Below are 107,290 nucleotides of genomic sequence, written 5' to 3' on the forward strand. Positions count from 1 at the left end.
AAGCCATGCAGATAATGTTCTACACGTTAACTCTGTAGGCAATGGTGCTAATGACACAAGAACACCTCATACAGTTTTGCCATGGAGTTATTATCATCATACAAAGACACTCACACACATATACAACAGATGCATTTATTAACTGTACATTGTAAAAAAAAACCCCAGATGATTATTTACTATTCATCAAGTGGAAATGGATCATCGTAAAAGTCTTCATCCTTGTTTTCTTCACATTGGGTAGGCTGAAGAAGAGAAAGGGAGGGTGGTCTTGCTCCCTCAACTCCATTGGTGGCAGGGGTGAGAGAGGAGGAAGAGATAGAAGGTGGGGCGGGCAGAAGAGGCAGCCACACTCAGTGTAACTGTATGGAAATACATCTTCATTTTGTCTGATTTTTTTGTTTTCTTTTTCTAAAAATGTTTCTATAGAGTACCAGTCCTTCTTCCACCACTTGCCTTAGTTTCAGTGCCAGTGCCATATAAGGGTCCATGTTGTAAAAGAAGTCAAAGTTGTCTTGAATAATCAGAATCCTTCTGCCTGATTGTCTGATGTCAATTTGTTTTCTGGCTTCTTCCTCATCTTCTGGCATTGGTTCAGAAGCACTCATCTCCATCAAGTCATCTTCTGCTAATTCCTCTGGTACATTGCCTAATAGCTCTTGAATTTCTCTAGGATCCATATATTGAAACCCTTCACCACAATCACCACCTTTTTTTTTTTTGCCATATCCACAATCACTTTCATAATTTCCTTGATTGGCTCTGTCATATTTTATGGTAGTAAGTAAAAAATAGACTAGTATTTACATATATTTTATGCATTCATGACATACGAAACTTTTACTTAATTTTGTTGATCTTCTAGGCTACATGGTTCATTTGTGAGTTTTTTTAAATTATTGGAATATCCAAAAATATGCAATGTATTCATTGAAAAAATTCCATATATAAGTGGACCACACAGTTCAAACCCGATATTCCAGGGTCAAATGTATGCATAAGCTATCATATAAAATAAATGTGTGTGTGTAAATGGATTTTCAGATGCATAGACTGAACATAAAGAGACCAATGGCATGTAGATTAAACCCATTTTATTACTTTGTAGTTTTCAAACAACTTATATACAATTAAAATTAAGCCAAATCATCAGCTATATTTATTTTTCAAACATCAGAGGATTTATACCAAAGTTCACATTTACAATTTTTAATTAGTAGTTTAAGATTACTGGAAGATACTATTTTAATGGCCATAAATCTAAGTCATGTAATCACATTTAGGTCAACTAGAAAGAATCAATTTTAACTTTAGGATAGTGTTATCATTTATTTTAGCCTTAATAGAGACTTTACAAACTATGACATTGTGGAAAAAAATGTTCAGAATGTAATACTTGTTTAAGTCTCACAGAGTAAAAATTATTTTTGTCACTTACAAAGTCCTTGCATTTCCTCAATCAATCTGAAACTAGCTGATACATAAGCATTATTATTCAACTATATAAAGAAACCAAAACTCAAATATAATATACTTTTTTCAGTAGTATTCATAAGAGAACATGGCAGGTTTGATTACAACTCTGACTCTAAAGTGCTTGCTCTTTCTACGTCATCATATATGTATTTGTGAAAAAAAAACATGAGAATCATAAAATATGACTTGAAAAATACCCATGAAAATATTTTAAGTGTTTTGGAAAGACTGTTTTCAGACTTTGTTAAATTTTTCAGAAAAGGTTTTGCTCAATTGTTCAAATGCTAAGACCACATTGTCATCTTCATTTTCACATAGCTCACGCAAGGAAACACTGCAAATGAAAATAAATATATATGAAACACACATTTCAGAGGAGTCAGTATTGTAAGAAGGCAAGCAGAATCAAGTAAATCTCACTAGATGATGAGATGTTAGCAAAATATGAACAAGAAACATATTTTGCAAAAAACCCATGCACAAAAAAACAACAAAGATCACAAGACAACTGGCAGTCTATTACTACAGCCCATGTCTATTACTAAGAGGATTTTAAAACCACCTAATTCCAAGTACCCTGATCCTTCCTTCCTCCCTTCAATAGCCGCCACACAAACTCCCCTTCTCTTCTACAGGTCGCCTATGGAACCTACAGGCAACTACCTCTATGAAAAGCAAAATATTCCTTCCATTACCTGGATGTATGAGAAAATAAAGAACACATGGTGTGGTAAACAGAATAATGGCCCCCAAAGATATTCAAATCCTAATCCCTGGAAATTTATGAATATGTTTACTTCCATGGCAAAGGAGAATTAAGGTTGCAGATAAAATTGAAGTTGCTAACCAGCTGTGCTTGAGATGAGGACATTGCCCTGGACTATCTAAAAAGGCACAGTGTAGTCTCAAAGATCCTTATTAGTAGAAGAGGGAGGCAGGAGAGAATAAATGTCAAAGGGATGCAATATGATACTCTACCCACCAATGCTGGCTTTGAACATAGAAGGGGGCCACGTTCAAGGTAAGGCCAGCTGCCTCTAGAAGCTGGAATAAATAATAAAACAGCTTGTCCTAAAGTCTCTATAAAGGAATGCAAGCCTGTCTACGCCTTGATTTAGCTCAGTGAGATCCATTTTGAACTTCTGGCCTATAGAATTGTAAGAATAAATTTGTATTGGCTTACGTAGTTGGTTGTGGTCATTTGTTACAGCAGCAATGAGAAACCAATAGACAGGTGACAAGAAAGGAGAGATGAGATTCAAAAATGAACACTGCAGTTGGGCTGATCAAGGACTGAAAACAACCAAGATCTGATTTTTATCAGCCTTTTATAAACGTATCTACCTTAGTTCCACTAGAATTCCAGTTTTGTTTTTCCTAGTGTCTTCACTGACAAAATGAATGACCAGATCTATATTTACAACTTTGAATTTCTTCCTAGTCACAGACCTATAATCATGACTAATGGACATTTCTTCCTGAACGATATTCCACAGATATCATAACACTATTGTTGGTTGTTAGTCTCCAACTCTCCTCTGAACGCTTATGTTTCCTATATATCATTAACTAAAATAGAAACCTTGGCATCTTCTCCAACTGCATGACATTTATTGACTGACAAGTTCTTTGATTCTATGTTTAATTTTACTTAAGTAGAGTTGGTATACAATATTATATTAGTTTCAGGTGTACAATATAGTGATTTGACATTTATAATCCTTACAATGTGATCACCACACTAAGTTTAGTAATCATCTGTCACAATGCAAGGTTATCATAATATTATTGACTATACTTACTTTCATCTCTTTCACCCATCCCATATCCCCCATCCCCTTCCTCTCTGGCAACCATCAGTTTGGCCTCTGTTTCTCTGAGTCTGTTTTTGTTTTGTTTTGTATGTTTTTGTTTTTTCAGATTCTACTCTCTCATAAATATTTCTCTAACCACTCTTCTTCAACATTACTTCTATTTCCTTAATTCAGACCCTCACTTATTCTCACCTGCATGACTGTTACAGCCTTTGAGCTTCTACCATTTACATAAACCATACACTGTAGACTCATATTACACTCATTCTATGCACTGCCTACACATTGCTCCAAATAGTAAGCTCAAACTCCAAATTATGATAATGAAGACCCTTTCATTCATACACACACACACACACACACACACACACACACACACATTGTCTTTAAAGCTGCTTTAAGCAACTCCCCATCCCTATCACAATCCCATATTCTACATGCCACCATACTGCACTTAAAGCCTATGCCTGACATATCAGGCCCTTTCCCAATTCTGTCCTTTGAAAGCACTATTCCCTCTGCTCCATTCTTTATGACTTGGTCAAAATGTTACTTTGAGAATCCTTTTCTGAATTCAAGGTAGAGTGGGTCACCTTTTATCCATCATCCTAGTACTTATTACCTTTGTAATATTTTCTCTCAGTACATTGTAAGATTTTTTTAAAGCAAGAATATGTTTAATAATTCTATCTCAAATGTTTAGACTACACCTCAAACCAATAATACTTTGATACTTTTATAAAAGTGAATGAATGAATGAATGAATTAATGATTTTCCTAGGCTCAGCTTTTGAGAGAGCTCCAAAGTCTCTTAATATTGGAGTGCTCTGCTGGCCCTAATGTGGATAACTATGAACACGTAAGGAATACTCAATCTAGAGCAGTTCCCTCTGCTTCACCATTCTAAAAGTTTCATTCTCCATATAAAAAGTCCAAACATGTCTGATTAATCTCAGATAAAAGAAATAAAATGACCTTATTAGCAAAAACCCCATAAACAAGGGATTCATGGCAAATTATATGTGTATGTGTACAATTTTTTAAAGATATTATTTTATTGATTTTAGAGAGAGGAAGTGAGAGAGACAGGGAGATAGAAACATCAATGATGAGTGAGGGACTCTTTGATCGGTTGCGTCTTCCACGCCTCCAACTGGGGATCGAACCCACAACCCAGGCATGTGCCCTGACCTGGAAATCTAACCATGACCTCCTGGTTCATAGGTTGACACTCAATCACTGAGCAACACCAGCCAGGCATATATATATGTGTACAATTTTTAAAGTCACAGAAATAGGAACATTCATAAAGTATTGAAGTGCATGCAGACTGGAGGCATCAGGAAGATTAATATTTAACGAGGCAGCACTAGATGGTCCTAAGGAGAACCTGCTAGTGGAGCCTAGGAATGGGGGTATCCACACAATATTTGGAATTACTTGGGTCTCCACTGGGCTCTGTTAAAGATTAAAATAGGAAGCCAATATGAGAGATCAGAATTGGAGGAAGCCTGGAAAAAACACTAGATAAAGCAAGAGTCAAGAATATGTAAGTGGATACAAACCAGAAACCTGATGGAGCCCTAAGGGGCCCTCTGAAGTATCATGTGTCTGATGTACACTGATGATGGAAATTGAGAAATTCAAGATTATTGAGGTTTTAGAATATTGCTGTCTATTGGTGCACAGTGCCTGGGGCTGAGACTGGTCTGGATGCTACTTTATGTCAAATGGATTTGGGAATTAACTCTAAGGTAGAAATAATGTAACAGGATGTTGAGAAGTTCTGAAAAGTTTTGGGGAATTGAAATTCATAGCACTTAAAAGGTTCAATGATACCTGTAAGTATGAACTTAACATTTTTCAAATTACCACTAAATTACTGGAAAATTTGAAATCGGTATTTAAAAGCTATAACAAACCTGATAGATTGAAGGGTGAGTGAAAAATCTTTCAACAGCTCATAAGCGTCTCCTTCATTCATCCTAAACAAAACAATATTTGGAAAAATCAATGGTGCAAAAACATTAAGGAACTTCTTATTCCATATCGAAATGTTAGATTCATCAATAATAATGGATTGCTTTTGTCTTCCAAGAGGTATTTACCAGAATCGTTTCTACCACAGACTCCCAAAAGATAATTTAACCTGTGGAAATGATGACTATGAATTCAATAACAAGTATCACAGCCACAGATGACTAACAAAAATCAGAGTCTGACCATTTCAGGAGAAATCCAAAGTAGGAAAGTAAAACTCAACAGAGTGAATGAGAGCTAGATACTCAAATGGGAAGAAGTAAATAAATTGTTTACTAATATCATGGCTGCTTTATTTACAACAGTGAATTTTATTTTTTAAATGATTACTATTTCTCAAGAGTATTAGAAGTTACAAATTCTTTAATTTAATAAGGACTGTTCAAAATTTAGGTAAAACGCATACTGAATCCTGATTGTGTGCTCACTGCCTGGGCCAATTTCCCCATTCCGAGGTAAACTCAAGAGGATGTATTCCTGCTTACTATTTTAAAAATGGTTTCCCTGCCTAAGAACTAAAACAATTGTCTTTTTTTATTCAGTCCTCAAATGTGTGAATTATATACTTTCTATATAGTTCTATCATGAAGAGCTTGTAATTATTATTGTCACTCAGTTTCAAAATATCTAGTAATGAATAAATAGGATACTTAATAAAAATATATTTCTACATTTGTACTAGTGACGGATTCGTGCACATTGAAAGGAAATTAATTAAAAGGTGGCCAGTGGGGCGGGACTGGGTGAGAAGGACCGGACACACCCTGGAGCCAACTTCCCGCGGACCCTCCCCAGCGTCTGAGTCTGTAGAGTGAGCGAGGTAACCTCCGGCAGGTGGGGTTCCTCAGCCTGGCCTGTGAGGATCAGGCAGAAAACAGCTCTCTGACATCCCCCAAAGGATCCCGGAGTGAAGAGGGCACTTTGTAAAGTTGCTGTCCTACAGGGTGTGGAAAGCAAATGCAAGTGTGCAGTTACCCAGATTCGGGGCTTAAAATTCATTAAGTTCATTCATTTAATATACAAATATGGAAACAGAGATCAACCTAGAGATAGAGATGGAGATGGACATAGATATAGAAATAGAGATGAAAGAAAGAGGTAGACATGGGCAGGGATGTGGACATGGAGGTAGAGAAACAGGTATTGATTTACACGGAGAAAATTAAAACATACCTGTTGTCCTGGACTAATCCTGTCAAGGAACCATGCTTATAGAAATCAAGTGCATAAGCATTAAGTGGCATTCTTCTTCCTTGGCTATCAAATCTGTGCGGCCAAAGCACAGGAGCCTGAGCATGACTGATACCAATTGTGCGTAGAATGACCTGAAGAAATACAATTTTTCTTAATTTATTCATTCATAATTAAAGTTCATAATTTCTTACACTGTGCTTTTCAGTTACTTCCTTAAACCAGCATTTCTAAAGCACACTCTTTCAGTGAGGGAAGAGGGTGTCTTTCATACACACTGGGGTGTGCTACCCTAAGCAACCCCAGAAAATAGCTTGGATCCATCTATGAACATTATTGCTGCACAGCATATTGATGGCAATTTCAACCACCCAGCCTAGAATACAGCAAGACTCACTAGGAAAGGAAAGCTAATTGAAAAATTCATCATTATCCTAATTGGTACAGGAAATATCTTTATAAACACAGCATCAGGGAGCTTGTACCTTGTATGTCTCAGGAGAAGAGTTCAATTGAACAACTCTAACACTGTTTATAGTCCAATTACCAGAATAAAAAGGAAGGGGAGAGGCAAGGAAGAAAGAAAAGAAGGAAAATAAGTAAAGGAAGAAAGAAAATCAAGAGTTTTCTATGTCTGCTCTTTTTTTTGAAAACTGTACTTTGCGGGGCCAATAGGAACGCTAGTATATTGTCGGTAAGAGTGTAAACTGGTACAATTTCATTCTAAATGACTTGGTAGTAGCTTGGAAAGTTACTGTTAGTAACATCCACTTGGATATTTTTATTCCATTATGATCTAGATAATCATTTTGACCCTAAAACTCCAGAAAATGTATACTCAAATGAAACTGTTGCACATGTGTACCAGATGTTCATAGTAACTCTATGAATTATAAAGACTAGAAACAAACACAAACATTTATTTACAGGAGAATAGATCAATACATTGTTTTACTTCCACACTATGAAATATTATGAAGTAGGAAAAATAAAATAGAGCTTTATGCCCATGAATGAATCATATGGGCATAGTGTTAGGTGTATAAAGCAACTTCTAGGAGACCACAGTAAGTATTCCTTCACTTTTTACAAAATTCAAAAGCAGAAAAAATGAAATGAGATTTTGGTATCTGACATTTTAAAGGAGAAATAAAAACGCAAAGTTTAGAACAGTTGATATCATAAGGAAAGCGGAGAGATAAGTGAATGAAATAGAGGAGGGGCACATGGCTGTTATTAGTTTTATGCCTTATAGTTTACCTCTATGCCATTTAAAGATATGTATGTATGCATATTTAGGAAGGCAGTAGAATGTAATGAACAATAGAGCAAAATATGTTTTAAGATATTATAACTTACACTAGTAAAGTAAGTTTGTATAAAGCAAGTTGGATAAGGCACAGGGCATGTTACATTACCAAGCAATACGCTGGAAATATTCACAAGAGCAAGATGCTTCAAAATAGATGAAATAGACCTGCCCCCTTCTCTCAAACACATCAAGCACTTCATGCCCTGTACTTAAAAGATCACTGCTAATTGATGGTGATTGCACGGCAGTAAGACATAGACATTATATCCTATTATATCTGTGTCAGTGTCTCTTCAAAAGACATGCAAAATTTCGCACAAGGAAACAAAAGTGAATGGTACATAATGTTCATAAGTTGAATTAACTGTATGATAAAAATAAGTGGAAATTATAGTACTTAAAAATTAATATCTTTTTTCAATGTGAAATAAAATTATTCCAAAATCTCTTAGGTAAGTAACTGTTTGTGATTGCACAAATAAAATACAGGGGGGGAAATCTTCATAAAAGTACTGGTCTTATAAGCTAACATGCACTCCTTTATTATTTCTATACTCGGAATCCTCATTCTTCAAAGGCAGTTTATTATAAGACACTACTCATATGGGGTAAAGCTCTACAGAGCTATCCGCATAAGAGCTTCACGCAGGATCTGGAGCAGTGGACTCCAACTTGTTTTGGCCTTTTTTGTTTGGTTTAGTTTTGTTGTTGTTGTTTTGTTTGTTTGCCTCAGACACCACTTCCTTTATTTTTTCCTCAATCACAGTTTACATTTACATTATTTTGTATTTGTTTCAGGTGCAGAGCACAGTGGTTAGACACCCATATACTTTATAAAGTGGTCTCCCTGATATGTTCAGAAACCACTTGGCACCATCCATAGTTATTACCATATTATTGACTATATTCCCTATGCTGTTCTTTATATCCATGTGACTATTTTGTAACTACCAATTTATACTTCTTAATCCCTTCACCATTTTCACCCCAGTCTTCCAAACCCCCTACAATTTGTTTTTAAATCATGTTCCTTATCAGTAAAAATAAGTTTATTTCCTGCTTCTTTCATAAATGCTTTATTCTCATTATATAAAACAAATAGCCTCCCCAACTTACTGTTGTACATTTCCTTAGGATTTTAAAATGTGCAGAGCTTTCCTATTGAAAAAGTGAATGACTTTAAAAACTGCTTAACATTTTTTAAATTAGATCATCTTGAATTATTTGAATTCAACAAAATTGAAGGTGGATCTAATCAAGTTGTTAATGAAAAGAACATTAAAGTATTTTTGATGATCATTCAGTGATTTGGGAAATACAACTCAGAAGATTTTAGAATTGTGTATTATTGTTATAACAAAAGTTGTTCCATCTCTACCACTTATCTATTTAAATAAGGTTTCTCAGGATTCAAATTAAGATTTGATGCTGAAACCCTGACTCTTTCTGAAAATAACTAAATATTCATAGTTATATGGACTAATTAAAAAAGAAAGCCTCACTCATCTCATTAATATATACATTTCTAATACAATAATTAATTTACTTTTAGTAATTACTTCTCAAAATTTATATTTTATCTAAGTTTCTGTGATCAACAGAAAATAACCATTACTTTGGAATTACATACTATTTCAGCTAAGAAATATGAGATAGGGTGACTTCATTAGGATGATCACATTAAAGGAAAATTGTGTGGAGAAATGCAGAATCCAAATGCAGGAGAAAGAGAACTACACCAAATTTTAAATCATTAAAAATTTAATTATTGACTTGCCTTTAACTTGAAAATTATGGCATTGAAACACTTCTTTTAACTTGAAAATTATGGTATTAAAACACTTTGGACTTTTATTCCATTCTATACATTTAAAAAGAATGATGCAATGGTTTATTTTTTTTTATTTATTTACTTATTTATTTTAATCCTCACCTGAGGATTTTTTTCCATTAATTTTTAGAGATAGTGAATGACAGAGAGAAATATAGATGTGAGAGAAACATATCGATTGGTTGCCTCCTGCAGGAGCCTACAATCAAAGTATGTGCCCTTGACTGAAATCAAACCCAGGATCCTTTGGTCCTCAGGCCAACGCTCTATCCATTGAGCCAAATTGGCAAGGGTTGCAATGGTTTTATATTAACACTAGAGGCCCGGTGCACAAAATTCATCTTGTGGTTTGGGGGGGGGGGGGTTGGGGTGGTTCCCCTCAGCCTGGCCTGCACCCTCTCGCAATCCAGGACCCCTCGGGGGATATCTGACTGCCAGTTTAGGCCCAATCCTGCAGGTATCCCTGTGGGATCTGGCCAAAACTGGCAGTTGGACATCCCTCTTGCAATCAGGGACCACTGGCTCCTAATCACTCACCTGCCTGCCTGCCTGATCACCTCTAACCACTCGCCTGCCTGCCTCATCACCCCTAATCACTCTTCCTGCCTGCCTGGTCGCCCCTAACCACTCAATTGCCTGCCTCATCGCCCCTAACCACTTGCCTGCCTGCCTCATTGCCCCTAACCACTCACCTGCCTGGCTCATTGCCCCTAACCCCTCTGCCTGCCTGCCTGATTGCCCCTAACCACTCTGCCTGCCTGCCTGATCATCCCTAACCACCTCTGCCTCACCCCCACTACCAAGGCTTTGTCTAGAAAGACATCCAGAATGATGTCCGGAAAGTCGTTCAGCTGTCTGTTCTAATTAGCATATTACCCCTTTATTATTTAGATATAAATGTTTTTTGGAAGCTTCAAACTACATCATTAGAAATTATTTAAATAAATAATAAAAATGTATGTGTCCATTTAAAATGTATGAGGGTTTCTATAGTTTTAAAAAACTCTTTCAAGTGCTATCAGACTATTTTACATGATAGAAGACTAATTTTAGAATCAAATGGAGTTGAGATATCAGTGTCATTCCATAATATCAAATGTAACAAAATTTATTTTCTTTCTCAAAATTTGTATTAAGATATAAATTATATTTCTGAAAGTATATTTCAACATTCTGATTATTTATTCAGCATATTCCAAGTATGTTGAGTTCTTTGTACTCCATTTTGGGCATCAGTGATCCAGAATATATATGGGATTTACAGCAACTATAGCAATACTGGGAAAGCCCAAAGGTAATTTTATGTGCTCTTTTCATAGCAAGCCTGTGTCAGTATCCCCTAGATTCTTCAAGGATGGAAGACAAGTGATGGTCGTGGAAGTTTTATATAGTGGAGCAGGGTCCCTCAGGCCAATACTAAGAAACAGATCATACTGGCCTAAGAGCACAATTTTCTGGATATTCCTATAGACACCCCTGGATTCTTTTTTAAAAATATATATATATATTTTATTGATTTTTTTTACAGAGAGGAAGGGAGAGGGATAGAGAGAAACATCAATGAGAAAGAAACATCAATCAGCTGCCTCCTGCACACCTCCTACTGGGGATGTGCCTGCAACCAAGGTACATGCCCTTGACCGAAATTGAACCTGGGACCCTTCAGTCTGCAGGCTGACACTCTATTCACTGAGCCAAACCGGTTAGGGCACCTCTGGATTCTTTTACTATTTTCAGTTTGGACATGAAGTGAAAGCTGCCTAGAGATATATATTCATTCTTTTCTTAAAGACCATTTATTTATAAACTCCATTTTCTACTTACATGGCTTGGAGTTGCTGGTTGAAGCAAATCACCATCAGAGTTCCCAGAGAGACAAACAAATGGAGAAATAGCAACTCTTCCTTCCTTGCAGCTCATCAAGTGAGACACAAGTTGGGAGTCTTCACATTCTTTCCCTGTGAAATCTGGCCATAATAGGTTGGGATAAATTCATTTTTAAAAATTAGCCAAATTATCAAGCCTTATGTACCTGCTGTGGACCATGCAATTTTCCAGAACCTATATCATAATGAAGACTGAGTAAGATATATCATATAAAGTAAATAGCATATCTTGGCACAGGATATATTCAGTAAATGTTAGCTATTAATATTATTATCAATACAAAATTTTGTTTTATATTTTATATTAGTTGTTTTGATCAACATGTAATAAAAATCTAAATCTAAATATATTTTTACTGATTTCCTAGAGCAGTGGTTCTCAACCTTCTGGCCCTTTAAATACAGTTCCTCATGTTGTGACCCAACCATAAAATTATTTCCGTTGCTACTTCATAACTGTAATGTTGCTACTGTTATGAATCGTAATGTAAATATCTGATATGCAGGATGGTCTTAGGCGACCCCTGTGAAAGGGTCATTCGACCACCAAAGGGGTCGCGACCCACAGGTTGAGAACCGCTGTCCTAGAGGAAGGGAAAGGGAGAGAGATAGAAACATCAATGAGAGAAAATCATTGATTGGCTGCCTTCTGCATGTGTCCTATTGGGGATTGAGCCTGAAACCAGGGCATGTGTCCTTGAATGGAATCACAGCTGGGACCCTTCAGTCTGCAGGCTAATGCTCTGTCCACTGAACCAAACAGGCTAGGGGCAAAGACTAAATTTAAATTCTATGCTCTTTAACACATAATTATTGTTATTTTCTTGGTACTTTTTCCCACCGAGCTCAGATTTGGCCTCAAAATCTATCTAGACAGGGTGTTCCAAGTAACCACTATCAGTAGGATTGGAAATATTTTTTCCAATCCTTTTCTTACAAAGTACCAGATTACACATTCAAAATTGGCTCCAATTTATAATGGAGGCAAGATATTCACTTTGCCTCCTCTGAGATGCTCACAGTGCACCACTGTTATTATCTGCTTCTGTTCATGTTGCTTCCCACTTTAATAGACCCAGAAAGCTACAAGTCTTTGACTTTTTTTCAATTGAGGATGTTAGGATATAACATAATCAGGAAATTACTACCCACAGCTCAACCCATTCCCTTTATCCTAGTAACTTATTTCCTCTTTACTTTCCCCTAGATGAATAGTTCCATCTAATAGCTTGTGAAACACAACAGCAAAGACTAATAGTGTGTGCCTATGTGCTAGGCACAGTTTTAAGATATTCACATATGTTACCTTAATTATTTAAACCTCACTCAAACTAAGTAGATAATACTATTGTTGAGAAAATTGAAGCATGAATATGGTGATCATTTGTCCAAGGACTCACTGCTAATAAGTAGCAGAGCCAAAGTATACATCCAGGTATCTGCTAAGAGTCAATGTTTGTTAACACAATGTATATTTCTTCTCAAGGGAAAAAAGGTGACTAAATAGTCTCTAGGTTCTCCTCATCTCATAGATGTTCTTACTCCAGGATTGACCCAAAAGCAACCTTTAATCAAGATGGTTTATGAATGACTCTATTGAGTTTCAATCTCCATTGCCCTTTTAATTTTTAATAATTCCTTTCTTTGGAAAGCAGAAGGAACCTTCTAATTCTAAGACAGCCTGCTATTTCCAGGGCTCTGTTCTTCTTCTGGGATAAAATATTCTTAGGCAAGATTATTTATGTTTTAAGTTGTTCCACAATGAAGATAGATATACTTACTTATTTTTGACAATGGAAGTTGATATTCCTGTTTCATATCAGCCAATTTGGAAACAATTAGTAGGAAGGAGGCAAAGTCCTTTGTAATTTGCATGTTATATTCATGTAAAGCAGCATTAAAATCCTCAGGGAGATCCTCAAGGAACACCTAAATGATCAAGGAGATCATCAAGAACTCAAAATGGTGAAGTATTTTGTGAAGAGGTCCATATACATTCCTTGAAAACTGAAATTTTGGAAGAAGGCCAAAGATCATTGCAATATGATTCTTCAATTATCTATTTCTTTAACAATATAACGCTTTTGTTCCTTCATCTATGAAATTAAGGTAACATTCACTTTAGTTTCCATTTGCATTTATCAAAACCAATAACTTTGCTCCTAAAAATATGCTTTCATGCTACTTCATCTAAACCACTTTTTAAATATAAGCATGGCTTCAAATGAAGTAGACTTGTGAATAGCTCAAAACAAATCTAGTGATATATTTGGAGAGCAAGCAACAATACAAAATATATTTCTATGCCTGGAATAAACCTCACTCCTTTGTGAAGGTTATGAAAACCTCACTGGATTCATTTTGTTAATTATTCGTTCGCATTACAATTCTATTGAATAATAGAGAAACATGGTAATTAACCATAACTTTGCTAACCTTCCCATTGGCTAATCAGCAGGATATGCAAATTAACTGCCAACCAAGATGGCGGACGGCAGCCAGGCAGCTGAAGCGAAAAGGAGGCTTGCTTGATCCAGAGAAGGAGGAAGCCAACGCTCCCCGCCTGCAGCTGCTAGGCACTGAGCTTGCATTCTAAGAAACAATGTTGCAATTATAGAAGCTAAACAAACCCCATGCTTTCAGCAAGCCAGCTGAGCTGGAGTTGCAACAGTGTTTCAATTATAGAAGCAAAACAAACCAGATACCTGCTTTCAGCAGCTGAGGTCTCAGAGCTGGAGCCAAGCCTCAGAGCTAAAGCCAGCTCTCAGTTCCAGTGAGAGCCATAGAAGGTAAATAAATCCCAGAATAAAAAAAAAAAAGAAAAAAAGGAGAGGTTGGGAGCTTCAGTCACCCGCCAGCCTGAAAACGGCCCTCAGCCCCTCACCCAGACTGGCCAGGCACCCCAGTGGGGACCCCCACCCTCAAGGGGGTGTGGCCAGCTGCAAACAGCCCTCAGCCCCTCATCCAGGCTGGCCAGTCACCCAAACGGGACCCCGACCCTGATCCAGGACACTCTTCAGGGCAAACCAGCCGGCTCCCACCCGTGCACCAGGCCTCTATCCTATATAGTAAAAGGGTAATATGCCTCCCAGCACCAGGATCAGCAGAGCCGTGAGGCCTCACACCCCGGGATTAGCGGAGCCACGAGGCCTCCCAGCACTGGGATCAGCAGAGCCGCGATGCCTCCTTGCACCGGGATCAGCGGAGCCTCCCAGCACCGGGATCAGCAGAGCAGCGAGGCCTCCCAGCACCGGGATCAGCGGAGCAGTGAAGTCTCACTGCCCTGGTATCAAGCGGAGCCGCAAGGCCTCCCAGCACCAGGATCAGTAGAGCAGCGAGGCCTCCTAGCACCAGGATCAGTGGAGCAGCGAGGCCTCCTAGCACCAGGATCAGTGGAGCAGCGAGGCCTCCCAGCACCAGGATCAGCGGTGCAGCGAGGCCTCACTGCCCTGGTGTCAAGCAGAGCTGTGAGGCCTCCCAACATTGGATCAGTGGAGCCGCGAAGCCTCCTGGCCCCTGGAGCAGAGTGACAGGGGGCAGCACCAAAACCCCCTGATCGCCCTGCGACTCTGTGTGTGACAGGGGGCGGGGCCACAACCTCTCTATCCGCCCTGCTCTGTTTGTGACAGGGGAAGGCGCCCCAACCCCCTGATCAGCCCTGCTCTGTGCATGATATTGTGGAGCTCCCCAATCACCTAATTGGCCCTGCTGTGTGTGTGACAGGGTGCGGCACCCCAACCACCCCATGGGCCCTGCTCTGGGTGTGATGGGGTGGAGCCGCAACCTCCCCATCGGCCCTGCCCTGAGTGTGACAAGTGGGAGTGCCCCAACCCCCTGATAGGCCCTGCTCTGTGCATGAAAGGAGGGAGTTCCCCAACCCCCTGATCAGCCCTGCTCTGTGGGTGACAGGGTGCAGCGCCCCAACCCCCTGATCTGCCCTGCTTTGTGTGTGACGGGGGTGGTGCCCGAACTCCCCTATCAGCCCTACTCTGTATGACAGGGGGGAGCTCCCCAACCCCCTGATTGGCCCTGCTCTGTGGGTGACAGGGGGTGGCACCCCAATCCCCTGATCTGCCCTGCTCTGTGTGTCACAGGATACAGAGCCCCAGCCCCCGTGATGGGCCCTGCTCTGTGCGTGACAGGGGGCAGCGCCCCAACTCCCCAATCGGCCCTGCTCTCAGTCCTACCAGGGGCTGCACCTAGGGATTGGGCTTGCCCTGTGCCACCCGGGAGCAGGCCTAAGCCAGCAGGCCGTTATCTCCTGAGGTTTCCCAGACTGTGAGAGGGCACAGTGGGGCTGAGGGACACGCCCCCCCCCCGCCAGTGCACAAATTTTTGTGCACTGGGCTTCTAGTCCTACCTAATAAAAGAGAAACATGCAAATTGACCATAACCCCAACACGCTTCCCATTGGCTAATCAGCAGGGTATGCAAATTAACTGCCAACCAATATGGCGGCCGGCAGCCACGCAGCTGAAGCGAACAGGAGGCTTGCTTGCTCCAGTGATGGAGGAAGCCAAGGTTTCCCCACCTGCTGCTGCTAGCCTCTGAGCTGCACTCTAAGCAACTACGTTGCAATTATGGAAGCTAAACTAGCTCCAGAAACCTGCTTTCAGCCAGCCGGGCCTCAGAGCATAGAGCTGAAGTGATGGCAACAGAGTTTCAATTATAGAAGCCAAACAAACCCAGAAACCTGCTTTCATCCCTCAGAGCTGGAGCCGGCTCTCAGCTCCAGTGACAGCTATAGAAGGTAAATAAACCCCAGAATAAAAAAAAAGAAAAAAGGAGAGGCTGGGAGCTTAAGTTGCCCTCCAGCCTGAAAACGGCTCTCGGGCCCTCACCCAGACTGGCCAGGCACCCCAGTGGGGACCCCCACCCTGAAGAGGGTTGACCAGCTGCAAACAGCCATCAGCCCATCATCCAGGCTGGCCAGGCACCCATGTGGGACCCCACCCTGATCCGGGACACCCTTCAGGGCAAACCAGCCGGCCCCCACCTGTGCACCAGGCCTCTATCCTATACTACAGGCAGGGCGGGACAATGCAAGCTGCCATCCGGGCCCCATGTGCAGCCCTGGGCAGCGGGGCATAAGCCCCTCCCCCAGACAGGACCCCTGTGTGCCACCTGAGCCCCCAGCTGGGACCCCCGTGCCACCTAAGCCCCGCACTGCTAAGCCCCGCCCCCAGCCAAAACCCTATGAATATTGGAGAGCAGGAAAGTGCTGCTGGGCCCTGGGTCGCTGTGGTGATCCGGCCATCAGTAAGTAGAAAAGTGCAGCCTGTAGGCAGCCCCCAGCTGCGCCTGATCTGGGAGCAGGGAAGCAAGCCTGGCCTGCAGGCAGATCCAAACTTTGCCTGCTCCCCGGTCGCCATGGTGATCTGGGAGCAGGGAAGCAAGCCTGGCCTGCGGGCAGCCCCAAGCTGGGCCTGATACGGGAGCAGGAAAGCCCAGCCTGTGGGCAGCCCCCAGCTGGGCCTGCTCCCCGGTCGCCATGGGGATCCAGGAGCAGGAGAGCAAGCCTGGCCTGCAGGCAGTTCCAAGCTGGGCCTGCTCCCCGGTTGCCATGGAGACCTGGGAGCGGGAAAGCCCGGCCTATGGGCAGCCCCCATCTGAGCCTGCTCCCCGGTCGCCATGGCGATCCGTGAGCAGGAAAGCCTGGCTTGCAAGCAGCACCCCCATCCTGGCCATAGCTCAAGGGAGAGTACAACATGTAGTGGAGGCCAGGAGCCTGAGAGATCAACACAGAAGGGCTCCTGCTCCAAGCCTCCATGGTGTGGACACACACACACACACACACACACACACACACACAGGACACCTACTCCGAGCCTCTGCTGCCAGACTGTGGCCATCAGTAGAACATCCACTGAGGGCTCCCGGACTGTGAGAGGGGCAGGCTGGGCTGAGGGAACCCCACCCCCCAGTGCACAAACTTCATACACTGGGCCTCTAGTATTAGAATAATAAACAAAATCAGCAAAGTTGCAGTATATAATATCAACATTTAAAATTGAGTGGTGTTTCTGTACACTAAGTATATGAAAAGGAAGGCAACCTCATTCACAATAGCATCAAAAAGGATAAAATACTTAGGAATAAATTTAACCAAATTAGTGAGACATCTCTATACTGAAAAGTATAAAACACTGATGAAAGAAGTTATAGCAGATATGCTAATGAAAAGACATACCATGTTCATGGATTGAAATAATTAGTACTGTTATGATGTCAACACTTTCCAAGTTAATCTACAGATTTGATGCAATTCCTAACAAAATCTCAATGGTATTTTTTACTGAAGTAGAAAAAAACAATCTTAAAATTCATATGGAATCATAAAAAAATCCTGAATAACCAAACTTATCTTGAGAAAAAAAGATCAAAGCTGGAGGCATCACACTTCATTTCAGAATACATTACAAAGCTACAGTAATTAAAACAGTATGGTACCAGCATAAGGACTGGCATAAAGATCAATGTAATAAAATAGAGAGTCCAGAAACAAATCCATAGATATGTGGTAAGCAGATCTTTAACAAGGGAGCCAAGAACATACAATGAGGAAAGGAGAGTCTCTTCAACAAATGGTGTTGGCAAAACTTGATATACACATGTAAAAAAAAATAAAATTGGACCCTTACCATACACTCTATATAAAAATAAACTCAAATGAATTAATGACTTAAATGTAACACCTAAAACCAAAACTTATAGGAGAAAATATAGGTATATTGGTCTTAACAATACTTTTTCTTTTATATAATAACAGAAGTATAGGAAACAAAAAATAGACAAGTGGGACTATATCAAGCTAAAAAGCTCTGCATAGAAAAGGAAATAATAAAGTGAAAAGGCAGTTCCAGAATGGGAGAAAATATTTCTAAACCATCTATGTGATAGAGGCAAAGAACTTGAATAGACATTGCTCCAAAGAAGGCATACAAACAGTCATCATGTGTGTTAAAGTTGCTCAACATCACTAATTATGAGGGAAATGCAGATCAAAGCCACACTGAGATATCATCTCATACCTATTAGGATGACTGTTATCAAAGACAAAACAAACACACACACACACACACACACACACAAAGATAAGAGTTGAAGATGTAGAAAAATCAGAACCCTTAGACACTGTAAATATACCACAAATGTAAATTGGTATAGCCACTATGGGAAACATAGGGAGGTTTCTTCAAAAAATTGAAAATAGAACTACCATATGATCCAACAATCTCACTTCTGGGTATATATATATACAAAGAAATTGAAATCAGAATCATGAATAAATATGTTGATCCCTATGTTTACTGCAACGTTATTCACAATAGTCAAGCAACACAAATGTCCATCAGTAGATGAATGGATAAGATTATGTGGCACATACATACAACAGAATATCATTTAGTCTTTAATAAAAGGAAATATTGTCATTTGAAACAACATGAATGAACCTAGAGGACATTATGCTAAGTAAAATGAGCTAATCATAAAAAGACAAATAACTACATAATTCTAATTATTAAAATAGTCATGCATCAAAGTAGGGAACAGAATGGTGGTTGCCAGGGGCTGGGTGGAAAAGGAAATGGGGAATGGTTTTTCATTGAATATAAAGTTTCTATTATGAAAGATAAATAAGTTTTAGATATGTTCTGTACAACACAGTACTTATAATTAATAATACAGTATTGTACACTTTAAAATACATTAGGAGAATAAATATCATGTTATGTTCCTACCAAAAAAAACCCACACACAAAAGCACAAGAAAAATTGTGGAGATGACAGATTGAGTATCTGTATATTTCATATTTTTGAACTCATTAAGATATATACACTAAAAGTGCACAATTTTTAGTATCAATTATACCTCAATAATGCTAAAAAATAAGGTAAACATATGTTTATCTACTTAGTATGTTATCAAATCAACTACAATATATTTACCCTGTTTTAAGCTATGTTTAGGACATATGCTAAGTATAAGTATACATTTATATATGAAAATAAACAGGAGTGAAAAAAATTCTCATTTTTTTTAGCTTTCATTATTTTGGTTATAAAGTCAGCTATCAATCTTATTGCTCTTTTCAAGGAAATGTCTATTGCAGTTCTAGCTGATCTATGATTTTCTCTTTGTTTTTTATTTCCATTAGTATTAGTTTAATGCTTATTTATATTTATCTTTCTTGAAGTTGACTACACTTTTGAAACTATGGAGGGCTATCTTTCATCAGCTTCAGAAAAACTCTCAGCTATTAGCTCTGAATACTTCCCCACCATTTTTCTCCTTCATCTTCTTCTAGGATATCTCATATATAACATTAACCCTTTTGAGTATGATTCACATGTCCCTTATGCTATCTGCTTTTATTTTCATTTTTTTCCCTCCTGGTGCTATAGTTTGAATACTTTCTATTGAGTTGTCTATCAACTTACTGATTCTGACTTCTGATATGTATATTCTAATCAGATATTTTTTTTCAATACACTTTATTGATTTTTTACAGAGAGGAAGAGAGAGAGATAGTTAGAAACACTGGTGAGAGAGAAACATCGATCAGCTACCTCTTGCACACCTCCCACTGGGGATGTGCCCACAACCAAGGTACATGCCCTTGACTGGAATCGAACCTGGGACCTTTCAGTCCGCAGGCCAATGCTCTATCCACTGAGCCAAACCGGTTACAGCTCTAATTAGATTTTTTTTTTTTCAATTTTGTAATGTCCATTGATTATTTGGTGAAATTCTCCATCCTTTCACCACTTTTAGCTATCTCTTCCCTATTTTCTTGAACATATTAATTATACTTAAAATCCTTTTATCTTAACTCCAGTATCTGGAATTGTCTGCTTTCCTTCCTGGTAAATTGGTCATATATTCTTGTTTACTCAGTTGTGTGTGTTTTTTTTCATTTGGGGGATTTTTTTGGTGTTTACTTTTTACCCCAGAAAATGTTTTAGGAGGACATGAGAGGCTTTAAATGATGTTATCTTCCACCAGAATGAGTTCTACCACTTTTCTGTTTGGGCAAGTGAATGAAGGCATTATCACTTCAGTCCAAGTGTAGATTGAAGTGGGTTGGTTCTTTTTTCCATTTTTAATAAGTCTCAGTCATCATCTGATTTATCTCTGTTTTTACATCATGGTCCTCTTAGGATTTTAGTATGAGGCTGATCGCACTCGTCTTCTAAGCCCTAAAAGATTGCCAAAAATCCACCTCTTTCCGCACTTACTTTTATATCTTACAGCCCTAAGTGGCTCAAATATGTCTTGAAGGGGATACAAACATATAAATGAATGTCGAGCCCCTCCCTCCAATAAGATTTCATTTAAGAAATGCTATAAGACTACAAAAAAAACTGGTTCAGTGCCCCAATATTTCGTGAAGATCTGGTACCCTATAAATGTTCAGTGGTTAAAACTCACTAAGTCTTTCATGTTTCTAGTCTGTCACTCCAGCCGTATGTGATTACTAATAGCTTTATTGGTTGGTTTTTCTGTTTTGTGTGTGTGTATGTTTTACTTCTTTATGGCATAGCAGAGGCTCTCTGCATATGCTAAATACAATTTTCAACTCATTTCTAGAAAAGAGAAATTCTTTGGAAGAAAAACCCTAGTTGGAGATTTCTATCACACCTTGGATAAGTTCTTGCCATTTTATCATTTTAGCCAATCTAATCCTCATTATGTTCACAGCTCTCCCTTACAATAGGAGTGATGGTCATCTACCTAAAAGTGCACAAATTTACAATAATACTTAAGGAAAAAAGAGAGAGACAGAGGAGACCTCTACTCAAAACCATATTTTATTGTATTTTTGTAATGATGACTTTTTGTAAGAATAGAGATACTGAATTTCATTTTAGAAGTTAACTATTTATTAATTTAAACAAAATATTAAATAATAGTTCTATGATGTACTTGTGATTATAAAAATGTGAAGCTAATATAGTTGTGCCTAAAGTTGTGTTCACTGGTCTAGAGAACATTCTGTGAGGCATATGATTTGTAATTTGACATTGAAGGTTAGACAATGTAGATGAACTCTTCTGTTTTTGTTCCTTCTCACCTTTTACTAAAGTTATGTGGTATAACCAGCCCATCCCACTTTCTCAGATTCTAGTGGAGTACATTACTAACAGTATTTAATGTTGATTTTTATAGGAAATCATGATCAAGAAAATGTTGCAAATAATATTGCAAAAGGGTTTTCCTGTTTTTAGTCTATGTGAGTCAAGAAATGATTTCTTAGATGACTGTTCTAATCTTTTCTTTAGGAAGGACTTTCTAGCTCATAACATATACTTCCTGTCCACAGACCTACCTCCAGGTAAAAAAAAAAATTTAAGAGAACTGTAGATTCAATGACAGTAATTATTAGTTCATTTAATGTACAATAACCTACATTTTTCCTTTGGCCACTAAATACTATAATTTGGCACTTTCAAATAGAAAACATGAGTAAAGTTTTTTATCCTATATTTTCCTCAAGGCATTTAATCTTTTGATAGATTTATAGGAGGAAATTTATGAATTACAGAAAGAAAAAATTATTTGTATATAAAACAATTGAATCCTACATTTCACAAAATTCTACTGCTGTTGACTCATTTATGGTAGGATTTATTGATCTTAAATATTTAGTGTTATCAGAATCATAAATTTTACCTTTGATTGATAAAACTTGACAGTACTTTCTTGGAACTTTGCTGGAATATATCTTCTTCCAAACAAATTTGCCAACACCAACACGAGCTTTTCCATAACATCTTGAGAAAAATATTTTGAGCCTACATAAAACAAAGTATTTTGTTAACAAATGTAAAAAAAGTATGTTAACACCATATTTAATGTTTAGATTGAATATTACTTTGTATTTCATTTCATGTAAACTAAAATTTTTGACAAATACAGCAACTAAGGAATGATTCTTCTGCTGGCAGTTTTATGTCTATGCCTTCTTTTTTATTCTTGCTACTCCCACTCTTCGTGGGACCTTAGCTATTCTAACCATGAATGGCCTTATCTCCTTGCCTAGATTCTTCCCTCTTTAGTCTATGATCAGTTTTCCTAAAGCATTTTATGATCACATCTCTCACCTATTCAACAATCTCCGATTATATCTCAGTGTATCATAAACAGAATCCAATCTCCTCAGCCTAGCAATTAAGGCTTTACAAAATTTAGCCGACGGATAACCTCTCCCTACCTTATCTTTCTGCCATTCATATTTGGATATGGTCAACTTGACTTACTTTCAGTCCATCACAACACATGAGAATTATATCGCAGTGGTTTAAAAGGCGCTAAGTTAATAACTTGGGCTTTGGAGTCAGACTACTCATATTTGAGTCTTGGTTCTGACACTTACTAAAAATTTGTGACCATGGCAATTTATTTAACTTCTCTGTGGCTCAATTTTTCTCATTTACAAAATAGTGATAGCCATGTTATCCACCTTATAAAGTTACCAAACTTTCTATCTCCGTGTTTGTAACCACATACACTGCCCTCTCCACATATACACATAGTAATAAACACAAACTGCACATCCTGTAACATAAGATTATTTCTCCTTTCACAGAGCCTTTGGGAGGACAGTTTCCTGAGTATCCTTGTTTCACCAAACAATGCATGTTCAGAATATAGTAACTAGAACCATTGTGCAAAATGGAGTATTTCTATCAACTGATGATAGAAAACAAAGTAATGTTGCAAAAGGCAGACTTCACCAGGCATTAGGAAGTCTAAAACTTTTAAATACAAAGTGGGAAACATTTCTCTCAAGGACACTGTTTAAGGGGTCTTTTTAATTATAAAAATCAAACACTGATTTAAATGTAATATTATTACACAGGCATTGCAAATGGAATTAACAAAAATTAACATAATATTGGCAAAAATAAACCTAGGGTGAAGATAAGATTCTAGATTATGCAATTAATATACTATGAGCTATTTAAATACAGTATACAGTTATATTCAAAGATAAAAGATTGGGAGAAAATATTCATAAATAATAGCAAATATGTTTAACATAATGCTTTCCTTTTTCTAAGCATATACTAAATTTAATTAAAATAAAATGTTTATGAAAATATTATATATTATTTAATGTGTTCTGAATCCTGGAGTCAAGGAATCACTGAAGTTAATAAGAAGCTGACATTTTAAAATAGGAATCACAAAATATACCTACATATAATCTATATTAGTAGGTATATAAAAGTTTATTTTACCTAATTTGGTATCTCTAAATTATCTGAATATTACCTTTTATTTTCTTGGTAGAAAAAATATTCCTGAAATGCTAACTTCACTATAGCCCCTATTGCTAATTTTAGTATACGCAAGAAACATTAAGCTTACCTTTATGGGTTGGCTGACAGAGATTATGGAAAAGGCCACTTACAAGAAAACTGACAAAAACAAGATTAGAAGGCTCATGATAATGCAAATGTGATACAAGTCCAGCAAAACCCATCGGATTACCTTCTTGATCTAGATAGCCCTAAAAAACAAATATAATCTATTAGTTTGACTCAATTCACCATTTTTATTAGTAAGTAATGCATAAGTGCCAGTTTAAAATAGTAATTAATCTATACTAATAAAAGGGTAATATGCTAATTAGACCGAATAGACCAGACATCTTCCAGATGTCATTCCAGACGTCCTTCCTGACAAAGCTGGGGCCCAGCCTAGGGGAAGCTGCCCATGGTCCCGGGTGCCAGAGGAAAGCCAGTGCCAGCAGCCAGAGGAAGGAAGGCCTACTCTTGCACCAATTTTCGTGCATAGGGCCTCTAGTGCTAATATAAAAGAGATTGATAATCATAACCTGGCCCAGTGTTGATAATTATATAAATTAGAAGTAATGTTAATCATTGGATATAACATTCTAAAGACTACAATTAGTTCATCATGATAAGAAATAGAGATTTTAGCAATCTTATTTCACAAAAAGAAGTACAATCATACCTCTTTCACCAGGAACTGCAAGGAAAATAAGAAGTAAAGTTTTAACATCTCCATGGTTTTGGGCTGTTTGAAGGACAGCAATGAATGCTTTAGTACTGACAGCACCTTTAAAGAAGAATACTTGAAGTCACACCATGTTGGTGATACAAGATACATTCTTAAATAATATAGGTGTAACATAATTTTTAAAATTGTTCTATATATTATGATGTTTTGACATCTTAAAAAACCATTCTGGCTGGGGAAAGACCAACCCTCCCAGGTCTAGTAATACATAAAGATAACAACTTGTCTAAAAGCATGCCTATCCTATGCAAACCAACCACACTCAAGTTTATATCCCACCTACTCCCTTGCCTAACTCACATACCAAGCCAATATTCCTCCTGCCCTAAATCACCCCAGAGCCAGAGCCAGAGACCAGGCAGTTAGAGGTCACTCACATAGCCCAAAGCCTTCGGAATTATTCAAATTAGTAAATCCTAAACTGTTCACTCTGACTTGTCTTGCCTTTCCTGTGGAAACTCACATCAAGGCAGTGGCCTAAGCCTGCCCCCTGCTCCTGTCTTCTGCCTCCTGCCCACCCTGGTGTGTTCTGCATGTAGTCCCGGATGGCATGCTATGCCTCCTGTGGCTAGGACCTATAAGAATACTTTGTTTCTCTGAGCCTCTCCTTTGCCTCCTGTTGTGGCCTTGTTGGCGAAGGTAGCGAGGCAGGTATTAAAGGAAAAGGGAACAAAACTGGCTAAGCCTGATTAACTGGGAAGCTACAGCTTCACATACACCCAGGGGACAGGCGCATCCTTGGCCAAAGTCCCAAGCAGGCAGAAAGACTTTCTGTCTAATCTCCCCAGGGAACAATGGATTACAGAGGGGGTAGGGATAAGCAGTAAAGGGGAAAGTCCTTGGCTGGACGCATGTACAGTAGAAGCCAGATGATGAAGCAGAACTTTGAGGCATGCGCAGTAGGAGCCACACTGGAGATAATAAAGGGGAGGGGTCTAGCCTGGGAAAAGGATCGGATAGGCTAAGGCCAGGAAGCCCAACAAGATTCAGGGAAGGGACTGGATAGAGAGAGGGCCCAGCACAGCTCCAGGAAACAGGTTGTATAGTTTGAAAGACAGCCTGCTTGTTTCCGAAACCCAGAAAATATATAGAAGATCAGCAAAAACCTCGGGGCACCTGCTACTAGAGCCTGCCTGCCCTCTGCATCCCTCAGGGCGTATTATTTCTTTTCACCCCAATAAGTCTTGCCACTGTGCTTGAACTTTCACACCTGTGTCGCTGAAATTCTTTTCTCTGACATCTCAAGAGCCCATTTCCTCTGGCAATAGCCTCACCTGATTGACCACCACATAAAAGAATATAAAATATGATAGACATTACCTATATCTATTATAGCACATATACCAGCACTATATAGGATTCAATTAGATTTCATATTACTTGTTTTACCATGTTCTTAGATGGCATATCTATCCTTTAACAAACAGAACATATAAAATAGAATAATCAGAAATGAATGATACTGCCAAATAATCTGGTAATAAATGCAAATTGAGTTTAAAACCTTATAGCTCTTGGATTGTTCTGGAAGAAAATAAGTACCGTATTATTCCATGTCCTACAATATTGTACAATATACAGAGCAGACAGGGTCCTGTGGGAACCCTAATCAGTCAGTGTATGCCAGATGTTCAAGGCCACTCTAAGTGTGGGAATCCTAATCAGTGTGTTCAAGGCTAATTTTCTATACGCAGCTACAAAAGCAGGGATGCAGCAAGCTAGACACTGCACAGAGATGACTTTCTATAGCCCAAATACTGAGGTCACCATTAGGCATAAAGCTTTTTTTGTTCGAGCTTATTTGAGCTTGTATATAAGTTGCCACTGACCAGCCTGTGGTTGGCTTTTATATAGCTCTTACGTTGGGGGCTTCATTGTAAAGAAAGATGTATTACTGACTAGCCGAGGTGAGGTTGTTTTGCTAGGATGGTTCCTATGCTTGCTACTGTATTAGCAAGGATTGCTTTGTGTTTGCTATTGTGTTAGCAAGAACTGCTTTTTAAAAAAATTTTAAATATATTTTTATTGATTTCAGAGATGAAGGGAGAGGGAGAGAGAGATAGAAACATCAATGATGAGAAAATCATTGATCGGCTGCCTCCTACATGCCCCTACTAGGGATCGAGCCCACAACCCAAGAATGTGCCCTTGATCAGAATTGAACCCAGGACCCTTCAGTCCACAAGCTGATGCTCTATCCACTGAACCAAACCAGCTAGGGCAAAAAGTGCTTTGTTAAATGGCTCCTTAGCAGCAATGGCTACTTGGGCTGCAATAAAGACGCTCTTATACGCCTATAACTTCTCATGTCTTCTCCGTCTTCTAAGACCCAACATCTAAAAAGGTACAGCCCTTGGCAGAGGAACTCAAACCCAACAGGTCCCTTTCACAATGCACATTCACAAAGATGAAAATAAGATTATTTCATTATGAATTTTAAATCTCTCATTCTGGGATTAGACAGAAAATATTTATCTGAAAAATAAAACCTTCAGAAAAATTTGTAACCTTGTTCTGAAGTTCAATTTAATATAAATATAAAATAGTGTTAAAAACCAAATACCAAAAAAAAACACCCAAAAAATGCACACCTATGCCTAGAAAAATGACTTTAAGATGACCAAAATGATAATGTAATTGTCTTTGAACAGAGGAACTAGGTGTGGGTATAGTTTTCTTCTATCAACTTTCTACATTATCCAAATATTATTTGATGAATTTGGGCTACTTTTTTATGAAAAATAGACTTTTACTATAAAATAATCATAAAAAAATATTTTTGTTCCTAATGGTGAAAACAGGAATTTAATCCAGATCTTTTTAAATCCATAGCCAGCACCTTTAACTACTATAGAACAATGACTATCACACATGGAAACCATAATCTCGGGTGATGCCAAATGCCCATCCAGCTACAAATTCTACGATTGAAACAGGAGACAAACAAAACTCAGAGACCCTCCACTCCCAATTCTTTATTATTCAGGATAGTACAAAGCATTGAAGGCTGATGGAACTGCATGTTATTGCTACAGTACCTTTGCCTGGGCATCCTCTGGGTCATCTCCCCTCGAAGCCAAGACCATGAGTCGCAGCACCAGGGTTATGCTGAAGGGAAACTGCCCTCTCAGCTCAGGAACATTGGATTTTATGAGTTTTTGTATTTTGGGGAACGGAATATCAAAGAAATATACATCTCCCAGCAGGTCCTGACCTCGTCTTCCAGCACGTCCGGACATCTGGAAACAGGGAGAATAACAGTGTAAGATTTACCTACATACTTTTAACATCACATTTAAAAGCAAGCCTTTACATTGGGTTGGAACAAGGAAATTGTGCCTCTGTGCCACCATTAAATTACTTCATGTAAAATCCAATTATGTAGCCCATAGGAAATTTAACAAGGCTGGGACAGAGCTGAAAATCAGACATTTATCATTATTATGCACTTAATTTCATGCCAAAAACTGTGCTAGGTATTTGTATAATCTATAGAAGAAACAAACAAGCAAGCAAGTAAATAAATAAATAAATAAATAAATAAATAAATAAAACCAAGAAGAAAGACCAGACCCTCATCTCAAGTTTATTTACAGCTTAACTTATACCAGTTCTCTCCCTTCCCATCTCCTCCTCCCTCATCCTTTTCTCTCTCACTCTCTCGCAGACAAGTGTACTGGTTACAAACCACCATTAAAATGATGCACAAGTTGAGGAAATACATGAGTGAGGTAAAATTCTGAAACACTACTTGTAAAAGGCAAGTTAAGAACAAACTCTTCACAGAAGTTATATGAGTTCTGCGTCTTAAGTGCTTAGAATGTGCTAAGTCCTTGAAACTTTTTTTATACAAACCTCACAACTATATGAGATAAATTGAATCATTATCCCAATATTACAATGCAGAAACCGGGACATGGGAATATCAGAAACTTGCCCATAGTCAAATACCCAGGACATCCTTTAAACGATCCAAGATTCAAACCCTGACATTTTAACTTCCAAATTCATTATCTGAAATATCATAACACCTTGGCTCAGGAGTCCTAAATATGAGGTTCCCAAAGTTGATATGGGAGGAGAGTTCATGCACAGCTTAGAAGCAGGGGGAGAAATAAAAAGAATAGGGGTTATTACATTAGGAGGGGGTGGACAAGAATGTCTGATGAAAGGTAGTGGAAAATAAACTGCCCAGCAAAAATTCAATGCCACTAGCTGAGACTAATGAAAGGGGTTTTCCAATAGATCATGTATCAGCAGCAAAAAGGAAAGCATTAAAGAAAGATCCACAGAACAATGTCATGTGCACAGGGAATGAACAAGGGAATGCTCACAGACACTTTCAGTGTGTATCTTCCCTATAAATCACTTCATTTAAATTCTTGCAAATCTATGGAACAGTAATTATTATTCCTATTCTGGAGATAAGAAGGATCTGGCAGTTTGATTATCTCACCTGAGGTCACATGTCTGGATAGTGATGGTCACATAGCCTCCAACTCATGAGCTTTACATTACACCACAGCTAAAAATGACAGGCAAGCATGACTAAACATCAAGGTGTGCTAGCCCATAAGTTGCAGCATGTTGGTAAACTAAAGGCTCATATTTTCTTTATTTTGTGGCCATATTTTATTAATGTAAGAGAGAATTAATGCAGATCACAATACCTGTCTGTAATTTAAAGCATCCAGATAGATTGAGTTTTGAGCAAAAACCACAGATTTACAAGGCATATTGATTCCTAAAGCAAGTGTCCCGGTAGCTGTCACTACCTAGAAAGAGAATAAAGCAATTACCTTATAAAATAAGATTTCTATGAAATGCCATATAGTTACTGAATTTTGAACTTCAATTAAACCATAGTGGTACTCTTGCTCTTCCACAAACACATCAAGCACATTCCCAGCTCAGGGCCATCATACCAGTCACTCTTTGCTGGGCACATAATATTCTTTTCCAAATAGTCTTTTATCTGGTTATTCCGTTCTCTGCTCAAATAGCAAAAAGAAATGTATGGCCTACCATATTCAAAATAACCACCCCTGTCATCATTATTTCTCTCCCTGCCCTACAGTATTTCTCTTCATAGCATTAATCATTACTTCGAGTAATATTATGTGTTTACTTTGCCTGTGCCAGACCCCAAGCCCCATTCAGCATTGTTTCCCCACACTGAGGACCTGGTGCATGAGAAGTGTTCAGTAAATATTTTTTAACAAATGATTAGAATAGAAAGGGAATTTCCCTGTGAGAATGTAATAATATTTTTACAACCCTGGGCAATTGCTTACTTCATCACTACAATTTATTTGTGAAGGTTATTTCTATGTGTTAACATATCTGTACTAATAAAAGGGTAATAAGATAATTAGACCAGATCGACTGGACATCTTCTGGACGTCCAACTTCCTTCTGGACAAAGCCACAATGGCAGGGGCCAAGGCAGAGGTGGTTAGGGGGAATCAGGCCGGCAGGGGAGCAAGCAGTTAGGGGCAGGGGAAGCAGGCTGGTGAGGGGAAGTAAGAAGTTAGGGGTGAGATCAGGCCGGCACAGGGGAGAGTAGTTAGGGGTGAGATCAGGCCGGCACAGGGGAGAGTAGTTAGGGGTGAGATCAGGCCGGCACAGGGGAGAGTAGTTAGGGGTGAGATCAGGCCGGCACAGGGGAGAGTAGTTAGGGGTGAGATCAGGCCGGCACAGTAGTTAGGGGTGAGATCAGGCCGGCACAGGGGAGAGTAGTTAGGGGTGAGATCAGGCCGGCACAGGGGAGCAAGCATTTAGGGTGAGATCAGGTTGGCGTGAGGGAAAGCTGTTGGGGGGAATCAGGCCAGCAGGGGAGGGCAGTTGGGGGCAATTAGGCCGGCAGGGGAGGGCAGTTAGGCGGTGATCAGGCAGGCAGGCAGAGGTGGTTTGGGGCAATCAGGCAGGCAGGCAGGTGAGCCGTTAGGAGCCAGCGATCCCGGATTGTGAGAGGGATGTCCGACTGCTGGTTTAGGCCCGAACCCGCCGGGGCCTAAACCAGCAGTTGGACATCCCCCAAGGGGTCCCAGATTGGAGAGGGTGCAGGCTGGGGTGAGGGTCTCTCTCCCCCACTCCATCCTACTCCCCCCATGGTTCACTGGTCCTCTAGTCTAAATAATAAGAGCAAAATAAAGTTCCATTTCTTCCCTGAATTGCCAAGACAACTGACCAGAAAAGGAGTAGGGAAAACCTTAAAGTTTACTATATGATCCACTTTGGCTTATTTTTTTCATATTTTGCTGGATATTTCTAATTGCCCTCTCTTTCTCTTTATATTGATTATCATATATGTGCCATGGTTAATGTTAATTGTTCTGTGTATGAGGTAATTTTCTCTATTCTGTAACAGAGATTTATACATCTGTCAAAATGCAATGAAGTATTTAATAATAATGAAAATGAAAAAGGTAGGAACATTACATTTAGAATATACTAGAATAAATGCCTTTTAAAAATGTGTTCTTTGTAGCAAAGCCATCACTATTGCCATGTCACTTTTCTATCATGATCTATCAACTACTATTTAACAGGTACTATTTTAGACACAGGATATGCTGATTCAAATAGGTGTGCCTCTCCCCCTCAGTTCATAATGATGCAGAAGAGTGTGTCCCATTATTGACTTTTAAAATAAATAACTTGTTATTATTTAAGAGAAAAGCTAAGCAAAGTTGTTAATGATCTATTTTGAGCTTGTTTTCCAGACTACAGATATACTCTTTAATTATGGTGTCAGATTTTCCTCACATTTATTTATTAAAATTAAAAGATACCCAGAGTAGGAAAATCAATCTCAAACTCAATATTTCTTTCTCTAATACCCCTCTTTCTCAACACACACACACACACACACACACACACACACACACACACACACAATGCACATCCTACAAAAAATTTAATATGGATAACTTGAAAGGGTCTATTTCAAAATAGTATTAAAGACTTAAATTACTAGGTAATTTTATAAACCCTCTTTGTGAATTTATCCAGACTATCCCCATGCGTTTCATGGGACATAAATAAAACATAACAATGGTTTGGTTACGAGCTATTTCAGGAAATCCTCCTCTTGTCCACTGTCAGTGATAAGAGAGCATTTAGGAGTGACACATCTAAGAACTCTGCCAAGATATGCCGTGGGCCATGAGGAAGCGATACATTCTTGCTCTTCTTTTAGCTATTTTGAGAAAAGATCTGATTAAAATGCCATCAAAAATGTTGTCCAAGCCCATGAGAGAATGTCTATAGCTAAAATTATATGAACAGCTGACAAAATTCCCTAGATACTATGAAAGAAAAAGCAAAGCGTTGTTCTAAGATCAGCATAGGTAATATTTGGAAGTGTCTTTTTAGGGACTGTTTTAATTTTACAAGAGATAATAAACTGAATGATACATTTCAAACCCTCTCTCTCAATTAAATGAGATGGGAAATATGATTATTCAGTTTTATGTAGGCACAGCTTCAAATGTTAGAATGAAAATATTTACTTACCCTAATAAATCCTTTCCTAAAAAGAATTTCAACTAACTGTTTTTCTTTGGCAAACAAACATCTGTGATGATATCCGATACCCCTTTCTGCCAAAGCCTTCAGTTCTGCACCTTTCCTTAAGAATTTTACTCGATCAAACACCATCTGCAAAAGCTGAAAGAAGCAAGAGTTTTTAGGATTTTGATAATTTTTCTCTACTTTGAATTTTAAATCAATAAAAAGTGTTTAAGTGAAAATAGCAGGCACAATATGCCATAATTTGGCTACATGAGGCAACTGTTTGAAATTGACTGAACATGAGTACAAAGAACATTTTACAGCAGCCACATTAACTATAGGAAACACTTCCAAATCTTTGAGCAGAAAATCTTGCACTGTTTCACCACCACCCCACTTCCCTACCACTTCAGAGGTGGGAAGTACTGACAAAGCAGTAGATAAAAGACCCAGAGGATGTGTCCTGCCTGAGGGAGGTCAGCTCTCTAGTGGAGCTGTAGGAGTTCCCGTTCCCAGGGAAGGGGGGGGGGGGAGAGAGAGAGAGAGAGAGAGAGAGAGAGAGAGAGAGAGAGAGAGAGAGAGAGAGAGAAAGAGAGAGAGAGAGAGAGAGATCCAAAAAGAGCAGGTTCCTTACCCTATATGGTCTGGGAATGTTTACTTGTCCTAGTAAATTGGTCACAAATGATCTTAAAAATATTTATGCCCTAAGGAGGAAATCCACTTGTGCACAGAGTAATATGTACAAAGATAAACACTGCTTATGAGGAAAAAAAGAAAAAGAATCCCTAAGGCACTTTAGCTATAGTCAGCCATCCATACAGTAGAATATCAAGGATCTATCGAAAATGATGATGTAAAATACTTGGTTCTTGAAAAGGGAGAAGCCATGTAGTTTACAGAAGAATGTATACAGTGGAATGGAGATTTATATATATATATATATATATATATATATATATATATATATATATATATTGTGTATATATCCACACTTTGTGTATGTATTCATGTGCGTGTGTGTGGTGGGGGGGGGCACAAATAAAATATACAAAAGGTTCGTCTAGAAGGATAATGATTACTTCTGATTGATGGCATTGCTACTAATTTGTATTTTCAAACTTGTCTACCATAGGCATCAATTATTTTATTTAGAAAAACATTTTAAAAAAGAAATGGCATACTACTTGTAGATATTCTAATGCTTTTCTTGGTGGAATGTTTTGACTATAATATAGAAAGCCTCTGATTTTGAGAGATTCTGTGTACATTGCATAAAGTATACTGGACCACAGGTGCCCAAATATTCAATGAGGCATGTGAGACTCAAGTCCAGAATTCAAGCTGCAAAAAACAGTATCACAGAAACAAATAATGAAAAGGCAGGCACTCTCATGGGTTAATGATTAACAAGCAAGAAATAATCTATAAATCCTTCTTAGACCTTTTTTCGGCAGAGCCCTTAAGAATCATGGGTGGCCAAGAGGTCATAGACAGAGATGTCTAACCTGATAGGGATTTCTCTTCGTTTTTACTTTCCACGCTATCACTGAGAACTAAGAGCTGATGTGAAATCATTCCCTGAAGCACTGTTTCATTGGGAGTGCTCACCTCGCTGTCCACTGTCTTTCTGTCAGCATAGGTGAACTCCGGAGGGATTTCCAGGTTCTTCTCTAGAATCTTGAGTAGACTGTTATGTTCAGCTTCATGTATTAGGCTTTTATCCATTTTCCTGGGCTTCTTCTGGCTTTTTTCATCTCTGTTCATAAAAATAAATTGTCAGTAATTAGTAGTCAAATGTGACTACTATAGGAAGCCCAAGACTTCCCAAATCTTCCTTGTAACCCAGATATTCACACATGTGTACATCTGCACTATCCTGACTCAGTCTTCTTCCTCTAGTGAACTTCCTCACTGGCCTCTGAAATTTGTTTTCCCTATCAAAAAATTTTATTATGTACCCATATTTTCTCTGTTTCCTTGTTAAAAGGAGTCTTGCCAAATCCACTTCCACCACATGACCTCGCCTCCCCTTGCTAAAGTGATTCATCTGCTAAAGTGATGATCATTTTCTCTTTCCTAGCCTTCATAACACTAGGCTTGTGAGCAAAGCAGATGTCCTCCTTGCCAACTGCAGGCCATTCTCCTCCTCTCCTTGTGGTGGCTGCTACAGCTGCTCTGAGTTTGGTTGTTAAGGGCTCTTGGCTTTTCCATTCCCTGGAGAATTGCCCTCAATTGACAACAGTCTCCTGGAAATTCCTGGGAAGTTACACCTTCTCTTGGAAATGGGGAAGTGGCCCACAGCTAGTAACTGACTGAGAGGAGGTACAAAAGTCAGCCACCTTGACGAAAATTGGGGCAATTCTGTCCTGCCCCCAGGTCTCTCTGTTGGACCAGGCTTAGGCAATATTCTAGCAAAACCCGAATCCTTACTTATCCTCTTCATTTTCCATCTTTTGCTTCTCTCACTGTCTTACAGTCCCTCATGAGCACGTAGTTAAATAAATCCCTTACACAGATATACCCATGTCAGAAGGTGCCACTGAGAAATCTGACCAATGACCTGTTATCCTTTACTCCAGGGTAATAGCCTTTGAGAGATACCCAGATCACTTATCCTTTCTTAAATGTTTCCATTTGTCTGTTAACTGTGTATATAAGTCAACTCCAAATACAAGAAGATGAGCTCACTTGTGTGCTATCATCAAGTGTTCTCACTTCCAGCTAACATTACCCTTAACTCAAGGGAGAATGCCAAGACTATGGAAAGGCCTGCCCCTAATGTTTGTGGAAGGTGGAACAGAGGAATAATGAAAGCCCACATACTGTTGTCTATTTATAAGTTTTAAATCAAGGATATACACTATCAAATAATACATTCCATCCTCCTACCTTGACAAATATAGCTCCATAACATCTTGGAATTTAAAAGGGTAAGAGTAAGCTCCAGGTGGCAGGCCTCCTAAGCTCCACAGACTCACAACTTGATGGGAATGGATGCAGATGGAGGAGGGCCACAGGGGTACTCTCCAAAGCACAGGGTCCAGAGCAAGGCCCCCACTCACCCTCACTATAATGATGTGGCTAAACAAGGTACTAAAACATTCTTGAGATTTTTAGAGTTTGAATTACTGGTCACTCTTTAACTTGAAATGATGGCTTCTAATGACGTGAAGAAAAGTTGTCTAATCAGAATATCAGTTTCTGAAAAGGCTTATACCTCCTATGCTGTCTCTGTCTGGACTTTTCAGGTCTTTAGAAAGGAAGAAGGAAGACTACTGAGTGTGAGATAATTTAATCAAGTTGATATTAGCAAGATCATTTGTTAGCTAGATTGGAGAGTGGTAAACCTTAAGTCTCTGGGGCCCAAAAACAGACCTCTACAAGGAAGACATGATGGGCATCTAAACCAGGCAGTGACTAGAGATAGAGAGGATAATGAAGAGAATAAATATTTTGGACTAGAGTTGTCAGAATCAGACACCAAGAACGAAAAAGAGGAGTCAAAGGAGCAAAATTCCACCAAGCATAAAACTGGCATTTTAATCCATTCTCAAGCTCAGTCTATGTCACTTATGTGATTGTGATGGTATATCAGTGACACTTCTATGATGTGGTCCACAGCAATGTGGGTAGACTTTGTTTAAGACTGCTTAAGGCTGGCTAAGAGTGAGGTATGCTTATTTTGAGAAATGATTATGCCAGTTATACGGTCCAACAATTCTAGGCTGTGGTCCTGCTTTTCCCAAGCCCTAAATAAGACTGATCTACGCACCTTAGAAATATATCATTACTGCCACTTATCTTTACCCTATTCTCTTACCCAAATTTACCTAATTTGCAAACATGCCCCAATAACTACAACTTATTTGTAACACATTCAATGTATGTTTCCTAATGGGAATTGTGAAGTATTTCCACCTTTAAACCACCACTTTGCTTAGTTAAATACTTACAGTATCTTTTGTTTTTCGATAGATTTTTTAATTTTTCGAAGTTTGTTAGCCATGTCATAGGCTTCTTTATCAGCGTTGGGAGGCCTTTCTCTCTCTTGCTTCTCCTCCAAAAAAGTGCAGACACTTCTAGCACACTTCTCTACAGCTCCTAACTTGAATCTGGAAGCAAATGAAAAGAAAGCTTGCCTTGAAAATAGTACTGTAAATACAATGCAGTCATATTTCCACCTACTGCTACCATCCTGACATATATCTATTGAGTTTTTAATATCCATCTTTATCAGTTTTATCCTGAATAGGCACACAAGGTGTTCTGGATCAGCAGACTCCTTAGTAATTACCTTATAATACATAAGAAGTTCCCCTCTGTTCCCTCCTGAGGCAACAGCAATGAGAGCCCATGGATATTTTCCCTGTCTAGTAGGGAAGGGACAGAAGACAATGAATTCATTCTCTCTCTCTCTCTCTCTCTCTCTCTCTCTCTCTCTCTCTCTCTCTCTCTCCATAGATATATTCTCTCTCTCTCCCTCTCTCTCTCTCTCTCTCTCTCTCTCTCTCTCTCTCTCTCTCTCCTCTTCCTCTCTGAAATCAATTTTAAAAAATTAGACTAGAAAGATGTATTTTTAAATTCACTCTTAGAACAAATGGACACCAAAAATAGTAATGAATACTATATTACAATAGTAAAGTTAGTAAAACTTTCCTCAATTTAAAGTAATGAGTATAATACAAATTAAAAATAAAAGCAATTTAAATGACTAATGCCCAATAAATTTAATTTAAAAATAAAATTAAAATAAATGACTTACAAAAAAATTAGTGCTGGTAACTTCTCCATTTTCCTAAGCTTTTCAACAAGAAGTGGAAACATTTGAATCATGTTTTCTGAACTAGAAACTGGTTTTGGACTAAGATTCCTCAGGACCTGTTTGGCCTGCAGTAATAAAAAAAAGAATTAATTTGTTTTAAGTTCTGAAGAATAAAGAAAGAAATTTTTACTTTTGACTAAAATATTTTCATTGTTGTTTAATCTATGTTGCTATGATCTTTAAAGTAATATATGATAAAAATAATACATATTAATTATATCATAAACCTTTGCAAAGAACCCTCAAAGAAGTTTACAAATCAACAACTAGAGAACAAAAAGATAATTGGTAATGTATGTACACAGACATATGTGCAATATAAAATGCAATTTTTTAGCAAAAGAAATCAGTTTTGTAAGTAATACTGATTTCACTATGGCAGGAGGCAGAGTGAACTTGTTTTTCTCCAGGTCATGTAGAAAAATTATTTCCAAATACATTTTAAAGATTTGTAATGACAAAATATGCAGGAAAAAATATAAGTAAACTAGAGGCCTGGTGCATGAAATTCATGTGTGTGTGTGTGTGTGTGTGTGTGTGTGTCCCTCAGCTCAGCCTGCATCCTCTCCAATCTGGGACCCATTGAGGGATGTCCGACTGCCTGTTTATGCCCAATACCACAATCCAGGGCTGCTGGCTCCCAACCGCTCGCTTGCCTGCCTCCCTGATTGCCCCTAACCGCTTCTGCCTGCCAGCCTGATCAACCCCAACCACTCCTCTGCCAGCCTGATCAACGCCTAACTGCTACCCTGCCAGCCCTATTGCCCCTAACTGCCCTCCTCTGCTGGCCTGGTCTCCTCCAACTGCCCTCCCCTGCAGGCCTGGTCCCCCCGCAACTGTCCTCCCCTGCTAGCCTGATCGCCCACAACTGCCCTCCCCTGCTGGCCATCTTGTGGTGGCCATCTTGTGACCACATGGAGCGGCCATCTTTGACCTCATGTGGGTGGCCATCTTGTATGTTGGAGTGATGGTCAATTTGCATATTACCTCTTTATTAGATAGGATTAGCCCTGGTTCAGTTGGTTGAAGTATCACCCCCTATACAGTAAGGTTGTGGTTTGATTCCCGGTCAGGGCACATACCTACGTTGCAGGTGCGGGTGCATACGGGAGGCAACCAATCAATGTTTCTCTCACATTGATGCTTCTCTCTCTCTTTCTTCCTTCCCCTCTCTTTAAAATCTATAAAATTAACATATACTCAGGTGAGAATTTTTTAAAAGTAATTAAATTATATTATGTTTCTGAATGGGGAGAGATCATCTAAGTTAAAATATAATAGAAAAAAGTCACATGAGAAAAGTCTAATATATATACATCACTCCCCAAAAATCAGAAACTTCAATATGTGGCAATAAAACAAACTTCAAAAATATAAAGACCAGTGATTACTTAAAATAAATATGCATAACTTCTCTGACTCCAGGTGAAGGTTTCAATACACAAATAGTTTATACAAATTAAAATTTCAAAGCATTAAAAATATCCAAGACGATAAAAGAGTAAAATAGTCTTCTCAGCTACTGTTAACAAAGATTCCAATAGCTATGTTGCCACAGCCCCAAGAACACTGACTCGGTAGATAGTGACACATCTGTTCTTAAGTGTTAAAACATCTATAAGGAACTAATAGCTTTTATCAGATATTATAGGAGACAAAGACCAATTTCCTGCCTTTCTTTTTATTTTACCACAGAATCACTAGACTTTCTGTTCAGTTTATAATCCTAAAATGAAAATTAAAGATGAAAAACCCAGAAAATAGTAATGACTGAACAAAATAACTCAAGAAAACAAAGAGGAGAGGGTACTTCACCAAAAATGTGTGGAAATTACCTCCTCTACATTGCCATTTTTAATCCAATTTGTTAATTCTGCCTTTAAGCTCTCTTCATATTTCCTAGCATCCATCTTCTTAATGACTATTTTATTCTTAAAATGAATGAAATTCTCTGGACACAACTCCTTGAAAAGAAATACCACAAAATTAAATAAAATCATAAAGAAAAAACAAAACAAAAAAACCCTCAAAGATGTTTCTCAATTATGAATTTCATAGACAACATTATAAGCTACTTGAAAGTACAGGCCATTGAACTTCTTTTTCCCCCATAGTTTCTAGTACAGAATCCTAGTAAAACAAAAGAGCTCTCCAAAGGAAAGAATGCAGAGCAAAGCCAAATAGATAAAAACGGGCGGCAATTAGAGAATAGGGAAGGAAGGAGAGTACAATGAAATAACATGGAAGTACATAAATCCGAGATGTAAGAGGAGGCTACAATATCTCAGAAACTGAAAGAACAAATATTTTCAGGAATTCGATGACATTCCATCTCATTAAAGTAAATCATATATGTTAGAATGAAAAATGTCTGAGAAGGGGCAATTGTATTTTAGAAAGAGTCCATTGATAATTTTAAGAGATCAGAGGCAAGGGTAAGAGTTTGTCTTTCTGAAAGCAATGTTACCGTCCACGATAACAGAATTCAAATTAATTGCATATTTATTAATTACCTGGGCCCTGGGCCAACTTTTCCAGAATTCAAACATGGTGTCATAAAGCTGGATGGTTTCTCGAGGCGAAAGCATAAGATCAGAAGGGAATCCATACCTTTCAATCTATGATTAAAATTAAATTGAAATTTTTAATATTCCTTTTATTTTATGTTCGAACCTTTGCCTCAGAGTCACTATCATGAACACAAAGACATTGAAAAGCACTTAGCTAAAATTTTCAAGTGTTGATAAGTGCTAGATACAGAAAAAAAAAAAAATACTAACCAAGAGTGTCCCTGATTTACTGAATAGGGGAAAAAAGGGCCTCCAAAAAGTTTTTGGTATTTTCTAAGACCTTTTAATTCAAATCAGAGTACTAGGAAGCTAAAATATTTGTGGACTCGGTTTGGATAAAAGAAAAAAAAAAAAAAGATCTCTCTTCAGCAGCTGAAACTTAAATTGGTTTAATTATGAACATGATTATTTGCTTTGAGGACCAAACCAGGCTAAAAGTTGCCAATTTTATTGGCCTAAGTTCTAAAACTAAGCCTATCAGAGCCCAGATATAAACCCACCCCTTTAAGTCAATTAATTTTTTACAAAGGAGGCAAAAACATACAATAGGGTAAAGATAGTCTACCCAATAAGTGATGTTTAGGAATACCTGCAAAAAACAAAACAAAAAAACAAACCAGAACACCTTCTTATACCATACACAAGAATAAACTAAAAATGGATTAAACACTTAAAATGTTAAATTCAAAACCACAAACATCCTAGACAAAAACATAGGCAGTAAATTTGCAGACATTTCTCATAGTAATATTCTTTCTGATATATTTCATTGGGCAAGGAAAACAAAAGAAAAAATAAACAAATGGGACTACATCAAACTAAAGAGCTTTTGCACAGCAAACCATCAACAATATAAAAAGACAACCCACTGAATGAGAGAACATATTCACCAATGATACACCTGATAAGGGCTTAATATCCAAAATTTATAAAGAACTTATACAACAAAATACCAAAAACAAACAAACAATCCAATTTAAAAAGGAGCAAAGGACCTCAAAAGACACTTCTCCAAAGAGACTTTCATGGCCAATAGGCATATGAAAAGATGTTCAATGTCAATAATTATTAGAGAAATGCTAATTAAAATCACATCACCTCACACCTGCCAGAATGGCTATCATCAATAAATCAACAAACTACAAGTGCTGGTGAGGATGTGGATAAAAGGGAATTCAGTTGGTGGGAATGCAGATTGGTGCAGCCACTGTGGAAAGCAGTATGGAATTACCTCAAAAAAAACAAACAAACAAAAAAAACAAAACCAACAAACACCAGAAAATGGACTTGCCTTATAACCCAGCAATTCCACTTCAGGGAATTTAGCTGAAGAAACCTGAAATAGTAATTCAAAGGAATATAGGCACCCCTATGTTCATTGCAGCATTGTTTACAATAGCCAAGATTTGGGAGTCGGCCAAGTGCCCATCAGTAGATGAGTGGATAACAGAGACTATTTACCCAATAGAATGCTGCTTGGCCATAAAAAAGAAAAAATCATACCCTTTGTGACAGCATGGATGAACCTGGAGAGCATTATACTAAGTGAAATAAGCCAGTCAGAGAAAGACAAGTACCATATGATTTCCCTCAGATGTGGAATTTAATGAACAAAATGAACTAACAAGCAAAATAGAAACAGACTCATAGATAGAGGACAGGCTGACACCTGTCAGGTCAGGCATATGGTGGAGGGATGGAGCAAAAGAGGAAAATAAATGATAAAATTCATGGACTTGGACAACGATGTGGTAATTGCTGGGGGGAGGAGGAATGAGGGAAGTGAGGGAGTATGAGGAGATAAATGGTGATGGACAGAGAACTGACTTGAGGTGGCGAGCACACAGTTCAGTGTACAGATGATATGCTGTAGAATTGTGCACCTGAAACTGTATAATTTTGTTAAACATTGTCACTCCAATAAGTTCAAAATATAAAAATGAAACTAAGGCTATCATATTACTTTTAAGACACTCAAGGACACTTCTCCTCAGGTCACTTGGTTCTACTTTAAGCCTTCCGGATATGTATGCCATTCATTTTTCCACAAATATTTCAAAAGTATAAATAAAAAATTCCTGCTCTCAAAAAGTATGCATTGTATTATTTTTCTACTGGTTTCAAACTACTATTGCTACAAATCAACTGCCTGGGAGGCTATGATCCCTGAGATGTTAATAGGTATTCTTCAAAAGAAAAGAAGGGAACATCAGTCAACAATAAAAATAAAGTTTAAAAATAAAATAAGATGTCACCCCTCCCCCCGCCAAATAAAAAAGGAAGGTGTGTTTTTTCACAGGTGTCTGATTAAACACACTTGTTTAAGATTTCCCACTGCAAACATTAAATCTCAAAAAAATAACTACAGGCAGATTTGTCCAAAATTATTTGAAAATAGGATACTTGTTTTAGTAAATAGCTGTTAACACATTGGAAACTCTGGGATAAAAAAGCCATTCCCACTACAACACAGTTGAAAAAAAAATGTTTGGTAGGATGAAAAGTCGGTAGACTTTGAATCAGAAGATGTAGTTCTAATTCCACTATAAATGCTAGTTTCTCATCAATAAATAGGAATTAAAATATCTGTACTCCCACTTTACAGACTGTAGTAAAATCAGATAGGATAAATGTATCAGCACGTGTTTTTTAAGCTTTTAAAACTAGTAAGTGAATAAGTCCTAAAGATCTAATGTACACTATAGTAATTATAGACAACAATGCCCTATTACAAGCACCAAACATGCTGAGATGAGATCTAATTATTCCCACCACAAAAAGAAATTATAATTATGTGACTTGGTTGAGGTCTTAGCTAAGGCTACAATGACATTCATATTGCAGTATATAAATGAATCAAATCAACACACTGTACACCTTAAACTTACACAATATTATAAGTCAAATATATTTCAATTCAAAATCAATTAGTCTTGTAAAAACTATAGGATACAAACAATTACATGGAGTCATCATTTAGCATCTCTCAGTCTGAGCACTGAAAGCTAGCTTGATAGTAAGGACCCATTTATGTCAAAACAGCAAATGAATATATTATTTTGGAACATTAGCATTTTATTCTCTTATTACTACCTTGAAGTGGTAATTTATTTTGCCTAAATTAAAGTAAAAACATAAAATAAAATAAATCCAAGATTTATCATAATTTTCAAGATTAAATCTTCTATTATGGTAACTAGAGTGGTTAGGATTTCTTAAGTCTCTTTGCCTTGTTCAAAAGTCTGAGCTTCCTCATTTCTAAAACAGAGGACAATTCTGCCTATGACATAGATTTGTTGTAGGAATTAAGTTAGGTGATATATATAATAGGCTTAGTAAAATACCTGGCACATACTTGATGCCCCAACTGTCAATGAGATTGATTAATCAACATATAGTTCTTAATTTTAAAAATCATATTAAGAATACTATGGCCAAAAGCTGTGAATTTAATTTGGTTTCCCTCCACTATAAAATAAACTAATGAGCTGGCAAAAACTGAGCCAGTCTAGGTAAAAAAGAAAGAGAAATAAAAGGTCACAGTGTATTATACAATTGTACACTTGTAACTTATATAATGTCATAAACCAATGTCACTCCATAAATTTAATTTTTAAAAAAGTCATAGATTTGCATCCTTCTTCACTTGTAAGCACATGGTATTATATACCATGATATTATTTTTGCAAAGTGCATTGTCTCTGACTCTGTAGGTGATGGTAAACACTGATCGTGCAGAACAGAGATAGGCAACAGTTCTTTCAAGGACTTCCTGGGGCTGAGCTGTCCAGGAGCCAGCAGCTGTTCCTGTGTGGCATAATTGGTGGCAAAGGCCAAACTCTACTCTTTGCCAGAAGCAAGCCTTATGTGGATGAAAGGCAATTCCCTCCCCTCAGTTGGATTAAGGTCAGCTCCTCACTAGCCCCACCCCTTTTCTTCTGAAACCATTTCTATGATAGAGCTACAGAGGAGATGACCAAACTGGGTGGTTCTTCTCTTTATGTTGCCACAATGTATTATGCTTTTTCTTGCCACTCAGTTCTTTCATATTAATCTGAAATATAATAGACAATGATTTGCTCATTTGGAAAGGTCTACTTGCTTTATATCCCTGCTACTTTAGGAAGTATCCTACATAAACACATGCTTTATACACAGCTGTCAAAACGCAGTTAATAATGTCTACACCTTTGTGTCCATCCTGTATTCCTGTGGCAAAAGTTTAGAAGTCTTAAGAAGACTCATTCAGCACCATGACCTTTGCAGAAGTCATATGGGGTCAGAGCACACTGTAGCAGTTCCACTGCTTTCCAGTTATTCCATTAATAGCTACTGAAAATAGAGGAAAGGCACTTGGACCAAAATGCCAATCTTGTCAACTACTCCAAACCACTGGACTCTTTGCTACTTCACAATAACCTGCCTTGAATCATCCAACTCAATATAAAATAATTTTTTAAAATACTATGCTGCTTTTAAAATGCCAGGTAATGATGGAGGTGGGGGGACAGGGAAGAAGAGAGAAAGAATTCTTTTATTATTTATGTGTGGCTTTTCATCTATATTCTAGTTTGGGGTTTAGGTTAGGTCACTGGAATTTTAGCCATATTTTTGTTTTATTTTATTTTGGATTGGGCCACTGCAGCACAAAAGAGAAACATCCAAAATAAAATCCAATTAGAAAATCACCATCATTAGGATTCATTCAGTTGCTTTTTAGAAGCCATTGCATCATAGCCCAAATGCTATAAAGTTATTCTCATTCATCCCCTCATTCAGGTATTTCTTCAACTGATCATTCAGAATACTGGGTTAACCAGAGTTTGAATGGGCCATTCCTAGGAATAGGAGGAGAGAGCAAACTCTGGAATCAATCTGAGATTGCATCCCAGTCCCACCACTCACTTGGTGCAACAGTGAGTTAGTTAGTTCAATTGTCTATGCTTCACCTTCCTCATTTAGGAAATGGGAATATTAATATGGTAGCCATGCTAAAATTGTTGTGATTGTTAAAAGAGACAAAATATGCAAAATTATTCAAACACAAAGTAAGTGCAACAAGCCTCTAGTATTAAATAAAGACTGGCTATCTTTATTTAATACTAGAGGCTTGGTGCATGAATTCATGCATGGGTGGGATCCCTCGGCCTGGCCAGCGACTGGGGCCGATCAGGGCCATCTAGTCCAGTCCAGGGCAGGGGAGGGACTGTGGGAGGTTGGCCGGCTGCGGGAGGTTGGCGGTGGGAGCACACTGACCCCTGGGGGCAGCTCCTGCATTGAGCATCTGCCTCATGGTGGTCAGTGCACATCATAGCTACCAGCCAGTCGATAGGTCATTTGGTCGACCAGTCGTAATGGTTGCTTAGGCCCATGGTCAGCAAACTTCAGCTCGCGAGCCACATGCGGCTCTTTGGCCCCTTGAGTGTGGCTCTTCCTAAGCCTTAGGAGTACCCTAATTAAGTTAACAACAATGTACCTACCTATATAGTTTAAGTTTAAAAAAATTTGGCTCTCAAAAGAAATTTCAATTGTTGTACTATTGATATTTGGCTCTGGTGACTAATGAGTTTGCTGACCACTGGCTTAGGCTTTTATATATATAGATAAATGTAGTAAGCACTTTTATATACACAGCAGTTTGTTAGGGACTAAGGACACATGTGTCTTCAAGGAGTTATTCTAGTAAGATAAAGAAGACATGCATGTGAACAGCTTTAGCAACAAGCTAAAGCTTGATTATTGTCATACAAGAAATACAGAAAAGGTGCTATGGAGAGGTTATTACATCCAGCTAAGAAAGTCACAGGAGGATTCTAAATTGGTTTCACATTAGAAGAGTCATAAGAGGTAAACAGGTTCTGGACAACTAGCATTTGACATCTGGGGTGAAATGTTCCAGGAACAATATAAGTTATGAGGGCATTGAGGTAAGATGCATCAAGTGGATAAATGGAAAGGACTTTGGAGCCAGGTCATAGAATAAGCCACGCTAGGGGTTGTGCGTTTAGCCATTTCCAAAGGAAAGCTACTGCAGTCTTGGCAAAATCAGAATTATCTTTATTACTGATTTATCTAAATTAGCTTGGTGGATCCAGAAATACCATGTAGGCAGGACATGGAATTAATTCCTGTGCCATCTAAAGTTTCATGTGCCTTAAAAATTATCATATTAGAAGGCTTAATGTGACAATAAAATTCAGAATATATTTAATTTGCCAGGTCTTGGAAGGAAGACAAACTGTTAACTAATTATCACTTTGAGAAGCAACCAGAGCTTGAATAAGCCATTCCTGGGAATAGGATGAGAAAGGAAGAAACGTACACAAGAAAATTAAGAAATCTTCTCCCACTCAAATCCCAGCACTAAAATGAAGTCCTCTTATGACTTCCATATTATTGCTTCACTACTAAAAAACCATGTTGTGATTAATAAGCCAGTGAAAAGTCTCTTTTCCTCATTTAACCTAATTCTTGGTGCTCAGATTCTCACATGTGCTAGATATTGTCCACATGTATTTGTAGCCACACTAAGAGAAGAATTAGTTTCAGAGAAGTAGACAGGTAGACAGGGATGATAAAAGAAAGAAAATGGGCAAAGATAATGTCCAAGGATAAATAAAATTAACCAAAAAATATTTTAGGTTAAAAGTTTCAGTCATTTTTAAGCTTTATGGATGCAGACACTATTAAAGAAAGAATGAAAACTGTAAAATTATTCTTGTGACTTTCAAAACAAAGTTTCAATATCTGTTATACAGCATCTATATCTCAATTTTGCTAAGTTTCAACTAGGCATCTTTTCAAATGATATATATAATTTTTATTACTAGGAACAAAGATGGCTGGAGTATTACTTACATGCTCTGTTGTTAGTGCGGCACACGGGTGAAAATGATCAAAGCAAATGTCATTATGTTTTACCGAACATATATGCTTCTCTAAATCATTGTATCTCTCTCCATAGAGCACTAAAAATGAAGAGTGAGAATTTCCAAATGAATAAACACACGAACGACTGGGATAATTTTAAAGTACAAAATAAAACTCCCATAGATGTATCAAACATACCAAGTCTAACTTTATATGACTGCTTCATTTGAAAGTGGTCTTTGTAAAAATTGGCACGATAGCCAGCATTTCTTTTAGAAGCAGTGTTCTTTTCTATTATATTGTCTGCTTGTTTCCAGTACCATTTTATCGATTGTAGCCACCTTAAAAATAAATTTACATATTATTTAGGCATAACATGAAACTACTTTCTGTGATATAATATTTTTAATAACAAAAATGTCATGTGCCTTAAAAACTACTTAAGGGAAGAATAGGCTCTGAAACCTGACACATTGAGATTGAATCCCAACCTCCTTATTACTGGCTATGACTGTTGTTATATCACTTAATATCTCTAAGCCTCATTTCCTACATTTTAAAATGGAAATAATAATAGTAGTTTTGGGCCCAGCTGGCATGGCTCAATGATTGAATGTTGACTATGAACCAAGAGGTCACGGTTCAATTCCCGGTCAGGGCACATGCCCGGGTTGCAGGCTCGATCCCCAGTGTGGGGCATGTAGGAGGCAACCAATCAATGATTCTCCCTCATCATTGATGTTTTTATCTCTCTCTCCCTCTCCCTTCCTCTCTGAAATCAATAAAAATTAAAATATGTATATATATTGTGTTGAAATTCTAAATTCTATTTAATAGTAATAATGGAAGTAGTAAATCATAAGGATTGTAGGCATTTAAAATAAATTGATATATGCAAAGCACTTAGAACAGTACCTGGTACATTGGAGTCTTTACTCTAATTGTTATTATTAGTGGGCAAAAATATAGCCCAATGACAAAATGATACGGGGCTTTCAACTAATAAGGCTTTGCTATCTTTCTAACATCCACAAAGTGGGACAATATAAGAAATCTCAAGGTCAGTGAGAGAGTGTGCCATTATTCCATTTTATTTTTGGTAAAGGAAAAAAAAAAGGGGGGACCTAAATCAGTTACTTCTGGGGAACATTTTTGAGGCAAGGGGAAATTTCTTACTCAATTGCAGATCTTATTGGGAGAGTCCTTGATTTTCCCTTATAGAGTGTGGCCTTGCTCAGCACCTGCCAGGAGGTGCTAGTAGACTCTTTCCTTGAATATCCATAGATAAGCTAACAAATTCACCAGAAAGTTATGAAACATTTCAGAACCCATATACAAAATATGATATTCAAACGTTCAAAATAGATAGCCATTCTATTCAAACGGGAACCTAATGCCTACTCAGTGAGATGTTCAGGGTTGCTTATTGTAGCCGAAAGAGCCAGAAAGGGACATCGAATCATGACAAGGAGATGTTCCCAAACTTCTGCTCCAATCTCTCCACCAAGACAATGGACCTATTAAAGACAAAAATTTCTCCATTAAAAAGTTCATTTAAAAATAGTTTATGAAAATAAGGCATGGCAGGCTGATTCCCTACATAGTTTCCTATCACATTTCATCAACCATGCTGAATTTATATACATATTCGGAAATTAAGGCAATAGAAAATCTTGACACATAAATTTTCCCTAATCCCCATAACCATTTCATCAATAATTCCTCTTGATCTTACCTTCAAAAATGTATTTGGTATTATGCATTTCTCCCCATGCCTACAACCAACCAAGTCACCATCACTCCTCAGCTGCACTACCACACTATCCTCCTGACTACCTTCCTAGCTTCCCCCTTCGTGCCCCCTACATTCTTCACATCACAGCCAAAATAATGTGTCTAAAAGATAAGTGAGTTAGGCCATGTTCCTAATTGACCTCCATCAATATCTTCCCATTACATATGGAATAAAATATAAAGCCCTTAACAAGGTGTATAATGCCAAGCATACTTTGGTCCTGGCTTGCCTCTTGAGCTTCATCTCAAGCCACTCTCCCATCTTCTGCCAAATCTGCTCCAGACATACTGTCCTGTTCTTTATTCCTTGAACAGAATGTCCCTACTCTAGGTCTTTCACATATATTGCTCCTTCTGCTTAAAATGCTCTTATTCCCTCTATTCAACCTGTATAAAGTTCAGCTTGATGTCACTATATTAGAAAGACTTTTCTGACTGCCCACTCCAGAGCTGTCTTCCTACTCCCTCCCTGCCATTATCACAATCACAAAAGCCCCTCTTTTTCTTCCCAACGTGTACCAATATGGGTTGGTATAGTCATCTGTGCACTTAATTGTTTAATTCCCATTTGTCAATTACTCTTATGACCTTAGACAGGGGCATCCCCAGCACCAATAGTGCCTGGCATTGTGGAGGCACTCCTTAAATATTTGCTGAATATGTAAATGAATGTCTTTTGACGAAATAAAACAAATTCAATTAGACTCAGTGAAGATTCTCAAATGTGGTCTTCTTTGAACAGATAAAATCAACTGGAAAGGACTCACCATCAGAGCCACATAATTTTTTTAAAAAGTTCCCATTTTTGCCCATTTGGTTTTTCCCTGGTCAAATAATATATCATTTTGCTGAATATGAACTTTGTGCTTTGTACTAAATAGCACATTTTCCTGACCCTACCAGAATAAATATTAGCCTTCAACACTTTTCAGCTTTACCCTTATATAAAATTGTCATATTTCATAACTTTGAGGTTAAAGTACAACTCAAGGTTCTAGATTACAAAGATAAAATTTTTGTACATTTTCTGAGCAGGGATACTCAAGGCCTTTAAGATGCAATACATATAGATTAACCAAAAATCAGTATCAAATAAATCATAAGCACAGCCTGCTTGGTAGCTCCAAATTTATGACAGGAAAAGTTAAGTTAAATATAGATATATTTTCCCCCTTTAAATTGAAATTTCCTTGAAGCAATGGAATATATCTTTTATAATGTTTTAAGTTTCACCCTAGTTGGTGTTGCGCAGTGGTTAGAGTACTGGCTCACACACCAAAGGCTCCTGAGTTCGATTCCTGGTCAAGGGCATGTACCTGGGTTGCAGGTTTGACCCCCAGCCCAGTTGGAACAGGTGCCTGTGGGAGCAACCAATCTATGTGTCTCTTTCACATCGATGTTTTTCTCTCTCTATCCCCCTTCTCTCTCTCCCTCCCTCCCACTCTCTCTAACAATCAATAAAAAAAAATATCTTTGGGTGAGGATTAACAAAAAGACAAATATACATAATGTGTTAAGTTTCTTTGAATAAATATTTCTTTTTTAAAAATATTTTTATTGATTTCAGAAAGGAAGAAAGAAGGAGAGAGAGAGAAACACCAATGATCAGAGAGAACCATTGGTCAACTGCCTCCTGCACACCCCCTGCTGGGGATTGAGCCCACAACCTGGGCATGTGTCCTTGATCAGAACTGAACCTGGGACTCTTCAGTCCGCAGGTCGAAGCCCTCTCCACTGAACCAAACCAGCCAGCGCTGAATAAATATATCTAATAATAATACTATAAAATTTTTTTAAATATTTTCTATTTGCCCCTGTAAATTTCCATTGTTTCCTACCCTGCTCTCTCTGGCAACCTATAGAGACTACTTCAAAAGGGCTTCAATGTTCTCCACTTCCATTGTATTTGGCTAATGAAGACCCTTGGCAAGTGGTCAGAAAAAGGGAGGAGAATAAGAATGAGGTCTTCATTCTATTGACTCCCTTCCTGAAAGATTACCTTGAGCCAACTGTATCCCTCAACTAAGGTAATTGGTCCTTACATGTGGCCAACTCAATCCGAATCTCCTTTTCAGTCTCAGTAACTGCTGCTTTGCCTTGTCCTTTTATTTTTTTTATTTTTAAAATATATTTTATTGATTTTTTACAGAGAGGAAGGGAGAGGGATAGAGAATTAGAAACATCGATGAGAGAGAATCATTGATCAGCTGCCTCCTGCATGCCTCCTACTGGGGATGTGCCTGCAACCAAGGTACATGCCCTTGACTGGGACCCTTCAGTCTGCAAGCCGGCGCTCTATCCAGTGAGCCAAACCAGCTAGGGCTGCCTTGTCCTTTTAAATCTAGGGGTAAGCTACTAGCTCTGAATGACTGTACTAATCTTATTCGTTCCCTCATGCGCACCTTTGGAAAATACTCTTCTTGAATTATATTTTAAGTGTGCCACCTGTTTTCAGTTGGGGCCATGACTGATAAGATAGCATATAAGTAGCATCATTGTTAGAGGCCAACTTCTTTGCTTTAGGGATTAAAAATTGAATGTTGACATCTCTGTCCAAAATTTATGCAATGGTGGTTATTTCTGCTCCTCTGAAATAGTAGTCACCAATGGCAGGTTCCTCTCCCATACAGAGCTCTGCAGCATACACCAATATACCCTATTGAGTTACAACAGGAAAATGGAGCCAAAAGATTGGTTATGATTCACTAGGAAAACCATTCAGAAGGAAGTGCATGTAGACAAAGGGACAAATATCCTAAGTACCAGAGATCTTCATTATACTAGTATGCTGTTGTACACTAGGAAATTAACCCAGAAAAATAATACCAAACCTACCTCATCAAATATAACATATCTGATCCTTTTCACCCATCTTTGGCGATGAGGAGCTAACAGCAGAATTTCAAGGCAGGCAGGCACTGTAACAAGTACCTAAAAGTAAAAACATTGCATAAACAAACATTTAGAGCATTTCCTATGTATACACATAGTTATAAATATATAAAAGATAGAGTTATAACTCCTGAATGTACCAGCTGGTAAATAGGATATTGCTTCGGAGAGTGTTGGAGTAAAACTGTGATATATTAGTTGGAACCTTATGAAATTGCAATTTTACAGGTCAAACTGGTAAAATATCAGATTTTAAATTCAAATTCTTACTTATGAGTAGTCAAAGTCATAAAATAGAAAGTTAATTGTCACATGTTTGTTTCCTCAAAATCTGACCCTAATACACAGTTTAGGATGAAAAAATGTTTATGAAGAACCAACAACTATGGAAGTGGGGGGAAGGGGGATGGGGGAGAGGGAGAAGCTAAACTTCAAAACAGGCCTGATGAAATCTTAACCAACCTGGCTCAGAGTTCTGGAGTGAATATTGGCTGTCAGAGCAGTTCTACAGGAAGCCAAAATGGCCTGGTGTTTACTAGTATACCCCCGCCTAGCTCACTCACAGATATGAACTATGGAGGCAGAATTGGGGGAACTGACAGCTAGCATTTGTTTTGAACACACTCCCCCATCTGGACAGCAAGTCCTTCCTTAAAAGGTGATCTGGGTAACACATATCCATTTCTGCCATGCAATGTTCTATAATCATGTTTTCACTTTTTGTTTAGTTTAGGTTGTTTATCTATGAGTTCAATAAATCAGAAACAAAATATCTATGATTTGCTTAACATCCAATTTTTTATCCATAATACAACATTTAAAAAATTACAATGAGCACTAGCAGGTTTAGCTCAGGGGCTAGAGCATCAGCCCTCAGACTGGAGGGTCCCAAATTCAATTCTGGTCAAGGGCATACCTCTGTTGCAGGTTCCGTTCCCAGCCCTGGTCGGGGAGCATGCGAGAGGCAACCAATGGATGTGTCTCTCTCACATCCATGTTTCCCTCTCTCTGTCTCTCACCCTCCCTTCCACTCTCTCTAAAAAAATCAATGGAAAAATATCCTCAGGTAAGGATTAACAACAACAAAAATTACAATAAGTATCCTACTCATCAAGAAAAGTAAGAGAACCCTACTTACCAAGAAAAAGTAATTCTAACTGGAAATTGGTGTTGGTTAATTTTTTATAACATTGGTTCTTCAAATCATTTTGAATTAAGTTATAAACCAAGATGATGCAATGAACTATAACTAAAATCTGAAATCAAAATGTAAGTGTCCTCCTATTATCCACTCTTTGGATTGTAACAATATTAAATTTTCCCTAAAGCCATTTCACCTTGTATATTCAACTGAATTATTTCCATAAGGCCTTGTGAATTTCTAGTGAAAAAGTCATATAAGTACTATTATATAATTTGAGAACAAAAGCATTAATTAATATGTCCTACCTGACAGTTTAGGGCATCATGACGATATTCCCTTGTAAAAATACCACATAGAGTTTCACCATTAGGCAGATTTTTCATGTAACGATTCTGAACAGTTGCTGCCACTTGATTAACAAGGGCCTAGTTGACAAGGACAGAGATTCATTACTTAAAGTACAGGTAAAACAGGTAACAATAGGAACTGTATAAAAGTATGTCCCGCTATGAGTGCAGGAAGCTTAATAACTGCTTATTTTTTACTCGTCTACTCTAAATACACTAGTGTGCTTTTTTTGAGATACTTTACTAAACATGTGAACCTCACGGATAAATCCCAACATAAAGTAAAATGGGGAAAAATGGCTTCATCAGAAGGAAAAAATAAAGAGGAAATGTTGCTCAGACATCAGGAAGAAAAAAGACACACACACAAAAATCAGCTAATATCTGAATGGCCAAGATTTAGAGACAATTGTGAGGCTGCTATAGGGAAAAGGTCAAGTGAGGGATAGTCAAGGTAACTTTGTGGTTTTTATATTTGGGGATTTCCCCCAGGCATGTTAAGTTTGAATATAAACATGAATAAGTAGAACCATGCTCTGGATCAACCATGTAGCCTGGTCAGTAGAATCTGAGTGTGTGGAAACCTACAAACATCTTTCTATTTCACACTTTACACCAAAAAAACAAAATTACACATAGATTAACCTGTAAATTTTAAAACATAAGCATAAAAATAATAGAAAACAAGAACTTCATATATTTTGTATGCTTGAGCACACATGAAAAAGCTAAATGAAAATATTGATAGATATGACTATACAAAAATATTAATAAAATATTGTCATCATTAATGTAACCATAATATAATAAAAAGACAAAATGACAAATAAAAGTATATTTATTATAATCTAAAGAGAAATAGTATACTAACTATACAAAATTCTGATCCTATATAATAAAAGCTTAATATGCAAATCGACTGAATGGCAGAATGACTGGTTGGCAGGGGGCAGGGCCAGCGAGCGGGAGGCGCCAGGCCAGCCAAGGCAGGTGCCAGCAGGCAGAGGGAGGGGACAGAGATCAGGGGGAAGCGGCGGAGGGGTGATTGGGGGGGGTGGGGCAGGGCCAGAGCTGCCCCCTGGTGGTCAGTGCGCTCCCACAGGGATGTCCGCGGGGAGGGGCCTAAGCCGTCAGTGGGACACCTTGAGGGCTCCAAGACTGCGAGAGGGTGAAGGCCGGGAGAATCCCCCTAGTGCACAAATTTTCGTGCACCAGGATTGTAGTAAATTAATAAAAAGACATTACCTTTCCCGCCAAAAAAAAGAAAAATGGGCAAATACATTTACAATTGGTTTATGAATAAAGAAATTTCAATACCTCCAAATCACACATAAAGATGCCCAAATCACAAAAATCCAAATTGAAATATGAGATAAAAGTTTTCATCTATCAGTATGGCAAAAACTTTTTAAATGATTAAAAGACAAGAGAATGTGTACTACTATGTACTGCCAGTGGGAATAAAAATAGATTTAAACTTTTTGAAGAGTACCAATTCCACTTCTAGTCAGTTTAACTTTTCTTTTTTTATATATAAATATATTTTTATTGATTTCAGAGAGGGAGAGTGAGATAGAAACATCAATGATAAGAGAGAATCATTAATCGGTTGTCTCCTGCAAGCCCCTTATTGGGGATCAAGCCCATAAACCCTGGCATGTGCCCTGATCAGGAATAGAACTTTGATCTCCTGGTTTATAGGTTAACACTCAACCACTGAGCCATACTGGCTGGGCCAGCTTAATTTTACTTGATATGTTGTATTACATTCCAACAATGAATACTTACTGTTTTCATAAACATGAAAAACAAAAAAGCTACAAAAAATAATAAAGTGCTAATTCCAGCCAGGTGACTAACTTGGTTGAAGCATCATTATGTCCACCAAAAGGTTGCAGGTTTGATTACCAATCAGGGCACATATCTAGGTTGTCAGTTTGATTCCCATTTGGGGCACGTGTGGAAGGCAACAGATCAATCTTTCTATCTCACATCAATGTTTCTCTTTCTTCCTTTCTCTCTTCTCTCTTCTCTCTCAATCTCTCTCTCTCTCTCTCTCTCTCTCTCTCTCTCTATTCTTCTCAAAACATAAAATTAAAAATCTAAAATGCTAATTTCAACTAATATATTGATTAATTTGAGGCTGACCACAAGTCACTCAATACTACACATTTTTCTAGAAAATAGAAGTCTGAATTCACATTAATCCATAGAATTAAAGTTATCTCAACTAGATTTGCCTTTCTTAGTTGTAATCATATTTAAAACAAAAGATGGTGAATGAGGATATATAAACTTATACTTCCTATAAATAAAACCTCCTGCGTGACAAAAATCATACCTTCTATTTTTAAGTTCAACATTATGAGTTCTGACATAAAAGAAAAATGACAAAACAACCTGACGAGAAATGGGGCAGTCACTAAAGCCCAACAGCTGATTAAATACATCCCATAAATTCTGCAGAGGCACTAGTAGGTTCTTAAGTGACTCAACAGTGCCCAGCAAAGTATGGGTACTTCTCTCAATTCAAGCTGAATGACAAGATCACAAGACCAGACTTTTTCCTCATGATGGTTCTAAGGAAAGTACTATTTGACCTCCGAAACTAAAAAGAGAAAATGCAGGTTAAAATAAATTAAATCATGGAAACAGAGAACAGATTTAGTTGCCAGAGGCAGGGGTGGAGGCTATATGAAATGGGTGAAGGTGGTCAAAAGGTACAAACTTTCAGATGAAAGATAAATAAGTCTTGGGGATGTAATGTACAGCATGAGGACTATCGTTAAAAATATTGTATTGTATATTAGAAAGTTGTTAAGAGAGTAGATCTTAAAAGTTTATATCATAAGAAAAAATGTAACTATTTGAGATGATGGATGTTAACTAAACTTATTGCTATAATCATTTCACATTGTATACATATGTCAAATCATTATGTTGTACGTCAATTATCTATATATAGAAAAGCCAAGCTACCAAAACACCAGAACAACCAGAATGACCGTTTGCTTTGATGCACACTGCACCCCCTATTACCCCTCAACCATGATTGTGGGCAGCCAGCCAGCCAACCTCCCGGCCCGTCCCCTCAGCCTGCCCAGCCTGATCGGCCCCAATCGGGGTGGGTCAGCCAGATCCCACTCATGCACGAATTTGTGCACCAGGCCTCTAGTATATCAAAACTGGAAAATGAATAAATAAAAAGTGGAACAGATTTATCACATGACTACATATATTATTTTAAAAGAGGGGATTCAAGAATGAAAGAGCAAATTAAAGTCACTTGAGCACTACCTTTGTTGGTGCAACATACACAACCACCCCTTCATCGCTCTCCTTTAGCACTTTCTCCATGCAGTAGTAGGAAGCATAGGTTTTGCCTGAGGACGTTGGAGCAACAATCACAGCTGATTCATTATTATCCACAACATCAAGGAGCTCTCTCTGCAGGATTCAGAGCACCATTTGTGTCAATAATGTGAAGAACATGTCACCAAAACAAATATATTAATACACTTTCAGTATAAATTTCTGAACCTCAAAAGGAATGACTGGGAGTTGCAAACACATGAAGAGATTTATAGAAAAACCTGAAAAATTCATGATATTCTCTCAGAAAAGATAATTGTTATGCTTTTGAGCAATTTAAGGTGTGTTTGTGTGTGGGGGGGGAAACGGAGAGTGAGTCTGAATAAAATATCTTGCTGTTGAGAAGACCTTTTTTCTAATTATTAGTCATTAAGTGCAGAATGGCTTTGAGAAATTCAGTTCTAAGAAGTAACCAATATGTATTTTTATGATGGTAAGAAAGCAGCTGAGGAAGAGAAAAAAATCAATGATTTATTATTTTATTACTAACCTTCTAATTTCTAAATATAAGAATGCCAGGTACCTACAGTGGGGCCTTGACTTATGAGTGTCCCGACTAACGAGTTTTTCAAGATACAAGCCATCTCTCGGCCGATTTTTTGCTTTGAGTTGCGAGCTAAAATTCGGGTTATGAGCCAGCTTCAGATACCCCACTGCTAGTTGGCGCAGCGAACGTCACAGTGAACGCCACAACATCAGCCCAGCATCACGTGTCTCACTTGTTCACTTTTTGATTTGACATACGAGTAATTTGAGTTACGAGCTCTGTCACGGAATGAATTAAACTCATAAGTCAAGGCCCCACAGTACTTCGGAGGGCATGTGGGATCTTCATCCCTTCAGCCTATCCTTTTATGCATCAAAACGATGACTACTCAAAGAATCATGTCTGTATGATGGGTAGTGTGTGAAAAAACATCCAGGGCCCCAATCTGCATGCTCTCTTAATCTAGGTCCACTCTGGAACACACCCCAAAGTGAAGGGAGCATCAAAAGAATTAGAATGTTCATAGGATTAATGAAGAGAACTTGACTGCCTTGTGTCCTGCACTGAAGTAAGCACTGGTTCTCCTGCTCCTGAAAAGGAGGCAGGGATTTTTTTTAAGGTACCCCACCATCATCAACATAAGAAAGCTAAATTAATATCAAACATGACCAACCAAAGTGGTATAAAACTAGAAATCAATTACACAAAGAAAAGTGGAAAATTCATAGATATGGAAAGACTAAACAACAATGGGTCAAAGAATAAATCCAAAGAAAAATAAAAAATCCTTTGAGACAAATGAAAATGGGCATATACCAAATTCAAGGAATGTAGCAAAAAAAAAAATGCTCTAAGAAGGAAGTACTTAGCAATAATGACTTTTGTGTTAGTAATGTGAAGAGCATGTTACAAAAACAAATATATTAATATACTTTCAGTATAACTTTGCAACTATGTGGAGAAAAGGGAACCTTTCTGCACTGTTGGTGAGAATGTAAATTTGTGCAGCTACTATAAAAAACTGTGTGGAATTTTCTTAAAAATTAAACATACAACTACTTTATCATCCAGCAATTCCACTTCTGGGTATTTATTGGAAGAAAATGATAACACTAACTCAAAAAGATATATGCACTCCCAAGACATGAAAACAACCTAAGTGTCCATCAATGATTAAATGGATAAAAAATTGTGATATATAAATACATATATATGTATATACACAATAGAATACCATCTAGCCATTTAAAAAAAATGAAATCTAGTCATTTGCAATTAAATAAATGGACCTTGGACCTTGCAAAATTATGCTTAGTGAAAGAAGTCAATCAGAGGAAGATTAAAAAAGAAAGAAAGAAAGGCCCTAACCGGTTTGGCTTAGTGGATAGAGTGTACACCTGCGGACCGGAGGGTCCTGGGGTCAATTCTGATCAAGGCCACCATACCTCAGTTGCAGGTTCCTCCCAGGCCCGGACCCTGGTTGGGGCACATGAGGCACCCAATCGATGTGTTTCTCTCACACTGATATTTCTCTCTGTCTTTCCCTCTCTCTAAAAATCAATGGAGGCAAACAATCTATGTGTTTCTCTCACATCAATATTTCTCTCTGTCTTTTCTCTCTCTTCCACTCTCTCTAAAAATGGGAAAATATCCTCAGGTGAGGAGAGAGGGAGGGAAGGGGAGAGAGAGAGAGAGAGAGAGAGAGAGAGAGAGAGAGAGAGAGAGAGAGAGAGAGAGAAGAAAGAAAAAGAAAGAAAGGAAGGAAGGAAGGAAGGAAGAGAGAAAAGAAAGAAAAGAAAGAAAAGGAAGAAAAGGAAGAAAAGGAAGAAAAGAAAGAAAAGAAAGAAAAGAAAGAAAAGAAAGAAAAGAAAGAAAAGAAAGAAAAGAAAGAAAAGAAAGAAAAGAAAGAAAAGAAAGAAAGAAAGAAAGAAAGAAAGAGTTCAGATTGGAGGTTGCCAAAGAACCAGAGGTGGGGGTGAGGAATGGGACAAAAATGGGTGAAGGGAGTATTAAAAATAAATTAATTTAAAATAAATAAATAAGAACCACTACAAGTAAAAAAAAACTTGGAGCCCACAATTATGACTAGTGTTAAGTTATCCTATATCAAAAGGAACCATGGGAGATTAAATTTTCTTGGGGAATTAGAGCATAAGATGTACTACTATCTAGGCTCTGACTGTGCAATCTATGTGTAGAAAAAAATGCCTAAGACTCAGAAATGTAAACCTAAAGTTATCAGTGTAGGCAGACTGTAAGCCACTGTGGGGTAGGACTAGGTCTTGGGGTTGACTGCAATCTTGGTGCTGAACAAAGTCTCTCATTTCATTCTGAATTCCTTTGATTTTCCAAAGCAAAATCCTTGGGGCATCACCCTTAGAGATAAAATTTTTCATTTTGGTACTAAGTTTTTTAAAAAAGTCAACACTTAATTGTTCCGAAAGAAAATGCAATGTAAAATAAAAGTAAACATTTCTGATATCTTCCGCAAAATTAAACAACAACAAAAAGATGAAGTCAGATTCTGAATAGGACAGTCCATTAGATTGAAACTATGTAATTGCACTTTTGTAGGTAAACATGTTGAATTTATTAGCAATTTTATATTGTTTAGTCTATGAAGAAACACACCATGTCATTCCTAATTTTATACCCATTAATACCAATTTTACACTTATTTGTAGAAGAATAGCTATTATGGTAACAGATGAGGCATGTAAATATATAAACACTTGTCTACACAGTTTAATGTGCCAAATTTCTCTGTGCACAATTTATAGATTTACATATTAAATCCTACTGATAAAGGGAAAACTTGGAGGCTGCTCCATAATGATACAACTGGATGACACACAACTTCAAAAATATGCATGTGAACTCATCAGAGTACCTCCAAGGAATGGTCTAGTAATAAAAAATGAACAAAATAAAAATTTCACTTTCTTTAGGTTGAAAAAAGTCTACACTTGACATTCCCAATAACAAAATAATTTTAATGATATGACTCAATATTAAGAAGTTAATGACAAATATAATAGGTAGCACCACAATAATGAAAAAATCCTCAGATCACATTTAATAATAAATACAAAGGCCTGTTTCATTCAGTCATTACCTGCCATGTGTCAGGAATAAAATCATGAACTCTGGGATCTGGATCTTTTCTCTCATCTCGTAGCAAATAATGGCCCATATATTGTAGTTGAAACCGAACAGGCCCAATGCCAATTGAATATTTATTCTTTTTCTTCTCCTTTATGCCATCTTCTGCAACCTACATTATTTTAAAAGTTCATTTGAAAGTGATTTTAAATTATAACATCATTCAAATAATTAAAACATTTATTACTAGCACATTTTATGAGAAAAAATTTAAAACTTTTGTAAATCTTGTAATATCTTTGCTGAAGTATTTTAGCACCTACTCATCATCTTAACCATGAGTAAATTAGCAGACATCAAAGTTTTCAAAAACCCATCAAGATGTTTGCAGCTACAATCTAGTATATGTAAAGACAATTGAAGAATCCCATTATACTGTTTAAATTTTTTGCTAGAATTAAACATAGGCTTAGTTTTACAGGTCTGCATAGATTATCTGGCATTTAATGTTTGTCCAAACACTTGTACAAGCTTTCTAACTCCAGATTGCTTCAAATTTGGGCAGCTAAGTTACTAATAATGATTATGAATTCAAAGTAAATATTTTCAGTAAAAAACACCTAGAAGAGGTGATTTGTATTTTCAAGACCCTTTATATATACCTAATAATTATTCTATTAAAATGGAACTATTTTAAAAACATTACCTCAGTTGGATTTAAAGAACTTGCCAACTCGTCAAATCCTAAATACTTAAGGCATCTGGCTATGAGTTGCCAATCTGCCTCTTGCAAAAATTCTGGGTGTTTTTCCATCAAGGAGTGGATCCTTTTCATCATTTGAACAGCTATACTTAAATCTTTTGCGGTTTCACCTTGGCAAAGAACAACACACTTGTTATAAAGACCACCAAAAACAATAAATTTATGTTATCCGAGAGTAGTCATCCAGGCTATCAATTTGACCTAATTAAATTCACTATCTTAATATTGATGGAGGTTTTGGAACACAAAATACTAAATAAAATAATATTAAAGTGCAACTATATAAATATCATCTCTATGGATAAAGTTGAAGAAAAAGAAAAATCTTATAGTTCATGATAGAAATAAGATCATTAAAGCTCAAATTTGTGCAAGTTCTTGGAACAACAAATGTTTTCTCCACCTATTAGTTTCACACCTTCTCTACTGTGTTCAAAGAAAAATATTCGGATGACTTTAAATACCTAGTTAAAAACTTAGCAATATTTATTGAGATCTACTCTTGACCACAAATAAGTATTTGGCATAATCAATGGAGCCTCTCAATTCAATCAGCATAATATATCTGCCAGAACAGACTTTGCTAATTCCTCTTCGTTGCTTTATAACAGTGATGGCGAACCTTTTGAGCTCAGCATGTCAGCATTTTGAAAAACCCTAACTTAACTCTGGTGCCATGTCACATATAGAAATTTTTTAATATTTGCAACCATAGTAAAACAAAGACTAATATTTTTGATATTTATTTTATATATTTAAATGCCATTTAACAAAGAAAAATCAACCCAAAAAATGAGTTCACGTGTCACCTCTGACACGCGTGTCATAGGTTCGCCATCACTGCTTTATAGTCATGCACATATAATCTTTTTATACTCACCACTGCTAATCTTTCCATACTTACCATTTTAAGGCTGTCTTTGATTTTACCTATCTTCTAATCAACCTATGTTCAACAAATATTACCAAACACCTACTAAATGCTATAAGAAGCTACAAAAGAAATTTAGTATGTTATTATTCTTATTCTCCAGGAGGGTAAGCCACTGTTCACTCTGATTTCTCTTACAACATGTTGGTTTGGGAGAAACACCTAAGCCAAGTCTCAGGCTTTCCACTGTAATGGAATCCACAGTGAAAGGGTGACTTTGCTAGAACAGATTGAAGTTAGTAGAATGAGAGTGTGGGGAATAAAGAACCTAGTGAGCCTGTGTTAAGCGGATTCAAGGGCAGAGAACCTCAAGACGGACATCAATTAACTTTACTCAGAACAATTGTCAGTTTGGAGATATGGCACATGATCATTTCACGGGCTATCAATTTACATATCTCTACCCAGTCTTATTTCTCCTTTATCTTCTTCTTCCCATCTGTTCTTTTCTTTTCTATTATCTATTATAGAAATTGCAAAGCAGAGTGCATGGAACCACAGCAACTTCTGGAAGAACTCAGTAAGATAATAAACATGATCCCAATTTTACCCAGAAAGAAAATGTTCGTATTTCAGATCTCAAAGATGAATGACAGATTCTTCCAGGGTGCCTCAGCATCTTTGTGGGTTCCCTTAACCATTCCTACAACTTTGTAATTTCTTCAAACCTCTCTTTGATTTTAATTTGTTTATGAATGTGCTGAATACTTGCCACTGGGACCCCTCTGAGCTTTCGTTGCTCATTGATAAAATAGAGGGAAGAATACTTGGAGGAATTGTGTAAGGATAAAATCAGATAATGGGTCTAAAGCTTCTAACACAAATTTCCACTTAATAGGTGACTGTTATCATCATTCTATTTTAAAATTCTCCAATTCATCAAAATAAAAAACATAGGATCACATACCTTTTCCTTGGCTTCTACAATGTTCTTTCCATGCTTTCAAGCAGGCAGTTAACCCTACTATTTCAACTTGATATTTCACCAAGTTACTTTTACATGATTTCAAAAAATCTTCCAGGTTCTGTATTCCAGAGTTTAAATTATCTTTCATTTCCTCCTCAATGGAGTGTGAGAGAACACTCCACTTATTCTCTTCCTTTTGTTCTTCCTTGGCAAGTAATCTCTTTTTATTCTCTCTAGTAATTATTTCAGCCTTTGTCTCCTGCCCAAAAATGAAAAGAAACATATCATGAATCAAGTTGGAAATATTCCAATATTTCATGAATGAGACAATATTTTTAAGTGTATATTAGTTTTTTGGACCATCATCCCATTCTTGAATAGGCACAATTTTAGTCTGTGTCTGTTTCTTAAAATTAAAGCCTCTTGTAATTGAAAACTTATGACATTTTAATTTAATGACTATAAAAATTAGGTGATTTTCTAGGTTTATGAGTGATCTATATTATAAATCAAAGAGTAAATATAACAAAATCAGAAACACCAGGGCACTATTTTTTTCACGTCTTCATGCACTGGTTCCTGCTGCTACCTCTAGAATTGGTTCCCTCTTGCATTCCTCCATGGTCACCTACTTGTCCCTCAAGGTATTTCTTCCATGAAGCCTTTCCTAATTCTCTTAAGATTAAGTCATGTATTCCTCCTCTTCCTGGGCAACTATGAAAGCACTCATCACATGTATTGTAGCTGTGATTTCACTTGTCATACTTCCTCTCTAGATTAATATCCTTGAAACTGAGTTGTCTAGATGTTATAAGTCAAAATATTTAGTTTATAATATTTGATGAATGAATGAGGAATATAAAGAAAACAACGGAAAGGAATGGGAAAAAGAAGCAACAGAAGTACAACTGATTTGCGCTATCTAGATATGCATCTCCAATTGACTTAAACACAAGATGGAGCCATTTTTACTAGATTTTTACCATTTAGGTTTATTAATATACAAAGGCAAGTTAGATAATTGCTGTATTCGCAAGATAATTCTGACAAATCTTGCACTATTCTGGTCAGTCATGAAATTAATACTTAAACTTTGCCTATAATGAAGTCAATTTTAGTTGCCATCACTTTCTCAGTGTTTAATTCTAATCAATAAATATTGAGTTTTCCCGATGTTTTAATCTTCCAAATGTACTGTCTTGGGTTAACTCAGCATGGTTTTGTCTCAATAGGACAAGGATGTCCCTTGGCTCTTTGCCTTTGAAAATGATTTTTTCTTAAATATGTAGATCTATTACACTGCTGCCAAAAGACCACACTTATATAGTACTGAGGGTATTTAATTCCCATGAGTTTACTTAATTTCTAACAATGCGGAAGGAAAAAAAGCATGGAATTTTTTTGTCTTTAGAACCTGTACTATGTAATGAGGATTTTTACAAACTTGACATTTTATCACCTCTCAAAAAAAAACAAAAGACAAAAACAAAAACGAAGAAGGTACATCTTGATAGCCCTAAATGAAGAAAGCTGTAATTGGATGTTCTCATTAATAAAATTGGCTATAAAAAATGTCTTCATGACAGACAGAAAAATTATGACCACCTAGTTCAGCTTGGGGAAGCTGCTTTTTACTATAAGAACAAATGTCCTCATTTCTTCATGGACTTCCTCTTTTAATTTCAGCTTTATTGAGACATACTTGGCAAATAACATTGTAAGATATTTAAAGTGTAAATACTGGTGATTGATATACATATACATTTTGGAAGGGTTCCCCGCATTGAGCGAATTTACCCATTCATCACCTCACATATTTATTTATGGTTAGAACATTGAACATCTATTTTCTTAGCAAATGTCAATCATACAATACAATGTTATCAACTATACTCACCATGTTTTATGAGCTCCTCAGACATTATTTCTTTTAGAACTGAAAGTTTGTACCCTTTTACTAACCTCTCCCTATTTCCTCTAACTCCCAGCCCCTGGCAACTTTCCTACTATCTGTTTCTAGCAGTTTGACTTTTTTTTTTTTCCTTTTTCTTTTTCTTTTTTTTTTTTTTTTAGATTTCACATATAAGAATTGTTTGTGTGAAAATGCCATTGGAATTTTTTTTTTTTTTTAAATTTTTTTTTTTTTTTTAATATATTTTATTGATTTTTTTACAGAGAGGAAGGGAAAGAGATAGAGAGTCAGAAACATCGATGAGAGAGAAACATCGATCAGCTGCCTCCTGCACACCTCCTACTGGGGATGTGCCCGCAACCCAGGTACATGCCCTTGACCGGAATCGAACCTGGGACCCTTCAGTCCGCAGGCCGACGCTCTATCCACTGAGCCAAACCGGTTTCGGCACCATTGGAATTTTGATAGTGATTGTACTGAGTCTTTAGATTGCTTTTGGTAGTATGACATTTTAGTAGTATTAATTCTTCTAGTTCATAGGCATAGAATGTCTTTCCATTTCCTTGTTTCTTTTTTAGTTTCTTTTATCAATATCTTATAATTTTCAGTGTACAGTTCTTTCACCTCCTTGGTTAAATTTATTTCTCAGTATTTTATTTTTTTATTAAATCGTCACCCAAGAATATGATTTTTATTGATTTTCTCACTGGGGGGGGGGGGAGAGAGAGAGAGAGAGAGAGAGAGATGAGAGAGAAACTTTGATCAGTTGCTTCCCATGTGCACCTCAACTGAGGATTGAACCCGAAACCTAGATATGTGCCCTGAATAGAAATCAAGCCCACAACCTTTTGATGTATGGGATGACACTCCAACCACCTTAGCAACCTGGCCAGGCCAGTATTTTATTATTTTAAATGAAATTGAAAATGGGACTGTTTTCTTAATTTCTTTTTCTGATAGTTCATTGTGTATAGAAACGCAACAGATTTTTGTTTATTGATTTGTACTGCAACTTTACTGAATTTATTTATTGATTCTAACAGCTTTTTGGTGGAGTCTTTGAGGCTTTTACATATACTATCATGTCATCTGCAAAGAGATACCGTTTTAGTTTTTCCTTTTCAATTGGGATGCCTTTATTTCTTTTTCTTGCCTAATTGTTCTAGCTGGACTTGGACTTCCAGTACTATCCTATATAATAAAGAGATAATATGCAAATTGACCATCACACCCTCGCACAAGATGCCCGCCCTCATGTGATCAAAGATGGTCACCCCCATGTGGTCACAAGATGGGCAGCAGGCGAAAGCAGTTAGGGGTGACCAGGCTGGCAGGGGAGGGCAGTTGGGGGGAACCAGGCCTGCAGGGGAGCAGTTAGGCATCGATCAGGCTGGCAAGGGAGTGGTTAGGGGGTGATCGGGCTGGCAGGCAGAAGTGGTTAGGGGCAATCAGGCAGGCAGGTGAGCAGTTGGGAGCCAGCAGTCCCAGATTGTGAGAGGGATGTGGGATCGGGCCTAAACCAGCAGTTGTACATCCCCCAAGGGGTCCCAGATTAGAGAAGGTGCAGGCTGGACTGAGGGACACCCCCCAGTGCACTAATTTCATGTACTGGGCCACTAGTCCTATCTAATAAAGAGGGAATATACTATTGACCCTCACACTGTCAAAAAGATGGCAGTGCCCAGAGCCAATAAGGAGGGAATATGCTAATTGACTTCCCCACCTTCAAAGATGGCGGCATCCACAGCCAATATGGAGGGAATATGCTAATTGACTGGTCCACCCTCAAAGATAGCAGCGCCCACAGCTAAAAGATGGTGGCACCCAGTCCCCTCATCCCTGCTGGGGCTGCAGGCATGCGGCAAGGCCAGGCCTGCCCCAAGGCGGGCCCAGCCACTCTGCATGCCTGCCTCTGGAGTCCCCCCCTCCCCTCAGTTCCCCAGCCACCCAGGACCAGCCAGAGGCACAGGCAAGCCTTGGATAGTGGCTGCCCAGCCATCCAGGGCTGCCCGAGGCTCAGGTAACCAAAGCTGTCCGAGGCTTGTGCTGCCAGCAGTGGCAGCAGCAGAGGTGTGATGGGGCATTGCCTTCCCCTGATCACCAGGTCACCTCCCACCTTTGAGGGCTCCCAGACTATGAGAGGGGGCAGGCTGGGCTGAGGGACTGCCCATCCAGTGCATGAATTTTCATGCACCGGACCTCTGGTCTATATATGTAAAAGCCTAAGAGACTGGCCAACTGGCCAACCGGCCGGTAGCTATGATGTGCATCGACCTCCACGGGACAGATGCAGGAGCTGTTGAGCAACAGCAACTTTGCAGAATGCCCTCTCGCACTCCGGGACCCCTCAAGGGATGTCAGACTGCTGATTTGGGCCCATTTCCCACAGACCAGGCCAAGGGACCCCACCAGTGTAAGAATCCATGCACCAGGCCTCTAGTTTTGAATAAAAGTGGAAAGAGTAAACTTTCTTGTCTTATTCCTGATCTTAGAGAAAAAGTTTTCAGGTTTGTAACTTTCTTATTATATAATGACCTTCTTTCTCTCTTATTATAGTCTTTGACCTAACGTCTATTTTCTCTAATGTAAGTATAGCTACCCCTGGGTTTTTGTGTGTGTGTTTTTTTATATATATATTTTTATTGATTTTTTACAGAGAGGAAGGGAGAGGGATAGAGAGTTAGAAACATCGATGAGAGAGAAACATCGACCAGCTGCCTCCTGCACACCCCCCACAGGGATGTCCTGCAATCAAGGCACATGCCCTTGACCAGAATCGAACCTGGGACCCTTCAGTCCGCAGGCAGACACTCTATCCACCAAGCCAAACCGGTCTTGGCTACCCCTGTTTTTTTTTTTCATTTACATGGAATATCTTTTTCCATCCTTTTACTTTTAATCTATGTGTGTCCTTATAGCAGAAGTGAGTCTCTTGTAGGAAGCATATAGTTGGGTCTTTTGCTATTATTCATTCAGCCGGTGTATGTCTTTTGATAGGATAATTTAGTCCATTTATCTTTAAAATAATTGACAGGTTCTGATTTACAATTACCATTTTGTTAAATTTTTTTCTGGCTAATTTTATAATTCCTTTGTTCCTTTCTTATCTTTTCCTGTGTGATTTAATGATTTTCTATAATGCTTAGATTTCTTTCTCTTTTGTCTATATATTATATGGTTTAGCTTTGTGGTTACCATTTGGCTTATGCAAAGTACATTACATTTATTTACATTATTACACTGTCCACCTGAAGCAGGTTATAGAGATGAGAAGAGGCAGCAGTTTTTAAGGTATGAAAATGGATTCCTTCAGGGAAAGGATGGGAGATGGGTGTTTTAGTTGGCTGCTTCTGGCTGAGCCCTGGAAGGGATAGCTAGGCAAGTATAGTTCAAGCCTGCTAAGAACTGTGTCTTTGTTTTGTATTGTCTTATGGGTCTTGTGGAAGCAAGCCCCATTGGCATTCAGAGTATATATGTTGGGAGCCTATTAAAGTTGGGGTACTAAATGTTGGGTCCAAACCCTTCCTCCTGAGGGAGAGATGAAAATTGTGTTCCTTCCTAATTTTACAGGGTGGGGTAAAAGTAGGTTTAAAGTTGTGAATATGCAAAAGCACAGAGTTTATTCTTTTATTATTATTTATTAATTATTGCATTATTTTCCATATGAACAACTATAAACCTACTTTTGCCCCACCCTGTATGTCACTGTGCCAGGGGTGGGGCTTACTGCAAGAGTTATATCTCAGCTTCGTCTTCCTGTTTTATTGGGGGTTTTTCTCATGCACCCAATGTGTAAGAGTCCATTTAGCTAGCTTCTGGATTTCCTTCAGTGGGAATTTTAAAGGGAATAACTAAGCAAGGTATAAATTCAGTGTGTCCATGGGAGGAGGTGAGTTCAGCAACCTCTTATATTGCCATCTTGAACCAGAACTCCCAAAGAGCTAGATATATTTTTACTGTTATCTCAATGTTTTTACATCCAAGCCTTTAGTTTTATTTTTGTTAATAAGTATATATATTTGAGATATGCAGATTAGAGCATCTTAGCAAGTAAATAAAATAATAGGTGATTTTTGTTAATAAATATATATATTTGAGATATGCAGATTAGAGCATCTTAGCAAGTAAATAAAATAATAGTATATATGCATATATACTATATATGCATATATATACTATATATATTCGTATATAGTATATATATGCATATATAGTATATATGCATATAGTATATATATGCACATATATAGTATATATGCATAGCATTGTAAGAAACTACCAGAGACTGAACAAAATAGCTTAAAAAGAGGCAAAAAAAGTAAAATATTTTGATAGAATTTACAGAACCTACATTTGCCTTTTTGGTCTTGGGTTTACTGAAATTCTTCTTTGGCTTGACATCTTGAGTTACAATGAGTTTGGAAGAGACTGATTCTAATGAATTTCCATAAAATCGCTGAAAAACTTGATACTTTTGCAGAGATTTAAGGTAATAAGGATCTCTAGAGTTTCCTGAAAAGGAAAAGACAAAATGTAATACAACTGCATTTCTTCAATAGTATTCTCATGAATTATTCACATCATCCCAATCTAACATGCACTTTCTTTTTGAGTTTGGAACAGTAACTTATTGTTCACTTTTGTTAAAGAGGGGATCTTTAACTCAGACTATCTCGTCTGTAGAATAATTCCTTACTTTATTTAAAGGATATAAATGATAAAGCATTCTTTCATTATCTACCTCTCAAAGCAAATATCAGGATGCTATGACAGATTCTAGGCATTCCCTTTGTCATATGTCTTGTGACTAAAGTTAAGAAAAGGAAAGTAGAGGCAGAGTCAAGAAGATAGCCATTTAGGATATGCTAGCTTCTTGCATCACTTAAAGGAAAAATCATTACTCCAGACCATACCCACAGAATCAAGAGCTTGGAAGCTGAGGAAAAGTTACACTATGGTAAAATCTAATAACAGAGTAAATCTTAACAGTCAAGATGTGACATACTCCCTTACCCAAGAAAAAGTACAATACTCAAAGGGAATAACTACGCTAGTTAATTTTTCTATGTCTACATATATCAAATCAAACCACTCTGAAGGATATTAATGGTTCATCTAAAACAGTGGTTCTCAACCTTCCTAATGCCACGACCCTTTAATACAGTTCCTCATTTTGTGGTGACCCCCAACCATAAAATTATTTTTGTTGCCATTTCATAACTGTAATTTTGCTACTGTTATGAATCGTAATGTAAATATCTGATATGTAGGATGTATTTTCATTGTTACAAATTGAACATAATTAAAGCATAGTGATTAATCACAAAAACAGTATGTAATGATATATGCGTTTTCCGATGGTCTTAGGCGACCCCTGTGAAAGGCTGGCGACCCAAAAGTTGAGAACCGCTGATGTAAAAGATCCCCTTGCATCTCGCAGGATCTTGATAGTTGTTTATAGCAGGTTGATGACTATTTCATATGAGCATGCTTACTGTGCACACTCCTAGATTCTCCTGAAAGTAAGTTTTGTCAACTTGCAGGAAGGAGGAGTGGGTGTGAGCATAGAACAAAGGTGAAATGAATGATCCAAGGACACCAGATCCCTAATTCAACCTCTGTTGATGTACTGCTAGTGCAGTGGTTGGCAAACCGCGGCTCGTGAGCCACATGCGGCTCTTTGGCCCCTTCAGTGTGGCTCTTCCACAAAATACCAGCTCTTCCACAAAATACCAACTTCTGAGCATGGGCCACGAAGTTTCAATCGCACTATACGTGCGCGCCCGCACATGGTATTTTGTGGAAGAGCCACACTGAAGGGGCCAAAGAGCTGCATGTGGCTCGTGAGCCGCGGTTTGCCGACCATGGCACTAGTGGTCTTATGGGGCTCCATTTATAGTTCCTACCATCCTAAGCATGAAGGCAGATAAAATGATGGCACTTGTTAAACATTGTCAATTGGGTGGTGTGAAAGCAACTGCAATTGCTTGAAAGACTATGGCCTCAATATTTTTGACATCAAGGAATACACAGAATTCTTTAATTATAAATTGTCTTTGCTTAAGACAGCTCCTAACTTTTGTGGGGACAAATACCATCTTTGTGTACTTCCTCCTAAGACACCGACATACCTATGTACATATGACTGTCAGTAAACGAAATGGGACTCTTCTCTACCATCTTTACTGACATTCACCTACATATTTTCTGGACTAGTCTTACTCAAGAAATATAATTTGTGGCACATAATATGCTGATATTTCATTCTGAGATAAAAGACAGAGAATGAAATTGGTTTTAGTTTATTTCACCAGAGTCACAGAGCTCACCATTAAAAGCGGACTTTGCCCTATCATAATCATCACTAAGGGGTCTGTGAGAATGCCAATGTACAAGTTCATCAAATGCCTTATGTTTCACCAGTGAAGTTACAATCGGATCATCCCTATGAGATAAAAAGAAATATATTCATATTTTAAAGTACAGGCATTCTAATATAACATAACACAGATTATAATTTGCAATCATATTATTTTTAAAAATTAAGCCCCCTTTCCTCTTTCTGTGATATGATATAAATAGCTGAACCCAAAGAGCAGTTTATTATAGGCTTAATAATCCAGAATCCACTTGATGTTTTAAACAGTCCCATCAATGTCAAAAAATATTAATGAATTCATTAATTAAAAACATGCAGCTCGAGTGATTTTACTCTAAGATTAAAACATGTTGATTTTCACCTAGTATTAATCAAAGGACATTGATAAATTTGATATCAAACTCATATATTTTACAAACACATATTATATCTAATATAATCTGTTATAGTTCAAAGAATCTTTAATGATTAATTTTTCTACTCCATACAAGTGTTTATAGGGGCACTTTTGGCCCTATACCTCTTTAGGAAAGGCAAATCTTTCAAAATGTCTCCAACAAATTTATCAACCATCTCAGATGACATTGGAATAAAACCCAAATTGGGCATCTTTTCCTTCGAGGTGTCTGCAAACAAAATATTAAGACAAGGCCAAATGTGAAACTTTCATACAGGACTATTACACATTATTTTCTAAAAATTTACATTAAAAAACATTTTTCATTGATCTTATTTACATTTATTAAATTCCAGGCCTTCCTAGAAAACTATTTCCTGCATTAAAACATTTTGGAAAACAGTAGAATATAAACAAGTAGATATAATTTAAGTAGGTAGGTAGGCAGGTAAATATCATACATATCACATGCATGCCACATGTATATGATAGTTGGCATATAAAAGCTTTTATTTAGTATCTGGTTCATAATTCTAGGTAACCTGCCATTGCTCTGCTCATTACCCCTTGGTGTTCACTGTTTCTATCTTTGCCGAACACCTTCCTGCCTGAGCTCTACAGCTCTCTGCCTGAGCACTTTTTATCTTATGGTCCATGTGGAGCAGTGCTAAGAATTTAATGCTCCAGAGTAGTCCTCAACCAAAGGCGGAGAGTCCCAGTATAATGTAACTGTAGTTGCCCACAGTGGAAATCTATTCATTAACTTGTCCTGCATTTATTTTCCTCTCTTCCTTATCTAATCTTACCACTAACTTATTTGATCTTTCTGGGATCAATAGACTACTGGCACTTTAGTTTCTGCCTGGTGGAATTTATCCTGACACAAGGAAAGAGGAAAGATAGATATATATTCTCTCTCCATGTCATGAAAAATATCCTTCTATCAGTACATCCTAAACCCCATTAGCTTTTGTTCTCATTCATTCTGGGATCATTTTCTTCTTCCTGAAATTCATCAAATAGAAATATCATCAGCGATGCTTTGATGATGGGTAAATCAGTTTTGTATTTCTGAAAATATCCATATTACTCCTTCATTCATAAACTCTATTTTAAGAATTATATATAATGTCACTCTATTCTGACTTCTATTATTATTATTGAAAAAGTCTATTACTAGACTTTTTGTTCCTTTATAAGTAACTAATTCTTTTAAGATATTTATTTCTATATTCTACAATTTTATTCTATTGTTTCAAGTGAGTGTATTTGCCTAAGAGTGTGAATATCTACATGCTTAATTTATTCCACTTGGGATTCATAATACATCCTGAATGTGCAAATTCTTATCTTTCATCAATCCAAGCAAATGCCCAACCTTGATCTCTTCAATTATTTCCCAACCCACATTGACTCAATCTCTCCTTCTGAATCTTCAAATGAAAGGTTGACTTCTTCATTCTATCCTTCATATATGTGTTAATCCTCATCGAAAGGTATGGTTACTGATTTGAAAGAGAGGGGAGGGGAGGGAAGAGGAAGAGGGAAGGAGGGAGGGAGGGAGGGAGGGAGGGAGGGAGGGAGGGAGGGAGAGAGAGAGAGAGAGAGAGAGAGAGAGAGAGAGAGAGAGAGACAGACATTGATGTGAGAAAGCACTTCCTGTGTACGTCTGGACCAGGATCAAACTCGCAACCTTCTAGTGTACAGATGACGCTCTAAACAAAAGCCACACCAATCAGGGCTTCTTCATATATTTTAACATCACTTTTATATTTATTATTTATATTTGTTTGTTTTTTATTTATTTATAAATTGTTTTCCAGTTTTATTGAAGTGTAATCAACATACAGCTGTGTAAATTTAAGGTGTAAAATGTGTTAATCTCTAGTGCTATGTAATTCTTTTGATCAATTTCTAGTTCACAAATTCTCTTTAGCAAAATTCAATCAGCTTCTTAACTCATCTGTTGATAATATTTTCATTTCTAAAAGTTTGGTTATTTTAAAATGAAAATGATGTTTTATAGTATTTTATTTTCTGATGTGTCAAGTCTCATATTTTTTTTAAAACATTTAAAACACATATATAGCATATTTTAGATTTGGTAATTACAAAATCTGAAGTATTTAAGAGTTCTAGTTTTTTTCTCTTATTGTTTTTCTTAGGGCTTATTTCCTTTGTTGTTTGAAAATTTGTATTTACACTAATATTTGGCAGAAAATCCTGTAAACTAAGGTGGCTTAGAGTTATCTGCTAATACAGTTAATCGGAGCCCCAAATGCTTGGGAGGGCAGATCAATAACCAGAAACTCTCAGTGATTTACTTGGCATTACCCAGGGAGCAGACTTTCTTTATTTTAGGCCCTGGGATTTCCATTTTGTTGTTTTCAGCTTAGCTATCATTATATAAAAAGACTAGAGACCCGGTTCACAAAATTCGTGCACTGGGGGGTCGGGTTCCCTCAGCCCAGCCTGCCCCTCAGTCCGGGAGCCCTCAGGGTATGTCCTACTGACGGCCACAGTCTGGCAGCAGAGGCCAGAGCAGGCGTCCTGCGTGTGTGTGTGTGTGTGTGTGTGTGTGTGTGTATGTCTACTGGGGCCTGCCCCCAGCCGCGCCACATAGGCTCGGAGCAATTGCCGTGTGTGTGTGTGTGTGTGTGTGTGTGTCCCCACTGGGGGTCTGCCCCCAGCCACATTGGAGGCTCAGAGCAGGCACTGTGTGTGAGTGTGTGTGTGTGTGTGTGTGTGTGTGTGTGTCTGCTGGGGGCCTGGCCCCAGCCACACCGTGGAGGATTGGAGCAGGCGCTCCTCTCTGTTGATCTCTCAGGCTCCTGGCCTCCACTGATTGTTGTACTCTCCCTTGAGCTGTGGCCAGGGTGGGGTGCTGCCTGCAGGCCACCCTTTCCTGCTCTGGGATCACCGCCGGCGACCCAGGAGCAGGCCTTGCTGGGTGCTGCCTACAGGCCGCACTTTCCTGCTCACTGATCGCTGGATCGCCAGGGCACCCGGCGTCAGGCCCTGTTGGGTGCTGCCTGTGGGCGGCACTTTCCTGCTCTCTAATCGCCATGGGGTCCTGGCTGGGGGCGGGGCTGCACACAGGGCCCAGATGGCAGCTCGCGCTGTCCCGCCCTGCCTGCAGTATGCAAATTAGTCGCCATCTTTGTTGGCAGCTAATTTGCATATCACACTGATTAGCTGATGGGAGGCGTAGCAAAGGTACAGTCAATTACCATCTTTGTCTATTATTAGATAGGATGTTTGGTATCTCAATGGTTGGCCATAAGAGATTATTATCACTTGATCTATATACTGTCAAATTAATGAAAATGGCAGTAACCTATGTCTGGCTTTTTTTTTTTTTAATCACAACATTAGTTACAAGCAAAACATATAACATTTCTAAACTATAATCATAGCATATCACCCTGATGAAATGACAACAAGGGTAATTTATTATTAAACTGCATAGTGCCAGAAAAGTGTTTATACTTGCAGCATTTAGGTAATGGTACTTTCAAAATATTTTCAGAGAAATGATGCTTTATATATATTTCAGATTAACTTAGAGTGTTATTACCTTTGATTGGTACTGGGTCCTTTTTAAGAAAATTAAGTTGTGTTGTTCTCAGAGGAAATGGCTTTCCAACATCAAACTTTCTGACCAACTTTGATACAGCATTCCAGAGATATTCATAATCTTTCATAATGTCATTTCCCAAATTCAAATGTAGGCCTAAATGATAGTTTAAAATACTAACTGTTAAAAGTCATTCACACATATGCAGAAACATGCATTTTTATTAAATTCATAGATCTCTGAAATACTTGTCAAACAGTAAAATTTTCAGTGGGTTCTACACTGAACCAATATGAAAATGGTCTCTAGATTGACTATGATATTGTAGATTTAAAATGTTATCTTGTCCTATTTTATAACAAGTATTAAAGGTATGACTACCTTAACTAACAATAACGGTGCATATCTAGTTATCGTTTAAGGTAATAAAAATGTTAGGTCACACATAACGTTACAATCAATAAAACTGAATAAAAACTATGATTTTTCAAAAAATGTATAGAGTATTGCTAAACTTATATGTAGCCAATTTATTTCAATGCTTGCAATATGAAAGAACCAAATCATAGGGGGTCAAAGAAACATCAATAATGCCCAGCTGTAGTTCTCCTAGAATGTGTTTTATTTTTTATTATTAAGAAGCAACAGAAAAGTTATTCTAAGAAAATAAGTCAAAGAAAGAAAAACAAATCAGATATTACAAATGCATAAATAAGCTTTATCTTTTGAAAAATATTCCTTAAATATCTAATAGTAAATGATGATATTAATCAGAGTAAATATTATGGGAAAAAGTTATGCATTTATTTAATGAAAAATTAAACTTAAATTACCAATCTTTTTTCAAAAAATATCTGTGGAATAATATTAAATTAAAAGAAGTTTTAAAATACAATACCCACTTAAACTGCAACTACATAAAACATATACATGTATAAACAAAGATTGGAAGGAGAATGATTGTTATGTTATATATTGGAAATATAGGGAAATTATTTTTGAAGTTTTAAATTTTTTATATTGTTTATCTCTGGATGAAAGTATAATTATTACAATATGCTAAGATAGTACCTTGAACATTTTCATTTTCATAGTAAAAAGCAATATTCTTCAACAAAAGCTCATCACTTAAGTCACAAAGGTGAATTAAATTCAGATTCCAAAATTCAAAAATGTTTCTATTATTTAGGATGAAATATTCACACCACTTTCTCTGAAAATTGGAAATTAAAAAAACCAAGTTATTGACCATTTCTATATTAGCAATAAGCTATAACATGACTTAAAAATGTCTGTAATCCAACAGATAGGCAAATTGGCAGGGCTCTTTTCAATTCTTATTAGTGTAAACCCTTTTAATCTGGGTAGTTATGAATAATTTATACCTTAAAAGTCAAAGTATAACATAAAATTAAATTGACCAAAATAAAATGAGTTAAGTCTAGTTCCTTATTCTGAAGCAGAGAAGTCCATATTTAACTCTTACTACCCTTTTTTTCCATGCTTTCAATATGAAAGAACACAGAGTCCCAACGCTTTAGAAATATTTTTGCTTTCAAATGTGCCTCTGTTCTTTACTTAGGTTTTAATGTTTTCCAATTTTACTTTCAGGTCAAAAGAGCATTAAAATAAAGAGCATTTGATTGTTCAGGGACCTAGAAGATGTTGAATCCTTCAAACTCAAAGATTCTCATTTGTCTACACCAGTGGTCGGCAAAGTGTGGCTCGCGAGTGTGGCTCTTCCACAAAATACCACGTGCGGGCGCGCATGTACAACGTGATTGAAACTTCGTGGCCCATGCGCAGAAGTTGGTATTTTGTGGAAGAGCCACACTCAAGGGGGCAGAGAGCTGTATGTGGCTCGCGAGCCGCAGTTTGCCGACCACTGGTCTACACTGATGTCCACCTACCAGGTTGATGATCTGGGGCTATGTTCCCACCTAACACAGACAGAATGTCTTCACTGACCACATTTAGTCCAGGGAAGTGTATGAGGAAGCAACCTCAGCAAGTGAGAGCCTAGTCATCCCCTCAGTCAATACTAGTGTTGGGAGAGTTAAGTTCCAAGGAGGAAAACTGAGGCTTCTCTGCTCCACACTTGACTGGTGAGTTTAAAACATAAGAGCAAGGGTTTAAAGCATGGGGAGAGGAAAAACAAGCATCCCCAATATGAAATCAACCAAGATCTCTAAAACAAAGAAGCCTGGGGGTGAGGGCTGGCAGGAGGCACCCTGGTATTTTATGTAGTTCTGTGGCCTGCAAAGTGTTTATTAGAGATAGCCACTTGCAGTGGATGCTTCTTTGAAGTGAATGCCTGGGCAATCAAAGCCTAATTCAGATACAGTACTTGGATTACGAAAAGAAAATTAACTTTCAGAGTTTACAGTTGTTTGTGGTGATGCTGGTATAAACAAACCGATTGCACTGCTAGTATAGTTCTCAGAGAGGAGCAAATTTAAACTACAATGAGATATCACTTCACATCTTCCAGAATGGCTACCATCAATAAATCAACAGCCAATAAGTGCTGGCAAAGATGTGGAGAAAAGGGAAACCTGGTGCACTGTTGGGAATGCAGACTGGTGCCACCACTGTGGAAAGCAGTGCAGTTTCCTCAAAAAATTAAAAGTGGAACTGCCTTTTGACCCAGAGTACACACTTCTGGGAATATACCCTAAGAATCATGAAACACCAATCAGAAAGAATAGATGCACTCCTATGTTCATAGCAGCATATTTACAATAGCTAAGATCTGGAAACAGCCCAGTGCCCATTAGTAGATGCGTGGATAAAAAAAGCTATGGTACATTTACACAATGGGATACTAGGCAGCTATAAAAAAGGACTCTTACCTTTAGTGACAGAATGGATAGACCTGGAGATTATTATGCTAAGCAAAATAAGCCAGTCAGAGAAAGACAAATAAATGCCATATGATCTCACTTATATGTGGAATTTAATGAACAAAATAAACTCATAAATAAAATATAACCAGAGGTATAGATACCTGGAACAGACTGACAGATGTCATAGGGAAGGGGTGTGCGGGGGACTGGATGAAAGAAGGTAAAGAGATTAGCCAGAGGACATGTATGCATAGTGCATGGACACAGACAACAGTGTGGTGATGACCAGAGGGAGGGGGGGCCTGGGTGGAGGTAGGCAAAGGGGGTAAAATGAGGGGGGGGGGTGACATCTACAATAGTGTCAACAATAAAAAAGTAATAAAAAAGTATAGTCATACAATCACAGTGGTAGGCTACCATCTAGGTTTATTAAGTGCATTCTATGATGTTCATACAATGAGGAAATCATCTGACGGGGAATTGAACCATGGTCTCCTGGTTCATGGATTGACACCCAACCACTGAGCAACACTGGCTGGGCAATCTTTGCCATTTTAGAAGCGTTTTTAATTGGCCCACTTTCCTCTCCAACTTTATCTAATGTCACTGTCCTTATTCTCAACCTCTTACATATAAATTACTCTTCACCTATATTTTCTCCCTTCCACTCACTACTGAATTCATTTTAACATACAGTGTGCTTCCCACCACTCCATTAATAGGTCTCTTAATTATGATCAACAGTAAGCTCTAGGCCATTTAACTCAATGTATTAATTTTAGTTCTCAACCTCCTACAATTCTCTACAACATTTCCACTAACATTCAGAACAATCCATTCTCCTAGGTTTCCTTCCTATTCATCTAAGCAGCTTTTTCTCAGTATCTTTGTCAGTATCTCAACCTTTTCTTAACTATTTACTATTAGAACTAGAGGCCCGGTGCACAAAATCTATGCACTCGGGGCGGGGGGGGGGGCCTGTGCCCTCTCACAATGCAGCTCTCACAATGCAGGTGCCCCACAATCGAACTCCAAGACGTAGGCCTTGCCCACCCACATGCACCCACTGCAAACACAGCCTCCTGGTGATCACTCATTGCGGCGTGAAGGCATCACTGCGTGAGGGTGTGATGACCACATAGGCTTTTATTAGTATAGATATCTCAGGTCTCTGACCTAGGCTTATCATATCTCTCTCCCAAAATAATTTCATCCACAAGATAGCATTAATTGATATCAATCGATCTATTTGGATATTTCATTGGCACCTTAAACTCAGTATTTCCAAAACTGAACTCAGGATCTTCCTCTGGAGTGTCCTTCATACAGTACAATGGCGTCACCCACCCGCCAAATGCTCAATCTAGAGAATTAGAGTCACTTGACTCCTCCCTTCTCCACATGTCCCACACTCAATCACTAAACTTGTCAATTCCAAAACTTAACTCTTGAATTTGCCTGCTGTTTTTCATCCTTTTTTTCCACTTCCTTAGTCCCTAACATTATCGACAGTTATATGAACTAAGGTAATAGTCATTGACCTGGTGTCCCCAAATCCAATGTTGTGCCTCTACAATGTTATCTCTGCATTACAAGCCAGAGAAAATTTTGAAAATGGAAGTGCCACTCATCTGCTTGACATTCAACCAATCAGTTGGTTCTCATTGTGTTTACAACCAAGTTTTATCTCCATTCCCTTAACAGGATCTACAGAGTTCTAAATGATTTATTTCTTAACCACTCTTCAGGTTTCCCATAGTCTTTCTATTCCAGTTACACTTCATGAAGTTCAGTTCCTTGGTCACGCCATCCTCAGGGTAATCATGCATGCTGTTTTATCATCTGGAATCTAGTTTTCATCCTCTCTTCAACTTGCTAACTCCTACTCATCCTTTAAGACTTGGGTTACTTCTCTTCATTTCTTAAGAGAAGCCATCCTTTTCAGACTGAGTAGAGTTCTTCTGTTATCATATTCTAAACCAGGGGTCCTCAAACTACGGCCCGCGGGCCACATGCAAATACAAATATTGTATTTGTTCCCATTTTATTTTTTTACTTCAAAATAAGATATGTGCAGTGTGCATAGGAATTTGTTCATAGTTTTTTTTTTAAACTATAGTCCGGCCCTCCAACGGTCTGAGGGACAGTGAACTGGCCCCCTGTTTAAAAAGTTTGAGGACCCCTGTTCTAAACCATCCTATAGTCCCTCTTTCATAGCAATTTTAAAAATTCAAGATCTGTCTTAGCTGCAAAATGTAACTCTATGAAGGTGGTGGGGTGGAAGGAGTAAGTGTTGTCTCATTTTTTCTCACTGTAGTCCCAGTGATTCACACAATTCATGTGCATTAGATAAATATGTATGGACTGGCCTCCTAACTAATTGGGATATAGTATCAAAATCATTGTTTTAAAGCCTACATCAATTGATCCACTAATCTCATTGCTGGATATCAGTCTAAGTCAATACCTCCAAATTAAAGGGAAAGGCTTATACTTAAATAACCTAGAGAATAGCAGCATCTATAATACAATAATTTAAACCCTCCTAATATCTCATAATAGAGAAGTGGGTAAGTAAAATGTGGTACATCCATTAAAAAATAACTGGTAGCCATTTAAAAAATGATGCCAAGAATGTGAAAGAAAACAGAAAAAATATGTGAAAAAAATATATAGATTTCCAATGTTAGAAACAGTAACAAATAACAGAAAAATCTAGGCATTTAAAATAAAAAAATAAACCAAAATGTCAATAATTGCCAAAATTGACTAAATGGTGGGGTTTTTTTGTTGTTTTTGCTTTCTATTTTCTTAAAGTCTACACATTTTCTATAACTATCCTCTATAACAGACAAAAATAATACACTATTACATTTACTTATTCAATTCCTGTCAAGAGCAGAACGCAGCGGTCACCAATCCCTTATAGTTTATAACACACAAAAAAACTAATCTTGACAGAGATTAAAAGAAGGAAAATAGATTTTTTCCTTAGACTCAATATACAGAATGTTGTCTATTATTACTACCAAAGAGAGTAGTTGGAATTAGGAAATGATTTGATTTAGGCCATTTGACTTTTAAAGCCCCCAAAGGGCTGACATTGTTCTCATATAAGTCTATTTTTGCAGGTGATTGTGGTTCTATATAGATGAAACAGTTGAAACAAAAAGTAAATAATAAATTAACAAAGAACATATTTACCATTTTTAGGAAAGTCTGAATGTCCTCAATCCAATCGGAAGTGATGACTCTGGTACAAGCTCTTTGAGAAAGAGGTAAGTGGAGTAGAAAAACCACACTGAGACAATGCAGCTTACACAGGTCTTCCATCCACTGCAGGCTTAAGCAATCACCTTTCACCTGCATAAAACAGAAGGTAAGCCAGCACACAGTGGCTGTGAGAGACGCATACGGCACCACAGCAGTAGCTAGCCACATTCATTTCTGAGAAAGTTCTTTTCTTCACACATAAACTTGGCTGAGTTTATACAGCTGTGAGGTAAGGGGGACAGCGAACTGCCAGTTCAATAGCAGTTTGCATAAAGCATTTTTTAGTATTCTCAGTTAAGCCAACCTTTACGCGAAATGACCGAACAGCTAATGAAGTAATGATCCTGAAAGACTCAGCACTGACAGACCACACATTAAATGCTCTAGTCTGGCCCTAGCTTGTTTTGCTCAGTGGATAGAGTACTGAAGGGTCCCAGGTTCAATTCCGGTCAAGGAAACATGCCATGGTTGCAGGCTCGATCCCCAAAAGGGGGCATGCAGGAGGCAGCCAATCAATGATTCTCTCTCATCATTGATGTTTCTATCTCTCCCTCTCCCTTCCTCTCTGAAATCAATAAAAATATATTTTCAAAAAATGCTCTAGTCTGTCCAACACATCACATTTTAAAACTTACAATGAAAATTACTAAAGGGAGGAAACCAGGACATTTCTAAAACACTTATCGAATTAGAAAAAGGATTAAGTGGACATATTTAAGATGATAGGACAAAGACCTCAAAGCCATCTCCAAATTTACAAAACTAAGACTTGTTTCAGAGTATCTCCAAAGGGAGAAATAAGGCCTAAAGGTAGAAATTCCAGAGAGATACATTTGGTTTAGTATCATTTTTCTGATAACAATTTAAAATGGCCGGCCTAATCATGTACAAATATTTTACTAAGAACTTATAGGTGGGGCAAAAGTAGGTTTATAGTTGTGAGTTAAGCAAAGCACAGAGTTTCTTTTTCTTTTTTTTTCTAATTCTCACCCAAGGATATTTTTTTATTGATTTTTAGAGAGAGAGGAAAGGAGAGAAAGAGAGAGAAACGTCAATCAGTTGCTTCAGGATGCCTCTCCCCCTTCATGGGGGATCAAACCCACAACCTAGGTATGTGCCCTGACCGGGAATCAAACCCACCACCTTTTGATGTATGTGATGACACTCCAACCAACGAAGCCATCCAGCCAGGGCAACGTTTATGCTTGTATTATTATTCATTAATTATTGTATTATTTACTGTTATATTTTCCATGCTAATAACTGTAGAAGTACTTTTGCCCCACCCTGTCAAGCAGATATTGAAAAGCCAAATATTATATAAAGGATGCTAGGTTAAAGATAATAAGCACTGCTCATTTCTAAAATTGTAGAAGACACAAACTTCATGTTTCTTTAATAAGAATACTTAACCAATAATCCCCCAGCACTCAAACTGTTTAAAAAATAGTATGTGTACAAATGTGTGTGTCTGTGCCTATGTATGTGTGCCCAAAAATATAGGGATAACTATTTAGTTGAGAGCAAACCTATACTGGTCAACATATTCTTAATGAACTCTATCAACCATCAAAAGGTTAAGATTTTTAGTGTCTCTCCAGCGAGGATGGCACTAAGATATTCTTTCAAAATACAGTTTGGTATCATGGAACTTGAACAAGACAGACCCAGGGTCAATCCACACTGCTCTTTAATACCTTTGGTTTAAGGAATGTTACCTGCAATATCTGAACCTCAGTGTTCTCATATGTGAAAAGGGATCATAGTACCTCCCTTGAAAGGCTACTGTGAGAATATAATGACACTGAGGCATATAAAGCGCCAGAACACTGCAAGATTGTAAGCTCTCACCAAGTACTACTTTCCTTTTTCATTTTCCCTTCCTCTGGATGGTTGGACAAATTTGATTAAATATGTAATGAGGGAAACATCTGCTTAGTAAAACACTAAATCTTATAGTGGCACAATGTGTGTTTTTTAATAAACAAAATCTAGATTTGTTTATATAAACAATTTGTATATAATTTGTATATAAATAAATTAGGGAAATAAATGATACCAAATGGAAGAAATGGTAGGTGGAAATCAATAAAATTTCAAAAGTTGAGAGCAATGGTGTTTCACAGTAAAGTAATAACAATCACACCTGTTGGATGTTAGTTTCCTGAGCAGAGGTGGTCTTCTTTCTGTTTTCTAAAAAGTCATGGTACATTCTCAGAGTCAAGGAGCATGAAGTAACACAAAGAACACGCCGAATGTCAGATCCTTCTGGCCAGAGTTGCTTAAGCAGATAAATTATTTCGGATGCCTGTCACAGAAGGAAACTGTAAAATGTCATGGTACCTACAAAAATGTTTATTCATAAGTGATCTTACTAGAAGAAATCATACAGAAAAGGATAGATTTGACCACATGAAACTATAAATATTTCTATTAAAAATTATAAACATTTTAATGAGAAAATCCAACAAATATTTCAGTGAAATCCTTAAACATTTAAATGTGTAAAGAGTGCCTATAAATCAGTAAGAAAATATCTAAACCTTTAATAAGACATGAGCAGATAATGCACAAAAGAAACACAAATATAATAAAAGAAAAAGTGTTTAATCTCTTTAGTAATAAAAAGAACAATTAGATATCATATTTTTACTTTCAAGTTAGCAAAATGTATTTTAGTGATAATAGCACTGAAATGTGATGCCATTTCTATCATAGTTTCTAATAGTTTGCTAATGATAATATAAATAGGTACAGAATTACTGCAAAGCTATTTGGCAATACTTATGATTATCATTAAATATGGTGAAACTTTTTTATTGGCCATTCAAGTTCGAAATCTAGGTTGGGTAAATAATACAAAATGTCTACCAAGATTTATGTACCAAGTTGTTCACTACGAAGTTATTTGTAAAAGCCAATTTTCAAACAATTTAAAAGTTTGGCATTAGGGAAATATTATGCATCCAGTAAAAAATAAAAATTGTGAAGAATTTTTTATAACTAAAAAACGTGTAAATAGTAACATTAATATAGAAAGTGAATAAAAAGGATATATGTAATATGTCTCAATTGTATAACAATACAGAGAACACCATTGAAAGAATATATTTTTTAAAATGTGACTTTCTACCTCTAAGTGGAAAAACTATGTGTAAAAATGGTATAATGAGTATGAAAGGTTTTCAGAGGAATAACATTATGACACATTGAAATCTAGATACACTTCTATTAATGAAATTTAAGGCTCCCCATATTCCAATATGAGGCATTGTGTTACAGGAAAATTTTTATATTTTTTTATTTTTTATTTGTCTTTATTGTTGAGAGCATTAAAGATGTCCTCTTCCCCCTCCATTTCTCCCTCCACCCCACTCCCCAGGCCTTCACCACATTTTCCTAAAATCCTATCATACACACATAGATATATAGTTTTGTGGAATTTCCATATAGCTAAAAACAATTTTCTATAGTAATCAACTTCCTAAAAAATATTAAACATTTATATCTATAAATATTCTTCATAAAGTCATCCCCTCAGAATTAAGAAGACAGACTAATGATACTACAAAATAACTGTATAAGGGAACCATTGACAGATTCCAGCTCTACAATCTCTCCCGCTCCTGAGCCCCACTTGCCTCAAATCAAGGCTTTGTATTGTAGTGACCAAAGAGAGACTGACCAAAAGTGCAGAAAACATAAAGGAGAAACATTAGTGAAAAGTGAATTGGAAGAACTACTAGCATTAAAGCTACCCCAGTCTGAAAATACAATAAATGGTAACCAGGTAGCACAGAACACAAATTACAGAAGACAAATTTCAAATGACTGGTATGCACAACTTACAGCACCAGATGGCATATAAAAGGGCCAGGCACACGATTTAAAGAGACAGACTGGGTGTATAAGGGCCAATATAACCTTAAAAAGATAGGAACTACTTAGTGAATAGGAGTCACTTAAAGGAACAATCTTCTGAAAACACAGCTCTGCGTCCTTGGCAGATCACCCCTGCACCCAAGCCTTGGGCCACCCCTGCCTCACCCAGGCCTCCTGCCTCACCCAGGCCTCCTGCCTCCCCGGGAGGCCTCCTACGTGTGCCTGTGCCCCGGGGGCTTCTCGGGGGCTTCCCCCACTGGGAGACGGGGCTGATAGAGAAGTCAGCAGGGGACCTGGACGCACTGGCCTTAGATGGACGGACCGACATGGGGTACCTCGACACTGTGACCAGAGCAAGAAGGCTCTGCAGAGCGACCACTTGGAGCTGAACCTGGCACCAAGGCCATGCAGGGAGCCACAAGGCCTGGGAGCGGGCCGACCCCTCGCGCTGGCCACCAGCGGGCCACCGTGGGTGCCGCCTGCAGCTGACCTGCGACCTGAGCTCCCAGCCCACTCCCCGCGCCCATCCACACCAACCGCAGGCTGCGGGCCAGGGCGCTGGGAACGGAGGGCAGGCTCCCCGGCTCCTCCCGCTGGGCGCCGCAGCTGGACAGGGACGGAGCCCTGGGCCTGCGGCTGGGAGGCCTGGAGAGACCGCCCCGGGCGGCAGGGGCGTGGGCTGCCTGCAGGACGCGGGGGGAGGACTGCGGCCGCTGCACCTGCTGGGAGACCCAGTCACCAAGCCCCAAGCCCCAGCTTTGGCCCTGTCCCGCCGCAGCCCACCCGCCCGCCCTGCTGTAATTATTTTCTATTTTTGTAAACTCGCTGCTTTTAATAGGTTTTTCCTGCCTGCGTTCTGACCGGAGGGACTCTTGGTCTGGCCTCCCTTCTGTCCAGGCAGGCGAACTGCAGAGACAAACTCGGGGCCACCGGACTCTCCGGGCGCACGTGGCCACAGGGCAGGAGGCTCGGACAGTAGCCTTAGGACACATCCTCTGCCCTGGGCCACCGCGTCCCAGCGCCTCCCGCTGGGCTTCCCTGTTTGTCCACAGACCTCCCCTCCCTTCCCCCCCAACACACACACACACACACACACACACACACACACACACACACACACACATATCGAGCTCCACCTGACCAGTCTGTGTGCCCAGAGCGAGGAGCTGCTGCCCAGTGGAGGGTGCCTTCCCAGGCCTCCCCTGAGCTGGTCCTCCTCCCACTGGGAGGGGCCAGCCTCACCAGGACTGGCCTGGAGCCTGGCGGCCCCTCCTGGGCCAACACTGTGACTTAGAGATGATGTTCCTGCCGGGGCCATGGCATCCCTGCTCTGGCTGTGTCCACCAGCCCCAGGATTGTCCGGGGCCCTACCCTCAGCTGGCCCTGACCACCCACTCGGCCACCTGGGACATGGCTGTGTCCCTTCCCGACACCCTGGGAGGGAGTGGGCCAGTGTGGTGCGGTTGGAGTCCATTGCCTGCTTGCCTGGGCAGCCAGCCTCCAAGCCTGACCACCAACCAGAATTCTCAGTGCATTGATTTTACTTGACATCTGGGGAGTGGGCTCATTGTGCCCAAGAGCATCTGAGGACACCACATGGCAAACCCTCTCCAGTCCTGGTGGAAGGGGTGGGTGTCCTTGTTCGAGAATGACCCGGGGCAGTGGATGTTGGACCGAGGCCCAGGAGAGGGTGCAGGGACGGCAGAGATGGCTGCGAAGCCAGAAACACCTTAAACTGCAACATCCTGTCTCATCCCAACCAGCCCGTCTTCTCCTGCACCTCGTACAGTTGGGTAGCAGCTCCAACTCCCACAGCCAAGGTGGGCTGTCGAGCCCACTGGCTGAAGGGAACCTCCATATGTCCCATTACTAACACCTCCAGTCTGTGTCTGTCAATCACCATGAAATAAAAGTCTGAACACGTTAAATAAACAAACACAAAAACAACATAGCTCTGGGGAGAAAACAAAGCTAAAAGGAAGAAAGAAGCATCCTATAGCAATTAAGTAGTGAGGGGGAAAAGAGGACAAAGCCAAATACTAGGTCACTGGAAGATAAAAAAAAAAAAACACAAAAAAACACCACAAAATCCTAGGACTCACAACTCCTTATCCACCACCAAAATAAATAAAAACAAAATTCCCCCTAATATTGCCTTGACTCTGCTAGATTGACAGAAAGGGGCATGATTAAATTGAGTTAGATTAAATTATTAAATTAGAAATCTTGGAAACATTAGGGGAAGCTGTTTACAAGGTATTTGAGAACCTTTTTTATAACTAAACAATTCATTCAAGTAAAATATTTTTAAAATAAGTTCCAATACCTCTTCAATCATATTGTTCCATCTTAAATTTCCAAAAATAGGTTCAAATGCCAAAGCCCTACATCCTTCTAATTGTTTAATCAGGGCTTTATAAGCATTCTCAATCTTCTTTTCATTCTGTAAAAGGAAGACAAATCACATAAATTGTTAAAAATATCTAATTACTTTCTAATAGAGAAAAATCAGATATTGAAGACATAATTATTATATTTCTAAGCAAAAAAAACGTTTTACACTAATTATTGATCATCAACACTGCTTTTAAACCCTTCCAGTCAGCATTGTTTTGTTGTTTTCAAATGAATTTTTGTCTGGGAACTTAGTGCATTTAATTTTTTAAACAATTTTATGAAAGTGTAGTTATCATAACATAAAGTTTACTCACTTTAAGGGTACAATCTATGGTTTTAGGTAAATGTAGAGAGTGTCTGGGAGAGCACCTGAGAAAAGATCATCAGCTGAGTCCAGCAGCCCGGCTCGGCAAAGCCATGGCCTGGACACATACCTTGCCAAAAGGCAGGAATGTTGTCAGTCCTGACCTATATAGCTCAGGTGCCAGAGGGTGGGTGCCATTATCTAAGTTCAGCCAGGCACCAGGGGCGGATGCAATTATCCAGGCTCAGTGAGGCCTGACAATTATGAGAAGCCACAAGAATGAAGAATTACAGCTTGATCTTCGGTAAGCATGATTTCACATAATTTCCTTCGTCTTAAACTCTAGAAAAACTTCCTGATATCATGCTGCATATAATAAATGCGCTGCACTAGCTCTGGGTCACTGTCTCTCCATCCGAGAACAGTGTCCCACCTGGTCCCAGCTTTAACTACTGTCTCTGTGTCTGTTTCTCTTTCTCAATCCCCAGTCGCTCCTACGCAGGACTAGTTCACTCTCTAGCTGTGCTGGCTGCAGCTGGAGAACCGCCACAGGTAAATGTACAGAGTTGTGCAACCATAACCATAATCTAATTCTACATTTCTAAAATCTCAAAAAGAAACACTGTGCCCATTCTATTTTATTATGAAAAATGTCAAACATACACATAAGTAGAGAATAGCATAACCTCCTCCCAAGTACCTATCATTCAGCAAAGGCCCTTAGCAACATACATTGCACTTTTATTTGCATATCACACAGTCTTCAAATTGATAAATAACCTCTTTAAGGTGATTGTATAGTGGTTGGCAAACTGCGGCTCGGCAAACCGCGGCTCGTGAGTCACGTGCGGCTCTTTGGCCCCTTGAGTGTGGCTCTTCCACAAAATACCGACTTCTGCGCATGGGCCACAAAGTTTCAATCACACTGTATGTGCGCGCCCACACGTGGTATTTTGTGGAAGAGCCACACTCAAGGGGCCCAAGAGCCACATGTGGCTCGCGAGCCGCAGTTTGCCGACCATGGGTTTAGTAAGTTAGAAAATAAATTGTTTTATCAAAAATAAAATCCTCCATTAAGCCCTGGTCTGTGTGGCTCAGTTGGTTGAGCATAGTCTCATGCAGCAAAAAGTCACTGGTTCGATTCCTGGTCAGGGCACATGCCTGGGATTGTGGGCTCGATCCCCAGTAGGGTGGGTGCAGGGGGTAGCCAATTGATGTTTCTCTCTCACATTGGTGTTTCTCTCTCTCTACCTCACCCTTCCACTCCTTCTAAAATTTATAAAAAAATCTTTTTAAAATTCCTCTTAAAGAGAGATTGGGAAGAATATTCATAGGGCACTCTTCAAACTCAGATTCAAATTGCTCTAACAGAATAAAATGAGATAAATTGATTATAGGTCCTCCTCCCAATATAAAAATGAATCCCAGGACTGTTCAGCTAACAGTAAACAACTAGAGTTTGATGACTGGAGTTCTAACTAAAGCAAAATAAACGATCTTATCAGGTTTTATGATAACCAGCTGGAGGTCTCCAAAACCATGAGGGAGTGTGTGACACTATCCTCAAAGAGTAAAAATGTTAGCTGACTCAAAAATCATATAGAATTATCTTCATTTTAAAAATTCACTCTACATGGTGAAAATTAAACAGAAATTAGATTTCTTTATAAAATCAGTATGTATTCTTGACCCAAGAGTTCAATATAGTAATTGACAAATACACCAATACAACAAAATAATAAGATCATGGAATCAAAATCCTAAGTGCTTATTAATCTTGTTAATGATTTAATGTTATTAAACTTATTTCAATTATTTTCCTTCATCATCAACCTTCTCCATGGTTTTCTCATTAAAAGCTGCTGTTTTTAATATCATTTTATCAGTATGTCTCAGCAACAGAGGCATATATTTTACCTCCTGTTTAATGCATTTCTGACCTTCATACCGCACAGTAATTAAACAAATAAAGGCTGGAGTCAGACTGCCTCATTTCAAATCCATACTCCGTTATTAATTTGGTATTAATTTGGTAATTTGGCAGATTGCTTATTCGGGTATCTATTTCCTTATCTGCAAAATAGATGATACTAACATCTACCTTGCAGGATTGTTGTGAGGGTTAAGTAAAATGATTCATGGGATGAACCAAGCACTATTGTTATGACAGGAAATGCTCAATAAATGACTGTACTTGTATCATTATTATTATTAATGCTCAATACCTCTCTGTTAAATCTATGATAATTTCCATAGAAGAGGTAAAAATATAACTGAGTCAAATAATTTAGAAAATTATTTAAAATTATAGAAGAACTTTTGATATAAATTACCTGCTTGAAAAACGTTTGTTGTCTGTGCCTGCTTAGCATAAAGTACGCATAAAGTCGAAGAACATCAGATGCTTGTCCTGAGGAAAGCACAGCATTGACCTTCATTGACCAAGACTGAATGATTAAAAAGTTGAAAAGATGTGTTTGTAGATCGTTCAAGCCTTCATCTGCAACTATCAGGAAATATGGGTAACTCTCTTCCAAAAAATTTTTCCATTCTTGTGATAAGCATCCAGAAAATTGTGTTCGAACATCAATGGTGTTATTATGCTGAAGATGAAGAATTAAAGCAGTTCTCAAAGAAAGAAGTTCAGGGAAGTTGAAATATGCATACTCAGCATCCTGTGTGGGAGGGATAAAGTACATTATTTTGAAATTATCATTTAGTAGTTTACCAGTTTAGTTAACACATATCACTAAAGTTATTAAAGGAATAGGTTCCAACACACTTCTGCTCTGTTTTAGAGACCTTTAAACCTTGACTGTCATCTCACAAATGCATGCCATAAACCACAATTTGGATGTAAATATGTGTACCCCTTTTAAGCAGGCACACAATACTCGGGATTTATCACACTTTCCTTTCCCATTCTAATTCTTTTCCTCTCCAATCTCATTTCAAAATGAAAAAAGAAATAAAAAGGACACAAAAATATGTCAAAGCAAATGGTGGATATAAATTATCCAGGAAAAGGAAGCTGTGGTGGATCATTTTATTTGAGAAAACTGTCCCCAGGTCATTGAGACCCTCCTGAAACTGCACAGGTTTTTCTCAATAGACCAAAAGTAGTGTAATAAACTGATTATAAGCGTTAGGCTAGAAACCTGGATCTTTATTCAAAACACTGCATGCAAGCAGTCAGCAATATTAAAAAAAAAATCTAACAATAGTGTGGATTGCAAAATGTTATTGAACAGACATACACCAAACTCCTTCAGGGATAGGATGAGGAAGGGGTGGTAGTGGTTATACATATCTGTATTTGAATTGTTAAAATTTTATGATTAATTGTATTCATAATAAAAAAGCAGATCAAATATATTCCCTTGGAGGTAGGTACTATAGAGCAAATAATAAAAAAAGCAGTGTTAGTGAGTTTTGACATTCTTTTGGGATCAAATACATTGACTGCTGAGTTTTGAAGACAGAAGTTAGAAGTCTAGAATCCAGAGATCCATTAGACCACTGTTTAGGACCTTTCTCATCCTCTTTCATGATTCTGCATGTTCTTACAACAAAGTTCCATTATTGTGAATAATAAACAATTTTTTGTAACTTCTGAATACTGTGATTATGGGTAATTGTTTTCTGTTCTTCCTTTTAACTTTTCTAAATATTTATAGATATATTTCAACTTGTAATAGGAAAACACTTTTATAATAGAAATTTTAGTTTTAGTTCTCAAATCATAGAAAAGGATTCAACTGTCACATGGTACCTTGAAGAAAACTATGGCAAATTGTCCTCCTTTACTAATAATATCCACAAGGTAGCGTTCAACCAAATAGAAGAAATGGAGCTCCTGTCCCTGCTTTAATGATTCTTCACATATGAACATGACAAGCAATGAATCTCCATCAATGAGAAAAAATTCAGATTCAACAAAATCATTGAATATACTGGAATAGCTAAAATAAAAAGAGTTAAAACAAAAATTAGATATAAATTAAATAAGGTCCAAAAAAAAGGCAGCAGCCTATTATTAGCTCAATATCACTATCATCAATAGCTGAATTTACTGAGTAACCATTCATGTCAGGCTCAATGCTAAAACATTTCAAATATACCCATATACATGACTATCTTTCAAAAAAAAGAAGGCAGGATCAGTCCATTCTATAGAGAAGGGAACTTAGGCACAAAATGATAGGGAAGATTATCTAAAGCCATACAGCAAAATCTGGATTGGACTCAGGAATTTAACACCCATATTTTGAATATGGACCTGTGTCATATTTTCTTCCTGTTTAATCAATTTCATTCCTTTATAAAACAATGGGTTCATTGACAGCTGTAGACAAAGAATGCAAGAAAAAAATGTTCCCATTCACCATCAACCAGCTCTAAAAGTTGTGTTAAATAATCATATATACAACTATATACATATTTAATGCACTATAATATATACTAAGATAGATGATGAGATAGATAAATAGAGATCACTTTAAGGTCAAATAGATAAATAGAAATAGGACATAGAATTTTATATCTCTTTTATTACCACAATATTACTCACTCAGCTTTTGGCATTTCACTCAAAATTAACTCTGAAATTTCCTCTAAAAACATCCTATATTTTTCTAAACCTAAAAAAAAAGAAAAAGAAAATGGGTTATTTACAGTCTGTCTTTTTTTTCAAAGAAAAAAAACTTTTAAAATCTAATAAAACTGTACAACATACAGTTTTAGAAATTATGCAGAAATTATGAATATTTTAAAATGAAAATTACCCATCCTTGCTGCTACCTGTGCCTCCAACCTGAACTGGAAAATATTAAATATAGCAAAAATCCTTTATTTGGGTACCTCTAAGCGGCAGTTATTAATGAAAATGGCAGACCTACAAAAAAGAGAAGAAAAGTTAGAAATGTATTTATTCCATTAACAAATCGTATTGAATGACTACTGTGTGCTAAACAAAACACAGGACACTGGAAATACAAGAACGGACCAAAGTCAACATGCTGTCAGTTCTCATGAAGCTTAAAATCTCTCAGGAAAGACAGATATTAATCAGAGAATCATATAAAGAGTGGAAAATTAAAAATGTGACAAAAAACAAAGAGGTTGGAGGAAGCTACCCCAAAGAAGTAATGCTTAGTCTGACTTCTGGGGATCAAAAAAGATGCAAGGACTGTAGCATTCCAGGCAAAGAGAGTACCTGAATACCATGTGCAAAAGCCCTGTGGCATGAAAAAGTGTGGATGGAACTAGATACTGAAAAGAAGCCAGCCAGAATGGAGTGGAGAAGGTGAGGGAAGAGCTAGCAGTGGTAGGGAGGACTACAGAAATATAAGCACACTCAAAGCCTTTGAGGGCATGTTTCTGATCCTAAAATGCACTGATAGATTTTAAGCAGATAGTATTACAACTGGTTTTGCCTATTGAAAGGTTACACTGGCTATAGAGACTAGACAGGATGAAAGCAAGGATCCAGTTAGTAGAGTAGAGAGAAAACCATTGTTAGAAAAATCATGACAGTAGTTTGATCTAATAGAGCTTGGTGGTTGTTTGAAGCACATACTGATAGTAAATATTTAGCAGGTGAGTTTGACAAGATCTGATAAGGAATCAGGTATGAACAGAGAAGAGGGGATAGTGAACGTCGGCAAGAATAACTCCCTAGGATTCTACCTAATGCAACAGGATGAATAAGTCGGCCATTCCCTAGGCAATAAACCCTGGAAATAGGTCACATTTCAGGGAAATATCATTTGTGGTCAATGAGAGTTTGACTTGCTTTTGAGCCTTACCACAGAAATGTCATGTAAGAAAATATACAGTACAAGAACTCAAATACAAGGTCTGGGCTAGACCTGAGTATGTGCGTAATTTGAGTACTACGATAAGTAAAGTCAGTGTTGAACATAAAGATACAGCATCATTCACGAAAAGAAAATGACCGAAAATCCAGTTTTGCAGACCACTAATATTTAATAAATGTCGAGAGAGGAGGAAACATCTGCAAAGGTAACTAAGAAAAACACTACAATGGCAGAAGAAAATGCACTTCAGCATTTTGTCACAGTAAACAATATTGAGACATTTCTCAAATATGCATATAGTGTGTTAGGACCATGAAGCTCCGATGACAGCTGATAGGTAGGTAGGGAGGTAGGTAGGTAGATAGATAGATAGATAGATAGATAGATAGATAGATATTATATGACATTAAGGAATATATAATGGTGAGATACACATTGATATTAAATATTAAAATAATAATGCAGTGAAGCATGTGGCTGTAAAAATGAGTACATTTGAAAAAAGAAGAAATTACTATGGGCTGGAATATTTAGAAGACAACAGAGAAAGGGGCAGAAGCATATTTTCTCACTCATCCAGTTATTCCATCTTTTTTCAAAGACATCTAGAGCATCTACTCATCACCAAGCATTGTACTTGCTGCAATATATCGAAATATGCATAAAATATGGTCCCCTTATGTTACCATCTGGTAAGGGTTTAAAGAGAATTAAATCAAACAGTATAATGTAATGTGTGATCAAGCAGAAATAGCCTAAGAAGCCATGAGAGAACTGAAAAGGAGTTCTTTAATCAACTAGAGGGATCAGGGTTCTGTGTTCTGAGGTTTCAAGCACACATTGAAAAGATGATGAAAAATTTTAGCACGTTGGAGAAGGTAAGAGATATAGAAGATCACATTCCATGTAGCAAAGTAGCACTGGTTTAATGTACAGAGATGTGAAACATGACAAGTTTGAGTTTCCACAAGTCACTCTACATGGCATAACGCAGGGTAACCTGATTGTAGATGAAAATCAGGTATGGGCCAGATGATAAGATCTTTTGCCCAAGGAAGAAGTTTAGGCATTTCCCCCAAACTCTCTGCCATCCAATTTGTGCAATCCTCAGCCTCACTAATTGCACATTTGCCACACTGTCTTTCTTCAGTTCTGCAAGTGATATGTGCTCAAACGGAAAAGAAAAGTCAGTAAGAAACAAGTAGACAAGAGAAACTTAACCCCAAATATCTTACAAAAGGGCAACTTCAGAAAAGATAGCGTCAGATTCTACAAGATGAAATAAGTCCCAGATGTTCAGTGTCCTTAATGTCTCAGGAATTTTTTATGGTACTCCTAGGACAAAATAAATATCTAATAGTTCATTTATTAAGTAGTTAGCTCCAAACAAATTAGTAAGTCCTAACAACCTCCTTTGAAAATATATAATACACATAAATTGAGAGAAATAATAGTTTTTACAATTAAATAACAATTACTAATGAAACGTGTGTGTCTGTTGGACACTGTACAACTTTTCAACAATGGCCATATGGTAGAATAAAACACTCCTTAATTTAACAATTAAGACCTCCTGCCTACTCTCTTCTCACATATCCTACAGAAAACTTCCTCTATTAAATTTTACCCCAAATTTATACCTGCCTTAACATTTACATAGAATTTACAATCATATGCCCAGCTCACTTTTATTTAAGGAAGTGGCATGATAAGAAAAATAAAGCCAGCTACCTCCATAATAACCTCTGAATGAATATGCATTAAAAAATTAGAATTATGCTCAGCTGGCATGGCTCTATGGTTGAGCATCGACCTATGAACCAGGAGGTCATGGTTCAATTCTGTGGTCAGGGCACATGCCAGGGCTGCAGGCTCGATACCCATTGTGGGGTATGCATGAGGCAACCAATCAATGATTCTCTCTCATAATTTTTTAAAAAATATATGTTTATTTCAGAGAGGAAGGGAGAGGGAGAAAGAGATAGAAACATCAATGATGAGAGGGATTCATTGATTGGCTGTCTTCTGCACTTCCCACATTGGGGATGAAGCCAACAACCAGGGCATGTGCCCTGACCACAGAATCTAACCATGACCTCCTGGTTCACAGGTCAATGCTCAACCACTGAGCCACACGGCAGCAGGAAAAAAAAAATTTTTTCCCCTAGGGAGAAACTTTTCATGGCTCCTGTTTGTAAGAAGTGCCTCGAGAGGGGAAGGGCGTGAGTGTCCCATGAGTACTCATTAATTTCACTCTTTTGTTGCCTTCTCTTGTCTATGTCTGTTATGTTGTTTGTCATTAGAAAGAAAAAAAAAGATTTAATAAGGAGAGAAATCCAAATCTCTCCAACACCATGGAATATATTCTTTGGTTACTAATCAGAAGTTTCTAAAAGACAAATAATCTAAGAAAATCCTAAAATAAACTCTGGTCATTGAGCAGATGCTTTTCTTAATATTTGTCCTACCTGAAACCTGACAAGATATTTCAAAGAATTTATTAACTCTATGATCAGAAATTTGGTAAGCTTAGAAGTCAAGTAAATGTTTTAAGCCTTAGTTTTCAAGGTCTTTCTGATATTAACCAGAAATGTAAACACAGGCCACCACTGCCCAATACTAAATGAACCAAAGGGAAAGAATCACAAGTGTCTGGAAAGCCCTCCCCTCAGTCTCCTTAAAAAAATGTTTCTCAAGGATGAATGCAAATCTTGCCACCGGAATGAATATATTTAACTTGTTACAACTATAGTAAGTTAATGGATTTTGCCTTATTTTATTTGTCTCATGGCTAACAAATGCTTAATTAAAACTACCAGGGCTCCAGTTGTCTGTCTATATATATATCTGTGTGTTGTCTACTTCCGGAGAATGAATAAACCTATATATATAAAGAGCGAGGGTCGTAACAAGCAAAACGACCGAAGGCTTGACCGAGCACCAGGCTGGGCGCACAGCAGGCAAGCGGACTGAACTGCTGACCTCTAGGAGAGAGAGAGAGGTGGGGCCGATCAGCAGCGGCAGTGTCTGCTGGCTAGGCCTGGAGAGAGAAGCAGGATGATCAGACCCTGCTTCTCTCTCCGGACCTTGCCAGCAGTCAAGCCTCTCTCTCTCTCCCAGAGGTCAGCAGTTCAGCCCACTTGCCAGCAGCCTGGGATGGCTGCTGATCAGCCCCACCTATCTGATCAGGCCCGGAGATGTTGACTGGCATAGAAACCAACCAATCAGAACCAAATCTGGGTGAATTGCAAGGAGCCAGTGGCTGCCTAAGAGGCAGAGCTTTTGACGCTGATTGGCATAGAAACCGACCAATTAGAACCTACTATGGGTGAACTGTGAAGGCAGAACCTAAGGTGGGGGCTGAAGAGGGGTTTTAAGGGCAACAGCTGTTTGGTGTAAGGTGTAAGAAAGTGATTCAATTTTTTAATGACCGGTTTGGCAGTATAGTGCATATGGCTGGCTATCAGTTCAGACATAGGGCTATGTATTTTTGTCTGCCAAGAGCATCTCCTCCTGCTGAAAACGGCTTCCACCTATTTAAGCAATCCTATCCTAGATAATCTATCTATACCTATCCTAGATAATAAAAGGGTAATATGCTAATTAGACTGGGTTGACTGGCCATCTTCTGGACGTCCGACTTCCTTCTGGACAAAGCCACGGTGGTGGGGGCTGAGGCAGAGGCAGTCAGGGGTGATCAGGCCAGCAGGGGAGGGCAGTTGGGGTTGAGATTAGGCTGGCAGGGGAGGGAATGGAATTTGGGGGCAAGCTCAAGCCTGCAGGGGAGGGCAGTTGGGGGTGAGATCAGGCCATCAGGGGGGCAAGATAGGGGTGATCAGGCTGGCAGGCAGAGGGGTTAGGGGCAATCAGGCAGGCAGGCAGGTGAGTGGTTAGGATCTAGTCGTCCCAGATTGTGAGAGGGATGTTTGACTGCCAGTTTAGGCCCGATCCCTGTGGGCCTAAACCACAGGAATCGGGCCTAAACCAGTAGTCGGATATCCCGAGGGGTCCCAGATTGGAGAGGGTGCAGGCCGGGCTGAGGAACCCCCCTCCGCCACGAATTTCATGCACCGGGCCTCTAGTTGGTTTATAAAGAGCTCTACTTAATAGGTTTAAATAACTTAAGCTCTTATATAAATAAGAAATAGAAACTGTCCTAGTTATTTCAAAAATTTTCCTCAAAATTAAGCTGGCTAAAATTGAATTTCCTTTAATAAGGGTTATTTTTGAAAATTAGGCTTTTTAATAACAATGGTGTGTTTATGTAAAGCTAAAACTTTATTTCTCTGTTAAACACACCACCCACACACACACACACACACAAAAACATCCCTGTACTATGGATATGTTCTTTAAAAAGATTATAAAGAAAACAAAGATTTTATGTTTTATATAAATAATGTTCTATATTTTTTATAATCAGGTCTTTTATTGTTTAACTAAACCAAGTATTCTTAATATTAAAAGAGCTAAATTTTACAACTATGCAACCTTCTGTATTTGTCTTTGAAATGTTTTATTGTCACTTTGAATAATGAATAATTAAGTATTATTTCATTATGTGTTGTTCCACAATGACATGTGATTTTATTTGACCAAATGTTTTAAAACTTTTGATGTTTTTGACAACTTCCCAAGATCAAATGTTCTAAATAATGACTTTGGGATGTTCCAGAGGCTCCTGAAACATTTTAAAGAAAATTTATCTCTCCTCATAAAAAGGGAAAAATAAGCTAATTAGGTTTATTTGGTATGTTAAACACACAGGAAGCATAGTCAAGTAACTAATGCCAATTAGCATAGAGTATTTCTTTCTCTGAAAGTTATAAATTTTATCATGCCTTTGAAATGTAAACACCAAGAAACTGAGCAAATCATTGCTCACAGAGACAGAAGGGGGGAAAAAACCCAAACAAACTGCTATATAACTTCCCTTACCAAAGCTGGTTTGTAAAAGAGCTATGTTTTTACAAACCTACTAAAAACAATAATGATAAAATGAAGTGACTGTATATAAAATGTAAGATGTATGTTTTTAATAGAAGAAAATAGGAAGCATGAAGATTCTCTTTTGTTGAGAGAAAAAAAAATGATCTTTTGAGATAAGGAAGTTATAAAGATATCTGAAGGGTTATTTTAGCTATTTGGGTTTTTTTTTTTTTTGTCTGTTGGTTTTTGTTGGGGTTGTGTGTGTGAAGAAAGAAAAAGGGAAGTAATTTTGTTCTAAAGTAAAATGTTTGTTTCAAAATAAGAAAAAAAAATGATAGGTCAAAAAGTGAAAGGTATTATGTATGTTCCAGAAGGTTGATGGAAGTTGTAGAAGGTTCATGGAGACAGGAACTTAAACAAATAATTAATATATGGTTAAACTAAGTTTTGAATGGATAACTAAGTCAATTGTATCATTTATATATGTATGAATATGAACTCTCACCAGATTTTTAATTGTAGCCATGTTTTAGTCTTTTATCATTTATAGAAAATTACTATTTTATTCTGATACTCTGGAGGAAAAAGTATTCCTACAAATGTGTCTCATCTTCAAAGATTCATTAAAAAAAAAACCTTGACAAACTGTAAAATGCAGGTTTCTAATAACTAAAAACATTAAAACATTAGCACTGGAATAGATAAAATTTACACAACTCTAAGGGAAAACTGGATGCATAAAACTGCTAACAAAAAGATAAAGATCAATAAGAATTAATAACATGGGGCTAAATGAACTGATAAGAATTATAATAATTTTATTATTTTATATGCAATATCACTGTTTTTTTAATCTTTGTCTTATCTCTCCTAAGATACCTCTGACCTACAGCAATTTGATAAATTAGACATTTGTAAATAGAATAAAAACATTTATTTAAAAAATATATTTTCCTTCCCACCTGATCCCTCTAAAATTTCAGGTAATCTTAATGTTTGCACAAATTTAGAGATGTTGACTCTTGGATTCATGTTTCCCAATTTATTATTATTTTTTTAATCCTGACCTGAGGATATTTTTTCATTAATTTTTAGAGAGAGTGGAAGGGAGGGAGAGAGACACAGAGTGAGAGAGAAACATTGATGTGAGAGAGACACATCAATTGGTTGCCTTCTGCACACTAGGACCGGGGCTGGAGATTGAGCCTGCAACCCAGGTACATGCCCTTGACCAGAATAGAACCTGGGACCCTTAAGTCCTCAGGCCGAGACTCTATCCACTGAGCAAAACCAGCTAGGGCATGTTTCCCAATTTAAAGAAATTGCTTATACCTAATTTGAGGGCTCAACCAATATAGGATTTGGAATTTTAAAATTACTTGGAAATGAAGCAGATGACAGCTGTTGTGAACAACTAACCATAAGATTCCAGACTAGACCTGTATCACTTATATCTTCATATTTCCCTTATTTCCTTACTTTAACTCCTTCATATCTGATAAATAATATGAGGGCAAGCCCACACTTTAAGAATTATTGTTTTCTTTTATTCCCTTTAATTTTTGACTGGGAAAGGAACTAAACATTGGACATCATCTTTTTGCTGTTGTTGTTAATCTTCACCTGAGGATATTTTTTCCATCGCTTTTCAGAGAGTGGAAGGAAGGGAGGGGAGGAGAGAGAAAGAGAGAGAAACATCAATGTGAGAGAGATACATTGACTGGTTGCCTTCTGAACACGCCCCGACCAGTTGTGGGGAGTGACCCCACAACCCAGGTATGTGCCCTTGACCAGGAATTATAGAAATGTTTGCTGTTATAAAACTTTATTTGCATAGTTTGATGGTATAGGCACACTTAGATAAGGGTTGCTTAGTGTTCTGAAATGACTACTCAGTCCTATGAGACTTCAGATGAGAAACTTCAAGGAACTACAGAAAATGTTTGCCCTTAAAGAAAAATGATGGAAAAGCCTTCCCTTTTTTCTGGTGCTCTTATTGCTCAAATGTGGCCTAAGGTTCCAAAGAAAAAGAAAACCACTTCTCTGCTACATGGGACCTGCCATACCAGGAATGAGCCTTCCTGGTGATGAGGAACCAACAATGACATGACATACTCAAAATGAGCCACCTGAAAACAAAGAACCAATGACGCTTTAAATAACTGATCAATGCTATTTTCTGATGGATCAGTGACACTTTGAAGGAAATATCTTAATCAAAGGCGGAGTGGCGAATGTAAAAGAATAATAAATGGAGCTGGAGCTGCCATGCCAGAAGAACTGCTCTGCACATCTTATACCTCAAACAGTTGGACTGTTAAAACAGGGCAAAAAAAAAAAAAAAAAAGCTTTAGACTAGGCCTAAAGCAACACTGCATCCCAAAGAACTTTTTGCAAAGATAACAAGAAAGCAGATATTATGACTACCAGACTAAAATTTTTAAAGACTGTTTGGAATTAGAGCCACTATGTTATGTCATCTGCACCAATAGAAATGCCACTCTTCTATTGACGTAATGGTTCCTCTTTCCTTTCTCATAAATACCTTTGCCTTTGTTTCCTAATCAGAACATAATTGGGGTTCTGCCTATATGAATTCTTCCCAAATAGCTCTTCTTATTGATCTCAAATAAATGCTTATTTCCTCGCACTTTGGAACAATATCTTTAGGTTAACAATATCTATTTTAAATGGTTGTCTTAATGATCTAGTACTATATCTCCCAGCCTACTATATTTGTAGACTGTTTCTACAATGATTAATGTGTACATAATCATAATTCTGTAACTACTATTTACTGGTTTTCCATATTTGATTCAACATAGAAACAAATCACAAGAAGTTAGGAAAGGGATGAATAGTAGAAAAAGAAGTATACTAAATTCCTCATTTTTATTGCAAAATATCTGTAAATAACATCTAAAGTTAATATATAAAAAAATAAGGGGCCGAAACCGGTTTGGCTCAGTGGATAGAGCGTCGGCCTGCAGACTGAAAGGTCCCAGGTTCGATTCCGGTCAGGGGCATGTACCTGGGTTGCGGGCACATCCCCAGTCGGGGGTGTGCAGGAGGCAGCTGATCGATGTTTCTCTCTCATCGATGTTTCTAACTCTCTATCTCTCTCCCTTCCTCTCTGTAAAAAATCAATAAAATATATTAAAAAAAAAAAAAATAAGGGTATCTGATATCAAGAAGCTAACTTGCCTTTCCTATAAGTATCACACCATTGGGTTACCAACCAATATATGTAGGAAGTTTCATTTTCAGTAGCTGGAGGTAACCCAGAAAATACAGAGATGGAATGATGGAATATCATAATTTTACAACTCATAATGAATTAATACATCTTAGTATTTTCAGGTGATAGCAGAAAAATATAGAGGCAAATATCTGCTTCCATATAGGACAACTGCACCATTACTGAATACTCTAGAAAATATATACATACATGCATGCATAAACAAACCTGAATTTGACCAAAGCTCTAGTAGCAACCACAAAACATTTATAAGACAGAGCATGTTAAATGATATCTAGAAGACTCTCTATAAGACTGGGTGAGGGAGGAACCCACTTATTAACAAATAAATTATAAGAGGATGAAAGAGATTATAACAAACTTAGAGACTTATCCAATGACAGCAGTGTCAGCACCTTATCTGAATTCTGATTTGAAGAATCTTAAAAAGAGAGAAGGCAAGAAGGGAAAAAAAGAGTGAAATTGTGCATATGTATTGGGGGTGGGGGAGATGGCCCAATCTGGATAAGAAGGCGTGGGAAATGGTGGAGCCATCTGATGGAAGGGGTCAAGTTCTTGAAACACTGGAGAAGAGCTGACCAGCAATGGGCCAAGTTTTAAGACGGGCTCCATGACTCCAGCTACCCCAATCTATAAGCCCTCTCCTGAGTGTGGGCAGGACCTGTGAATTTAATGGCTAGCCTCTCCCATGATTAGTTTACATTATGTAAGACTCTTATCAGAGCAGACAGGGGAGAGGTTCTCCTGCTGGCTTGGAAGAGATAAACCACCCTGTTGTGAGGGGGCCATATGCCTAGGACCTGAGGGTGGAATCTAAAGGTTGAGAGTAATCCCCAGCCAACAGCTTTCAAGAAAACAGGGAACCCCAATCCCACAGGTGTAAGGACTTGGATTCTTCCAACAACCTGAATGAGCACCCAGAGCCTTGATGAGATGACAGCCCCAGAAGACACCTCCATTTCAACCTGGTGAGATGGTGGGTAAAAGATTCAGTTAAGCCCAGCGGGTGTGGCTCAGTGGTTGAGCATTGGCCTATGAACCAGGAAGTCACCATTCGATTCCTGGTTAGGGCACATGCCCCGATTGGGGCTCAATCCCCAGTGTGGGGTGTGCAGGAGGCAGCCCATCAATGATTCTCTCTCATCATTGATGTTCCTATCCCTCCCTCTTCCTTCCTCTCTGCAATTATATATATATTTGTTGTTGTTGTTAATCCTCACTGGAGGATTTTTTCCCATTGATTTGAGCATATTTTTCCCATTGATTTGAGCATATATATATATATATATATATATATATATATATATATATATATGACTCAGTTACCCCAGGCCAGGACTTCTAATCCATGGAAACTATAAAATAATAAATTTCTATTGACTTAAACCACTAAATTTGTGATCATTTCCAATGCAGCAATAGAAAATACATGCCCCTTGACCATGAATACATCCTTTTAACTTTTATATAAGAAATAGATTGTTATTATGTTAAGCCACTGAAATCTGTGCATAGGAGTCACCCGGGAGATTTTATTAAAATGTAGACTCTAATTCTGCAAGTTTGGAGTTGGGCCTGCCTGAGATTCTGCACAGAGGACGAGGCTGCTAGCTGCTGTCAACCTCTAGGGTTTTGTTTTTGTTTTGGGCTGTGCTAAGATGTGACATCACATGGTGTCCTCAATGCCTCCATCCCAGCACAGTTTCTGAGAAGAGAACCCCTTAAATGCCTGATACTCTCCCCTCTCCTTCAGACTTCAGACCTCCACGCCCATCACCCTTTCCTCTGCTTCTCTCCCACCCTTGCATCCCCAGCCAGCAAAGCCAGTCTGCCGCCGCCTGGGGAGGGAGCCCGGAGGCACCCACACCTCCCTGCACTCGCACCAGTGCACGCGCGAGCCGGAGAGGTGCTCCAGGGCCACCTCCCCCTTTGATGGGAGACCTAGGACCCCCGCGGGACATCTCTGCTCCAGGTCCCTTCTCAGGGACACCCCTTGAAACACACACCACCTCCAGCCCTACGTGGCCCCCGCCCCACCTCCGGTACCACCCATTCCTCACCCCGGACTCGAAAACCTGGGACCTGCTGCGTCCAAAGAGCCGCTGGTTGGCGCGTCCCCCGGAAAGGGAGTGACAGAGAGGGGACCGTAGGCAGAGCCCCAAAGAGGCTCAGGGCTTTGAGCTGAGTGGAGCCGCCTAGGCCACTCCTTTAACAACTATGGAGTAAGTTTCGTTTTCCCTTCTCACCTCAGAGGCATTTAAGTTTCGTTTCTCAGCATCAGGAATGGGGAGATAGATTAGGGAGAGTGGGTTTTAGCGTCTTTCCCTTCCATCTGAGCCGTGTGAAAGATAGCAGAGGCAAAATGCATTCTTCGGAATTTATACATAAATACAGGGAAAGGAGACAAAGCAGCTGGGACATCTTAAGCAAGGTAAAATCAAGCAAAGGTGGAATTTGGAAACGATGAAACATAAGACATTGGAATCTGAAACTCCGCCATCAGATGTGGGGGTCTTGCTGCTCCACCTTTATCCAAAAAAAAACAAAAAAAAAAAACAGTGCATAACCATCCATGAAGCATCTATTATGAGAAGCTGATGATTACTGTTCTGGGTGAACTATATTGGGAACTTTCCTGAGCCAAGAAACACAATTAAAAAATAAATTGAAAATGCAACATGCTTAACTTTTATTTCTGTCTTAATCGATGTAATTTTCACTTAATGTCTGCCTGTTGATGGTTGCAATTTGTGTCTCAACACTAGCCTCTCTTTCTAGTGTCCTAAATTTCATGAATGCTATAAATGTACAAATAGATGAGAATTCCAGCAAGTGGGATGTGGGAACAGCAGTGAGTTTTGAGTATTTTAGCAACAGTGGGAAGCCACCGCTGCTTTGTCTGCAGAAATGGTAAGTGCAGAGGTATAGGCACTTGTTCCACAGGGAAAACAGAGAAGAGAGAGCACAGTGAATGGCATACTTTCTGGTTCTAAATTGGTGAGCCAAGATGCTTGGTTGTTGTTGGTTTTGTTGTTGTTGTTAATCCTCACTGGAGGATTTTTTCCCATTGATTTGAGAGAGAGAGAGAGAGAGAGAGAGAGAGAGAGAGAGAGAGAGAGAGAGAGAAAGGTGAGAGAGACACATGGATTGGTTGCCTCCCGTACTCACTGGAACCTCCAACCAGTCTGAGATCAAACCTGCAGCTCAGGTACATCCCCTCGCCTGGGAATGGAACCCACAGCCCTTCGGGGAGGTGGCTAATGTTCTAACCACTGAACTCACTGGCCAGGGCAGAGAGTCAAGTTGTTAAAATAAAAAGGTGGGGTTGGAGAGGATGGCCATTTTTCACATCTATCATGCTTTCATTTATCCATTTGCAAATTTGGGCTGTTTGTTGATGATGACATTGAGAAAGAAAAGAAAGGAACTTAGAACTTGACACAGGGCTGGACTAAAGTTACACTACATTCATATCCATCCCTCACGAACTTCTCTAACGCACTTGCCTGTGGTAAGCTGAATAATGTCCTCTCACCCCCTCCTGCCAAGAAGTCAGTGTCCTAATTCCTGGAATCTGTGAACATGTTAGCTTTCACAGCAGAAGGTACTTTGCAGAATAAACCAAATTCAGGATTTGAGATGGAGATGAGGATGGGTTGCCCAAGTGGACTCAAAGGGTCCTTATAAGAGGGAGGTGGGAGTAAAGGGTCAGGGAAGGCAATGTGAGGACAGAAGTCAATGACAGAATGCGATGGCTTTGAAGATGGAGGCAGGGGCCACAATGTAAGGAGTCGGGGGTCTCTAGAAGCTGGCAGCGGCAAGGAAACGGATTCTCTTGTAGAGCCTCCAGAAGGAGCCAGCTCTGTTGACACCTTGACTTCAGTCCAGTGAGACTGATTTTGGATATCTGACCTTCAGAATTGTAAGAGATTCAGTTTGTGTTGTTTTAAGCCAGAGTTTGTTGTAAGTGCAGCAATAGGAAACAAATACACTATCGTGAATTAATAGAGCAAACTGATAGCAGCAGATAACAAAAGTAGCAATTTCATGATGGGTATGCTTTTATTTTTGTCATTTTATAGATGACACAAAAGAAGGCTTAGAGGGGTAACATAACTAATAAATGCTGCCAAGATTCAAAACCTGATCTAACCCAAAGGTCTATCTATGGTCTTTTCTATTACATGATCTCAGACAAATGCTTCATATTCTATAACTGAAAGTTTTTCACAAATGGACAAATAGCCCTAGCTGATTTGGCTCAGAGTTTAGAGCAGCCGTGGGCAAACTACGACCCGTGGGCCGGATCCGGCTCGTTTGAAATGAATAAAACTAAAAAAAAAAAAAATGATCGTACCCTTTTATGTAATGATGTTTACTTTGAATTAATATTAGTTCACACAAACACTCCATCCATGCTTTTGTTCCGGCCCTCCGGTCCAGTTTAAGAACCCATTGTGGCCCTCGAGTCAAAAAGTTTGCCCACCCCTGGTTTAGAGCATCAGCCCACTGACGGAATGGTTGAGGGTTCGATTCCAGTCAAGCTCATGTACCTCAGTTGCAGGCTCAATCCCCAAACCAATCAGGGTGCCTGCAGGAGGCAACACAACCAAGCAATGTGTCTCTCACATCGATGTTTCTCTCTGTCTCTGCCGCTTCCTCCCACTCTCTCTAAAAATCACTGAAAACAACAATATCATTGGGTGAGGATGAACAACAACAAAAACAGGACTAATAATTTTGTTTTGCTTTCTTTTTTAGTTAATTATTGAGATGTTAATTTTTTAGTGTACATAATGCTTATATGCTGGTTTCAATTTTTAATGAGAAGTGAAAACAATAAATATTGACTCAATCTTTTCAATTTCTGACCCCCATATATTTAACCAACACACGAAATCTCTAGTCTAGATTTTCTTTTCCATTTCAATAAACTACCCCCTGAACACACCCTGGAGTTTGTCCAAATTTTTATCATCACAAACTCTATTTCTACTTTTCAGACTCCTTCCTTTTACTTCCTGCACTTCAGCCTCTTGGGACTCCTAGATGTTTTTCTTATCAGAATGACAGCCATGAGTCAACAATTCAACCTTTCCCTAATTAACATGTTCAACTGCTTGAGCCTATAAACTGTCCTCTATCTTTCTTTCTTTTTTCTTTTTTTTTTTTCTTTTTTTTGCCTTTGAACACAGAGAAATGTCACAGTTTGTGTCCTATCAAACTATTTACAAATACATCTCATGCCTTTTTTTTTATTTTCCCCCAAGCTTTTGGAATATTTTCCAATAATGGTTACAACCCTACAGAACTTTATATTTGCCTCAAGTTATTTCTAATAGAAGTTCTCTTTTTTAAATTCTCTCTTAATTTTATGATAACTCCATACAACATCCCTATGCAGAGTCTGGGAAGAATACACCAGGGGCCACCCACACACAACATAACTAACACCCTATAATCTGGATTTGGCTCCTCCTCAAGCATCTCAGTCCATTATTCTTCAGTATGTTGTATCTTCAACTTCACCCTGTCAACTAGAATGTATTGTTCATTCAACTGAAAGACTCAAGTCACTTCCACTTTAAAATAAGTCAATCAGAGAAAGACAAGTATCACATGATCCCACTCATTTGTGGATTATAATGAACAACATAAGCTGATGAACAAAATCAGATCCAGAGACAGAGAAGCATTGATCAGATGCTCAAACCTCAGAGGGAAGGTAGGGGAGGGTGGGGGTAAGGGGTAGAGTTCAACCAAAGGACCTGTATGCAAGCATATAAGCATAACCAATGGACACAGACACCAGGGGGGTGAGGGCATGAGTGAGGGTCTGGGGGGGAATGGGGAGATAAGGACACATATGTAATACCTTAATCAATAAAAAAACAAAACAAAACAAAGAAACCACTTACAAATATGATCCCCTGCTCTGTGTCATCCCTTCTCTTTTTCACACAGTACCCTTTAGTGGTCTATGGCCATGGTCTACACTTCTTCACCCTACTCCAAACCCTCAGGCCCCTTTAGTCCAGATCTGCTCTGAAACTGTTCCATCAAAGACCACCAATGATGATCCAGGGACTGATATTGCCAAGCAATGCTTGTTTGGTCTATGATTTACTTACTTCTTTCTCTGAAATATTTAAAACATTTTTAACCAATCTCTTTTCCAACCAGCCTCTTCTCCCTTGGT

General features: G+C 38.1%; 1 protein-coding gene across 4 annotated transcripts; it reads right to left on the bottom strand.

Annotated features, from left to right (window-relative positions):
- Nucleotides 1-1,064: 1,064 nt before the first annotated feature.
- LOC118658976 (probable ATP-dependent RNA helicase DDX60) lies at nt 1,065-103,230 on the bottom strand. Of its 4 annotated transcripts, none has more exons than XM_036314865.1 (38): nt 103,152-103,230; nt 91,885-91,978; nt 91,655-91,724; nt 90,857-91,046; nt 89,418-89,759; nt 86,710-86,826; nt 82,648-82,809; nt 80,433-80,591; nt 75,454-75,595; nt 74,383-74,538; nt 70,929-71,034; nt 70,359-70,474; nt 68,381-68,541; nt 62,118-62,376; nt 60,223-60,389; nt 59,530-59,688; nt 55,853-56,002; nt 52,514-52,633; nt 51,008-51,103; nt 47,780-47,895; nt 46,577-46,719; nt 46,367-46,476; nt 39,452-39,556; nt 38,774-38,902; nt 36,879-37,003; nt 36,070-36,228; nt 33,725-33,872; nt 32,120-32,272; nt 29,272-29,376; nt 27,640-27,840; nt 24,536-24,640; nt 23,927-24,068; nt 22,226-22,347; nt 13,332-13,479; nt 11,489-11,631; nt 6,504-6,655; nt 5,213-5,275; nt 1,065-1,810 (listed from the first exon to the last, which is right to left on the bottom strand). In XM_036314865.1, exons 3-38 carry the CDS (start codon nt 91,705-91,707, stop codon nt 1,711-1,713), a joined length of 5,124 nt encoding a protein of 1,707 aa, XP_036170758.1. In that variant the 5' UTR covers nt 91,708-91,724; nt 91,885-91,978; nt 103,152-103,230; the 3' UTR covers nt 1,065-1,710. The 4 variants fall into 4 exon arrangements, with proteins under 4 accessions (XP_036170758.1, XP_036170759.1, XP_036170756.1 ...); XM_036314866.1 differs by having other exon boundaries at nt 91,945-91,978; nt 103,152-103,220; XM_036314863.1 differs by having other exon boundaries at nt 1,066-1,810; nt 91,869-91,978.
- Nucleotides 103,231-107,290: the final 4,060 nt, after the last annotated feature.

Source organism: Myotis myotis, unplaced genomic scaffold (assembly GCF_014108235.1).
Source record: "Myotis myotis isolate mMyoMyo1 unplaced genomic scaffold, mMyoMyo1.p scaffold_m19_p_6, whole genome shotgun sequence".
NCBI lineage: Eukaryota > Metazoa > Chordata > Mammalia > Chiroptera > Vespertilionidae > Myotis > Myotis myotis.

Coding starts and splice junctions, on each gene's coding strand:
- LOC118658976 (XM_036314863.1), bottom strand. Junction 59,689..60,222: donor GTTCTTTAAATCCAACTGAG/GTAATGTTTTTA, acceptor AAAATAATGTAG/GTTGCAGAAGATGGCATAAA. Junction 6,656..11,488: donor AACCAGCAACTCCAAGCCAT/GTAAGTAGAAAA, acceptor GTATTTCTTCAG/GTCATTCTACGCACAATTGG.